Below are 144179 nucleotides of genomic sequence, written 5' to 3'. Positions count from 1 at the left end.
AAACATCAGATTAAGACTCATTTACACATTCACACAACTCTCATATCACAGTCACACAATGCTATTCCCAAACATACCTAATCAATTAGTTGTTTTTCAACAATATTTTAACCTGCAGGAATATTTTCTAATTTCTATCTCATAGTTAGTTCCTAGGATAATGTAACTCGTACATTTACATCTTTCAATACTTCTAAAAAGGGGTCCAGGTTTAAAACAATTACAGGTGCACCTTACTATCTTATACTATATCAGAAATGGACTTAACTAGTAAACACAGATTCTAGTTTTCATCCAGTTCACACAGATAGCTGACTCAGCGCCTCCTGACTGGGCCCTGTTTACACCTCCAAGGTGCCCCCACTCACACAGGAATACACACTCAGAGCCTACGAGGATTTTCTAAAAACTCCACTTTGCGTGTTTCGCTCACCTCATTCTTTTTTTAAAACTATGTTTGAGTTGTGGTATCCACTCAGATCAAAGGTGGATTCATCTGCTCCGTTCCCGAAGTGTGGTCTCTCTGAGATCTCAAGTTAGATGGATCCCTTGTGCACCATTTACCCAGGTCGTCAGTCACCAAGTCAAGATTCACGTCCCCATCGCCAAATGTGGTTGTTAATTTCTTTAATATCAAATGAGACAAACTTATCACAAGTCAGAGTTATTCTTAAAATAAATCTTTATTCACTTAATAAGGGAGCAGGTCACTACAACATACACATATAAAGTGAATCAATTGAGTGCTCTATGATAAACAAATCACCCCCAGATGATTTATTGCGAGCCCTGAGACAAAAGTACCAAGGTCTTTTACAGCTAAGATACACCCCTTTCAACCTACATGACGAACAACAGATGTATAGAACGGGTTACAAGGTTAAGATTTGTATGAAAGATACTGTCTGCTGAGAATTATAAGTATCTGCTGTAAAAACAGTACTCTTTGTGTAGAGACCAGGGTCTGGCCCTGGGGTCATCTCTCCCTGATACCATATAGAACAGAAACATTAACTCATGCTCCGGAATGCAGTCTCTTTAGGTTTTATCACCCAAAAGACATTGTAAATCTCCTGTCAGTGTTATCTCCCAGAGGCCCATCCTCAGTAGAACACACAGACACAATAGTTCTAAGAACCCTCTATTCTGTTGCATAAAACAACCATTTGATGCAATAAAAGTATTATAACAATCTTGCAGTTTTGTTCTCAGTGTCCACTGAAAGTTGACTAGTAACAACTGGGACATAAAAGTCCCCCATCATGAGACCCACTAAATCTGCCCAAGAAGCACCAAACAAAAGAAAAACCCACAACAAACGTAAAAACAAGAAACAAACCAAAACGGTAGTGTAACTAAAGATTCACCACATCTATCAAGACAACTGGAGCACTGGGCCAGACACTCTTAAATAGCACCTGGGCGAGCACAGGTGAAACAACTTCCCAGTAACGAGATGGACAAGCCAGCACAGGTGTAACACATACTTAATGAGGTGACACCAATCCGTGCGCTAGACATGCTAACGAGCTATATGTGCTAAAATCCAAACCTCAAAACATAAATGAAAAAAACAAAGACTAACACCTTAAGAGAATGCTTACCACCAATAGAAAACAACTTCCAATTCACATTATATTCAACTACAATGCTTCACCTTCCCCAATATAAACAATTAAAAACAATATTTTTAAATATTTTTTCCCCCTTTTTTCTAGAACTCTCCTCCCCTTGGAATGAGCCCAAAGAAAACTAATCTCCAATACAGGAAAAACGTGCAGTCAAAATAAATTGTGATCCATGGCAACTCATTGCCTAAACGCAAAACACTAAACTTTTTGACTGCCATCCTTGAGACAATCAGCAACCAAGTTGTCCTTACCACGGACATGTCTGATTTCAAAAGGAAACTCCTGCAATATCCATAGTAACTTTTCACCTCACTGCAGAGCTTCTCTCTTTTCAGGGTTCACTCGATAGGCATGTTGTTGGATCGGGGCCCAGTCCCCAATGTCATGCACTAGTACATTTGGGTTGGCACATCTGAGAATGAACCCTGATATTCTAAAAGCAGGGCAACAATGTCAATATAATTGTACAAACAATTTGTCAGTTGGTTGCATTAATAATAATCATTAGAGGTCGACCGATTAATCGGAATGGCCGATTTCAAGTTTTCATAACAATTGGAAATCGGTATTTTTGGACACCGATTTGGCCGATGTATTTTTATTTTTTTACACCTTTATTTAACTAGGCAAGTCAGTTAAGAACACATTCTTATTTTCAATGACGGCCTAGGAACGGTGGGTTGTGTCACCTGTGCTCACCAAGGTGCAATTTAAGAGTGTCTGGCCCAGTGCTCAAGTTGTCTTGATAGATGTGGCGAGTCAGCAACTTTAGTTGCGCTACCGTTTTGGTTTGTTTCTTGTTTTTAAGTATGTTGTGGGTTTCTTTTGTTTGGCGCTTCTTGGGCAGATTTAGTGGGTCTCATGATGGGGGACTTTTATGTCCCAGTTGCCTTGTTCAGGGGCAGAACGACAGATTTTTACCTTGTTAGTCCAACGCTCTAACCACCTGCCTTACATTGCACTCCACGAGGAGGCTGCGTGGCAGGCTGTTACGCGAGGGCAGCAAGAAGCCAAGGTAAGTTGCTAGCAAGCATTAAACTTATAAAAAACAATCAATCTTCACATAATCACTAGTTAACTACACATGGTTGACGATATTACTAGTTTATCTAGCGTGTCCTGCGTTGCATATAATCAATGCGGTGCCTGTTAATTTCTCATCGAATCACAGCCTACTTGGCCAAACGGGTGATGATTTAGCACTGTCGTTGCACCTAACCATAAACATCAATGCCTTTCTTTAAAATCAATAAACAAGTATATTTTTTAAACCTGCATATTTAGTTAATATTGCCTGCTAACATGAATTTCTTTTAACTAGGGAAACTGTGTCACTTCTCTTGCGTTCCGTTCAAGCAGTCCAAGTATATGCAGCAGTTTGGGCCTCGTAAGCATTCATTCAAACAGCACTTTTGTGCATTTGCCAGCAGCTCTTCGCAATTCTTCAAGCATTGAGCTGTTTATGACTTCAAGCCTATCAACTCCCGAGATTAGGCTAGTGTAACCGATGTGAAATGGCTAGCTAGTTAGCGGGGTGTGCGCTAATAGCGTTTCAATCGGTGACGTCACTCGCTCTGAGACTTGGAGTAGTTGTTCCCCTTGCTCTGCAAGGGCCGCGGCTTTTGTGGAGCGATGGGTAACGATGCTTCAAGGGTGGCTGTTGTCGGTGTGTTCCTGGTTCGAGCCCAGGTAGGGGCGAGGAGAGGGACGAAAGCTATACTGTTACACTGGCAATACTAAAGTGCCTATAAGAACATCCAATAGTCATAGGTATATGAAATACAAATGGTAGAGAGAGAAATAGTCCTATAATTCCGATAATAACTACAACCTAAAACTTCTTACCTGGGAATATTGAAGACTCAGGTTAAAAGGAACCACCACTTTTCATATGTTCTCATGTTCTGGGCAAGGAACTTAAACATTAGCTTTTTTACATGGCACATATTGCACTTTTACTTTCTTCTCCAACACTTTGCATTATTTAAACCAAATTGAACATGTTTCATTATTTATTTGAGGCTAAATTGATTTATTATATTAAGTTAAAATAAGTGTTCATTCAGTATTGTTGCAATTGTCTTTATAGCAAAAAAAATATATAAAAATTGGCCGATTAATCGCCATCGGCTTTTTTTGGCCCTCCAATAATCGGTATTGGCGTTGAAAAATCATAAATCGGTCAACCTCTAATAATCATTACTAAATGTTACATGAAATGTAAATATTAAATATTTGGTTGCATAGTCTTATTTTCAACAGCTTTTCAATGGCATTTTGCTAGGTAGGATAGCCCAACGTCAAAACACAGTTTTAACTTGTCTACATCAATAACCAATATGCAGGAAGTTTGTGATATATTGAAAACCTAAACAAAAAATGTGCTATGTACACAAACATCTGCCACAATAATCATATTACTTGTATTTTTTTTTAACAAGCACCTTAACTGCACAAGCACCAAAAATAGCAATAAATCACTGATATCGATTAGGGGGTGTGGCAAAAAGGGAGCGTATGTCACAAATTAAGTGGGAAACTGTCACCAAAGTCAGCCCAGAATGAAAGTTATTTCGAACATGACAGTACCTGTGTGTTTGTTTCTCTGTCCTGGTCCACCCAGGCCGCAGGTAAGGTCAAGGATAGCAGGGTTCGGTACACAAATCTGGTTCTCGGTAGGTCCAGGTCTAAACGCCAACAGGTAAGTCCAAAGCAGTCCAGCTCGTACACGGTAAATCCAGCCAATGTAGATTTTCTTTCTCTCTCTCTCTCTCTCTCTCTCTGCTCCACCTTCTGAGGGTTCCCTTTGCTTCTGGGAATTGTAGTTTTGGCAGTCGGCCATTTTGTGATCTGTAGTTCTGATCGGGGTGGCCATTTTGGTGATCAAGCAGAGCCCGTTTATTAGTTCTGCCCTCACATATCTGCCATCTATCACTCGACCCCCTTCTTTGCCACAGGGGGAAAACCAGGTTGTACGTGCTGTTGAAACTAACACAACTAAAAAAACACATGGAAATGGGAGATATCTTTTACCTCGACTGATTAGAGGACAACCTGCAGAAGACAGTCAGCTACATTTTGGAGTGATGCATTTAAATTTAGGGGTCACTAAACAAAGTAACGCAACACTTATTTGTCATAACTCATCGATATCATGCTAAAATCGTTTGGGCGAGAGGAGGGAGATGACGTTGCACGTCCTGTTAAAACTCACAGCTCGGAATCTGGGAATAATGTGTACATCACTGGTTAGAGGACAATTTGTAGAAAACAGCTTGCTACATTTCGGACTGTTGCATTTTGATTCCAGTGGGTCACCAACGTGGTAAGTGTAACACAACTCTTTTTTTGTTAGTCACTTTTTGTTAAATCACATAAATAGTACTCCTCCATTTCAGAGCCTGGATTTTCCCCCTGAGGCTAATATCCCTATCATGCTGAAATCAATTGATAAGGGGGCAAACGTTTGGGCTTCTACATTGTGACATTATTAAAATAATCCTACTACAATGTTAAAACAGTCTACATTGTGACATTAATTCATTGATATCATGAAACAACTCCTTCATGTATTTTCTGATGTTTAATCAGAAATATTTTATCAGATTATCTCTGGTCACAGCTATGAGATTTCTCTCCTGTGTGTTTCTCTGGTGTGGAGTCAGAATGCACGATGTAATAAAACTCCTCCCACATTGATTACAGCTAAAAGACTTCTCTCTTGTGTGTGTTCTCTTGTGTACAGTCAGCTGCCCAGATGTAGCAAAACTCTTCCCACATTGATCACAGCTATAGGATTTCTCTCCTGTGTGTGTTCTCTGGTGTACAATCCGATTGCTAGATGTAGTAAAACTCTTCCCACACTGATCACAGCTAAAGGGTTTCTCTCCTGTGTGTGTTCTCTGGTGTGATATCAGGCTGGTTGACCTAGTAAAAATTATCCCACATTGAGTACAGCTAAAAGATTTCTCTCCTGTGTGGATTCTCTGATGAATTTTAATGCCTGATGAGGAGGTGAATCTCTTCCCACAGTCAGAGGAGCAATGAGTTCTCTTCCCTGTGGATCTCTGCTGGTGTTTCTAGAGGTGTTCTGATCTGGAGAGACTCTTCTCTGCCTCGTCAGCATCATGATGTTGTTGAGGCTCCCCAGAGGATCCATGATAGTCCCGTATCTCTCCTGTGTGAACAACAAAGTCAGACAGATGGTTAAAGGCCCACAACAGCGGACATCCACTGTAAAAGGTGATGCCAACACCGTAGCCATGATGTTGTACAACAATTGACATCTGTAATGAAATGTTAAAATTATTTGACAAATGTCTCAAAATGGGCAAGATTAGTCATATTTTGGCTTGTTTTCACATTAGTAGTAAAATCGATGATTGTATAAGTTATAAGTAAATAAGTTACAGTTGCTGAAATCCTAAGCAGTGTGCCTGACGACTTTTGGTCTCCAATATAGGCCCCTTTCTGTGTTTAATAATATTGCGGCATGAGGGTGATTTGATAGCATACACAATTTGAATGCAAAAACACCTCCCTGCTAATGAGGAAACCGATAGTTATGGCCAAAGTATATCTGCCTGAAGCAAAAATGGTGAGCAAAGATTTTAGTTTTTCACAATGTATTCTGAATGTGAATGGGGGGAAACTCAGGGGAGTAACCTCCATTTCCAGGTTGCTTATGAGTACATTTCACACTACTTTGGATTATAATTGTAAGGCTTGTTTGAATGTCCTGCTTAATATAATGTTTGTGTCATCATCGCAAATCAACCGCTTTGTACGTAAAAAACACCTCAACCAGTAAAATGCTCTTTGGCTAGCTTTTCCATCAGCCTGACAATGAGGGTTTGTACACTTTTTGCCAAATTGGCCCATAACTTCACCTAACAATAACATAGACCTACAGACCCATAACTTCACCTAACAACAAATATACCTATGTCGTGATGTTTGTCATTTGACTGGCATTCAGAAAATGATTTCCTGGATCAGCTGATGATAGTTGAACATGTGACTAACTAAACAGCTACAGTATTAACAATTATGTGTAATTATTGAAGAACCACGTTAATGACAGTTTCCATTTGGGTGTTGTCAATAAAGTAATGATTTTTTAAATGTATAGAATTTTTTTTTCACCTTTATTTAACCAGGTAGGCCAGTTGAGAACAAGTTCTCATTTACAAATGTGACCTGGCCAAGATAAAGCAAAGCAGTGCGACACAAACAACAACACAGAGTTACACATGGAATAAACAAATGTACAGTCAATAACACAATAGAAAAATCTATATACAGTGTGTGCAAATGGAGTAAGGAGGTAAGGCAATAAATAGGCCATAGTTGCGAAGTAATTACAATTTAGCAAATTAACACTGGAGTGATAGATGTGCAGATGATGATCTGCAAGTAGAAATACTGGTGTGCAAAAGAGCAAAAAAAGTAAATAAAAACATGGGGATGAGGTAGGCAGTTGGATGGGCTATTTACAGATGGGCTGTGTACAGCTGCAGTGATCGGTAAGCTGCTCAGATAGCTGATGCTTAAAGTTAGTGAGGGAGATATAAGTCTCCAACTTCAGCGATTTTAGCAATTCGTTCCAGTGATTGGCAGCAGAGAACTGGAAGGGATGACCAGTGAGATATACCTGCTGGAGCACGTGTTATGGGTGGGTGTTGCAATGGTGACCAGTGAGCTGAGTTAAGGCAGAGCTTTACCTAGCAAAGACTTATAGATGACCTGGAGCCAGTGGGTTTGGCAACGAATATGTAGCAAGGGCCAGCCGACATGAGCATACAGGTCGCAGTGGTAGATGGGGCACTGGTGACAAAACGGATGGCACGGTGATAGCAAACTGGATGCAGTCTGAGTAGAGTGTTGGAGGCTATTTTCTAAATGACATCGCCCGAAGTCAAGGATCTGTAGGATAGTCAGTTTTACGAGGGTATGTTTGGCAGCGTGAGTGAAGGAGGCTTTGTTGCGAAATAGGAAGCCGATTCTAGATTTAATTTTGGATTGGAGTTGCTTAATATGAGTCTGGAAGGAGAGTTTACAGTCTAACCAGACACCTAGGTATTTGTAGTTGTCCACATATTCTATGTCAGAACCGTCCAGAGTAGTTATGCTAGTCGGGCGGGCGGGTGCGGGCAGCGATCGGTTGAAGAGCATGCATTTAGTTTTACTAGCGTTTAAGAGCAGTTGGAGGCCACCGAAGGAGTGTTGTATGGCATTGAAGCTCGTTTGGAGGTTTCTTAATAACAGTGTCCAAAGAAGGGACAGATGTATACAGAATGGTGTCGTCTGCGTAGAGGTGGATCAAGGAATCACCCGCAGCAAGAGCGACATTGCTGATATATACAGAGAAAAGAGTCGGCCCGAGAATTGAACCCTGTGGCACCCCCATAGAGTCTGCCAGAGGTCCGGAGAACAGGCCAGGTCGATGAAGACGGCTGCACAGTACTGTCTTTTATCGATGGCGGTTATGATATCGTTTAGTACCTTGAGCGTGGCTGAGGTGCACCCGTGACCAGCTCGGAAACCGGATTGCACAGCGGAGAAGGTACATTGGGATTCGAAATGGTCAGTGATCTGTTTGTTAACTTGGATTTCGAAGACTTTAGAAAGGCAGGACAGGATGGATATAGGTCTAACAGTTTGGGTCTAGAGTGTCATCCCCTTTGAAGAGGGGGATGACCGCGGAAGCTTTCCAATATTTAGGAATCTCGGATGATACAAAAGAGAGGTTGAACAGACTAGCAATAGGGGTTGTAACAATGGTGGTGGATAATTTTAGAAAGAGAGGGTTCAGATTGTCTAGCCCAGCTGATTTGTACAGGTCCAGGATTTGCAGCTCTTTCAGAACATCAGCTATCTGGATTTGGGTGAAAAAGAAGCTGGGGAGGCTTGGGTAAGTAGCTGCGGGGTGTGCGGAGCTGTTGGCCGGGGTTGGGGTAGCCAGGAGGAAAGCATGGCCAGCCGTAGAGAAATGCTTATTGAAATTCTCAATTATCGTGGATTTATTGGTGGTGACAGTGTTTCCTAGCCTCAGTACAGTGGGCAGCTGGGATGAGGTGCTCTTATTCTCCATGGACTTTACAGTGTCCCAAAACTTTTTGGAGTTAGAGCTACAGGATGCAAATTTCTGTTTGAAAAAGCTAGTCTTTGCGTTCCTAACTGACTGTGTGTATTGGTTCCTGACTTCTCTGAAAAGTTGCATATCGCGGGGACTATTCGATGCGAGTGCAGTACGCCACAGGATGTTTTTGTGCTGGTCGAGAGCAGTCAGGTCTGGAGTGAACCAAGGGCTATATCTGTTCTTAGTTCTACATTTTTTGAAAGGGGCGTGCTTATTTATGATGGTGAGGAAGTTACTTTTAAAGAACAACTAGGCATCATCTACTGACGGGATGAGGTCAATATCCTTCCAGGATACCCGTGCCAGGTCGATTAGAAAGGCCTGCTCGCAGAACTGTTTTAGGGAGTGTTTAACAGTGATGAGGGGTGGTCGTTTGACCGCGGACCCATAACGGATGCAGGCAATGAGGCAGTGATCGCTGAGATCCTGATTGAAAACAGCGGAGGTGTATTTGGAGGGCAAGTTGGTCAGGATAATATCTATGAGGGTGCCCATGTTTACGGATTTAGGGTTGTACCTGGTGGGTTCCTTGATAATTTGTGTGAGATTGAGGGCATCTAGCTTGGATTGTAGGATGGCCGGGGTGTTAAGCATATCCCAGTTTAGGCCACCTAACAGAACGAAGTGAAGATAGATGGGGGGCAATCGATTCACATATGGTGTCATGGGCACAGCTGGGAGCTGTGTCTAAAACAGGCGGCAACAGTGAGAGACTTATTTCTGGAGAGATTAATTTTTTTAATTAGAAGCTCTAACTCTTTGGGCATAGACCTAAAAAGTATGACAGAACTATGCAGGCCATATCTCTAGTAGATTGCAACTCCTCCCCCTTTGGCAGTTCTATCTTGATGGAAAATGTTGTAGTTGGGGATGGAAATTTCAGAATTTTTGGTGGCCTTCCAAAGCCAGGATTCAGACACGGCAAGGACATCAAGGTTGGCGGAGTGTGCTAAAGCAATGAGTAAAACAAACTTAGGGAGGAGGCTTCTGATGTTAACATGCATGAAACCAAGGCTTTTACAGTTACAGAAGTCAGCAAATGAGAGCGCCTGGGAACACACAGGGCCTGGGTTAACCTCTACATCACCCAAGGAACAGAGGAGAATGATGAGGTTACGGCTAAAGGCTATCAGAACTAGTGTGTTGTGAACAGAGAATAAAAGGAGCAGGATTCTGGGCATGGTAGGATAGATTCAAGGCATAATGTACAGACGGGTAGGGTGCGGGTACAGTGGAGGTAAACCTAAGCATTGAGTGACGATAAGAGAGGTTACATCTCTTGAGGCACTAGTTATGCTAGGCGAGGTCGCCACGTGTGGGAGGTGGGACAAAAGAGCTCTCTGAGGCATGTTGAGTGGGACTAGGGGCTCCACAGTAAACTAAAACAATGATAACTATCCTAAACAACAGTATACAAGGCATATTGACATTAGGGAGAGACATAAAGAGTGGCATAAAGCAATCACAGGTGTTGATTGGGAGAGCTAGCTAAGACAACAACGGGTAAGACAACAACAGCTAATCAGCTAAGACAACAACAGGTAAAATGGCGATGAATGGGCAGAGAGGGTCAGTTAACTACACACAGGGCCTGAGTTTGAGGCTGGGGCCGACAGATAAAAAAAAAAAAAATGGAGTACCGTGATTAATGAACAGTCCAGCAGGCATCAGCTATGTAGCCAAGTGATCATAGGGTCCAGTGAACAGCAATATATGAAACAGGGAAGCCATTGGGTAGTCATTACTACGCTAGCCAGGAGATGCGCCTGGCTCGAGGCTAACTGGTGCTAGCTTCGGGACAAGGGGCGTCACCGACATCCGGCAAAGGCCGGTTCTGCGCACATCAGACGGAATTACGTCGGCAGACCAGTCATGATGGATCGGCGGGGCTCCGTGTCGACAAAGTGTCCAGGCCAATTGGCAAAATAGGTATTGTAGCTGGAGTAATTTTGTTTGCTAGCTGGGAGATGCACCTGGCTCGAGGTTAACTTCGGGGATGTGCCACTCGGTAGCAGCAAGCTAGCTCCGATTATCCGGTGTAATGGTCCGCTAGCAGTGGATAACAATGACTAAATAGCTAGTAGCTAATTAGCAGGTTAGCTTCTGATGGCGGTTCTAGCTATAAGGTCTAAAAAATAGCAGATCCGTATCACATTGGGTGAGGTGGGTTGCCAGAAGGTACATTTAATTTAAAAATGGATAAAGAGATATAAATATATTGCAATATACAGCTGAAGTCGGAAGTTTACATACACCTTAGCCAAATACATTTAAACACATTTTTTTTTCACAATTCCTGCCATTTAATCATAGTAAAAATTCCCTGTCTTAGCTCAGTTAGGATCACCACTTTATTTTAAGAATGAAATGTCAGAATAATAGTAGAGTGATTTATTTCAGCTTTTATTTCTTTCATCACGTTCCCAGTGGGTCAGAAGTTTACATACACTCAATTAGTATTTGGTAGCATTGCATTTAAATTGTTTAACTTGGGTCAAACGTTTCAGGTAGCATTCCACAAACAATAAGTTGGGTGAATTTTGGCCCATTCCTCCTGACAGAGCTGGTGTAACTGAGTCAGGATGTAGGCCTCCTTGCTCACACACACTTTTTCAGTTCTGCCCACAAATTTTCTATAGGATTGAGGCCAGGACTTTGTGATGGTCACTCCAATACCTTGACTTTGTTGTCCTTAAGCCATTTTTCCACAACTTTGGAAGTATGCTTGTGGTCATTGTCCATTTGGATGACTAATTTGTGACCAAAAATGTAACTTCCTGACTGATAACTTGAGATGTTGCTACAATATATCCACATAATTTTCCATCCTCATGATGCCATCTATTTTGTGATGTGCAACAGTCCCTCCTGCAGCAAAGCACCCCCACAACATGATACTGCCACTCCAGTGCTTCACAGTTGGGATGGTATTCTTCGGCTTGCAAGCCTCCCCCATAACGATGGTCATTATGGCCAAACAGTTCTATTTTTGTTTCAGCAGACCAGAGGACATTTCTCCAAACAGGGCGATCTTTGTCCCCATGTGCAGTTGCAAACCGTAGTCTGGCGGTTTTATGGCGGTTTTGGACCAGTGGCTTCTTCCTTGCTGAGTGGCCTTTAAGGTAATGTCGATATAGACCTCGTTTTACTGTTGATATAGATACTTGTGTACCTGTTTCCTCCAGCATCTTCATAAGGTCCTTTGCTGTTGTTCTGGGATTGATTTGCACTTTTTGCACCAAAGTACATTCCTCTCTAGGAGACAGAACACGTCTCCATCCTGAGCGGTATGACGGCTGCGTGGTCTCATGGTGTTTATACTTGCGTACTATTGTTTGTACAGATGAACGTGGTACCTTCAGGCGTTTGGAAATTGCACCCAAGGATGAACCAGACTTGTGGAGGTCTACAATTTTTTTCTGAGGTCTTGGCTGATTTCTTTAGATTTTCCAATGATGACAAGCAAAGAGGCACTGAGTTTGAAGGTAGTCCTTGAAATACATTCACAGGTACACCTCCAATTGACTCAAATGGTGTCAATTGGCCTATCAGAAGCTTCTAAAGCCATGACATAATTGTCTGGAATTTTCCAAGCTGTTTAAAGGCATAGTCAACTTAGTGTATGTAAACTTCTGACCCACTGGAATTGTGATATAGTTAATTATAAGTGAAATAATCTGTCTGTAAACAATTGTTGGAAAAATTACTTGTGTCGTACACAAAGTAGATGTCCTAACCGACTTGCCAAAACTATAGTTTGTTAACAAGACATTTGTGGAGTGGTTGAAAAACGAGTTTTAATGACTCCAACCTAAGTGTATGTAAACTTCCGATTTCAACTGTACATCTAGATGATGTATTGTTGCACCATGTAGGAGCTGTATAGACCTAGTCTGTTCATTATATACATCTACAGTATGTATTGTTACACCATGTAGGAGCAGTATAGACCTAGTCTGTTCCTTATATACATCTATATGATGTATTGTTACACCATGTAGGAGCAGTATAGACCTAGTCTGTTCATTATATACATCTACATGATGTATTGTTACACCACGTAGGAGCAGTATAGACCTAGTCTGTTCATTATATAAATCTACAGTATGTATTGTTACACCATGTAGGAGCAGTATAGACCTAGTCTGTTCATTATATACATCTACAGTATGTATTGTTACACCATGTAGGAGCAGTATAGACCTTCAGTAGCTAGCTACTTATTTAGATTTAGTTTGACTGAATGAAACTGCCTTAAATGTGCTGTATTTGCACTAATCAATCAACACATTCAGGTCTTTGTATGTCTCAATATAATAGTATTATTTAATTAAATCCATTTAAAAATAATCTTTGTCTGAAAATAAAATATGATCCTCAAATGCGTTTCCCACTCCAGTCAGCAGACGGCGATGTGCGTCTTTCAGGCGATGCTGCTAAGGTGACGTATAATCTAGTGGACGGTTTTTTAAAAACAGCTAGTCAACCACCGCGGTAGCTTGCTAGCCAACATAGCCGAAAGATTCAAGCTATTTATACGCTTTCGGTGTATATTAGCTACTGTGTTTTAGACACACATCTGTCGTATCTACTTGTTAACCTATTTCATGTAATATTACGTTATTTTGTATTAGTCAGCTATAGTAGCTGGCTGGTTAAGTTAGCATTAGCCTAGTCGCTAATGATAGCTAGCTAGCTAAGATCCTCGAACATGAGCTCTCTAAACTACTCCCATCCTGTTAAAGAAGAGGAGGTCGGCTGGACGGAGAAAGAAGCTCTGGGGCTGAACATTGTCGTGAAAGAAGAGAAGGAAGAGGAGGATATCACAGTTAAAAAAGAAGTAGAGGGTGAGGCTGTTACAGTGAAAGAAGAAGAGAAAGACGTTTCAGTTAAAGAAGAGGAAGACACATTCAGAGTGAAAGAGGAGCAGGATGTTACTGTGAAAGAAGAGGATGTAGTTTTTGGAGTGAAGAGGGAAGGGGAGATTACTGTCACATTGAAAGACGAAGAGGAGGAGAGGGGAGATCTGAGTAACACCAGTAAGTACCGCCTTAAATTTGTTTTTACTTTTGGATATTCGGAGTTGGCTCGTCAATACCTCTTCAACGGAGGGCCCTAGGATGATGACTGATATGTCTAGACTCAGACGACGTAGCGAGCAAGCTACCTCTGGTTTTCTCCGTCCTGTTTCCAAAAAGTGACTTAACATATATATTTGAGAAGGGTCTATCTGCTGACCGCAGACTGGGGGCCTCGGCATGTTGTGATTTTCATGTAGCGATGATTTACTACACCAAAGATTATGGATATACTGACAAGATGTATCTCTGCCCTAACATTGTCCACAAAGCGGCACTGTGGGTTGTCTAGCTCCCGCCTATCCTTTCTTTGGATTGGTGGATACATCTTATTATTGTAATCTATTGTTTATATTCTGTGAGGGTTGTTGACGTCAACCGCCTGTATTCAATGGAGATGCCAAGCTACTAGCATGAATATGCATAGCGATCTGGAGACAACTCCTATAGTGTTTTTATCAAAGTTGTATGTCACGTGTCCCCATAACTTAAGCTTTACGAAACTTCTGTTGGATCAAGTAAACCTCACGTTGCAAATGAGCCATTCATTTTGTTGTTGACCAAATTCGACACTTTCCACATTGGGTTGATAATTGTTTCCACCTGGATATGACCTACAGAGCTAAAGTTTTACAATTCCTGGATTTAAATGAATATTTTCCAATAATAATATTAATTTGTATCTTCCTATCCACATGTTGGATCCCTCTCCTTTGTTGTCCACTCTACACAAATAACAGACAACTACTGTGGGATTCCCAATCATACAGCCTGGATACAGCCTGGATTCGAACCAGGGACTGTAGTGACGCCTCTTGTACTGAGATGCAGTGGCTTAGACCGCTGCATCCGTGTGTGTGTCAAACTATTTAACTGTACTAGAATGCTTAAAAGGCCGCAAAAATTTGTAATATCGGTTATCGGTATCGTTTTTTAGGGCAAGGAAAATATTGGATATCGGTATTGGCCAAAAATGTAATATCGGTCTCGGGATATTGCGGTGAGAAAATCCCTCTAAGCTCACACAGCTCTCCTGCACCTTTATCAGATCAGCAGTGATTCATGTCAGCCTCCAGAGAGGTAGTCAGGTGTAAAGTGCTGCAATCATCATGGTGTGTAACTGTTGTTTTGAGTGAGGCCATAACAGGCACAGTCTCGTTTCACAGATTAGTTCAGTCTGCTTTGAAAGTATCAGAAACCTCTTGTATTTGGGTCTGAATCGTAGCCACGACCTCCGTTGAAATTAAAACTATCTCCAAGCATAGTAGCTTGATGGCCTCGATTGTTTATTTTAGTCCCCAGACAAAACCGCACACCCGGGCAAAGTGCAAGTCTCTGGGCTTTCAGTCTCATGAGAGGGCGGTGATGGAACTGGGTCTTGTAGGCCGGGTTCATCAAACTAATATTTAAAAATATATGTTTTTACTGCTAAATTCACATACACTTTAAGAATACTGCTGGAGCAAACAGAAATCACATTGGGTTTTTACAGAAATGTTTGATGATTGACTAGGAATGCCTTGGTGACCACTGTTTTTCACACTGGCTATTATTTTAATGAACTCCACCAAAGACCAAATCTGAACCAATCATAGACTTATATGTTTCATAAGTTTGGCCACACAGTACAGCACAGTAGACAACTAAGTAACTAGATACTCTGTTTGTATTTGACAGGAGAAAGACCAGACTCACCCTCTGACAGCGGGAAGAGTCCTTCAGGGGAATCAGACCCAGAGAAGAGTCCTTCAGGGGAATCAGACCCAGAGAAGAGTCCTTCAGGGGAATCAGACCCAGGGAAGAGTCCTTCAGGGGAATCAGACCCAGGGAAGAGTCCTTCAGGGGAATCAGACCCAGGGAAGAGTCCTTCAGGGGAATCAGACCCAGGGAAGAGTCCTTCAGGGGAATCAGACCCAGGGAAGAGTCCTTCAGGGGAATCAGACCCAGGGAAGAGTCCTTCAGGGGAATCAAACCCAGAGACGCCCAAAGCAGCAGGAGGACATCACTGCTCCCACTGTGGAAAGAGTTTTACCAAGTTAGGGAGCCTGAAGAAACATGAGAGGACACACACAGGAAAAAAGACATTCCAATGTTCCCAGTGTGGAAAAGGTTTTCTTTGGTTATATCACCTGAATAGGCATGAGAGGACACACACAGGAGAAAAACCTTTCCAATGCTCCCAGTGTGGTAAGAGTTTTAACGAATTAGGGTACCTATTAATACATAAGAGAATACACTCTGGAGAGAAGCCTTACCACTGCTCAAAATGTGGAATGACTTTTACCTGGTTAGGGAGCCTGAAAACACATGAGAGAATACACACTGGAGAAAATCCTTTCCAATGTTCCCACTGTGGAAAGAGTTTTACCCAGTTAGGGAACCTAAATCGGCACAAGAGGACACACACAGGAGAGAAGCCTTACCAATGCTCTCAGTGTGGAAAGAGTTTTAGGGGTTTAGTGAGTCTGAAACAGCATAAGAGAATACACACAGGAGAGAAGCCTTATCACTGTTCCCAGTGTGGAAAGAGTTTTAGATGGTTAGGTACCTTGAAAATGCATGAGAGGGCACACACAGGAGAAAAGCCTTACCAATGCACCATGTGTGGAAAGAGATTTACCCAGTTAAAGTCCATGAAATTGCATGGAAGAATACATACTGGAGAGAAGCCTTACCACTGCTCCCACTGTGGAATGACTTTTACCTGGTTAGTAAATATGAAAACTCATGAGAGAATACACACAGGAGAGAAGCCTTATCAATGTTCCCAGTGTGGAAAGAATTTTAGGGGTTTAGTGAACCTGAAACAGCATGAGAGGACACACCCACAAGAAAAGCCTTACCAATGCTCCCTGTGTGGAAAGCGTTTTACAAAGTTAGGGGGTCTGACAAGGCATGAGAGGACACACACAGGAGGGGATAAGACCTACCACTGCTCCCTGTGCGGAAAGACATTTAACAGGTTAAGGCATCTGAATAAGCATGAAAGAATACATACACAGGAGGAGAAGACATACCACTGCTCTCATTGTGGAAAGACATTTTCCCAGTCAGAGGACCTGAAATCACATGAGAGAATAGAGAGGCTGTGTTCTGACTTATGTTTTTGACTGACAATTTGTGTTTTTGTTTACACCACATTAATAAATCATATTGTTTATATGAAGTCTTCAACAAAATAGGTTTACTTAAAGAAAATGTTTGTTTCATGTCTAAAATGAGATTTAAAAAAATGATGTACATTGATATTTTGGATACAAGTGTACAGGTTTCAGGCTCATACAGAGCAGGTGCATAACAAAGTTTGTAATTTTCCATGATAGTAAGTAAGTAGCCTTGCAGGAGCCTTCGATTGTCTGATCCAGAACAGCTCATAGTAACAGGAACCTTGGCTTATCTGAGCCAGAACAGCTCATAGTAACAGGAGCCTACTTCCCCTGGACAGGACTCTAGTCTATAGAATACCACAGTATAGTAACAGGAGCCTACTTCCCCTGGACAGGACTCTAGTCTATAGAGTACCACAGTATAGTAATAGGAGTCTATCTCCTGTTTCTGTAGTGTGAGGCAGCTTGATGTACAGTACTTCCCCTGGACAAGATGCTAGTCTTAATATTTAATGCTTCTCTTTAATTATTTGTTACTTTTATTTCTTATTTGTATTTTTTTATTTTTAAACTGCATTGTTGGTTAGGGCTTGTAAGTAAGTATTTCACTGTAAGGTCTACACCTGTTGTATTTGGCGCATGTGACAAATAAAATTTGATATGATAGCCTTGAAACCAGCCTTGAAACCTCTTGAATTTGATTTGATATATGATTTGGATATTGCTAAATCAATTTGATTGGATACAGTTGCAGATAAACATATTGGCACCCTTGCACCTTTCTTAAATAATAACCCATTTCTTCTAAAATAAGTTGAAATTGATGGTCTCCACACCTTATAGGATTTTCAACATTGCAGAACCAATACATTTTTTGTTAACTTAAGTTTACATTCGGCTAATTCAGCCACACCCATTGCTGACAGGTGTATAAAATCGAGCACACAGCCATTCAATCTCCATAGACAAACATTGGCAGTAGAATGGCCTTACTGAAGAGCTCAGTGGCTTTCAACGTGGCACTGTCATAGGATGCCACATTTCCAACAAGTCAGTTTGTCAAATTTCTGCCCTGTTGAGCTGCCCCGGTCAACTGTAAGTGCTGTTATTGTGAAGTGGAAACATCTAGGAACAATGGCTCAGCCGCAAAGTGGTACCCCACACAAGCTCACAGAACGGGACCGCTGAGTGCTGAAGCGCGTAGCACGTAAAAATCGGCTGTCCTTAGTTGCAACACTCACAACCGAGTTCCAAACTGCCTCTGGAAGCAACGTCAGCACAAGAACTGTTCGTCGGGAGCTTCTTGACTATCCACACATTACGCGCACACCAGCCTAGCCTAATTTTTTTTTTGATATCTAGGATTGTTCTGACAAATATTTCCGGGCTCCGCTGGCATGGAATCTCCCAGGATAAACATCCATGCTCTCCTCCGGGAGGTTATGACAACACAACATCAAACACCGTAAATACACAACTTGATTCAACCACTTGAAAAGGTTGGGAACATGTTTTCATTGGCCAGTGAGTAGTCAAGCCCTCGCCTCAGCTACAACTTATTTATCAGAATTCCTGCTGTAAAAATAGCTACATTATTTCAGACACCCACAACTCAACTGCACCATGCGAGTTTGCTAAGATTTATGTTTGGTTTGTTAAAATAGAATCTTTAGTCTTGGGTCCCTGCATTTTAAAACATTTCTTTACTTTTGATATTGAATACTGCATTGTTGTTGAGGAAGAGCTTGCAGGTAACGGGGCGTTTATACTATTGGTAAAACATGTGGATAACCACGCTAGCTTCGCTCTCGTGTGGTGCTAGCAAGCATAATTGGTAGTGCTAGGTATCAACAGCCTCCCGACTGGCGCAGCAATGCATCGCACCCATGAGGCAGCACACAATTGGCCCAGCGTCGTCCGGGATAGAGGAGGGTTTGGCCGGCTTGGATGTCCTTGTCCCACGATCATAAGATCAAAATGATAGTTTTACAGTCTAAGCCCTGTCCGAGGGGGAGGTTCTTCTAAACTATATGGAATTGTTTTAAGAAGGTTTAAACAACATGAAGGACTTCCCCAGTATAGTACTGTAGAAACACCCTCCAACACGAAGGACTTCCCCAGTATAGTACTGTAGAAACACCCTCCAACACGAAGGACTTCCCCAGTATAGTACTGTAGAAACACCCTCCAACACGAAGGACTTCCCCAGTATAGTACTGTAGAAACACCCTCCAACACGAAGGACTTCCCCAGTATAGTACTGTAGAAACACCCTCCAACACGAAGGACTTCCCCAGTATAGTACTGTAGAAACACCCTCCAACATGAAGGACTTCCCCAGTATAGTACTGTAGAAACACCCTCCAACACGAAGGACTTCCCCAGTATAGTACTGTAGAAACACCCTCCAACACGAAGGACTTCCCCAGTATAGTACTGTAGAAACACCCTCCAACACGAAGGACTTCCCCAGTATAGTACTGTAGAAACACCCTCCAACACGAAGGACTTCCCCAGTATAGTACTGTAGAAACACCCTCCAACATGAAGGACTTCCCCAGTATAGTACTGTAGAAACACCCTCCAACATGAAGGGCTTCCCCAGTATAGTACTGTAGAAACACCCTCCAACATGAAGGGCTTCCCCAGTATAGTACTGTAGAAACACCCTCCAACATGAACGGCTTCCCCAGTATTCAGGTTTTTGAGGAATCTAGCCTCGCAGGAAGAAAGTTTTATTTTATGGAGGTTTCATTCAGTTCTCTTTTTCATATTTAACTAAATACTCTGTCTTTGGTAGGAGAGGGATCAGACTTATCACTGTTCCCACTGTGGAATGCGTTTTATTCAGTTGGGAAGCCTGAATGAGCATGAGCGGACACACACAAGAGAAAAGCCTTACCACTGCTCCCAGTGTTAAAAACTGATTTTCATGAGTAGGGGACCTGAAAGCTCATGAGAGAATACACACAGGAGAAAAGCCTTTCCAATGTTCCCAGTGTGGAAAGAGTTTTACCTGGTTAAGGAGCCTGAAGGAGCATAGAGGACACACGATACAAGTCCAACCAGTGCTCTCCCTCTGTGTGGAAGGACTTTTTCCCAGTCAGAGAACCTGAAATCACTAGGGAATAGAAAGGCTTTATTCTGACTTATATTTTTGACTGATAATTTGTGTTTTTGTTTTGTGCCACATGAAATCATATTGTTTATGATTATACCTGTCTATATAAGGTCCCACAGTTGACAATGCAGAGCAAATTCCAAGCCATGAGGTCGAAGAAATTGTCCGTAGAGCTCAGAGACAGGATTGTGTCGAGGCACAGATCTGGGGAAGGGTACCAAAAAATGTCTGCAGCATTGAAGGTCCCCAAGAACACAGTGGCCGCCATCATTCTTAAATGGAAGAAGTTTGGAACCACCAAGACTCTTCCTAGAGCTGGCCGCCCAGCCAAACTGAGCAATCGGGAGAGAAGGACCTTGGTCAGGTAGGTAACCAAGAACCCGATGTTCACTCTGACAGAGTTCCAGAGTTCCTCTGTGGGGATGGGAGAACCTTTCAGAAGGACAACCCTCTCTGCAGCACTCCGCCAATCAGGCCGTTATGGTAGAGTGGCCAGACAGAGGCCACTCCTCAGTAAAAGGCACGACAGCCTGCTTGGAGTTTATCAAAAGGCTGCCCTGTTCAGTTCAAACCACAGGTTTTCAATGGAGTTCAAGTCCGAAGACTGAGATGGCCATTGAAAATGTTGATTTTGTGCCCAATTAACCATTTCTTCATTGATGTTGATGTGTCTTGCTGGAAGATCCACTTATGGCCAAGTTTCAGCCTCCTAGCAGAGAGGTAACCAGGTTTTGGGCTAAAATATCCTGGTAGTGGGTAAAGTTTTTTATTTATTTTATATAGTAATTTTTGCTCATCTTTATCAAGGGTATCAATAACTAGGGGCTTATTTTGATATCTAGATATTTGACTGAATCAGGAATACAGATGTGGAGTAGATGTAGAGTTTGTTTTAAACTCTCATAAAAAAATCTTAACTAATCAAACAACACTTGTTGCTCTTTGTACATGTTGATATAATATTCATATTTAATGGAGAGAAAAACAAACGTTTTCCTAAACTGCTTTATAATATTATAATTCAATGAAGGAAAAAAAAAAGTTTTCCCTCCTCAACTGCGTTTACTCACTCCAGACAGCAGATGGCGATATGTGTCTTTCAGGCGATGTTTCTAGTGTGACGTATAATCTAGTGGACGGAACGCTTCTTCAACAACTGCAGCCACCTCCGTAGCTCGCTAGCCGACAAAGTCGGAACATTCAAGTTGTTTAGACAATTTCGTGGTTTATTTGCAACTATGATTTAAACATACTTATGTGTAAACAACTAGCTACCCCATTGAATTTAATATTTACGTTGTAAGTCAGCTAGCTGGCTGGTTAAGTTAGCACTAGTCTAGTCGCTAATGCTAACTAGCTATTATCCCCGACCATGAGTTCACTAAGCTACTCTCCTCTTGCTGCTAAAGAACAGGAGGTCTGCTGGACGGAGAAAGAGGCTCTCGTGAAAGAGGAGGAGGAAGAGGAGGCTGTTACAATACAAAAACAAGTAGAGGGTGAGGCCGTTACCGTGAAAGAAGAAGAGAAAGACGTTACAGAGAAAGGCGCCTTCAGAGTGAAAGAGGAGGATGTTACTGTGAAAGAAAAGGAGGAAGATGCAGTTTTTGGAGTGGAGGATGAAGTGAAAGAAGATGAAGACGTTTTTGGAATGAAGGATGAAGAGGGTGAGATCACTGTCACATTAGAGGAGGACGAAGAAGAGAAGCCTGGAGAACTGATTAACACCAGTAAATACAGTGAGTACTATCTTATAAAACAGGGGCATTGATCTCTGCAGTTGTTGAACAAATGTTTGATTTTTAAAACGGCATTCTACACTTGAATATGTTTTTGTACTGTTGGAATTGTTCGTGACGTCCTTCAGTGATTTTTTAAAAAACTTTTCCTGTTGAAAAGTGATATATAAATATAGTAAAGTATAAACACACTAAAGGGAAACAAATAAATGTTTTGAGCAAAATAGTGTTTTTTTTAGACAACTGCAAACTAGGAGTGAGTGATGTCATAGTAAGGCCTTCAAGGAGTTGGCTTGATAGGAAGTCGTGATGTTATCCAATAGGCGACTGATCTTCATGTGAATATTCATTATTCTATTTAAAATCCTTCCTGTTCTGTCAAGTTGGTTGTTGATCATTGCTAGAAAGCCATTTTCTAGTCTTGCCATAGACTTTCAAGACGATTTAAGTCCAAACTGTAACTAGGCCACTCAGGAACATTCAATGTCATCTTGGTAAGCTCCTCCAGTGTAGATTTGGCCTTGTGGTTTAGGTTATTGTCCTGTTAGTACAGGTTTTTTGTATTCAGATCTCTGAAATGCTCTCTACCTACGTAACATTTAGTGTCTCCTTATGTTATGTTGGGGAAACAGTTTTCATGGGCACAGAAATCCTAAATCATTTCAGAGTTTGCAAAATCCAATGGTTCTAACTGAGAGTCACCTTAACTTTATTGACAACACCCAAATGGATACTGTCATTTACGAGGATCTTCAATAATTACACATAATACTTAATACTGTAGATGTTTAGTTACAGTCACATGTTCAACTATCATGAGCTGATCCAGGAAATTGATTTTTGAATGACAGTCACATGACAAACATCAAGAGATGCAACAACAACCAAAGTGCTTCTTCATTCATTACTCTGGCAAAGACAGTTATGCCGTGCTCCATGTTGGATCCAACATCCCTAACAAATTGGTGTTTATATTGTGTTATTGTCTGTTTGATTTACAGTAGGCTCTCGTTAGTCTGTTTGGACACAGAGATACTTTGCTCATAATGTGTAGAGAACTGTTCCTTGATGTGCTATTATACAACACACAGAGCTATTTTCCTTTATTCAGGACATTTAGAATGACAACACATTACAGAGTAGCCTAGTGGGATCATTCACAAAATTATCTGGTGATCAGGTTATGAAATATCATGACAAAGACATTTTAGTTTCCATGTTTCACCTGAAATTCAATGATTTATAGTCCTAGGTCTATGTTGTTAGGGAAGCTATGGGTCCTACAGTAGGTCTATGTTATTGTTAGGTGAAGTTATGGGTACTACAGTAGGTCTATGTTATTGTTAGGTGAAGTTATGGGTACTACAGTAGGTCTATGTTATTGTTAGGTGAAGTTATGGGTACTACAGTAGGTCTATGTTATTGTTAGGTGAAGTTATGTGTCCTACAGTAGATCTATGTTATTGTTAGGTGAAGTTATGGGTCCTACAGTAGGTCTGTTGTTTGGTGATGTTATGGGTCCTACAGTAGGTCTATGTTATTGTTAGGTGAAGTTATGGGTACTACAGTAGGTCTATGTTATTGTTAGGTGAAGTTATGGGTCCTACAGTAGGTCTGTTGTTTGGTGATGTTATGGGTCCTACAGTAGGTCTATGTCACTGTTAGCTGAAGTTATGGGTCCTACAGTAGGTCTATGTTATTGTTTGGTGAAGTTATGGGTTAATTTGTTAATTAAACACTTCGTGTACAAACCCTCATTGTCAGGCTGATGGCAAAGCTAGCCAAAGAGCATTTTACTGGTTGAAGTGTTTTTTTAAGTGTAAAGCCATTGATTTGCGACAATAACACAAACATATTAAGCAGGAGATTCAAGCGAGCCTTGCAATTATAATCTTGAAGTAGTGTGAAATGCACTCATAAGCAACCTGTAAATGGAGGCTATTTTTGCTGTCAGCCTATGAGAACTCCCCTGAGTTTTCCTCCACGGTGGTGAATTAGTGAATAGACACAGAGCTGAATGTGAGTTTCCTTGAGTAGCACTCCTGATCTTGCTCTGATAGTGCGCTGTAATATTCAGAATACATTGTGAAAAACTAAAATCTTCGCTCACCATTTTTGCTCCAGGCAGATATACTACATCCATAACTAGTGGTTTCCTCATTAGCAGGGAGGAGTTTCTACAACCAAATTGCGTGTGCATCGCCCTCGTGCTGCAATTTTAGCAAACACAGAAAAGGGCCTATATTGGAGACCCCTTTTTTTGTCTGGCGCACTGCTTACACGGAACCCAAACCGGCTGCTGTTGCTTGCTATTTTGTATTTAGTCATCTCTCTGAGTTGTTATTTTACCTGAAATGCACAAGGTCCTCTCCTCCGCCAATTAATCCACACATAAAATGGTCAACCGAATCGTTTCTAGTCATCTCTCCTCCTTCCAGGCTTTTTCTTCTCTTGACTTTATATTGCGATTGGCAACATTCATAAATTAGGTGCATTACTGCTACTGACCTCGTTCATCTTTCAGTCACCCATGTGGGTATAACCAATGAGGTGATGGCACGTGGGTACTAGAGGTCGACCGATTATGATTTTTCAACGCCGATACCGATTATTGGAGGACCCCCCCCCCCCCCCCCAAAAAAAAAGCCGCTACCGATTAATCAGCCGATTTTTTTATTTATTTATTTATTTGTAATAATGACAATTACAACAATACTGAATGAACACTTATTTTAACTTAATATAATACATCAATGAAATCAATTTAGCCTCAAATAAATAATGAAACATGTTCAATTTGGTTTAAATAATGCAAAAACAAAGTGTTGGAGAAGAAAGTAAAAGTGCATTATGTGCCATGTAAGAAAGCTAATGTTTAAGTTCCTTGCTCAGAACATGAGAACATATGAAAGCTGGTGGTTCTTTTTAACATGAGTCTTCAATATTCCCAGGTAAGAAGTTTTAGGTTGTAGTTATTATAGGAATTATAGGACTATTTCTCTCTATACGATTTGTATTTCATATACCTTTGACTATTGGATGTTCTTATAGGCACTTTAGTATTGCCAGTGTAACAGTATAGCTTCCGTCCCTCTCCTCGCTCCTACCTGGGCTCGAACCAGGATCACATCGACAACAGCCACCCTCGAAGCAGCGTTACCCATGCAGAGCAAGGGGAAACAACTACTCCAAGTCTCAGAGTGAGTGACGTTTGAAACGCTATTAGCACACACCCGGGTAACTAGCTAGCCATTTCACATCGGTTACACCAGCCTCGTCTTGGGAGTTGATAGGCTTGAAGTCATAAACAGCGCAATGCATTGCGAAGGGCTGCTGGCAAACGCACGGAAGTGCTATTTTGAATGAACGCTTACGAGCCTGCTGGTGCCTACCACCGCTCAGTCAGACTGCTCTATCAAGTCATAGACTTAATTATAACATAATAACACACAGAAACACGAGCCTAAGTTCATTAATATGGTTGAATCCGGAAACTATCATGGTTATTCTTTCAGTGAAATACAGAACCGTTCCGTATTTTATCTAACGGGTGCCATCCATAAGTCTAAATATTCCTGTTATATTGCACAACCTTCAATGTTATGTCATAATTACGTAAAATTCTGGCAAATTAGTTCGCAACGAGCCCGGCGGCCCAAACTGTTGCATATACTCTGATTCTGCTTGCAAAGGAACGCAAGAGAACTGACACAATTTCACCTGGTTAATATTGCCTGCTAACCTGGATTTCTTTTAGCTAAATATGCAGGTTTAAAAATATATACTTCTGTGTATTGATTTTAAGAAAGGCATTGATGTTTATGGTTAGGTACAGTCGTGCAACGATTGTGCTTTTTTTTCCGCAAATGTGCTTTTGTTAAATCATCCCCCGTTTGGTGAAGTCGTTTGTCTTTGTTAGGAAGAAATAGTCTTCACAGTTCGCAACGAGCCAGGCGGCCCAAACTGCTGCATATACCCTAACTCTGTTTGCAAGAGAAGTGACACATTTTCCCTAGTTAAAAGAAATTCATGTTAGCAGGCAATATTAACTAAATATGCAGGTTTAAAAATATATACTTGTGTATTGATTTTAAGAAAGGCATTGATGTTTATGGTTAGGTACACGTCGGAGCAAAGACAGTCATTTTTCGCGAATGCGCACCACATCGATTATATGCAACGCAGGACAGGCTAGATAAACTAGTAATATCATCAACCATGTGTAGTTAACTAGTGATTATGATTGATTGTTTTTTAAAAGATAAGTTTAATGCTAGCTAGCAACTTACCTTGGCTTCTTACTGCATTCGCGTAACAGGCAGGCTCCTCGTGGAGTGCAACGTAAAGCAGGTGGTTAGAGCGTTGGACTAGTTACCCATAAGGTTGCATCCCCAAGCTGACAAGGCAAAAATCTGTCGTTCTGCCCCTGAACAAGGCAGTTAACCCACCATTCCTAGGCCGTCATTGAAAATAAGAATATGTTCTTAACTGACTTGCCTAGTAAAATAAAGGAGAAAAAAAAAGAAATCGGCAAATCGGTGGCCAAAAATGCCGATTGTTATGAAAACTTGAAATCGGCCCTAATTAATCGACCATTCCGATTAATCGGTCGACCTCTACTGGGTACCTGCTTCTATAAATCAATGAGGAGATGGGAGAGGCAGGACTTGCAGCGCAATCTGCGTCACAAATAGAACTGACTTCTATTTTATCCCTTGGCAACGGAGACGCTTGTTGGCACGTGCGAGCAATGTGTGTGCAATAATTGAATGATATAGAATTCTACATTTATTTTGCAACGCTCGCGCATGCGACACGAGCGGTGTAGTCAGCCTGTTAGGATTTCAACAACTTTAACTTATTTCTAGTTACTACTAATGTGAAAACAAGACAAAATATGACTATTGTTGCTAACTTGACTGTCTTAATTGTCAAATTTAACAGACGTCAATTGTTGTACAACTTCATGGGTATGCTCTGGGCATCACCTTTTACCTCGAATAAACCGTGGAATCTCTGACTTTGTGATTCACACAGGAGAGAGACGGGACTATCGTGAATCCTCTGGGGAGCCTCAACAACATCATGATACTGAAGAGGCAGAGAAAAGTCTCTCCAGATCAGAACTCCTCAAGAAACACCAGCAGAGACTCACAGGACAGACACCTCACTGCTGTTCTGACTGTGGGAAAAGATTCAACTCTTCAGTAGACCTTAAAATACATAAAAGAATTCACAGTGGAGAGAAACCTTTTGGCTGTGATCAATGTGGGAAGAGTTTTATTCGGCTACAAACCCTGAAATCACACCAGAGAACACACACTGGAGAGAAACCTTATGGCTGTGATCAATGTGGGAAGAGTTTTACTCAGCTAAGCAGCCTGATGGTACACCAGCGGGGACATACAGGAGAGAAACCGTATAGCTGTAATCAATGTGGGAAGAGTTTTTCTACATCTAGCTATCTAACTATACACCAGAGAACACACACAGGAGAGAAACCTTATAGCTGTAATCAATGTGGGAAGAGTTTTATTCGGCTACAAACCCTGAAATCACATCAGAGAATACACACAGGAGAGAAATCTTATGGCTGTGATACATGTGGGAAGAGTTTTACTCACCTTAACAGCTTGATAGTACACCAGCGGACACACACAGGAGATAAACGTTATAGCTGTGATCAATGTGGGAAGAGTTTTTCTACATCTAGTTATCTAAGGATACACCAGAGAACACACACAGGAGAGAAACCATATAGCTGTAATCAATGTGGGAAGAGTTTTACTCAGCTAAACAGCCTGATAGTACACCAGCGGACACACACAGGAGAGAAAGCTTTTAAATGTGATCAATGTGGGAAGAGTTTTGGTACATCTGGATGTCTGATGACACACCAGAGAACACACACAGGAGAGAAACCTCATAGCTGTCATCAATGTGGGAAGAGTTTTGGTACATCTGGATGTCTGACAACACACCAGAGAACACACACAGGAGAGAAACCGTATAACTGTAGTCAATGTGGGAAGAGTTTTACTACATCTAGCCAGCTGACTTTACACCAGAGAACACACACTGGAGAGAAACCTTATAGCTGTGATCAATGTGGGAAGAGTTTTTCTCGGCCAGACAGCCTGAATATACACAAGCGGACACACACAGGAGAGAAACCTTATAGCTGTAGTCAATGTGGGAAGGGTTTTACTACATCTAGCCAGCTGACTTTGCACCAGAGAAGACACACAGGACAGAATCCTTATAGCTGTACTCAATGTGGGAAGAGTTTTACTTTGCTTAACAGCCTGGTGTCACACCAGAGAACACACACAGGAGATAAATCTCTTAGCTTTAATCAATGTTGGAAGAGATACTCTGATAAAAGATCTCTGACTAAACATCAGAAAATACATGAAGGAGTTGTTTCATGATATCAGTGAAGTAATGTAAATGTAAATGTAATGTCACAATGTGGAATGTTATAACATTGTAGTAGGAGTATTTTAATGATGTCACAATGTAGAATGTTTTAACATTGTAGTAGAAGTATTTTAATGATGTCACAATGGAGAACTCTAAATGTTTTCCCTGTTCTATTGATTTCAGCATGATATGGATATTAGCCTCCGGGGGAAAAATCCAGGCTCTGAATTGAAAGAGTATTATTTATGTGATTTAACAAAAAGTGACTCACAGAAAAAAGAGTTGTGTTACACTTATCACGTTGGTGACCCACTGGAATCAAAATGCAACACTTCAAAATGTAGCTAGCTGTTTTCTACAAATTGTCCTCTAACCAGTGATGTTTACATTATTCCAAGATTCCGTGTGGTTTTTGAGCTGTTAGTTTTAACAGGACGTGCAACCTCATCTTCCTCCTCTCGGCACAAATGATTTTAGCATGATATCGATGAGTTATGACATATAAGTGTTGTGTTCCTTTGTTTTGCGACCCCTACATTTAAATGTATCACTCCAAAATGTAGCTGACTGTCTTCTGCGGGTTGTTTCTAACCAGTGAGGTAAAAGATATCTCCCATTTCCATGTGTTTTTTTTTTTGCGTTAGTTTCCTGATTTCCCAATTAATCGATATCAGTGATTTATTGCTACTTGTCAAAACAACAGCGCTTCTGGTGCTTGTGCAGTTTATAAGGTGCTTGTTTAGAAAATACAATTAATGTGATTATTGTGGCAGATGTTTGTGTAGATAGTACATTTTATGTTTAGGTTTTCAATATATCACAAACTGTTTCTGCATATTCGTTATTGATTTGGGCATGTTAAAACTGTGTTTTGACATCGGGCTATCCCACAAAGCAAAATGTAATTGAAAATACACGTTCAATTGTAGTTGGATAATATGTATTTTCGGGTCGTTTTTTCAATGACTTGTACTTGCAGCCTATACACATGAACGCAGTACAATAAATTGATCTATAATCAATTGTATTAACAATCCTACATCACTCTAGCAACATCACTCCAGATGTGAATTATGGCCAATACATATGAACAAAGGGGTGTACATTTGGTTTTGATATTCATATTTACAATTTATGTAACATTTAGTGATCATAATTATTTATGCATCCAACGGACAATTTTTGGGTACAATTATATTGACATTGTTGCCCTGCTTTTAGAATATCAGGATTCATTCTCAGATGTGCCAACCCACCGTTCCTAGGCCGTCATTGAAAATAAGAATGTGTTCTTAACTGACTTGCCTAGTTAAATAAAGGTGTAGAAAAAAAACATCGGCCAAATCGGTGTCCAAAAATACAGATTTCCGATTGTTATGAAAACTTGAAATCGGCCCTAATTAATCAGCCATTCCGATAAATCTGTCGACCTCTAATGATTATTATTAATGCAACCAACTGACAAATTGTTTGTACAATTATATTGACATTGTTGCCCTGCTTTTAGAATATCAGGGTTCATTCTCAGATGTGCCAACCCAAATGTACTAGAGCATGACATTGGGGACTGGGCCCCGATCCAACAATATGCCTATCTAGTGAACCCTGAAAAGAGAGAGAAGTTTCAGTGAGGTGGAAAGTGACTACGGGTATTGCAGGAGTTTCCTCTTGAAATCAGACATGTCCATGATAAGGACAACTTGGTTGCTGATTGTCTCAAGGGTGGGCAGTCAAAAAGATTTGTGTTTTGCATTTAGCCAGTGCATTGCCATGGATCACAATTTATTTTGACTCCACGTTTTTCCGTATTGGAGATAAGTTTTGTTTGGGCTCGTTCCAAGGGGATGAGAGTTCTAGAAGCTAGTGAGTTTTAGGAAGACGCGAGTTCTAGAAGCGTGTTTTTTCATGTTTGTGTTTTTTCATGTTTTTAATTGTTGACAGCCAGTAGACACCATGTTTATATTGTAGAAGGGAATCAATTTAGTTGATTATATTGGGAAATGGAAGTTGTTTTCTGTTGGTGGTGAGCAAACTTGTCCAACAGAAATACATTATATATTTGTTGTCTTAAGGGGGAAGGTGTTAAAGGCTTTGGTTTTTTCATTTAAGTTTTGAGGTTGGACTTTAGCACGTATAGCTCGTTAGCACGTAGGGCGCACTGATTGGTGTCACCTCGTTAGTCAGTATGTGTTACACCTGTGCTGGCTTGTCCATCTCATTAGTGGGAAGGTGTTTCACCTGAGCTGGTCCAGGTTCGATTTAAGAGTGGCTGTCCCAGTGCTCCAGTTGTCTTGATAGATGTGTAGAGTCAACACCTTTAGTTGCGCCACCTTTTAGGTTTGCATCCTGTCTTTAAGTTTGGTGTGGGTTTTTCTTTTGTTTTCCTCTTCTTGGGCAGATTTAGTGGGTGTCTTTTAGGTCCCAGTTGTTGTTACTAGTGAACTTTCAGTGGACACCCCCATAGTGTCTTTCCCTCCTAAAAAACAAGCTTATATTTTGGGTTTTATATTGCATCCAATTAATATTAATGGCATTTCCTTAGGGTGCTCATTAGTCTTTCAGTTGTTAGTCTTCTGTTTTTTATCTTATGTTTGTTGTGTACTAAATATGTCAGTTTATTTTTTTATTCGTTTTTTCCAGTGAAGCCATTTTGTTGCATCCATGTCTGAAATGTGCTGTATAAATAAAGCTTGATTTGATTTGAGCATACTGCAAAACAAATGAACCCAATGACCAACCAATCAACATAGTCTTGCAAAACCAATTAACAAATATGTGCAAAAGAAACTTATCTTTGTCCATTTTAGTATGAAAAACAGTATAAATTCGATATCTTCCACTATGTCAAAATAGTGCATGGAATGTCAGTTTAGTATATTTACATTTTAGTCATTTAGCAGACGCTCTTATCCAGAGCGACTTACAGTAGTGACTTACATTTCAATTCATTTCACCCTTCACCCCTAAAAAAGAGTCTCCCCATCAGCCAATACAGTCACATACACAGAATTTGTAGTACACAGAGTGACTATGACAAACAAGCCGACTGTCTGGATGAGCGTTTCAGACAGCGGGGTTACCCAGAGGAATGGCTGCATGACCCAATTGTCATACTTGAGTAAAGGTATAGATACCTTAATAGAAATTTACTCAAGTAGAAGTGAAAGTCACCCAGTAAAATACTACTTGAGCAAAAGTCTCAAGGTATTTGGCTTTAAATATACTTAAGTGTCAGAAGTAAATGTAATTTCTAAAATATACTTCAAATCACATTCCTTATATTAAGCAAACCAGACGGCACAATTTTCTTGTTTTTACAATTTACGGATAGCCAGGGGCACACTCCAACACTCAGACATTATTTACAAAATTATGCATTTATGTTTAGTGAGTCAGCCAGATCAGAGGCAGTAGGGATGACCAGGGATGTTCTCTTGATAATGTGTGTATTGGACCATTTTCCTGTCCTGCTAAGCATGCAAAATGTAACGAGTACTTTTGGTTGTCAGCGAAAATGTATCAAGTAAAAAGTACAATATTTTCTCTAGGAATGTATTGAAGTAAAAGTTGTCAAAAATATAAATAGTTAAGTACAGATACCCCCAAAAACTACTTAAGTAGTACTTTAAAGTATTTTTACTTAAATATGACCCAGGATGACGCCCAAACCTCCCCTCCCTCCAGACCAACACGTCCAATGCTTCCTTCAGTACTCCCCACTTGGTAAACAGTTTGACCACATCATTAAAAACACTGGTCCACCTTTGGCGTCCATGATTCATGGAAAGAGACAGCAAATAAGCCCAGATTGTACCAGATGGACATTGGGTTTGATTCAGACCCTGCCAGTGTGCCAGGTGGTCATTGGGTTTGATTCAGACCCTGCCAGTGTACCAGGTGGACATTGGGTTTGATTCAGATCCTGCCAGTGTGCCAGATGGACATCCCCTGCCAGTGTGCCAGGTGGACATTGGGTTTAATTCAGACCCTGCCAGTGTGCCAGATGGACATTGGGTTCGATTCAGACCCTGCCAGTGTGCCAGGTGGTCATTGGGTTTGATTCAGACCCTGTCAGTGTGCTAGGTGGACATTGGGTTTAATTCAGACCCTGCCAGTGTGCCAGATGGATATTGGGTTCGATTCAGACCCTGCCAGCATGGCCAGAAACCTATTCCAAGGTCAGTAACTTATAACCACCCCAGACCTTTCATGCATGACTAAAAACACCTAAGTATTAGATTTACTGCCCTGGTCTAGTATGTCAACGCCTCAGACACCATTCACAATGCTGGCTGAGGTACGAGTAAAATATGACATTATTTCCTAATTATAAAAACATCCCCACTCCTTTATCAACTAGTCTCTCACTGTTTAACCAGAATAACATGAGTTGTGTCCTTCAAACTGTTAGACCATAATCATATTCAGCTACTTAGATGTCATGTATTGTCATGTTATGCTCACTATAATTGTCACAATTCTCTAAGACAGAACCCAGAAGCAGACAAGGTGAGTAAAATGAAGGTGAGTATTTATTGGTAGTCTTGATGTGTAAATTGAATAATCCAGGAGACGGAACGGCAGCGGAGGTGAGTTGATGAGAGTGAATGGGTTGATCCAATGAAGTCACTGTATCCACCGACGGCCAGGCAAGGGAGTTGAATGTTCCGGGAGAATGTCTGTAGACAGAGTAAACGGGAGTGAGTAACCGGCAACAAGTACAGAATAACAAAACAAACTCAGGAAACATGAGGCTGATACGCTGGCACAACATACTGTTCGTTGCTAACGATCCGGCAGGGAATGAATGTCAGGGTTTATGAAGAGGTGATGATCAGGACCAGGTGTGCAGATGGTTGATGAGATGCAGGTGCGGTAATCAAAAGATCTCCCGCCTAGCTTCGTCGCCTGGCAACCAGACAGGGTGCGTTCAGAAACCTCAGACAAAAGACTCCAAAACAAAAAAACAGTCAGCTCAGGCAGAAAACAGACTCAGGAAGCGGAATTCCTGACAATAATGAAACGTCACCAAGTGAAATAAAGTTCATAAGATATTCTATACATATTAAATATGGTTGTTCAGAAATCATTAATTATCATGTTTCTCTCATGAAATAATGAATAATTGCAAGGAACATATTTGCATATTGCACATGGATCATAAGAAATCTTGAATATATTGAAATGCCTGGGTTAATTCATAACCCATCATTTATACCTGTTAATTTATAACCCATCATTTATACATGTTAATTCATAACCCATCATTTACACCTGTCAATTAATAGCCCATCATTTATACCTGTTAATTCATAATCCATCATTTATATCTGTTAATTTATAAACCCATCATTTATACCTGTTAGTTCAAAACCCATCATTTATATATTTTTAATATGCAACCCATCATTTATACCTGTTAATTCACAACTCATCATTTAGACCTGTTAATTCGCAACCCTTCATTTAGACCTGTTAATTCAAAACCCATCATTTATATATTTTAATTCGCAACCCATCATTTATACTTGTTAAATCACAACTCATCATTTACAGGTATACCTGTTAATTCATAAACCCATCATTTATATCTGTTAGTTCATAACCCATCATTTATTCCTGTTCATTCATAACCCATCATTTATATATTTAATTCGCAACCCATCATTTATACCTCTTAATTCATAGCCCATTATTTATACCTGTTAATTCATAACCCATCATTTATATATTGTAATTCACAACCCATCATTTATGCTGTTAGTTCAAAACCCATAATTTATACCCCATCATTTATTCCTGTTAATTCACATCCCATCATTTATACCTGTTAGTTCATAACCCATCATTTGTATATTTTAATTCGCAACCCATAATTTCTACCGGTTAATTCACAACTCATCATTTACATATTTTAATTCATAACCCATTATTTATATATTGTGGCAAACCTCTTCAAAGTTAGGAGCGTCTGTCACAAATTAAGTGGGAAACTGTCACCAAAGTCAGCCCAGAATGAAAGTTCTTTCGAACATGACAGTACCTGTGTGTTTGTTTCGCTGTCCTGGTCCACCCAGGCCACAGGTAAGGTCAAGGATAGCAGGGTTCGGTACACAAATATGGTTCTCGGTAGGTCCAGGTCTAAACGCCAACAGGTAAGTCCAAAACAGTCCAGCTCGTACACGGTAAATCCAGCCAATGTAGATTGTCTCTTTCTCTATGGTTCATAGATCCTTCCCGCCCTCTCTCTCTCTTCCTGGTTTTTCTTGACCTTTTATCTGTGGGTCGGCTCCACCTTCTGAGGGTTCCCCTTGCTTCTGGGAATTGTAGTTTTGGCAGTCGGCCATTTTGTGATCTGTAGTTCTGATCGGGGTGGCCATTTTAGTGATCGGGCAGAGCCCGTTTATTAGTTCTGCCCTCACATATCTGCCATTTATCACTCGACCCCCTTCTTTGCCACACATCTCCCCCCCTAGATCCGATCCCCTAGGTCGGGCTACCGCAGCAAAATATGCGTGCATGCGGGATAACCCATCCACATTTCCCATTTCCTTTCCTGCTCTGTGTTTCAAGTCAAAGTGAAACGGTTGGAGACTCAAAACATCACCCGAGCGTTCTTCTCTTTAGCCCTATGCATCCAGGTGAGTGGTGCATGGTCACTGATGAGGGTGAAGTGGCGCCCCAGCAGGTAGTATTTCAGGCTTTCCAGAGCCCACTTTACTGCCAGCGCCTCTTTCTCAACAACTGAGTAGTTGGTTTCCCATGGTTCCAGCTTCCTGCTTAAAAACAGGATGGGGTGTTCCAAGCCGACCTCTGAAGCATCCGTCTGAACCACAAACTCTCTCTCAAAGTCTGGTACCACCAGCACTGGATTACAGCAGAGGGCCTCCTGTAATGTCCTAAATGCTTTGGTGGCCCTTTCATCCCACTTGACCATGTTTGGCCCTCTGGCTCTAGTCATGTCGGTGAGTGGGGCGGCCACTGTGGCATAACTTGGGATGAACTTCCGGTAGTACCCGGTCAGCCCTAGGAAGGCTCGAACCTGCTTCTTATTTACTGGTTTCGGCCATTCTCTAATTGCCTCCACCTTCTTACGTTGGGGTTTGATTAATCCTCTTCCCACTGTGTATCCCAGATACTCCGTTTCCTCTAACCCCACATAACACTTGGCAGGGTTCGCCGTGAGCCCTGCCTTTCTAAGGGCGTCTAACACTGCCTGTACCCGGGGTAAGTGGGATTCCCAATCTGGGCTGTAGATCCCCACGTCATCTAAATAAGCTGCGGCGTATGTTTGGTGCAGTTTTAGGACCTTGTCCATGAGCCGTTGAAAGGTGGCTGGGGCCCCGTGTAGGCCGAATGGCATGACGGTGTATTGAAACAAACCGTCAGGGGTTGCAAAGGCTGTCTTTTCTTTGGCCCTGGGGGTCAGAGGAATTTGCCAGTACCCTTTTGTCAGGTCCAGGGTCGTAATGTTAATTCATTACCCATCATTCATACCTGTTCATTCGTAACCTGTCATTTATACCTGTTAATTCATTACCCATCATTTATACCTGTTAGTTCATAACCCATCATTTATACCTGTTAATTCATAACCCATCATTTATTCATTTTAATTCAAAACCCATCATTTATACCTGTTAGTTCATAACCCATCATTTATACCTGTTAGTTCATAACCCATCATTCATACCTCTTAATTCATAACCCATCATTTATATATTTTAATTTGCAACCCATCATTTATACCTGTAAATTCATTACCCATTATTTATACCTGTTAATTCATAACTCATAATTTATATATTTTAATTCGCAACCCATCATTTATACCTGTTAATTCACTACTCATCATTTATATATTTTAATTCCTAACCCATTATTTATATATGTTAATTCTCAACTCATAAGTTATAGCTGTTATTTCATAAGCCATCATTTATACCTCTTAATTTATTACCCATCATTTATACTTGTTAATTCATAACCCATCATTTATATCTGTTCATTTATAACCCATCATTTATTCCTTTTAATTCATATCCCATCATTTATATATTTAAATTCGCAACCCATCATTTATACCTGTTCATTGACAACCCATCATTTATACCTGTCAATTCATAACCCATCATTTATATCTGTTAATTCATAACCCATCATTTAGATATTGTGATTCGCAACCCATCATTAATCCCTGTTAGTTCAAAACCCATCATTTATACCTCTTAGTTCATAACCCATCATTTATTCCTGTTAACTCACATCCCATCATTTACATCTGTTAATTCACAACCCATCATTTATACCTGTTAGTTCATAACCCATAATTTTAACCTGTTCATTCATAACCCATCATTTATACCTATCCTTTCATAACCCATCATTTATATCTGTAAATTCATAACCCATCATTTAAATCTGTTAATTCATAACCCATCATTAAAAACCTGTTAATTCATAACACATAATTTATCCCTGTTAATTCATAACCCATTACGTATATCTGTCAATACATAACCCATCATTTATATATGTTATTTCATAACCTATTATTTGTATATTGTCATTCGCAACTCATCATTTATACCTGTTAATTCACAAGTCATCATTTATAACTGTTACTTCATAACCCATCATTTATATATGTTAATTCACAACCCATCATTTATATATTTTATTTCGTAACCCATCATTTATACCTGTTAATTCATAACCCATCATTTATAACTGTTACTTCATAACCCATCATTTATATATGTTAATTCACAACCCATCATTTATTTATTTGAATTCATAACCCATCATTTATACCTGTTAATTCATAACTCATCTTTTTTTAAATTGACAACCCATCATTTTTCCTGTTAATTCATAATCCAACATTTATACCTGTTAATAAATACCCCAACATTTTTTCCTGTTTGTTCATAACCCATCATTAATACCTGTTAATTCATAACCCATCATTTATATGTCACGTCCTGGCCAGGATAAGGGTTAATTGTTATTGTAGTTTGGTCAGGACGTGGCAGAGGGTATTTGTTTTATGTGGTTCAGGGTGGTGTGTTGGTAAGAGGGCGTTTGATTTAGTATTTCCGGGTTTTTGGTTTATGATCTATGTTTATGTAATTCTATGTTGAGTCTAGTGTGCCTGCTTCTATGTTTGGGTTCATTGGGGTTGGGACTCTCAATTGAAGGCAGGTGTTGTCTATTTGCCTTTGATTGAGAGTCCCATATATGAGGGTGTGTTTGTCGGTTGTGGGAGATTGTTCTTGGATTGCTGTGGTGCCTTCAAGACTGTCATTTTGTCGTTCATCGTTTTGTTATTTTTGTATACGTGTTTGTTTGGGTTTTCCTTCTTTTCCCGTAAATAAAGAGGATGAGTATACACATACCTGCTGCGTTTTGGTCCGCCATTTCTAACGATGAGCGTTGACAGAATCTCCCACCAACTAAGGACCAAGCAGCAGAAGAAAAGGGACTTCGAGTTGGACTGGCGGGAGAGATGGACCTGGGAGGAAGTTCTGGACGGGGCTGGACCTTGGCACCAGGCTGGGGATTATCGCCACCCGCAGTGGGAAATTGAGGCAGCCAAGGCAGAGAGGCGGAGGTACGAGGCCTTGGACGCGCTGAGGGAGAAGCACGAGAGGCACCCCCAATAATTTTTTTGGGGGGGGCACATGGGTAGTTTGGCTAGGCCTAGGAAGAGCCGGAAGCCAGCTACCCGTGGTTACATGGAGGAGCGTATGAGGTGGAGAGCGCCATAGTGCGCTCCTCAGCGAAACATCTCACCCATACGCACGCACAGTCCGGTGCGCGTTATTCCAGCCCCTCGCAGGTGCAGTGCTAGAGCGGGCATCCAGCCTGGTAGGAGGATGCCTGCGCAGTGCATCTGGTCGCCGGTACGCCTCCGAGGACCAGGCTACCCAACTCCCGCTCTACGCACGGCTACCATCAGGCCCCTGCACAACCCAGTCCGCCCTGTACAAACACCCCGCTCGTGCAGGGCTACTAGTTCCATCCATCCAGGACGGGTTGTGCAGGAGGTAAGATCAAGACCGCCTGTGCGCCTCCATAGCCCTGGGTTTCCAGCTCCTGTCTCTCGTGCGGACCCAGAAGTGCGTCAACCCAGTCCGACTCGTCCTGTTCCCGCTCCCCGCACTAGCCTGGAGGTGCGTGTTCCCAATCTGGTACGCCCAGTACCAGCACCACGCACCAGGCTTCAAGTGCGTAAACCCAGCCTCGCCAGTCAACAGTCACCAGAGCTGCCCGCCAGTCAACAGTCACCAGAGCTGCCCGCCAGTCAACAGTCACCAGAGCTGCCCGCCAGTCAACAGTCACCAGAGCTGCCCGCCAGTCAACAGTCACCAGAGCTGCCCGCCAGTCAACAGTCACCAGAGCTGCCCGCCAGTCAACAGTAACCAGAGCTGCCCCGAGCCGCCGGAGTGGCCAGACTGCCCCGAGCCGCCGGAGTGGCCAGACTGCCCCGAGCCGCCGGAGTGGCCAGACTGCCCCGAGCCGCCGGAGTGGCCAGACTGCCCCGAGCCGCCGGAGTGGCCCGACTGCCTGGAACGGCCAGAACCGGAGCCACCTCCTGATATAGGTGGGTTGGGGAGGGGGGGTGTAGCACAGTGCCGTCGTTGACGGCAGCCACCCTCCCTTCCCTCCCTATTAGTAGAGGGGAAATTTTGTTTTGTTGTTTGGGGTTGTGTTTTATTTTTTATTTTTTTAAGGTGCTTCCGGGGTTAGCACCTTTTAAGGGGGGGGTACTGTCACGTCCTGGCCAGTATAAGGGTTAATTGTTATTGTAGTTTGGTCAGGGCGTGGCAGAGGGTATTTGTTTTATGTGGTTCAGGGTGGTGTGTTGGTAAGAGGGCGTTTGATTTAGTATTTCCGGGTTTTTGGTTTATGATCTATGTTCATGTAATTCTATGTTGAGTCTAGTGTGTCTGCTTCTATGTTTGGGTTCATTGGGGTTGGGACTCTCAATTGAAGGCAGGTGTTGTCTATTTGCCTTTGATTGAGAGTCCCATACATGAGGGTGTGTTTGTGTTTGTCGGTTGTGGGAGATTATTCTTGGATTGCTGTGGTGCCTTCAAGACTGTCATTTTGTCGTTCATCGTTTTGTTATTTTTGTATACGTGTTTGTTTGGGTTTTCCTTCTTTTCCCGTAAATAAAGAGGATGAGTATACACATACCTGCTGCGTTTTGGTCCGCCATTTCTAACGATGAGCGTTGACAGAATCTCCCACCAACTAAGGACCAAGCAGCAGAAGAAAAGGGACTTCGAGTTGGACTGGCGGGAGAGATGGACCTGGGAGGAAGTTCTGGACGGGGCTGGACCTTGGCACCAGGCTGGGGATTATCGCCACCCGCAGTGGGAAATTGAGGCAGCCAAGGCAGAGAGGCGGAGGTACGAGGCCTTGGACGCGCTGAGGGAGAAGCACGAGAGGCACCCCCAAGAATTCTTTTTGGGGGGGCACACGGGTAGTTTGGCTAGGCCTAGGAAGAGCCGGAAGCCAGCTACCCGTGGTTATATGGAGGAGCGTATGAGGTGGAGAGCGCCATAGTGCGCTCCTCAGCGAAACATCTCACCCATACGCACGCACAGTCCGGTGCGCGTTATTCCAGCCCCTCGCAGGTGCAGTGCTAGAGCGGGCATCCAGCCTGGTAGGAGGATGCCTGCGCAGCGCATCTGGTCGCCGGTACGCCTCCGAGGACCAGGCTACCCAACTCCCGCTCTACGCACGGCTACCATCAGGCCCCTGCACAACCCAGTCCGCCCTGTACAAACACCCCGCTCGTGCAGGGCTACTAGTTCCATCCATCCAGGACGGGTTGTGCAGGAGGTAAGATCAAGACCGCCTGTGCGCCTCCATAGCCCTGGGTTTCCAGCTCCTGTCTCTCGTGCGGACCCGGAAGTGCGTCAACCCAGTCCGACTCGTCCTGTTCCCGCTCCCCGCACTAGCCTGGAGGTGCGTGTTCCAGCACCACGCACCAGGCTTCAAGTGCGTAAACCCAGCCTCGCCAGTCAACAGTCACCAGAGCTGCCCGCCAGTCAACAGTCACCAGAGCTGCCCGCCAGTCAACAGTCACCAGAGCTGCCCGCCAGTCAACAGTCACCAGAGCTGCCCCGAGCCGCCGGAGTGGCCAGACTGCCCCGAGCCGCCGGAGTGGCCAGACTGCCCCGAGCCGCCGGAGTGGCCAGACTGCCCCGAGCCGCCGGAGTGACTGACATTATATCTGTTAATTCATAACCCATTGTTTATACCTGTCCATTCATAACCAATCATTTATATCTGTTAATTCACAACCCATCATTTATTTATTTGAATTCATAACCCATCATTTATACCTGTTAATTCATAACTCATCTTTTTTTTTTTAAATTGACAACCCATCATTTTTCCTGTTAATTCATAACCCAACATTTATACCTGTTAATAAATACCCCAAAATGTTTTCCTGTTTGTTCATAACCCATCATTAATACCTGTTAGTTCATAACCCATCATTTATACCTGTTAGTTCATAACCCATCATTTATATCTGTTAATTCATAACCCATCATTTATACCTGTTCATTCATAACCCATCATTTATACCTGTTCATTCATAACCCATCATTTATACCTGTTCTTTCACAACCCATCAGTTATACCTGTAAATTCCTAACCCATCAATTATATCTGTTAATCCATAACCCATAATTTATACCTGTTATTTCGTAATCCATCATTTATACCTGTTAATTCATTACCCATTATTTATACCTGTTAATTCATAACCCATAATTTACACCTGTTATTTCATAACCCATCATTTATACCTGTTAATTCATAACCCATCATTTATACTTGTTAATTCATAACCTATCATTTATAGCTGTTAATTCACAACCCATCATTTATACCTGTTAATTCATAAACCATAATTTATACCTGATATATCATAACCCATCATTTATACCTGTTCATTCATAACCCAACATTTATATCAGGTTGTTCATAACCCATCATTATACCTGTTAATTCATAACCCATCATTATACCTGTTAATTCATAACCCATCATTTATACCTGTTAGTTCATAACCCATCATTTATACCTGTTAATTCATAACCCATCATTTACATATTTTAATTCGCAACCCATAATTTATACCTGTTAATTCATAACCCATCATTTATATCTGTTAATTCATAACACATCATTTATATATTTTAATTCATAACCCATCATTTATATCTGTTAATTTATAACCCATAATTTATAACTGTTAATTCACAACCCTTTTTATACCTGTTAATTCATAAACCCATCATTTATATATTTTAATTCGCAACCCATAATTTATACCTGTTAATTCATAAACCATCATTTATACCTGTTCTTTCACAACCCATAATTTATGTCTGTTCATTCATAACACATCATCGATACCTGTTAATTCATAACCCATCATTTATATATTTTAATTCGCAACCCATAATTTATACCTGTTCATTCATAGCCCATCATTTATACCTGTTCATTCATAACCCATCATTTATACCTGTTCGTTCATGTCCCATCATTTATTCCTTTTTATTCATAACCCATCATTTATACCTGTTAATTCATAACCCAACATTTATATCAGGTTGTTCATAACCCATCATTATACCTGTTAATTCATAACCCATCATTTACATATTTTCATTCGCAACCCATAATTTATACCTGTTCATTCATAACCCATCATTTATACCTGTTCTTTCATAACCCATCATTTATACCTGTTAATTCCTAACCCATCATTTATACCTGTTAATTCAGGGGCGGTTCAGGCAGGCTGGCACGCTCCCTAACCTTACTTGGCAGGAACTAATGGAGATCCATAAAAAATCCCAGGAAGAGTTGCTGCTGCCCTGGCAGGAACTAATGGGGATCCATAATAAAGACAATTACTTGTACCAATATTTTTGTGTCTCTTTACTCTCCGATTCGGAAATGCTAATAAGCATAAAAGTAGACGACATGCAAGACAACAAATCCCTGCAAGCTCCTGCATGTCATCTCTAGCTGACACCTTTCACAGAACAGTTCACTGAATTGACCATTGAAATAAATGTTGACAATTTAATCATTGCTACATTAAGGCCTGATTTGTAGAGTGCTGCAGAGATGGTTGTCCTTCTGGAAGTTTCTCCCATCTCCACAGAGGAACTCTGGAGCTCTGTCAGAGTGAACATAGGGTTCTTGTTCAGCTCCCTAACCAAGGCCCTTCTCCCCCGATTTCTCAGTTTGGCCGGGTGGCCAGCTCTAGGACGAGTCTTGGTGGTTTCAAACTTCTTCCATTTAAGAATGATGGATGCCACTTTGTTCTTGGGGACCTTGAATGCTGCAGACATTTTTTGGTACCTTTCCCCAGATCTGTGCCTCGACACAATCCTGTCTCAAAGCTCTATGGACAATTCCTTTGACCTCATGGCTTGGTTTTTGCTCTGACATGCACTGTAAACTGTGGGACCTTATATAGACAGGTGTGTGCCTTTCCAAATCAAGTCTAATCAGTTGAATTTACCACAAGTGGACTCCAATCAAGTTGTAGAAACATCTCAAGGATCATCAATGGAATCAGGATGCATCTGAGCTCAGTTTCGAGTCTCAGAACAAAGGGTCTGAATACTTAAGTAAATACATTTGCAAAAATGTTTAAAAACCTGTTTTTAGTTGGTCATTATGGGTGTGTAGATTGATGAGGGGGAAAAATTATTCAATTTTAGAATAAGGCTATAACGTAACAAAATGTGTAAATAGTGAAGGGTTCTGAATTCTTAACTAATGCACCGTATACCACTGGCAGAGTTTTCTACCTCTGGCAGAATTTTCTACCGCTCGCAAAGTTTTATACTGTTGGCAGTTTTGTACACAGTCACGTGATACGTGGTACAGAAAAGTCCAATCTTAGAAGAGTACATGGGAAGCAACGATACCGTGTGTCTGCAGGTATCTATCTGGTCAAAACCACTGATACAGGGGCCCCTCCACCCTCTGGTGGGATGGATCATGTCTACAGAGAAACCTAGATTCAAATACTTAGATTTGTGTGTATTGGGTATATGTTGTGAAATTGTTAGATATTACTTGTTAGATATTACTGCACTGTCGGAGCTAGAAACACAAGCATTTTGCTACATCCGCAATAACTTCTGCTAAACACGTGTATGTGACCAATAAAATGTGATTTGATTTTGATTTGAAATAAACGTCCTATTTATCAAAGGGGCTTTTGGCTGGAGTGAAAATTACTCCAAAGGATTTGAATTTCTTAAAAGTCCATTTTGATACAGAAACACTAAACCATGATTTAGATTTATTAAGAACAAGTTGATTGACAAGGACATGAAAAATTTGAAGACTGGAATAAACCACATTTTGGCTATGATAAAAGATATGCTTCTGTGGTCAAAAGGATCCATGTCAGAAGTATGGTTCAATGCAAATATGTAGTGGGTGTAAAGTTTGTTTTAAATGCTCACTTATTAAACACGAATCAATCAACACATGCTTCTCTTTGAACGACTTAATATAATATTACACTTTTATGAAATAAATGAAAACTTAACTTTTAGTTCCTCAACTGCGTTGCCCACTCCAGACAGCAGATGGCGATGTGCGTCTTTTAGGTTCAGGCGATGCTGCCAGTGTGACGTATAATCTAGTGGATGGGACGCTCCTTCAACAACAACAGCTAGTCAGACACCTCCGTAGCTTTCTAGCAAACATAGCTACAACATTCACGCTATTTACATTGTTTTGGTGTATGTTAGTCGCTGTGTATTAAACACACTTCTGTCGTATGTACTTGTTGGCCCATTTAATTATATATTTACGTTGTTTGTCAACTAGCTGGTTTGCTAAATTAGCTTAGAACTAAGCTTGTCGCTAATGCTAGCTAGCTAACATCCCCGACCATGAGTTCACTAAGCTACTCTCCTCCTGCTAAAGAAGAGGTCTGCTGGACGGAGAAAGAAGCTCTCGTGAAAGAGGAGGAGGAAGAGGAGGATATCACAGTAAAACAAGAAGTAGAGTGTGAGGCTGTTACCGTGAAAGAAGAAGAGACAGACGTTTCAGTGAAAGAAGAGAAAGAAGCGTTCAATGAGGAAGAGGATGTTACTGTAAAAGAAGAGGGGGATGCAGTTTTTGGAGTGAAAGAGGAGGAGGGGGAGATGACTGTCACATTGAAAGAGGAGAAGGAGGAAGAAGAGGAGGTTGGAGATCTGTTTAACACCAGTAAGTACCGTCTCTGCAATCGTTGAACCAATATGCAGTAGAGGGGTTCTACACTTTAATGTTGTTCTGTAGGAATGGCTGAAGCTGCACTGTAATGTGTAGAACATCAAGAGTGGACCATCAACAAAACGTTAACAATTGATCAAATGCATCCAATGACAATGCCTGAAATACTGTAGTCCTCAATATCTCCTATTAGCTTAGCCCAAGATGTAGTCTTAAAGAGGCAATCAGCAGTTGTTACATCCATTTTGGGACTTATACATTAATGATATGTACCCATTGTTTCTTTAAGAAATCAGTTCTAAATGCCTTATGAGCTTCGTTCAACTGTTGTACCCCATCAGAACCCAAAATATAAGCTTTTTTTACCCCAATGTTTGTCAGTAAATATAACAAACACCGTATATCTTCAAAACATGGTTAAAACTATAATGTTGATATCATGGATGGTTACATTTCTCCAGCCACATCCCTCAGCTTTTTACCGAAACGGGCAGAGAGTACGCTTGTTATTGTTTCTACTGCTGATTGCTGCTTTAAACAACTTCTTCAGGATCTGTGTCCCGTCCACAGGACGGTTGAGCTAACGTATGCTAATGCGATTAGCATGAGGTTGTAAGTGACTGTAGTAACTTGACAAGGAATGCCCACACGCATTTCGATATTACTTTCCTTTACTTTCAACCCAAACCTAAGGTGTATTGCCAGGTACAAACGGTACAAATATAGCAGAACTATATAGCCAACTCAACCGGTGGTTGAATCACATTGCACAGAACTCACTCTTAGTGATGACATCATCAAAAGGGAAAGGTCACGGTCAATACCAATAATAACCATGTCATTATTTATATTGTCTCCACACTATAACACTTCTCCCCCCTCAATTTAAATCCCCCCTGTAAGGAAAACATAAGGTTAACAAGTAAACCACATCAGTATTTTCTTTTCTTTACTACACCACACTGTAGAACTTCTGCTGGTGTTACCGTAAATGTAAACAAAACAACAACAATAAAATGACAGGCCTTATTTCTTTTCAACTAGGTCTGCTGCTCCAAACACTTACACCATGAGTCTCTCAGTCTCAACTACAGAGTTAGTCTTTCAGGAGGCTTGTGACTACACTGTGATCTGCGCAGTACTCCTGGTGTGCTACGAGACACAGGTAAGGCGTGTCCCAGTGGAGCTGGGTCTGAGGGCACAGGAGCGGGTTGGGTGTTTGTGAGAGAATGTCCATCACCCTCTGCTGGAACCACTTAATGCCCCTGTTCCTCAGATGCTGTTTCCTGTGGGATTTCAACTTGTATACTACCACCCACAGCTGTTCCGTCTGAAAACATGGTCTTGTCTTTGTCATAGCGAAGGCGGAGATGGTCCTGGTGTCTGCGCATGACTCGCCCATCAGTCAGTTTGACCACAAAGGAGACGGGACCACTCTGACTCAGAATGATACCTGGCAACCAGCGTTGGCTGCTTGTGAAGTTGCGGATGTAGACAGTGTCATTGGGTTTTAACTGTCTCTCCCTTGCGTGGTGGTCATGTCTCTCTTTTTGTATCTCCTGCTTCCGTTCCACTCGTGCTCTGATGTTCGGATGCAGTAGATCCAGGTGAGCTTTTGTCTTTCTGCCCATTAACATCACCGCTGGAGCCTGTCCTGTTGTTGTTTGTGGCGTGATGCGGTACTGGAACAAGAACCGAGAGAGCTTAGTTGTGATGGTTCCCCCAGTCATCCTTTTGAGCCCCTCTTTCAGTGTCTGCACAGCCCGCTCCGCTAAGCCGTATGAGGCCAGGTGAAACGGGGCGCTGCGGACATGGCGGATCCCGTTTCTCCGCATGAATTCTTGGAACAAGTCACAGGTAAACGTTGTTGCGTTGTCGGACACCAGAGAGTCCGGCAGACCATGGGTTGAAAACACCTGCCGAAGCTTTTCGATGGTTGTGGTCGCTGTGATGTTGCTCATGATGTGCGCCTCCAGCCACTTGGAGTGTGCGTCCACCATGACAAGGAACATGTGACCCATGAATGGGCCTGCAAAATCTATATGCAGCCTGGACCATGGGCGGTCAGGCCACTCCCACAGATGTAGTGGCGCGGGTGGCGCCATCTTCTGGTTGATCTGGCACTCTGAACATGATTAAACTTTGTCTTCTACCTCCTGATCCATGTTAGGCCCCCAGATGTAAGATCTGGCTAAACTTTTCATCAGGGAGGCACCCGGGTGAGCCTCATGGACCTCATCCATGACTTGATCACGGCCAGGGGTTGGAACAACCACTCTGGACCCCCAGAGTATGCAGCCGTCCTGCACACTCAGCTCAGTTTTGCGCTTTGCATAAGGTCTTAGTCCATCATCCTCTATGACAGGAGGCCAACCCTGCATCAGGAATCTTTTCACTTGGGACAGGATAGGATCCCGGTCTGTCCACTGTTTGATCTGTTTGGCATTCACAGGTGAGTTTGACAATCTCTCCATTAGGAAAATTGTCTCGGGAGGCACCACAGTTGTGGCAGGCATCTCTGGTAGCGGGAGACGGCTGAGCGCGTCTGCATTTGCATTGTCCTTCCCCGCTCTATACACTATCGTGTACTGGTAAGTTGACAGTGTCAGGGCCCAGCGCTGTAACCTTGCTGAAGCCATGGGCGGAATGCATCTTGATTCACTAAAAAGGCTCATCAGTGGTTTGTGGTCAGTGCATATGGTGAAATGACGACCGTAGAAGTACTGATGGAAGCGTTTCACAGCAAAGACTATGGCCAGACCTTCCTTGTCTAACTGTGAATAACCCTTCTCAGCACTCGTCAGCGTACGTGATGCGAATCCAATGGGTCTCTCTGACCCGTCCTCCATCTGATGAGAGAGTACTGCCCCGACACCATAGGGTGAGGCGTCACATGACAGGATGATCTCTTTGTCTTGGTCAAAATGAACCAGAAGTTGTGCTGATTGTAGTAGTGCTTTCACTTCCTTGAAAGCTTTCTCTTGTGCTGGCCCCCACTTCCATTTACAGTCTTTGTGGAGCAACTGATAAAGTGGAGCCAACACTGTTGACAGCTCCGAGAGGAACTTACCATAGTAGTTCACCATGCCCAGGAACGACCTGAGCTCTGACCCATTCTTGGGGTTTGGAGCATCCTTGATTGCCCTGACTTTGTCGTCCACAGGACACAGACCCTGCGCTGTGATCTTGTGACCTAGGTATGTCACACTCTGTGCTTGGAATGTGCACTTGCTACGCTTCAGGCGCAGCCCTGCCTCAGAGAATCTCTTTAACACCTGGTCCAGATGGTGGAGGTGCTCCTCCTCCGTCTCCCCTGTAACCAGGATGTCATCCAGGTACACTGCTACATGAGGGATCCCCTGCAGTAGATTGTCCATTGTCCTCTGGAAAATGGCTGGGCTGGACGCCACTCCGAAAACCAAGCGGTTGTACCTGAACAAGCCTTTGTGCGTGTTCACTGTGACATACTCTTTTGAGTCCTCGTCCAGGAGGAGCTGTTGGTAGGCGTGACTCATGTCAAGCTTTGAGAACGTCTGACCTCCTGCCAGTGTCACGAACAAGTCCTCCACCCGTGGCAGCGGGTAAGCGTCTAGCTTAGAGGCCCTGTTGATGGTGAGTTTGTAGTCCCCACATATACGCACCGTGCCGTCACTTTTCAGAACGGGAACGATAGGAGCTGCCCAGCGGGAGAACTGAACGGGAGTAATGACGTTTGCTTCCTGCAGCCGCTCCAACTCATCTTCCACTTTCTTTTTCATGGCGTAAGGCACTGTCCTGGGCTTGAAAAAGCGAGGCTCGGCTTGAGGATCCACAAACAGCTTAACTGCAGTGCCCTGCAGTGTGCCCAGTTCATCTTTGAAAATCTCTGGGTACTTTTGAATGACATCCTCTGTCACTCGGGTGTGTTTTATCTCACCCCAGCTCAGTTGTATTTTGTTTAGCCAGTCACGCCCTAGTAAACTAGGCCCATTCCCTTTCACCACCAGGAGCCGTGCTCTCGCTTCCTGGCTGTTGTATGCAATGTCCACCTCTAGAGCCCCCAGCAATGGTATGGTCTCCCCGGTGTACGTACGCAGTCTGATCCCTGCCGGTGTGAGGGCAGAAACCTGTCTTGAGCCCCATTTTTGTTTGTAGGTCTCCTCACTTATGACAGAGGCAGAGGCCCCCGTGTCAACCTCCATCCTCATCTGCTTTCCATCTACCTCCACTGTAGCATAGATGGGCTCTGCGCGCGGCTCCGTCACATTAAACATGTTGTAGGAACAATGCTCTTCCTCCTCCTCTGTGCTCTCTAGGTGGTGCGCTGCTGACTGAGGCTTTGGTGCTGTGAACTTGCCCAGCCCAGTCCGCCCACCCTCTGGCTTGCTCCTAGGACCCCTGCATTTTTTTGCTAAATGTCCCTTTCTGTTGCAATTGTGACAGACAGTCTCCATGAACTTACAGTTGTTACCATAATGTGTCCCTCCACATCTGAAACATTCCACTGCTTTTCCCCTTTTTCCTGCCACCTCTTTTGTCACCTGATGCACTCCACAACTTTCACTGTTGGCCTTTTGAATATTTTTCACATTACTAGCGGCCATCTCCATCCCTTGAGATAGTTCCAATGCTCTCTTGAAAGTCAGTGTGGCTTCCCCCAGCAACCGGTGCTGTATGCTGTCCTCATTAATGCCACAGGCTAATCTGTCACGGAGCATGTCCTCTAACATAGCCCCAAACTCACAATGTTCAGAGAGTTCACGTAATTCAGCAACAAAGTTGGCAACAGACTGACCTGTTTTCCGAAAATGGCAGTTAAACTTGAACCTCTGGACAATCACTGACGGCTTTGGATTGTGGTGTGTCTGAACGAGAGCAACTAGATCCCCAAAAGGAATTTCTCCCGGTCTCCGTGGTGTAGCCAAATTCCTCATTAGCTTGTAGGTTTTAGCCCCACACACACTCAAGAGAATAGAGCGCTGTTTAGCCTAATCTATGATTCCATTTGCCAAGAAAAAGTGTCCCAACCTTTCCACATATTCCGTCCAGTCCTCGTTCTCTTCCACAAACTCAGTGATAGTCCCAAACATTGCCATTATAACGCCAACTTGTCCTTGATCCTCATTAGCGATTTTCACTTGCTGCTGATTGTCCCCGTCGGCGTTTCCGTCCAGCGGCACCTGCTCTCCGTCGCTCATTAAGCTAGCTAGCTAACTGACTACCTCCATTGTTTCTTAGCTAGCTAGCACCTCGCCCTGTACAAGTTGATAAAGTTTTATCCTCGTTGCCAAAAAGGTGTAGTAACTTGACAAGGAATGCCCACACGCATTTCGATATTACTTTCCTTTACTTTCAACCCAAACCTAAAGGTGTATTGCCAGGTACAAACGGTACAAATATAGCAGAACTATATAGCCCACTCAACCGGTGGTAGAATCATATTGCACAGAACTCACTCTTAGTGATGACATCATCAAAAGGGAAAGGTCACGGTCAATACCAATAATAACCATGTCATTATTTATATTGTGTCCACACTATAACAGTAACAAGAACATTTTCTAGGACATAGACATATCTGATATTGGCAGAAAGCTTAAATTCTTGTTAATCTAATTGCACTGTCCAATTTACAGTAGATATTGCAGTGAAATAATACCATGCTATTGTTTAAGGAGAGTGCACATTTATGAAAATGAAAAGTTATTAACCTGTTATGGATAGGGGGCAGTATTTTCACGGCCGGATAAAAAACGTACCCGATTTAATCTGATTATTACTCCTGCCCAGAAACTAGAATATGCATATAATTATTAGCTATGGATAAAAAATACTCCAAAGTTTCTAAAACTGTTTGAATGGTGTCTGTGAGTATAACAGAACTCATTTAGCAGGCCAAAACCTGAGAAGATTCCTTACAGGAAGTGCCCTCTCTGACCATTTCTTGGCCTTCTACACTCTCTTTATTGAAAACTGAGGATCTCTGCTGTAACGTGACACTTCCTACGGCTCCCATAGGCTCTCAGAAGGCGGCAAAACGTTGAATGATGCCTTTGCAGGCCATGGCTGAAAAACAGTAGCGCATTTGGATAGTGGTCGATCTGAGAACAATGAGACTGGGGGCGCGTGCACGAGCCGACACCATGTTTTTATTTTCAGTCTTTGAACGAAAACACGGTTTCCCGGTCGGAATATTATTGCTTTTTTCCGAGAAAAATCGCATAAAAATTGATTTTAAACAGCGTTTGACATGCTTCGAAGTACTGTAATGGAATATTTTTAAAAATTTTGTCACGAAACGCGCCGGGCGCGTCACCCTTCGTCACCCTTCGGATAGTGTCTTGAACGCACGAACAAAACGCCGCTATTTGGATATAACTATGGATTATTTGGAACCAAACCAACATTTGTTATTGAAGTAGAAGTCCTGGGAGTGCATTCTGACGAAGAACAGCAAGGGTAATCCAATTTTTCTCATAGTAAATCTGACTTTGGTGAGGGCCAAACTTGGTGGGTGTCAAAATAGCTAGCCTGTGATGGCGAGCTATCTACTCAGAATATTGCAAAATGTGCTTTCACCGAAAAGCTATTTTAAAATCGGACATAGCGATTGCATAAAGGAGTTCTGTATCTATAATTCTTAAAATAATTGTTATGTTTTTTGTGAACGTTTATCGTGAGTAATTTAGTAAATTCTCCGGAAGTTTCGGTGGGTATGCTAGTTCTGAACGTCACATGCTAATGTAAAAAGCTGCTTTTTTTATATAAATATGAACTTGATTGAACAAAACATGCATGTATTGTATAACATAATGTCCTAGGAGTGTCATCTGATGAAGATCATCAAAGGTTAGTGCTGCATTTAGCTGTGGTTTTGTTTTTTGTGACATTATATGCTAGCTTGAAAAATGGGTGGTCTGATTATTTCTGGCTGGGAACTCTGCTGACATAATCTAATGTTTTGCTTTCGCTGTAAAGCCTTTTTGAAATCGGACAGTGTGGTTAGATAAAGGAGAGTCTTGTCTTTAAAATGGTGTAAAATAGTCATATGTTTGAAAAATGGAAGTTTTCAGATTTTCGAGGACTTTGTATTTCGCGCCACGCCCTATCATTGGATATTGGAGCAGGTGTTCCGCTAGCGGAACGTCTAGATGTAAGAGGTTAATAAACAAATTAGACTCATTTGGGCAGTCTTGATAGACAATTTTGAACAGAAATGCAATGGCTCATTGGATCAGAATAAACTTTGCACACACACTGCAGCCTTCTAGTGGACAAAATCTAAATTGCACCTGGGCTGGAATAATGCATTATGGCCTTTCTCTTGCATTTCAAAGATGATGGTACAAAAAAATACAAAAGAACGGTTGTTTTTCTTCTTTGTGTTGTCTTTTACCAGATCTCCTACATCTCCTACATTCCTTTCACATTTCCACAAACTTCAAACTGTTTCCTTTCAAATGGTACCAAGAATATGCATGCTCTTGCTTCAGGGCCTGAGTTACAGGCAGTTAGATTTAGGAATATCATTTTAGGCAAAAATTGAAAAAAAAGGGGTCGGATCCTGATATTATACTTTCATATCACATCAAAATAATTTCAAATACTTTCACATAATACTTGCATATCACATCAAAATCGGTAACCAGTAGCAACTCCCCAAACGGTCTTAGATGGCAGCAGTGCCTTGCGGTCGAACAAAATTAGTTTCTCATCATCTCTCCTCCTTCCTTCAGGCTTCCTTTTCTTCTTTGGACTTTATATGGCGGTTGGCAACTTTAAGGTGCATTACCACCACCAACTGGACTGTATTGTGGACCTCAGTTCATCTTTCAATCACCCACGTGGGTATATGCTCCTAAAAACCAATGAGGAGGTGGGAGAGGTGGGACTTGCAGCGCGTCGAGAGTCACAAATAGAAGCAAGTTATATTTTAGTGCCTGGCTACGCACAAGCAGTGTGGGTGCAATGATTGTTTAACATGTATGTGTACATTTTATTTATTTTGCAATGCTCGCGCACGTGACGCGAGCATTGTGGTCAGGATGTTAGTGGTAGAGCGTGCTCACCCCCTGGACTTTGTGTTCATGTACATCAGTTCATGTACGAGACTAGGGGACGTCTGGCACTGTTTCCCTGCTAGTCCACCCTCAAGTTCTTTTGACAATTGTGTAGCATTATTTAGGAGGCTTAGTGTTTCTGATAATGACTTCCTCTCCTGGGTGCCCATACCTCGGCTAAGTCTGAGTTGCGGGAGATGGATTGGGCCTTTGGTCAGATCAAACGTCTTGTCTGCCTGAGTGTGATGTGTACGATGTCTGCCCACTCTCAACCTAGCCTTGGGGATGGGCGGTATACCATATTTGACTATATACCAGTATGGACCGGTTTGGGTTTTTACTTTACCTTCTATAAGGGTATTTCAATGTTTGGTTTGTTAAATGTGATGTACCCCAAAAACAAAACATTTTCAGGAATCTGGGAGGGGGGGAACCTCTTCATTCAGTATTCTGGAGATCTAGAAATCTATTTGCCGCCTTCACAATGTCAAGCTTCTTTTGATTTTGTATTAGTTTGACTAGTGCAATTTATCTCTTGCACTATAAACACAACAAAGTCCACCTTCACTATTAGTGTTTTGGGATCCTTCTCCTGCATGGCTTCAATGCAGACTGTGGGACATCCACTACCTTCTCTCTACTCACTCCTTCAGCTATTTTCACTGCCTCCACATAGGACACCTGCTAGATGGGCCTGACCCTAGCTACTGTGACATCCTTCATCCGTACAGGGCACTCCAGGAACTTGGGAACGTGATTCCCATCACAATTACAACAACATGCTTCATCTGACTCTTCAACTACAACATATTTATTCCTTAGACAAACACTTGCCACGTGTCCAAACTTTTACAATTGTAACACCACAGCGGCTTCTATACATAGGGTCTCACCGCATATCTCACATACCCAGGTTATACATAGATGGGAGAACCAGTTCACCAAACGACAGTAAAACCTTCCGTCTATCATTCAATTTAATCGACGTGCGTCTACCTGGAATGTTATCCCTAAACCACCCAGCCTCTATGTCCAACGCAACACCAGAGATGACACTTTTAACCAGTGCCCTACTCTGAAAGTTATAGCCTTCCACATCGTACGTCCACATCTTGTTGAATCACAGAGCTTTCTCCTTTTGCGCTGTTGACACACGAAATCAGCATCATACCACTCCTGGTCACTCAAACCAATTCCACTTTACCCAATTCATCCTTCACCATCTTTGAGACCGCTAACGGGTCACCCAAAAAAAATATCCTTGCTGATGATTCCCACTCCAACCATAAACTGCTGTTCATTACCAACTTTAGCCCTTTTCACTCCACTGTTCTTTGCCATCGTCCACTCAGTCTCAAGAACTGTACAGAGGCAATGTTCTTCACCATCGTCCACTCATTCTCAACAACTGTACTTGTGCCAAGAGAATCCCACAATGCGTCCTCCATTGCTCCTCCAGTCATCCCCCGGACTCCCTCACTCTTTGCTGTGAAAGATGTGAGTTTGTGTTCTCGAAGTAGCATCTATATTGTTCGCATTCCAGTACAGTTGCTGCTTCACCAACTTTTTGAATAAAAAAATATTGTGAAAATTTTGTCCATATCGCCCAGCCCTAGCTAGACTAAAGAGCCTCCTGACTAACGTTGGCTAGCATGCATAACTTCTGGTGAATGAAGCTTACTTGTGTTCCCCTGGGCTTTTTAAAGGGATTTTGTGACAATTAGCTTAGAAACTTTGTGTCACAGCATCACAATGTGAAATGCGATTGGTCGACAGTCTCTTGGACGGGCATTATACTTTTTGACATTTTCTGGAAAAGTTTTTCTTTGAAACCTTTTGTTTACTAGCCTGCCTATTGAATTTGGAATGCACTGTACTGCTCATCTCTGAAACTCACTTAGATAATTCCTTTGATACAGCAGTAGCAATATAGGAATATAACAACTACAGAAAAGACAGGAATGTCTATGGGGAGGTGTTGCTGTATACAGTGCATTCGGGAAAGTATTCAGACCTCTTGAATTTTTCCACGTTTTGTTACGTTAACGCCTTATTCTAAAATTGATTAAATTAGTATTTTTCCTTTCATTTAGCTAATGTAATTGGCACACCTGCATTTGTGGAGTTTCTCCCATTCTCCTCTGCAGATCCTCTCAAGCTCTGTCAGGTTGGATGGGGAACGTCACTGCACAGCTATTTTCAGGTTTCTCCAGAGATGTTAGATCGGGTTCCAGTCCGGGCTCTGGCTGGGCCACTCAAGGACATAGAGACTTATCCCGAAGCCACTCCTGCGTTGTCTTTGCTGTGTGCTTAAGGTCGTTGTCCTGTTGGACGGTGAACCTTTGCCCCAGTCTGAGGTCCTGAGCACTCGAGCAGGTTTTCATCAAGGATCTCTCTGCCCTTTGCTCCGTTAACCTCTATGGGCTAGGTGGGACGCTAGCGTCCCACCCGTGGTGCACTCCATCAACAGCAGGTGCATTTCAAGAGCGGCAAATTTGAATCCAAATAAATGTCAAAATTCAAATTTTTCAAACATACAACTATTTTACACCCTTTGAAAGATAAACATCTCCTTAATCTAACCACGTTTTACGATTTCAAAAAGGTTTTACGGCGAAAGCATAAATTTAGAGTATGTTAGGACAGTACATTTACAAGAGTTGTGTGTAATGTTTTGTCAATTCAAAGACAGGGTCACCAAAACCATAAAACCAGCTAAAATGATGCACTAACCTTTTACAATCTCCATCAGATGACACTCCTAGGACATTATGTTAGACAATGCATGCATTTTTAGTTCTATCAAGTTCATATTTATATCCAAAAACAGCGTTTTACTATGGCATTGATGTTGAGGAAATCGTTTCCCTCCAATAACCGGCAGTCAAGTCAACACCACAAATTAAATAATTAAAATTAGAAAACATTGGTAAAATATTATATTGTCATTTAAAGAATTATAGATTTACATCTCTTGAACGCAATCAACTTGCCAGATTTAAAAATAACCTTACTGGGAAATCACACTTTGCAATAATCTGAGCACTGCGCCCAGAAAAATACGCGTTGCGATACAGACTAGACGTCATGTTGGGGAGATCTAAAATCGAAAATACTATGTAAATAATCCATTACCTTTGATTCTCTTCATCAGATGTCACTTCCAGGTATCACAGGTCCATAACGAATGTAGTTTTGTTCAAAAAAGCTCATCATTTATGTCCAAAAATCTCCGTCTTGTTAGCACATGATCTAAGCCAGCCGGACTTCTCGTCATGAACGAGGGGAAAAAATATATTTACGTTCGTTCAAACATGTCAAACGTTGTATAGCATAAATCATTAGGGCCTTTTTTAACCAGAACATGAATAATATTCAAGGTGGACGAATGCATACTCTTTTATAACGTATTGGAACGAGGGTACCCAACATGAACTCGCGCGCCAGGTGTCTAATGGGCCATCATCGTTCCATGGCTCTTGTTCGGTCAGATCTCCCTCCAGAAGACTCAAAACACTTTGTAAAGGCTGGTGACATCTAGTGGAAGCAATAGGAAGTGCCAAAATATTCCTCAGCCCCTGTGTTTTTCAATGGGATAGGTTTAAAGGTAATACAACACATCAGGTATCCACTTCCTGTCAGAAAATGTCTCAGGGTTTTGCCTGCCAAATGAGTTCTGTTATACTCACAGACACCATTCAAACAGTTTTAGAAAATTTAGGGTGTTTTCTATCCATATGTAATAAGTATATGCATATTCTAGTTACTGGGTAGGAGTGGTAACCAGATTAAATCGGGTATGTTTTTTTATCCAGCCGTGTCAATACTGCCCCCTAGCCCTAACAGGTTAATATTTCCCTCGAGCCTGACTAGTCTCCCAGTCCCTGCTGCTGAAAAACATCCCCACAGCATGATTCCTCCACCACCATGCTTCACCGTAGGGAGGGTGCCAGGTTTCCTCCAGATGTGACACTTGGCATTCAGGCCAGAGTTCAATCTTGGTTTCATCAGACCAGAGAGTATTGTTTATCATGGTCAGAGGCCTTTAGGGGCATTTTGGCCAACTCCAAGCAGGCTGTCATATGCTTTTTCTGAGGAGTGGCTTCTGTCTGGCCACTCTACCATGGAGGCCTGATTGGTGGAGTGCTGCAGAGATGGAAGGTTCTCCTAACGCCACAGAGGAACTCTGGAGCTCTTAGTTGTTCTAAACTTCTTTCATTTAAGAATGATGGAGGCCACTGTGTTCTTAGGGACCTTCAATGCTGCAGACATTTTTTTGGTACCCTTCCCCGGATCTATGCCTCGGCACAATCCTGTCTCAGAGCTCTACGGACAATTCCTTCGACCTCATGGCTTGGTTTGTGCTCGGACATACACTGTCAACTGTGGGACCTTATATAGACAGGTGTGTACCTTTACAAATCATGTCCAATCAATTGAATTCATTAATTGAGTCTTAAACATTTCTAAAACATTTAACATTTTAATTTAATGGGGATTCTTTAAAAAAAATCTAATTTAGAATAAGTAACGTAACAAAATGTTGAAAAAGTGAAGCGGTCTGAACTTAATGCTCTAGGGCCAACCAAGAGTCGTCTTTTCTTTCTACCAAACGATTGGTAAAAATGTTATAACGTGTATTTTTCCATATATAGACACACCCCATGTGTTTTAATAAAATCAACTGTATGTACTGGTCTGATGCTTTAAAAACCCAGCCAGTTGTTTTCTCAGCAGTTCAATCTCACTCTCTGTAGCTCAATCTCTCTGTGTCCCCAGCTCTCTCTCTCTGTATTGATCCATCTTTGGTTTTGCTCCTACATGTCACATTTGTCCGGTTATCCTGTGAGTATTGTTTTGTTGTTTGACTGTTTGTTTGATGGTGGGAAAAGGGGGTAACAAAACCAGTCACCCATGGGCCTACATTACACATAGGAAAACAGTGTCTAAATACACTAGTTAGAACTGGGCGGACCACCGAGTGTATTTTTGGTTAGTTAGCTGTTATTGAAATAGGCTAGTCTAGCTTAGGGGTGTTTTTTGAGTGTTGTTTCTTTCCTTGGGTCCAGCTCAGCCCCTCTTCCCGCCCCCCTTTACCGTGTGTTTAAAAAGAAACCTTTAGTGTTTGACGGTAAATTTAAGTTGTCTGTGGTTTTTGTTCTCACTGTTCCTTTCCACTATTATAATTTGCATGGGTTATGTTATGGGTTTCGTTTCCATCCCCCCTGGACTGCAGGGCCAAAGGGATTCGTAACATTGTACCTAGTTTCCCTCCTTCAGGGAACAGTAGTTATAGTCATAACGTGTGGATTTAATAGTATGTTGTACGTAGTTTCCCTCCTTCAGGGAACAGTAGTTATAGTCATAACGTGTGGATTTATTAGTATGTTGTACCTAGTTTCCCTCCTTCAGGGAACAGTAGTTATAGTCATAATGTTAAGCTTTCCATATGATGAACTTAAATACTGGATCTTGCTGTGGGACAGTTGTTTTGTGTTCAGATCTCTGAAATGCACTCTAACTACGTAACATTTAGTGTCTCCTTATTGTATGCTGGGAAAACAGTTTTCATAGGCACAGAATTTATAAATCATTTCCGTGTTTGCTAAATCCAATGGTTTTAACAATGGTTTTACATTTTTAGACAACACCCAAATGGATACTGTCATTAACGCATTTCTTAAATAATTACACATAATTTTTAATACTGTATCAAATCAAATGTATTTATATAGCCCTTCTTACATCAGTTGATATCTCAAAGTACTGTACAGAATCCCAGCCTAAAACCCCAAACAGCAAGCAATGCAGGTGTAGAAGCACGGTGGCTAGGAAAAACTCCCTAGAAAGGCCAAAACCTAGGAAGAAACCTAGAGAGGAACCAGGCTATGAGGGGTGGCCAGTCCTCTTCTGGCTGTGCCGGGTGGAGATTATAACAGCACATGGCCTAGATGTTCAAATGTTCATAAATGACCAGCATTGTCAAATAATAATAATCATAGTAGTTGTCGAGGGTGCAACAAGTCAGTAACACAAGAGTAAGTGTCAGTTGGCTTTTTTATAGCTGATCTTTGAGAGTATCTCTACCGCTCCTGCTGTCTCTAGAGAGTTGAAAACAGCAGGTCTTGGACAGGTAGCACGTCTGGTGAACAGGTCAGGGTTCCATAGCTGCAGGCAGAACAGTTGGAACTGGAGCAGCAGCACGGCCAGGTGAACTGGGGACAGCAAGGAGTCATCAAGCCAGGTAGTCCTGAGGCATGGTCCTCGGGCTCAGGTCCTCCGAGAGAGAGAAAGAAAGAAAGAGAAAGAGAGAATTAGAGAGAGCATATTTAAATTCACACAGGACACCGGAAAAGACAAGAGAAATACTCCAGATGTGACAGACTGACCCTAGCCCCCCGACACATAAACTACTGCAGCATAAATACTGGAGGCTGAGACAGGAGGCATCAGGAGACATTGTGGCCCCATCCGATGAAACCCCCGGACAGGGCCAAACAGGTAGGATATAACCCCATCCACTTTGCCAAAGCACAGCCTCCACACCACTGGAGGGATATCTCCAACCACCAACATACCATCCCGGGACAAGGTCGAGTATAGCCCACAAAGATCGCCGCCACGGCACAGCCCAAGGGGGGCACCAACCCGGACAGGAAGACCACGTCAGTGACTCAACCCACTCAAGTGACGCCAGGGACGGCATGGAAAAACACCAGTAAGCCAGTGACTCAGCCCCCGTAATAGGGGTAGAGGCAGAGAATCCCAGTGGAAAGAGGGGAAACCGGCCAGGCAGAGACAGCAAGGGTGGTTCGTTGCTCCAGCCTTTCCGTTCACCTTCACACCCCTGGGCCAGACTACACTTAATCATAGGACCTACTGAAGAGATGTGTCTTCAGTAAAGACTTAAAGGTTGAGACTGAGTCTGCGTCTCTCACATGGGTAGGCAGACTATTCCATAAAAATGGAGCTCTATAGGAGAAAGCCCTGCCTCCAGCTGTTTGCTTAGAAATTCTAGGGACAATTAGGAGGCCTGCGTCTTGTGACCGTAGCGTACATGTAGGTATGTACGGCAGGACCAAATCGGAAAGATAGGTAGGAGCAAGACCATGTAATGCTTTGTAGGTTATCAGTAAAACCTTCAAATCAGCCCTTGCCTTAACAGGAAGCCAGTGTAGGGAGGCTAGCACTGGAGTAATATGATCATATTTTTTGGTTCTAGTCAAGATTCTAGCAGCCGTATTTAGCACTAACTGAAGTTTATTTAGTGCTTTATCCGGGTAGCCGGAAAGTAGAGCATTGCAGTAGTCCAACCTAGAAGTAACAAAGGCATGGATTCATTTTTCTGCGTCATTTTTGGACAGAAAGTTTCAGATTTTTGCAATGTTACGTAGATGGAAAAAAGCTGTCCTTGAAACAGTCTTGATATGTTCTTCAAAAGAGAGATCAGGGTCCAGAGTAACGCCGAGGTCCTTCACAGTTTTATTTGAGACGACTGTACAACCATCCAGATTAATTGTTAGATTCAACAGAAGATCTCTTTGATTCTTGGGACCTAGAACAAGCATCTCTGTTTTGTCCGAGTTTAAGAGTAGAAAGTTTGCAGCCATCCACTTCCTTATGTCTGAGACACAGGCTTCTAGCGAGGGCAATTTTGGGGCTTCACCATGTTTCATTGAAATGTACAGCTGTGTGTCATCCGCATAGCAGTGAAATTTAACATTATGTTTTCGAATGACATCCCCAAGAGGTAAAATATATAGTGAAAACAATAGTGGTCCTAAAACGGAACCTTGAAGAACACCGAAATTTACAGTTGATTTGTCAGAGGACAAAACATTCACAGAGACAAACTGATATCTTTCCGACAGATAAGACCTAAACCAGGCCAGAACTTGTCCATGTAGACCAATTTGGGTTTCCAATCTCTCCAAAAGAATGTGGTGATCGATGGTATCAAAAGCAGCACTAAGATCTAGGAGCACGAGGACAGACGCAGAACCTCAGTCTGACGTCATTAAAAGGTCATTTACCACCTTCACAAGTGCAGTCTCAGTGCTATGATGGGGTCTAAAACCAGACTGAAGCGTTTCGTGTACATTGTTTGTCTTCAGGAAGGCAGTGAGTTGCTGCGCAACAGCTTTTTCTAAAATTTTTGAGAGGAATGGAAGATTTGATATAGGCCGATAGTTTTTTTAATAATTTCTGGGTCAAGATTTGGCTTTTTCAAGAGAGGCTTTATTACTGCCACTTTTAGTGAGTTTGGTACACATCCGGTGGATAGAGAGCCGTTTATTATGTTCAACATAGGAGGGCCAAGCACAGAAAGCAGCTCTTTCAGTAGTTTAGTTGGAATAGGGTCCAGTATGCAGCTTGAAGGTTTAGAGGCCATGATTATTTTCCTCATTGTGTCAAGAGATATAGTACTAAAGCACTTTAGTGTCTCCCTTGATCCTAGGTCCTGGCAGGGTTGTGCAGACTTAGGACAACGGAGCTTTGGAGGAATACACAGATTTAAAGAGGAGTCCGTAATTTGCTTTCTAATGATCATGATCTTTTCCTCAAAGAAGTTCATGAATTCATCACTGCTGAAGTGAGAGCCATCCTCTCTTGGGGAATGCTGCTTTTTAGTTAACTTTGCGACAGTATCAAAAATAAATTTCGGATTGTTCTTATTTTCCTCAATTAAGTTGGAAAAATAGGATGATCGAGCAGCAGTGCTCTTCGATACTGCACGGTACTGTCTTTCCAAGCTAGTCGGAAGACTTCCAGTTTGGTGTGGCGCCATTTCCGTTCCAATTTTCTGGAAGCTTGCTTCAGAGCTCGTGTATTTTCTGTATACCAGGGAGCTAGTTTCTTATGACAAATGTTTTTAGTTTTTAGGGGTGCAACTGCATCTAGGGTATTGCGCAAGGTTAAATTGAGTTCCTCGGTTAGGTGGTTAACTGATTTTTGTCCTCTGACTTCCTTGGGTAGGCAGAGGGAGTCTGGAAGGGCATCAAGGAATCTTTGGGTTGTCTGAGAATTTATAGCATGACTTTTAATGCTTGTTGGTTGGGGTCTGAGCAGATTGTTTGTTTGCGATTGCGAACGTAATAAAATGGTGGTCCGATAGTCCAGGGTTATGAGGAAAAACATTAAGATCCACAACATTTATTCCATGGGACAAAACTAGGTCCAGAGTATGACTGTGGCAGTGAATAGGTCCAGAGACATGTTGGACAAAACCCACTGAGTCGATGATGGCTCCGAAAGCCTTTTGGAGTGGGTCTGTGGACTTTTCCATGTCAATATTAAAATCACCCAAAATTAGAATATTATTTGTGATGACTACATGGTCCGATAGGAATTCAGGGAACTCAGTGAGGAACGCTGCATATGGCCCAGGAGGCCTGTAAATAGTAGCTATAAAAAGTGATTGAGTAGGCTGCATAGATTTCATGACTAGAAGCTCAAAAGACGAAAACGTCGTTGTTTTTTGGGGGGTAAATTTAAATTTGCTATCATAAATGTTAGCAACACCTCCGCCTTTGCGGGATGCGCGGGGGATATGGTCACTAGTGTAACCAGGGGGTGAGGCCTCATTTAACACAGTAAATTCATCAGGCTTAAGCCATGTTTCAGTCAGGCCAATCACATCAAGATTATGATCAGTGATTAGTTCATTGACTATAACTGCCTTTGAAGTGAGGGTAGCTGTTTAGTTACATGTTCAACTATCATCAGCTGATTCAGGAAATACAATTCTGAATGCCAGTCAAATGACAAACATTATGACATGGGTATATTTGTTGTTAGGTGAAGTTATGGGTCCTACAGTAGGTCTGTGTTGTTGTTGGGTGAAGTTATGGGTCCTACAGTAGGTCTATGTTGTTGTTGGGTGAAGTTATGGGTCCTACAGTAGGTCTTTGTTGTTGTTAGGTGAAGTTATGGGTCCTACAGTAGGTCTTTGTTGTTGTTAGGTGAAGTTATGGGTCCTACAGTAGGTCTATGTTATTGTTAGGTGAAGTTATGGGTCCTACAGTAGGTCTATGTTATTGTTAGGTGAAGTTATGGGCCAATTTGTTTAACACTTAGTGTACAAACCCTCAATGTCAGGCTGATGGAAAACTAACCAAAGAGCATTTTACTGGTTGAAGTCATTTTTAAATATTAAGTAGTTAATTTTGACAATAACACAAACATTATATTAATCAGGACATTCAAACAAGCCTTACAATTATAATCCAAAAGTAATGTGAAATGCACTCATAAGCAACCTGTAAATGGAGGCTATTTTTGCTGTCAGCCTATGAGAACTCCCCTGAGTTTTCCTCCACGGTGGTGAATTAGTGAATAGACACAGAGCTTAATGTGAGTTTCCTTGAGAAGCATCCTGATCTTGCACTGATAGCTGATAGTGTAATATAATAATAATACTGTAATATTCAGAATACATTGTGAAAAACTAAAAGCGATATCGGTAAATAGTGGTTTCCTCATTAGCATGGAGGAGTTTCTGAAACCAAATTGCATGCGCATCGCCCTTGTCGCAATTTTAGCAAACATAGAAAGGGGCCTATATTGGAGACCAAAGGTCGTCTGGCACACTGCTTAGGATTTCAACAACTTTAATAACCTATTTCTAGCCTACAATCATTGATTTTACTACTAATGGGAAAACAAGACAAAATCGGACTTTCTCACTTGACTGTCTTAAGACAATTGTCAAATAATTTTAACATTCATTACAGACGTCAATTGTTGTACAACATGGCTACGCTGTTGGCATCTCCTTTTACAGTGGATTTCCGCTGTTGTGGGTCTTAAACCATCTGTCTGACTTTGTTGCTCACACAGGAGAGAGACGTGCCTATCCTGGATCCTCTGGGGAGCCTCAACAACATCATGAAGCTGAAGAGGTAGAAAAAAGTCTCTCCAGATCAAAACACCCTAAGAAACACCAGCAGAGACCCACAAGGAATAAATCTCACCGCTGCTCTGACTGTGGAAAGTGTTTTGTTTCTTCGGGAGGTTTAAAATCACACCAGAGAACACACACAGGAGAGAAACCTTATAGCTGTGATCAATGTGGGAAGAGATATGTTACATCTAGCGGTCTGACTAAACACCAGAGAAAGCACACAGGAGAGAAACCTTATAAGTGTAACCAATGTGGGAAGAGTTTTACTCAATCATCCAGTCTGATATTACACCAGAGAACACACACAGGAGAGAAACCTTATAGCTGTACTCAATGTGGGAAGAGTTTTACTCAGTCATTCAGCCTGATATTACACCAGAGAATACACACAGGAGAGAAACCCTATATCTGTGAGCAATGTGGGAAGACATTTGCCTCCTCAGCAGACATTAAAATTCACCAGAAAATCCACACAGGAGAGAGACCTTTTAGCTGCTCTGACTGTGGAAAGAGTTTTGTTCGCTCAGGACAATTAAAATCGCACCAGAGAACACACACAGTAGAGAAACCTTATAGCTGTACTCAATGTGGGAAGAGTTTTACTCAGTCAGGCAACCTGGTATCACACCAGAGAAGACACACAGGAGAGAAACCTTATAGCTGTGATCAATGTGGGAAGAGTTTTACTCAGTCAGGCAACCTGGTATCACACCAGAGAACACACACAGGAAATAAACCTTTTAGCTGTGATGAATGTGGAAAGAGTTTTACTACATCTAGCAATCTGATTGTTCACCAGCAGACACACACAGGAGAGAAGCCTCAAAGCTGTGATCAATGTGACAAGAGATTCTCTGATAAAAGATCTCTGCTCAAACATCAGAAAATACATACATGAAGGAGTTGTTTCATGATATCAATGAAGTAATGTCACAATGTAGAACCCTAAACGTTTGATGACTGTTCTATTGATTTCAGCATGATATGGATATTAGCCTCAGGGGCAAAATCCAGGCTCTGAATTGAAAGAGTTACTATTTATGTGATTTAACAAAAAAATTGTTACACTTACCACATTGGTGACCCACTGGAATCACAATGTAACACTTCAAAATGTAGCTAGCTGTTTACCACGTTGGTCACCCACTGGAATCAAAATGCAACACTTCAAAATGTAGCTAGCTGTTTTCTACAAATTGTCCTCTAACCAGTGATGTACACTTTATTCCCAGATTCCGTGTGGTCTTTGAGCTGTTCGTTTTAACAGAGACTTACCACATTTGCGACTGTGACACAAAAATTATGTATTTACCTCATTTGGTGGATATTTAACAATGATTTACTTAACAAACAGTAAGATATTTCTGTCCTGCTAATGCTAAGTTTTATGGTGTCCACTCTAGCTTCCTGCAGCTATTCTGGGTGTTGAGGACATGGGTTTTACTAGAGATAGCTTGAAGCTGACAATTGATTGATGTCTCGTGATTAAAAACCAAACAGCCACATTCCATTCTATGATTAGTGGCATGTGAGACATATGTCTCCGGTCTGATTGAGCCTGCATTCCATAGACAAGATATGGTGTATGTTTAGCTGGGATAGAGAGGAGTAGAACAAAGGCCTCAATGGTCCTTATACATCCTGGCATCTGGGAAATTAGGCAAGGGTCCGGGTTTAATATAACACCAGGTGCAGATGAAGACAGGATGAGCCCAAAGTGGCTTATGGTGCCCCCCAATCTAGATGGGAGGGGTGGAACCAAGCATTCTGGGTATTAGCTATATAAACTGTGCGTTGTCTGTAAAGGGTAGGCTCTCAGACTAACAGTCAGTTAAGACTGTTGGGCTGACAGTTTCATTATTGCAATAATTAATCAATGTTAAATAAAGATTATTGTTTGAAGAAATTACCAAGTCTCTCGAAGTACTGAATTTCCACAACACGACCCACTTGAATCAAAATGCAACACTCCAAAATGTAGCTAGCTGTTTTCTACAAGTTGTCCTCTAACCAGTGATATACACATTATTCCCAGATTCCGTGTGTTTTTTTAGCTGTTAATTTTAACAGGACGTGCAACCTCATCTCCCCCCTCTCATGCAAATGATTTTAGCATGATATCGATGAGTGATGACAAATAAGTGTTGCGTTCCTTTGTTTAGCGACCCCTACATTTAAATACATCACTCCAAAATGTAGCTGACCGTCTTCTGCAGGTTGTCCTCTAACCTGTGAGGTAAAAGATATCTCCCATTTCCATGTGTTTTTTTTAGTTGTGTTAGTTTCAACAGCACGTACAACCTGATTTCCTCCCCCCCCCCCCAATTGATATCAGTGATTTGGTGCTTGTGCCGTTTATATGATTACTATTGTGGCAGATGTTTGCGTACATAGCACATTTTCTGTTTAGGTTTTTAATATATCACAAACTGTTTCTGCATATTGGTTATTGATTTGAACACGTTAAAACTGTGTTTTGACATTGGGGCTATCCCACCTACCAAAATGTAATTGAAAAGACGTTGTAAATAAGACTATGCCCGACTTCCAATATAAGTTCGGTTTAAGTTGAAAGTTGAAAAGAAAACAACTTACTTCCGATGTACTTGAAGCTTATACACATGGACGCAGTGTAATAAATTTGTCTAATTTGATTCATAATTTTTATAATCACTCCAGTATTTATTTACAAGATTCAAGTGCTAATTGTCTTTATTTCACATTTGCTTTTGATATTTCATATTTACATTTCATGTAACATTTAGTAATCTAAATTATTTATGCAATCAACCGACAATTTTCAATATATCACAAACTGTTTCTGCATATTGGTTATTGATTTAGACACGTTAAAACTGTGTTTTGACATTGGGCTATCCCACCTAGCAAAATGTCATTAAAAAGCCGTTGAAAATAAGACTATGCAACCAAATATTTCATATTTACAATTCATGTAACATTTAGTAATCATAATTATTTATGCAACTAACTGACCATTTTTGGATACAATTATATTGACATTAACACTGCTTTTAGAATATCAGGGTTCATTCTCAGATGTGCCAACCCAAATGTACTAGAGCATGACATTGGGGACTGGGCCCCGATCCAACAACATGCCTATCGAGTGAACCCTGAAAAGAGAGAGAAGCTCTGCAGTGAGGTGGAAAGTTACTTCGGAAATTCCAGGAGTTTCCTCTTGAAATCACACGTCCGTGGTAAGGACAACTTGGTTGCTGATTGTCTCAGGGGTGGGCATTCAACAAGTTTTGCATTTAGCCAGTGCGTTGCCATGGATCAAAATTTATTTTGACTGCATGTTTTTCTGTATTGGAGATGTGTTTTTGGGCTCGTTCCAAGAGGGTGAGAGTTCTAGAAGCTGGTGAGTTTAAGGAAGATGAGAGTTCTAGAAGTAGTGGGGGAAAAAATTATAGTTTTTTTCTTGTTTTTAATTGTTGACAGCCAGTAGACGCCATGTTTATATTGGTGAAGGTGAAGCATTGTAGATTATAATGTGTAATTGAAGTTGTCTGTTGGTGGTAAGCATTCTCTTAGGGGGGAAGGTGTTACAGTCTTTGGTTTTTCCATTTATGTTTTGAGGTGGACACCAAGGAACTTGAAACTCTCGACTCGCTCCACTACAGCCCCGTTGATGTTAATGGGGGCCTGTTCGGCCCTCCTTTTCCTGTAGTCCACGATCATCTCCTCTGTCTTGCTCACGTTGAGGGAGAGGTAGTTGTCCTGGCACCTGACCTCAGGGAAAGGTTTAAAATGTCAGTGAAGACACTTGCCAGTTGGTCCGCGCATGCTCTGGGTACACGCCCTGGTAATCCGTCTGTCCCCGCGGCGTTGTAAATGTTGACCTGTTTAAAGGTCTTGCTCACATCGGCTACGGAGAGTGTGATCACACAGTCGTCCAAAACAGCTGGTGCTCTCAATCGTGCTTCAGAGTTGCTTGCCTCAAAGCGAGCATAAAAGGCATTTAGCTCGTCTGGCAGCTCGTCTCCACATTTTCTTCACGTGAATGACAGGGATTTGGGCCTGGTCTCCTGAAAGCAGTATATACTTCGCGTCAGACTCGTTAAAGAAAAAATATTTGTCGTGTTCGAGGTGACTAATCGTTGTTCTGATGTCCAGAAGCTCTACCATGCTAACGGGTTCCCACTAGATAACACAATCACATGCTGCATGAGGTGTGGCTAACATTAACAATCTTGAGCTAGATACCAAGCTAGCATACAAACTCGGTAGCACAGAGTAGATTCTCCAGATGACGTTGAGAAATAGTGCATTAGTAGTTTAGAAGATATCCGGAAATAAGTAATAAAGCAAAAACATAACTGTTTGTACTTATAGGTAACCAGATAGTAACTGAGTTGTAGTCACGAAGTCTTTAACCACACTGTGTTCTTACACTGGTGAGTAAAATCTCATGCTTCCTACCCTTTAACTTTCAGTCAAATAATTTAAATATACATTTTACTCAACTGCGTTACCCACTCCAGTCAGCAGATGACGATGTGCGATTTTAAGGCAATGCTGCTAGTGTGACGTATAATCTAGTGGACGGAACGCTTCTTTCAACAGCAACAACAGTCAGCCACCCGGTAGCTTGCTAGACAAAATTGCCGAACCAATAAAGCTCTTTAGATGCTTTAGTGTATATTAGCCACTGTGTTTTAAACCCACTTCTGTCGTCTAATTAGTTATCTGATTTAATTTCATATTTACGGTTTTGTTGTTAATAGTCAGCTAGCGGGCTGGTTAAGTTAGCATTAGCCTAGCTAGCTAACATTCCCGACCATGAGCTCACTAAGCTACTCTACTCCTGCTAAAGAAGAGGCGGTCTGCTGGACGGAGAAAGAGGGTCTGTGGCTAAACGTTGTCGAGGAAGAGGAGGATGTCACAATACAAAAACAAGTAGAGGTCGAGGCTGTTACAGTGAAAGAAGAAGAGAAAGATGTTACAGTTAAAGAAGAGGAAGACTCGTTCAGAGTGAAAGAGGAGGAGGGGGAGATGACTGTCACATTGGATGAAGAGGAGGAAACTGGACATCTGGGCTCAGTTTCCCAAAGGCATGTTAAAGCATCCAATGGTTCTAACGATGAACGGGCCCTGATTAACACTAGTAAGTACTGTCTTAAATACAGAGGCATAAACTCTGCAGTTGTTGAACTGATGTGTGGTGTTAAAGGGGAAATATGTGTAACAGTGTAGGTTCCGTCCCTCTCTTCGCCCCAACCCGGGCTCGAACCAGGGACCCTTGCACACATCAACAACTGACACCCCACGAAGCATCGTTACCCATCGCGCCACAAAAGCCGCGGCCCTTGCAACGCAAGGGGAAACCCTACTTCAAGTCTCAGAGCGAGTGATGTCACTGATTGAAACTTTATTAGCGCGCACCACCGCTAACTAACTAGCCATTTCACATCGGTTACACTCACCCCCCCTTTGACCTCCTCCTTTTCCGCAGCAACCAATGATCCGGGTCAACAGCATCAATGTAACAGTGTAGGTTCCGTCCCTCTCTTCGCCCCAACCTGGGCTCGAACCAGGGACCCTTGCACACATCAACAACTGACACCCCACGAAGCATCGTTACCCATCGCGCCACAAAAGCCGCGGCCCTTGCAACGCAAGGGGAAACCCTACTTCAAGTCTCAGAGCGAGTGACGTCACTGATTGAAACGCTATTAGCGACACCACCGCTAACTAACTAGCCATTTCACATCGGTTACATATGCAATAGCTACATCCATATTTAGACTTTTTAAATGTGTTTATTTATAGCCATTGTTTCTTGAAGAATATAGCACATGCTTCATGAGCTTAGTTCAACTGTTGTACCCCATCAGATCCCCAAATATTTTTTTTTTACTCCAATGTTCAGAAACAATGTAAATAAACACTGTATAGCATCAACATGGTTAAAACTATAATGTTTATCATGGATAGTCAGTCCTTGCTTCCGTAGGTCTGTCTATGAATTTGAGATTAGTTACATTTCTCCAGCCCCATCCATCTTCTTTCTACCCAAACAGTGGTGGAATTACAGCTTTGTTATTGTTTGAACTGCAGATTGGTTGGTTGATTGTGTGGCTTTTTTAAAGGGGCAACCCAGTATTTAAACAGCAACAAAATGTCAGCCCTGAGACTTGGTTTGGTAAACAGCTGAGGGATGGGGGATGGAGAAATGTAACCACTCTCACATTCATAGAGAAAATTATTGTAGCAACCGTAACCCAAAACCTAGCGACCTCGTCAAGAAGTTCAGACATCTTGGCATAACAGTTATAAGGTGTTGGCTTGACAGTCGCTGGACCTGAGTCCAGCTCAGGGCTACCTCCTGAATTGACAACACTATGAATACAAGGACTAGCCATCCATAAGGTCAAAATGGTAGTTTTAACCAGATTTCAAGGCTATACAGTGCTTGTTTCTCAAACAGTGGCGTTATACGAGCTTATGTTTTGGTTTCTGGTGGGGTAATACAGTTGAAACATTTGAGGCGTTTATATGTTATATTCTTCAAGGATCAATGGTTATACAGTAAATGGGTCTTTCTATACCTGCCAGTGTACATTTCCTGTGGGGGTCAAATTGTTAGAGCTGTTGATAAGTCATTAGCTGTTTTAGAGTACTCATACTAACTCTACTATTTGTGATGTGAATTGAGTATATAGTATGCTTATTGGTCATAGTATGATGTAGTTAGTATGCCAAAAGTTCCCGGATGACGTATACACGCAGTACTTTAGGGCCCATAATGCAATTCTTCCGGAAATGGGTGTGGCTTCACATTGTTTTAAGATTTGAAGAAAATGGCGGAAAATATGCAGCCGAGAGCCGATACAAATTCATTGCTTTAACTGATTATGACAAATGTTGAGCAATGTAATAAAGTAATGGCTTTTCAAATAAGTTACCTTACACGTTATTGTGGCTGACAATTTGTTAGCATGTTATTACCGGTATGTTAACTAGCTACGTAACGTTAGTTGGCTACATATACATCAAACTTGCCAGTATATGAACTATAATCTAACTAACTACCCAACGTTTATTGACTTGATTATTCCCTGTCATTCTTCGCTTAGCTAAACGGTATAGTCGTTTTGCGTTATCAATGGACATTCGGGTGCTTTCATAAATTCGCTCTGGCTATCTACTCCGATTTCAGAGCACTCGTCTGAGTGTACCAAATAAAATAACATTTTATTGGTCACATACACATGGCTAGCAGATGTTAATGCGAGCATAGCGAAATGCTTGTGCTTCTAGTTCCGACCATGCAGTAATATCTAACAAGTAATCTAACAATTTCACAACAACTACCTAATACACACAAGTGTAAAAGAATTAATAAGAATATGTACATATAAATATATGGATGAGTGATGGCCGAACGGCATAGGCAAGATGCAGTAGATGGTATAAAGTACAGTATATACATATGAGATGAGTAATGTAGGGTATGTAAACATTACATAAAGTGGCATTGTTTAAAGTGACTAGTGATACATTTATCACATCCAATTTTTAATGATTAAAGTGGCTAGAGATTTGAGTCAGTATGTTGACAGCAGCCACTCAATGTTAGTTATGGCTGTTTAACAGTCTGATGGCCTTGAGACAGAAGCTGTTTTTCAGTCTCTCGGTCCCAGCTTGATGCACCTGTGCTGACCTCGCCTTCTGGATGATAGTGGGGTGAACAGGCAGTGGCTCCGGTGGTTGTTATCCTTGATGATCTTTTTGGCCTTCCTGTGACATCAGGTGGTGTAGGTTCCTGGAGCGCAGGTAGTTTGCCCCCGGTGATGCGTTGTGCAGACCTCACTACCCTCTGGAGAGCCTTGCGGTTGTGGGCGGAGCAGTTGCCGTACCAGGTGGTGATACAGCCCGGCAGGATGCTCTCGATTGTGCATCTGTAAAAGTTTGTGAGTGTTTTTGGTGACAAGCCGAATTTCTTCAGCCTCCTGAGGTTGAAGAGGCGATGTTGCGCCTTCTTCACCATGCTGTCTGTGTGGGTGGACCATTTCAGTTTGTCCGTGATGTGTACGCAGAGTAACTTATAACTTTCCACCTTCTCCACTACTGTCCCGTCGATGTGTATGGGGGATGGTGCTCTGTGCTGTTTCCTGAAGTCCACGATCATCTCCTTTGTTTTGTTGACGTTGAGTGTGAGGTTATTTTCCTGACACCACACTCCGAGGGCCCTCACCTCCTCCCTGTAGGCCGTCTCGTCGTTGTTGGTAATCAAGCCCACCACTGTAGTGTCTTCTGCAAACTTGATGATTGAGTTGGAGGCGTGCATGGCCACGCAGTCATAGGTGAACAGGGAATACAGGAGAGTGCTGAGAACGCACCCTTGTGGGGCCCCAGTGTTGAGGATCAGCGGGGTGGAGATGTTGTTTCCTACCCTCACCACCTGGGGGCTGCCCGTCAGAAAGTCCAGGACCCAGTTGCATAGGGCGGGGTTGAGACCCAGGGTCTCGAGCTTAATGACGAGTTTGGAGGGTACTATGGTGTTGAATGCTGAGCTGTAGTCGATGAACTGCATTCTTACATAGGTATTCCTCTTGTCCAGATGGGTTAGGGCAGTGTGATTGCAATTGCATCGTCTGTGGACCTATTGGGTCGGTAAGCAAATTGGAGTGGGTCTAGGGTGTCAGGTAGGGTGGAGGTGATATGATCCTTTGCTAGTCTCTCAAAGCACTTCATGATGACGGAAGTGAGTGCTACGGGGCGATTGTCGTTTAGCTCAGTTACCTTAGCTTTCTTGGGAAAAGGAACAATGGTGGCCCTCTTGAAGCATGTGGGAACAGCAGACTGGGATTGATTGAATGTGTCCGTAAACACACCAGCCAGCTGGTCTGCACATGCTCTGAGGACGTGGCTAGGGATGCCGTCTGGGCCGGCAGCCTTGCGAGGGTTAACACGTTTAAATGTTTTACTCACGTTGGCTGCGGTGGAGAGTCCGCAGGTTTTGGTAGCGGGCCATGTCGGTGGCACTGTATTGTTCTCAAATCGAGCAAAGAAGTTGTTTAGTTTGTCTGGGAGCAAGACATCTTGGTCCGCGACGGGGCTGGTTTTCTTTTTGTAGTCCGTGATTGACTATAGGCCCTGCCACATACCTCTGGTGTCTGAGCCGTTGAATTGCGACTCTACTTTGTCTCTATACTGACGCTTAGCTTGTTTGATTGCCTTGCGGAGGGAATAGCTACACTGTTTGTATTCGGTCATGTTTCCGGTCGCCTTGCCCTGATTAAAAGCAGTGGTTCGCACTTTCAGTTTTGTGCGAATGCTGCCATCAATCCATGGTTTCTGGTTGGGGAAGGTTTTAATAGTTGCCGTGGGTACAACATCACCGATATTCTTCTGTATTTGGGTGTGGCTTCACATTGTTTTCAGATTTGAAGAAAATGGCAGAAAATATATATATTTTTTTCACCTTTATTTAACCAGGTAGGCTAGTTGAGAACAAGTTGTCATTTACAACTGCGACCTGGCCAAGATAAAGCAAAGCAGTTCGACACATACAACAACACAGAGTTACACATGGAATAAACAAACATACAGTCAATAATACAGTAGAAAAAGTCTATATACAGTGTGTGCAAATGAGGTAGGACAAGGGAGGTAAGGCAATAAATAGACTATGGTGGCGAAGTAATTACATTATAGCAATTAAACACTGGAATGGTAGATGTGCAGAAGATGAATGTGCAAGTAGAGATACTGGGGTGCAAAGGAGCAAGATAAATAAATACAGTATGGGGATGAGGTAGTTGGATGGGCTATTTACAGATGGGCTATGTACAGGTGCAGTGATCTGTTAGCTGCTCTGACAGCTGGTGCTTAAAGCTAGTGAGGGAGATATGAGTCTCCAGCTTCAGTGATTTTTGCAGATCATTCCAGTCATTGGCAGCAGAGATCTGGAATGAAAGGCGGCCAAAGGAAGAATTGGCTTTGGGGGTAACCAGTGAGATATACCTGCTGGAGCGCGTGCTACGGGTGGGTGCTGCTATGGTGACTAGCGTGTTGAGATAAGGCGGGCTTTACCTAGCAGAGACTTGTAGATGACCTGGAGCCAGTCTGCCACACTGCTTAGAGTTTCAACAACATGAATAACTTATTTCTAGCCTACAATCACCGATGTTACTACTAATGTGAAAACAAGACAAAATATGACTTTTCTTGCTCATTTTAAGACAATTGTCAAATAATTTTAACATTCATTACAGACGTCAATTGTTGTACAACATCATGGCTACTCTGTTGGCATGACCTTTTACAATGGATTTCCGCTGTTGTGGGCCTTTAATCATCTGTCTGACTTTCTTGTTCACACAGGAGAGAGACGTGACTACCAACAACATGATGCTGACAAGGCAGCGAAGAGTCTCTCCACGTTAGAACACCTCAAGAAACACCAGCGGAGATCCACAGGGAAGAGAACTCACTGCTGCTCTGACTGTGGGAAGAGATTCACCTCCTCAGCAGGCATTAAAATTCATCAGAGAATCCACACAGGAGAGAAATCTTTTAGCTGTACTCAATGTGGGAAGAGTTTTACTCGGTCAACCAGCCTGATATCACACCAGAGAACACACACAGGAGAGAAATCTTTTAGCTGCTCTGACTGTGGAAAAAGTTTTGTTTTCTCAGGACAATTAAAATCACACCAGAGAACACACACAGGAGAGAAACCCTATAGCTGTGATGAATGTGGGAAGAGTTTTGTTTCATCTGGCCTTCTGACTGTACACCAGAGAATACACACAGGAGAGAAATTGTATAGCTGTACTCAATGTGGGAAGAGTTTTACTCATTCAACCAGCCTGATATCACACCAGAGAACACACACAGGAGAGAAACCGTATAGTTGTGATGAATGTGGGAAGATTTTTACTACGTCTAGCCATCTGAAGATACACCAGAGAACACACACAGGAGAGAAATCTTATAGCTGTGATCAATGTGGGAAGAGTTTTGTTCAATCTGGCAATCTGACAGTACACCAGAGAACACACACAGGAGAGAAGTCTTTTAGCTGTGATCAATGTGGGAAGAGTTTTGTTACATCTAGCGTTCTGACAGTACACCAGAGAACACACACAGGAGAGAAACCTTATAGCTGTAATCAATGTGGGAAGAGTTTTGTTTCATCTAGCGGCCTGACAGTACACCAGAGAACACACACAGGAGAGAAACCTTATAGCTGTGATCAATGTGGGAAGAGTTTTGTTCAATCTGGCAATCTGACAGTACACCAGAGAACACACACAGGAGAGAAATCTCATAGCTGTGACCAGAGATAATCTGATAAAAGATCTCTGATCAAATATCAGAAAATACATGGAGTTGTGATAAGTGAAATAAATGATTATAAGTAAATGAATAAAGAATCCACTCTGAAACGTATCTAATTAGTTGTTGATGTAGCATGTATAATGAATAATTAAAGTACTGACTGTAAGTCCCATAAAGGTCTTTGTAGAGGCTGGAGAGGGAGAGAAAAGTGTGTGTGTGTATTAGAGGACCTAAGAGAACAGTAGACATTTGTTCTACCTGACCTAGCAACTTTGAGAGGCTTTGGAGGAAATATGGGAGTAGCCTTCAAGGTTCTCCTAATCTCGGGGGAAAGGAACAGGCAGTGCTGGATAGTGATTAACAGTGGTGGGAAGTCAAGGGAGAGATACTGTTCACCTACTGTATGTGTGTGCGTAGGTTATCTACTTTTGGTGTGGAGGTGTGCGTAAGTGGAGAGAGAGCATAAAATTAACTTCTTTGTTAATGTTGGGCAGAACGTTCTCTGAATAAACTGTACGAACCTTTTGCAGAAACCAGAGTCCTTGCCTAATTATTACCCCATTGTCTTACAAACCTTGGGAATTAGTCAAGGCTTATTGATTGTTAATTATTATCATTGGGATAGAATAATTCCTTTGACAGCTTGGTCCTTTTCGAGCCGGATCTCAAAATCTGCTTCTGTCGGTCCAGGGAGACACCGAAACCGTGCACGGGCGAATGAAATATCCATAGATTAAAGACCTGGCCCCTTGCTGAGGGTTCTTTACAGGCCCGTGGCAAACTGGTATGCGACAGAGGCGGTGACGAGATTCTACCAACATTGAAACCTCAGCTGCAAATAACAAGGTCAGTGCGCTTTATTCATTGTTTTGGGGGATAGCACCTGTATGATTACATTAAAGGATGAATGAGTGATGCACCTGTATATTGGCATTAGATGATGAAATGAGTAATACACCTGTATGTCTGCATTACATGATGAAATGAGTGATACACCTGTATGTTGGCATTAAATTATGAAACGCAAAAGCGATTGATGTGAGAGTGAAAGGCGGGAGCAATTAAAGGATTTTAATTACATTTTAGTCCTTTAGCAGACGCTCTTATCCAGAGCGACTTACAGTAGTGAATGCATACATTTCATGCATTTTCTTTATTTAATTTTTTTGTACTGGCCCCCCGTGGGAATCGAACCCACAACCCTGGTGTTGCACACAGCATGCTCTACCAACTGAGCCACAGGGAAGACTGACAATGAAATGAGTATAAAAAGATATGTTAAATAAATGAAATACATTGACATAAACAATTATTCAGTCATGAGCGTATTTACAGCATACTGTGATCAGATTAAGCGATATTGCCATTCTTCTTCATGGTCACCAAGGCTGTGTGTAATGGAGTCCCCAGGAGTAGGGCTTGGTTCTTCTTCCATTGTGGAGAACTCACCAGCGCAGTGTCTTCAGACTCTATGTTAACCCGGGTGGGCAGGCGTGTGTGGTCAGCATACTGCAGTGTACACAGTGTAGCCTCAGCCTTCTCTCCTGGTATAATGAACATCAGCACCAGTATAGTGCAGAGAGCATTACTTTCCGCCACCTGAACAGAGCTATGGATCTCCTTGGTGAGGTGTAGCTGCTGCTTGCGGCCAGCGTAGGCATTGAGATACTGGCTGAGGGTGTCCAGGAAGTCCCTGATGTCTGTCTGCATGTTGCCCTGCGTAACAAGCCTCTCCAAGGGGATGAACGGAGGGATGTTATGCCGGCAGATCCTCAGATTAGATCCCAGATCTATCTCCAGGTTATATGTCTCAAGGTAGACGCCTTCGTATGCAGTGGCCAACGAGACACACACTCCTTTACCTTTACGAGTCTGGAGGACATCATACCCACCTATAAGATGGTGAGCATGAAGCAGGTCCTTCAGTTGTGTGTGTCTGGCCATCATCAGCAGAAGTTGTGAGTTATCTGAGCCATCTTCCAGGTCATCAACATCCTCATTCCTCTCATATGGAACATCTGTTCAGTCCAGTAGAGTTCTCATCTTCTGGAGAGACGTATTATATATATATATATATTAATGTACTCTGGGTGTTAGACGCTGAAATCTACGGAGGTTATAGCTGGTGACCTATCTTCATAAGTTTGCATAGAGAAAAATGTTTTAAAGGCAACCAAGTATTCTGTGAAAATGGAAGACAGGAATTAGTTGTAAATTCAAAAATGTCGAAACAGGGTCCGTAATGACCCTGTGCAACTGTGGCCACTGCATAGAACTAAACTAGCGCTTATGGTGAGACCTGAAAACGTAGAAAAGGGTCAACAGACGTAAGGGGAAATTCGTTAGAAGGGGATAGTCAGATCTTTAGGGGGGTGTCCATTTAGGTCTGATTATCCATTGAAGAAGGGAAACCTAATATAGCGGAGTGAGATACGGGATATTAAAGTCAACATTTACAAGGAGTAACAGATAAATAGGCCGTTAACTAGGGCCTTATGACCCCTGGAAAATAGCTTATAGTTACATACGTATGCGACCTAATGTTCGATCAACAGACACCTCTATAGAAAAAGTTTAGAGAGAGATAGAATAATTATTCTAGGATAATTGTTCGCGTGTGAGATGAATATGTTGTTCAGTCAACAGTCGCGAGAAAAGACAGGTATTGGTTCGTCTACATGTGAGATATAAACAATGTGTCAGGGTCCATACGAATAATTATTCTTCAATTCTAGGTTAACAACGGTAAATAGCATACACATAAAGATTAATAGCAAGTAGACACAGACTGTAAGAAGGAGCAGAATAACTACGATAGTAATTGAACAAACATGAGTAGTAAATCCTCTCAGATGGAGAGGACTCCCAAGGCCCCCACCAAGACACAGAAAGGGAGGAAGTCAAGAAAAGTGGATAGAGACAGTCAAAAGAAAAGGGGAAATAGATGCTTTAACTGTCACAAACCGGGTAATTTTGCTAGAGAGCGCGTTGGTGGTTCAGCGGTAGAATTCTCGCCTGCCATGCGGGAGGCTCGGGTTCGTTTCTCAGCCTATGCATCAGCGGATTAAAATTTGAGGTGCTGATTGTCATTCAACTGTTGGTATGTTTTGTCTGGAAAGATACGGTTGTTAGTGGTTGTTTAAAACCTCTTACATCTAGACGTTCCACTAGCGGAACACCTGCTCCAATCGCCAATGATGGGCGTGGCGCGAATTACAAATTCCTCAAAAATACAAAAACTTCAATTTTTCAAACATATGACTATTTTACAACATTGTAAAGACAAGACTCTCCTTTATCTAACCACACTGTCCGATTTCAAAAAGGCTTTACAACGAAAGCAAAACATTAGATTATGTCAGCAGAGTACCCAGCCAGAAATAATCAGACACCCATTTTTCAAGCTAGCATATAATGTCACATAAATCCAAACCACAGCTAAATGCAGCACTAACCTTTGATGATCTTCATCAGATGACACCCCTAGGACATTATGTTATACAATACATGCATGTTTTGTTCAATCAAGTTCATATTTATATCAAAAACCAGCTTTTTACATTAGCATGTGATGTTCAGAACTAGCAAACTTCCGGTGAATTTACTAAATTACTCACAATAAACGTTCACAAAAAACATAACAATTATTTTAAGAATTATAGATACAGAACTCCTTTATGCACACGCTATGTCCGATTTTAAAATAGCTTTTCGGTGAAAGCACATTTTGCAATATTCTAAGTAGATAGCCTGGCATCACAGGGCTAGCTATTTACACACCCACCAAGTTTAGCCCTCACCAAAGTCAGATTTACTATAAGAAAAATGTTATTACCTTTGCTGTTCTTCGTCAGAATGCACTCCCAGGACTTCTACTTCAATAACAAATGTTGGTTTGGTCCCAAATAATCCATAGTTATATCCAAATAGCGGCGTTTTGTTCGTGCGTTCAAGACACTATCCGAAAGGGTAAATAAGGGTTACGCGCCCGACGCGTTTCGTGACAAAAAAAATTCTAAATATTCCATTACCATACTTCGAAGCATGTCAACTGCTGTTTAAAATCAATTTTTATGCCATTTTTCTCGTAAAAAAGCGATAATATTCCGACCGGGAAAGCGTGTTTACCTTCAAAGAGAGAGAAAATAAAAACATGGGATCCCCTCGTGCACGAGCCTCAGTCTGATGGTCCCCTAATAGAGCACTTACCAAAGGCGCTAATGTTTTTCAGCCAGCGGCTGGAATTACATCATTCCGCTTTTTCCCGGGTTCTGAGAGCCTATGGGAGCCGTAGGAAATGTCACGTTACAGCAAAGATCCTACGTTTTCAATAAACAGAGCCAAGAAGCTCAAGGAATGGTCAGAGAGGGTACTTCCTGTTTGGAATCTTCTCAGATTTTTGCCTGCCATATGAGTTCTGTTATACTCACAGACACCATTCAAACAGTTTTAGAAACTTTAGGCTCCCATAGGCTCTCAGAAGGCGCCAGAACGTTGAATGATGACTTTGCAGTCCCAGGCTTAAAAACAGTAGCGCATTTGGATAGTGGTCGATCTGAGAACAATGAGACGGGGGCGCGCATGCACGTGAAGAGTCCATTTTACATTTTCAGTCTTTGAACGAAAAAGACGTCTCCCGGTCGGAATATTATCGCTATTTTACGAGAAAAATCACATAAAAATTGATTTTAAACAGCGTTTGACATGCTTCGAAGTACGGTAATGGAATATTTTGGAATTTTTTTGTCACGACATGCGTCCGCGCGTCACCGTTCGGATAGTGTCTTGAACGCAAGAACAAAACAGAGGATTTTTGAACATAACTATGGATTATTTTGAACCAAAACAACATTTGTGGATGAAGTAGAAGTCCTGGGAGATCATTCTGACGAAGAACAGCAAAGGTAATCCAATTTTTCTTATAGTAAATCTGAGTTTGGTGAGTGCCAAACTTGGTGGGTGTCAAATTAGCTAGCCCGTGATGGCGAGCTATCTACTCAGAATATTGCAAAATGTGCTTTTGCCGAAAAGCTATTTTAAAATCTGACACTGCGATTGCATAAAGGAGTTCTGTATCTATAATTCTTAAAATAATTGTTATGTTTTTTGTGAACGTTTATCGTGAGTAATTTAGTAAATTCACCGGAAGTTTTTGGTATGTTTGCTAGTTCTGAACGTCACATGCTAATGTAAAAAGCTGGTTTTTGATATAAATATGAACTTGATTGAACAAAACATGCATGTATTGTATAACATAATGTCCTAGGTGTGTCATCTGATGAAGATCATCAAAGGTTAGTGCTGCATTTAGCTGTGGTTTTGGTTTTTGTGACATTATATGCTAGGTTGAAAAATGGCTGTGTGATTATTTCTGGCTGGGTACTCTCCTGACAAAATCTAATGTTTTGCTTTCGTTGTAAAGCCTTTTTGAAATCGGACAATGTGGTTAGATAAAGGAGCGTCTTGTCTTTAAAATGGTGTAAAATAGGCATATGTTTGAGAAATTGAAGTAGTAGCATTTTTAAGGTATTTGAATATCGCGCCACTCGATTCCACTGGCTGTTGACTAGGTGGGACGATTTCGTCCCACATACCCTAGAGAGGTTAAAATCAATTTTGATGCTATTTTTCTCGTAAAATAGCCATAATATTCCAACCGGGCGACGTTGTATTCATTCAAAGGCTGAAAGAAAAAAATGGAGAATTCTCATGAACGCGCATCTCCAGTGTCACTGTTCCCAGCCTGACCACTCACAAAATCTCCTGCTGTTTTTCGCCCAGAGACAGGAGAGACGTCATTCCACTTTCTGGCGCCTTCTGAGAGTCATTGGAAGCCTTAGAAAATGTCACGTTACAGCAGAGATGCTATATTTTTGATAGAGATGCCACAGAAGGAGAACAAATTGTCAGACAGGGCACTTCCTGTATGGAATCTTCTCAGGTTTTGGCCTGCCATATGAGTTCTGTTATACTCACAGACACCATTCAAACAGTTTTAGAAACTTTAGAGTGTTTTCTATCCAAATATACATTAATTATATGCATATTGTCGTTTCTGGGCAAGAGTAGTAACCAGTTTAAATCGGGTACGTTTTTTATCCGGCCGTGCAAATACTGCCCCCTAGCCCCAACAGGTTAAAATAGCTTTACGGGGAAAGCACATTTTTCAATATTCTGAGTACATAGCTCGCCATCACAGCAAGCTATACAGACACCCACCAAGTTCGGGGTCACATATAAATACTCTCTTACCTTTGCTAATCTTCGTCAGAATGCACTCACAGGACTGCTACTTCCACAAGAAATTTTGTTTTTGTTCAAAATAATCCATATTTATGTCCAAATACCTCCGTTTTGTTTGTGCGTTCAGGTCACTATCCAAAGGCATAATGCGCGAGCGTAATTCGAGACACAAAAAGTCAAAATGTTCCATTACCGTACTTAGAAGCATGTCAAACGTTGTTTAAAATCAATCTTTATGGTATTTTTAACGTAAAAATGCGATAATATTCCAACCGGACAATAGCGTATTCATTCAAGTAGAAAAAGAAGGAACAGCACACTCGCGGGACCGTGCATATCCGATCCCTTTGTCCCCAGGCAGTCCACTCAGTGACTGAGCTCCTATACTCTGCCCGGTTACTGGAGATGGATGAAACAACTTTCTGAAGGCTTTTGACAGCCAATGGAAGCCTTAGGAAGTGCAACGTGACCCCACAGACACTGTAGTTTCGAAAGGGACTAGAAAGAAGAACTACAATTCTCAGATCCTCCACTTCCTGGTTTAATTTTCTCAGGTTTTTGCCTGCCATGTGATTTCTGTTATACTCACAGACACCATTCAAACAGTTTTAGAAACTTCAGAGTGTTTTCTATCCAAATCTACTAATAATATGCATATTGTCATTTCTGGGCAAGAGTAGTAACCAGTTAAATTTGGGTACGTTTTTCATCCGGCCGTGAAAATACTGCCCCCTATCCTCAACAGGTTTAAGGTATAAACCGAACGTTTTGATAGCTTGTTTAGTTTAAATTGAAGAGACAGTTACCTAAATCTAATGATTTTTAATGAGCGGATAGGTGATTGCGATAGAATATTACCCACCGAAGTGTGTTTTTTATTTGAAAGGAGTTGTATTAAGTATTTTATAAATCTGGCGATTTACATGGTACATTTAAAGTCATAGACATTTCATAAGTGTGAAGCCGAAAGAGAGGAGAAAGTTGTAACATATGTTTTAATCTTACGATAGAGGTAAAGCAGAACGTTGTTTGCGCGCTCGCTGGGCTATATATATACTGCTCAAAAAAATAAAGGGAACACTTAAACAACAATGTAACTCCAAGTCAATCACACTTCTGTGAAATCAAACTGTCCACTTAGGAAGCAACACTGATTGACAATAAATTTCAAATGCTGTTGTGCAAATGGAATAGACAACAGGTGGAAATTATAGACAATAAGCAAGAAACCCCCAATAAAGGAGTGGTTCTGGAGGTGGAGACCACTTCTCAGTTCCTATGCTTCCTGGCTGATGTTTTGGTCACTTTTGAATGCTGGCGGTACTTTCACTCTAGTGGTAGCATGAGACGGAGTCTACAACCCACACAAGTGGCTCAGGTAATGCAGCTCATCCAGGATGGCACATCAATGCGAGCTGTGGCAAGAAGGTTTGCTGTGTCTGTCAGCATAGTGTCCAGAGCATGGAGGCACTACCAGGAGACAGGCCAGTACATCAGGAGACATGGAGGAGGCCGTAGGAGGGCAACAACCCAGCAGCAGGACCGCTACCTCCGCCTTTGTGCAAGAAGGAGCAGGAGGAGCACTGCCAGAGCCCTGCAAAATGACCTCCAGCAGGCCACAAATGTGCATGTGTCTGCTCAAACGGTCAGAAACAGACTACATGAGGGTGGTATGGGGGCCTGACGTCCACAGGTGGGGGTTGTGCTTACAGCCCAACACCGTGCAGGACGTTTGGCATTTGCCAGAGAACACCAAGATTGGCAAATTCGCCACTGGTGCCCTGTGCTCTTCACAGATGAAAGCAGGTTCACACTGAGCACATGTGACAGATGTGACAGAGTCTGGAGACGCCGTGGAGAACGTTCTGCTGCCTGCAACATCCTCCAGCATGACCGGTTTGGCGGTGGGTCAGTCATGTTGGGTGGTGGCATTTCTTTGGGGGGGGGGGGGGCACACAGCCCTCCATGTGCTAGCCAGAGGTAGCCTGACTGCCATTAGGTACCGAGATGAGATCCTCAGACCCCTTGTGAGACCATATGCTGGTGCGGTTGGCCCTGGGTTCCTCCTAATGCAAGACAATGCTAGACCTCATGTGGCTGGAGTGTGTCAGCAGTTTCTGCAAGAGGAAGGCATTGATGCTATGGACTGGCCCGCCCGTTCCCCAGACCTGAATCCAATTGAGCACATCTGGGACATCATGTCTCGCTCCATCCACCAACGCCACATTGCACCACAGACTGTCCAGGAGTTGGCGGATGCTTTAGTCCAGGTCTGGAAGGAGATCCCTCAGGAGACCATCCGCCACCTCATCAGGAGCATGCCCAGGCATTGTAGGGAGGTCATACAGGCACGTGGGGGCCACTCACACTACTGAGCCTCATTTTGACTTGTTTTAAGGACATTACATCAAAGTTGGATCAGCCTGTAGTGTGGTTTTCCACTTTAATTTTGAGTGTGACTCCAAATCCAGACCTCCATGGGTTGATAAATTGGATTTCCATTGATTATTTTTGTGTGATTTTGTTGTCAGCACATTCAACTATGTAAAGAAAAAAGTATTTAATAAGATTATTTCTTTCATTCAGATCTAGGATGTGTTGTTTAAGTGTTCCCTTTATTTATTTTTTTGAGCAGTGTATATTGGCTGTAAAGCGGTTCAGGTTTGGATAGTTGAATCGTTAAAGCTTTGTGATAGTTTCTGGTTATTGATGTGTGAAGTAGAGAGAGCAGTTAGACAGCTGGTGGGAAAAGATTGGGCAGCAGTTTGGGGAAATTGGGTACCAGGACATGGTGATTTGGTAGTAGTGCCCTGGGCGATAGATGGACAGTATGTCGAGAAAATCACACAGCTGTATAATAATCTGAGGGACCACTATCACCGACATGCAGATTTCTCTAAGGTCCACGAGTGTAAACAAGAAGACAGTGAGACTATAAGCCAATACCTAGAGAGATTAAAGGACGTGTTCAACGCAAATAGTGGGTTAATAGAACCCCTGGTAGTGGATGGATTTGATGCCCCGTATTATTAGCAATGAAAAATTGCTTTCCTCAGTGGAATGCGTCCCGAGATAAGTCGTGCCATCAAACAGAACCTCGTAGGGTGGGGGCTAGCAGAGCTGAGAGAAGTGAAGAGATATGCAGTTCACTATGAGCAGCATGGGAAAAGTGAGAAAGAAAAGAAGGAACAGAACGGAGCGGATTATTTGATGGCCACTCTAGGAGAGATTGCAGGGAAGGGTAGAGGTGACAGAAAAGAACGCAAAAGCAGGGTAGGAGAGAGAGAGGGATTCAAATGTTTCAATTGGGACAAGCTAGGACATTTTGCTAGAAATTGTGAAGCACCGTGTAACCACTGCAATAAAGTAGGCCATAATCACCATGATTGTAAAAATAAAGAAGACAGGAGAGGCAAGAGATGGGGTCGAGACAAATACAAAGAGAAAAAGGTCAGGTGCCCACAGCCAGACTCAGAGGAGGAAGAGAAAGGTGGAGTCCCCATGTATCTCTCGCTAGGGAGCACTCATCAGGTGGGAGGACACGAGCCAGTGGGTGTCACAGGGGAGGAAAATCACAGACTGGGTAGACATGATTAGTGGAGATCAACACAGTCCCTCAACCGATAGGTATCGCAGGAAGCTAAATTGGAGAGCTAATAGTGTTCCTGCTGTACACCTAGAAGCCACGATATCTTAAAGGGGTACACACACATATGGAATCTTAGAAGGTACACACACATGGAATCGTTGAAGTTTTGTTTTCTGAGTTTTAATTAAACACGTGAAGTCTTTGGATAAGGGAAATGTTCTGGGAACCTAGGATCCAAAATGTGTGATGGTTTTTTTCTTCATTTGTCTAATATAGTAAGAAACACGGTTCTGAAAGGGTGGTATGACTTTTGACTTCTCTGGTGACCTTTTCTTTGCGGTCTGATCAGCCTCATTGAAAAGCCATTTGGATAGTGAATTTAAGGTAATTTGTTATACTAATTTTAAGGGAATTTGTATAACTGATAATGATGATGGAGTTTAAAGTTCTTAGACATATTTGTAATTTGAACCAATGAGAAGACTGAAAGGGCAAAGCCTTAGACTAAGGGTAGGCTTCCTTCAGTCTATTTTCCTAGAACCATAAGGGTACAAGGATTTTTCTTTGAGGAATTGTTCAGATTAGTGATTTTGATCTGATTATGTTATTTGAATATCTGTTGACCAGTAGTAGTATTCTTATACATTATCTAGCCAAGTTTATATTCCCTTAGGTAGTCAGTTGTTGTTGAATTCAGTGGAAGAGATTTAACACAACAAGGCTGTGGAATTGATATAATAGTATTATTATATTTTGGTGTTGAATAAGTGTTTAGGACATATTCTAAACCAACAGGACAGGGATATATGACATCTGTGATCCAGGATCATTGAGAGTAACAGATAAACTTACTTAACTATGCAATAATCTTGATATTACTACCATAAGACATGTTGATTTTTCTAAAATCCAGGAGTGCAACCAGGGAGACAGTGAGACATTTAGTCAATATTTGGAAACAACCAGTATTTGACACTGACTGTTATGAGAGAGTGCGACAGACAGATAGAAGGAAGGGCAGACGGAGAAGTCCTCCCCCGCACTGCTGAAACCTTGAGGGTTGGGGAGTAGCAGGAAGAAAGGAGGGGGGCCAGCAGGAGAAGATAGTAAGAGAATTTAGTTCGGTTCGCTTAGCTTTAGGATATTAATTCATGGAGAGACTATCGGCTCCATTGGCAAACGTCCCACCTTGCCCAGGGAGGTTAAATGATGGATGACATTTTAGCTAATCAGGTAGAGCCTATAGAATGCCAGAGTTAGGGAGAATAGAACAAGCAGACATAGAAGTTGAAGATATACTAGCAGAGCACATGAGAAGACTGTTTGTTAACCAAACCCGTATGTCCAAGATTTTGTGTCCAACAGGTGAATTACAGGAGAAGGTGATTCACTCAATCCAACCAGGAGACTGGGTGTGGATCCAGTCCCTGAGGAGAAAAAACTGGAAGCAGCCCCGTTGGAAAGGCCCATACCAGGTTCTGTTAAACCACTGCTTTTGCCATTAGAAAAGCTGAGAGAGTCACTTGGGTCCACGTTATCCACTGCAAGAAGGTATGTACACATATGAGCACTGCTGATCACACACAGAGTTAGGAGAATAACCGAGTACCAACAGGGTCTGGGGGTTACCTCCTTAATAACGAAGATTCCCTATCCCGACCGTTCATCACTGTGTGTGCTCCTAGAGGTGAGAGTATGGGGTGGTACCTAGCAGAGCGACTAAGGACAGGAGAGGGTTGGCGGTGTTTGGGAAGAGTAGAGACTCTGAGCTGCATCAAAGTTTTGGTAACCTTTCTGATAAATTCAGATCCACCACCTTCCGGTACTAATCATACGACACTGTTGTCATTTATAATAATGAAAAGATAAACTATATAATACACTGATGATTGACGTACAGAATAAGGAGCCAAAGAAGATCAAGATGTAGAATTTAAGGTAAACATTAAACAATTCCCTAGGAAAGCAAATAACGTTACAGGGATTGGGTGGGCCAGATTGAAGTACTCAGCCAACCCACCTCGGTTCACTTAAATTCCTGATGAGTACCAGTGTTATAGATACAAGAATGGCACCGAGAACTTAGATGATTTTAATGGCTGTAATGCAATCGTTAATGTGACTGACTTAGGTTTAGAAGTACAGGAGAATATTCTTAACCTCACCGCACCTATAACTGATGTAGGGTGGGCTAGTACCAGCAAAGGACGCATACAACAGAAATTACCACAAAGGGTGGTTAGGAACTAGTGCCCTGGGGTTATTGGTCCAACCAGTTCGAGTTAGTCATCAGAGGCCAGTTATAGGAGGCTAAAGTAGGCACAGGAGGAGTTTTGACCAGGATTGGAGTAGCTTTGTCTAGATGGATGCTATTGGCATCCTCAGGGAAGTTCCAGATGAATACAAAGTTATGAATCAAATAGGTGAAGACTTTACCACTACGTTCTTTTGGTAGTTGACAATAAATAAAAATGGGGATTGGATTAATGACATCATTGGATTAATGACTTCTATTATAACCAACAGAGATTCATGAATGAAACCGGGAATGCAGTAAAGGGGTTCTCTGACCAATTATCCGCCACCTCCCTCATGACCTGGTAAAATAGACTGACTCTCGATATGTTATTGGCAGAAGAGGGTGGTGTAGCTAGAATGATTAGGTTCATTGCTGCACGTACATTCCTGATAACACAGCTCATGTTTGGGAAATGGAAAAGTGTTGTAAGAACTGTATTATGGGCTGCTTTCACCTGTATGAGAGTGTTGATATTGTGTGATTGATGAGTATATGCCAAGTATGAAAGGTTTAATCACCAAAACTCTAGAGAGATCGATGACGCAGCAGATGGTGAGAGATGTTACCAATTCCTTGCTCCGACCAGTGGGAGGACGAATACGGGCCTCCAGGCCAGGAAGATGGCTCAGTTTCTTTTAACCATGTGTGCCAATGTTGGATGAAACCGTTTTCAATGTTTAGATTGACTGTTCCTTTAATGATAATTATGATGAAAATCCTGTAACGAAGTGTCATAATTGGGGATAGGGCCAGGACAGTCATTGATGAGTATCGGATGTATATATATGTATTGGTTTGGTTAATCCTTGTATCACAATTATGTTTCCATATAGCATTTGATAATCAATGTGTATTATTAGTCATTTAAGGGTGGAATGAAAAGTGAAATAAATGATTATAAGTAAATGAATAAAGAATCCACTCTGAAACTTATCTAATTAGTAGTTGATGTAGCATGTATAATGAATAATTAAAGTACTGAACGTAAGTCCCATAAAGGTCTAGTAGAGGCTGGAGAGGGAGAGAAATATGTGTGCGTATTAGAGGACCTAAGAGAACAGTAGACATTTGTTCTACCTGACCTAGCAACTTTGAGAGGCTTTGGAGGAAATATGGGAGTAGGCTTCAAGGTTCTCCTAATCTCGGGGGAAAGGAACAGGCAGCGCTGGATAGTGATTAACCTCTCTGGGCCAGTGGGACGTCAGCGTCCCACTCTATTCATCAGCCAGTAGAATAGCGTGGCGCGAAATACAAAAACCTCAAAAATGCAATAATTTCAATTTCTCAAACATACAACTATTTTACACCCTTTTAAAGACAAGACTCTCGTTAATCTAACCACATTGTCCGATTTCAAAAAGGCTTCACAGCGAAAGCAAAACATTAGATAATGTTAGGAGAGTACATAGCCCAAAATAATCACACAGCCATTTTCCAAGCAAGCATATATGTCACAGAAACCCAAAACACAGCTAAATGAAGCACTAACCTTTGATGATCTTCATCAGATGACACTCCTAGGACATTATGTTATGCATGTTTTGTTCAATCAAGTTCATATTTATATCAAAAAAATGCTTTTTACATTGGCATGTGATGTTCAGAAAATGTATCCCCACCCAAAACTTCCGGTGAATTTACTAAATTACTCATCATAAACATTGACAAAATACATAACAATTATTTTAAGAATTATAGATACAGAACTCCTTTATGCAATCGCTATGTCAGATTTTAAAATAGCTTTTCGGCGAAAGCACATTTTGCAATATTCTGAGTACATAGCTCAGCCATCACGGTTAGCTATTTTGACACCCGCCAACTTCGGCGCACACTGAACTCAGAATTAGTATTAGAAAAATTCTATTACCTTTGCTGTTCTTTGTCAAAATGCACTCCCAGGACTGCTACTTCCACAAGAAATGTTGTTTTTGTTCCAAATAATCCATAGTTATCCAAATACCTCTGTTTTGTTCGTGCTTTCAGGTCACTATCCAAAGGGTAACGCGTGAGCGCTTTTCGAGACAAAAACAATTCTAAATGTTCCTTTACCGTACTTAGAAGCATGTCAAACGCTGTTTAAAATCTATTTTTATGCTATTTTTTTCATAAAATAGCGATAATATTCCAATCAGACAATAGTGTATTCATTCAAAGAGGAAAACAAAAAACACCATGGTCACGGGACCGCGCATATCCAATCTCTTTGTCACGAGGCAGACCACTGACAAACTGATCTACCATACTCTGCCCAGAGACAGGAGACACCTCAATCCACTTTCTGAAGGCTTTAGAGAGCCAATGGAAGCCTTAGAAAGTGCTACGTAACCCCAGAGATACTGTAGTTTCGATAGAGAATCTAAAGAAGAACTACAAATTCTCAGACAGGCCACTTCCTTCTTGGAATTTTCTCAGGTTTTTGCCTGCCATATGAGTTCTGTTATACTCACAGACACCATTCAAACAGTTTTAGAAACTGCAGAGTGTTTTCAATCCAAATCTACTAATAATATGCATATTCTCGTTTCTGGGAAAGAGTAGTAACCAGTTTAAATCGGGTACGTTTTTTTATCCGGCCGTGAAAATACTGCCTCCTAGCCCAGACAGGTTAACAGTGGTGGGAAGTCAAGGGAGAGATACCATTCACCTACTGTTTGTGTGTATGTGTGTGCGTAGTTTATCTACTTTTGGTGTGGAGGTGTGTGCGTAAGAGGAGAGAGAGAATAAAATGAACTTCTTTGTTAATGTTGGGCAGAACGTTCTCTGAATAAACTGTACGAACCTTTTGCAGAAACCTGAGTCCTTGCCTAATTATTACCCCATTGTCTTACAAACCTTGGGAATTAGTCAAGGCTTATTAATTGTTAATTATTATCATTGGGATAGAATAATTCCTTTGACAAGTTGTTTCATGATATCAATGAATTAATGTCACAATGTAGAATGTTAAGATTGTTGTAGGAGCATTTTAATGATTTAACGATTTTAATGATAATATTGCAGGAGTTTCCTCTTGAAATCAGACATGTCCGTGGTAAGGACAACTTGTTTGCTGATTGTCTCAAGGGTGGGCAGTCAAAAAGTTTTGTGTTTTGTGTTTAGCCAGTGAGTTGCCATGGATCACAATCTATTTTGACTGCACGTTTTTCCTATTGGAGATGAGTTTTGTTTGGGCTCGTTCCAAGGGGATGAGAGTTCTAGAAGCTTGTGACTTTTAGAAAGACTAGTGTTCTAGAAGCTAGTGGGGAAAAAATACGTTTTTTTCTTGTTCATAATAGTTTAAGGCCAGTAAACCATGTTTATATTGGTGAAGGTGAAGCATTGTAGTTGATTATAATGTGAAATGGAAGTTGTTTTCTGTTGGTGGTAAGCATTCTCTTAAGGTGTTACAGTCTTTGGTTTTCCCGTTTATGTTTTGAGATTGGACTTTAGCAAGTATAGCTCGTTAGCACGTAGGGTGCACTGATTGGTGTCACCTCGTTAGTCAGTATGTGTTACACCTGTGCTGGCTTGTCCATCTCGTTAGTGGGAAGGTGTTTCACCTGAGCTTGTCCAGGTTCTATTTAAGAGTGTCTGGCCCAGTGCTCCCGTTGTCTTGATAGATGTGGAGAGTCAACACCTTTAGTTGCGCTACCTTTTTGGTTTACTTCCTGTCTTTAAGTTTGGTGTGGGTTTTTCTTTTGTTTTGTTTGCCTTTTCTTGGGCAGAGTTAGTGGGTCTCATGGTGGGTGACATTGATGTCCCAGTTGTTGTTACTAGTCAACTTTCAGTGAACACCCCCATAGTGTCTGAGAGAACAATTGCAACATTATGTTATAATGCTTTTATTGCATCAAATGGTTGTTTTATGCAACAGAATAGAGGGTTCTTAGAACTATTGTGTCTGTGTGTTCTACTGATGGGCCTCTGGGAGATAACACTGACAGGAGATTTACAATGTTGGGTGATAAAACCTAAAGAGACCGCATTCCAGAACATGAGTTAATGTTTCTGTTCTATATGATACCAGGGAGAGATTACCCCAGGGCCAGACCCTGGTCTCTACACAAAGAGTACTGTTTTTACAGCAGATACTGTCTGCTGTGAATTATAAGTATCTTTCATACAAATCTTAACCTTGTGACCCGTTCTATACATCTGTTGTTCGTCATGTAGGTTGAAAGGGGTATATCTTGACTGTAAAAGACCTTTGTACTTTTGTATCGTGGCTCTCAACGAATCATCTGGGGGTGATTCGTCGACCAGCCATCATTATCGTAGATAACTCAATTGATTCACTTTATATTTGTGCGTTGTCTTGACCTGCTCCATTATTAAGTGATTAAAGATTTAGTTTAAGAATAACTCTGACTTGTGTGATAAGTTTGTCTCTCCTCATTTGATATTAAAGAATTTAACCACCATATTTGGCGATGGGGTTGTGAATCTTGACTTGGTGACCGCTCCTGAGGACCAGGGTAAATCGTGCACGAATGATCCCTCAAACTTGGAATCTCAGGGAAACCACACTTTAGGAATGGAGAAGATGGACCCACCTTTGATTTGAGAGGCAGCGAGCCGAGTAGATACCACATCTCGAACGTAGTTTTAAAAAAAGAGGAGAGCGAAACACGCAAAGTGGAGTTTTTATAAAGCCTCGTAGGTTCTGAGTGTATTCCTGTGTGAGGGGGGCACCTTGGAGTTGTAAACAGGGTCGAGTCAGTGGAGGATGATCTGAGAGTTAATCAACTCAAAGACACCTATCATTGGTCGGTTGCAAGTGACCTAGAGCCATCCTGACACCTAATTGATCACAGTGGGGATTGGTGCGGTTTGTAGGGGCCAGGGTGACTGTGGGTTCTGTGTGAAACACGGTACCTGGTGAAACCCTATTGGAAGAAGGACCTCATTCTGAAAAGTGTCTGTGTGACCCTCAGAAGTGGTGAATTCCAATTATTTTAAATGTGCTGGCCAGGTATGCCCTGGGTTTGGTCATTTAGTGTTAAATATCTAGAATCTTGGTGAACTAGATGAAAACTAGAATCTGTGTGAACTAGTTTTTGGCCATTTAACATTAAAAGATCCGGAATATATGCAAACTGTGTTTACTAGTTATGACCATTTATGATATAGTATAAGCTAGTAAGGTGCACCTGTAATTGTTTTAAACCTGGACCCCATTTTAGAAGTATTGAAAGATGTAAATGTACGAGTTACATTATCCTAGGAACTAACTATGAGATAGAAATTAGAAAATATTTCTGCAGGTTAAAATATTGTAGAAAAACAACTAATTGATTAGGTATGTTTGGGAATAGCATTGTGTGACTGTGATATGAGAGTTGTGTGACTGTGATATGAGAGTTGTGTGACTGTGATATAAGAGTTGTGTGACTGTGATATGAGAGTTGTGTGACTGTGATATGAGAGTTGTGTGACTGTGATATGAGAGTTGTGTGACTGTGATATGAGAGTTGTGTGACTGTGATATGAGAGTTGTGTGACTGTGTCTTAATCTGAAGTTTGGATAGTAACATAGAGATCTATAGTTCTATAGAAATATGCTTAATCAGATGATTGACATTTGGATAATAAGTTTGATTATAACGTTATCTTGGGGTTCCGTTCCTTCACTGCCCATCATAGAATATCACAGGGTTGTATTGAGAGCAGGATGATAGTTTAGGAAGCAGCGGAAGGTCTATAGTTACTGGATGGCTTGATTTTTGCCGTGGTCTCTACTATAAAACGCTTATTGGATTTTCTCCGTCCGGGTACTACATTTGAAATAAAACTGGCATAACAATTCGGGGGGGGTTTTCCCAGTACGAGAGGAGTTGCTATATTTATTGAATAAACCTTTTTACATCAAGTTAGAGTGAACCAAGGTGGCTGACTAGCTGTTGATGTTGAAGAAGTGTCCTGTCCACAAGATTATACGTCACAGTGGCAGAATCACCTGAAAGACGCACATCGCCTTCTGCTGACTGGAGTTGGTATCGCAGTTGAGAAAATACTTTCAGACAAAAAGCTAAAAAGCGACTGCCCCTAAAAACCAACAACTCCCTTTGAAAACGGGCGATGTGGCATCAGAAACATTTATTATAGTGTAAAAATGTACTACAAAGTGTAGCTAAATAGAATAACTTTGGTCATACCCACTCAGCACGTGACGTCCAAGGACGTTGAATTATGGGCAATATCAGGTCTGTCTATTGTGGCCGCTATTTAACCCTAAAATAGTCATCCCAAATTGGGCTGTGTATAACTATGTAAATGTCTCTAGGACAAGGGGACTTTTATCAATATACACTCTAAAAACTAAAGGTTCCTGGAGTATCCTTTAGGGGTCCCCTATAAGTTCTCCAAAAGAACCCCTTATCATGGTTCCTCAAAGAACCTTTTGGGGTAATTTTTTTTAACTCCCGGTCCACCCTCCCTGCATTATAAAAAAATATTTGAATAACAATATTGACAATATTGATTTAAATAATTCATTGTTTATTTACTGGCACCACAAATATGAATTAACAATATTGTAGACTTGATGCTAAATACAGTTTTTTCATCTTTAGTGTGTATATCATATTCACTTAGTTATGTTAGGAAGTTTGCCATCTTTATGCCCGGCCCTGGTAACTTCACCCCAACTTCTCTTATCCCCAGAACACTAACTTAAGAACATAAGTGTTTTTCTGACATTTTTGGGAAATTTAAGGGAAAATAAAAAAAATACAGCTGTAGCAGAGCCCCAAGTCCCATGGGGACGTCCTCGAGGGTGTGGATGTTCTCCCCATCAAAGGCCAGCGTGATTTCACTCTCATAGTGAAATGGATTTCCGCCAATGTGCAGTAAAGGAGTGAAGAGCAGTGAAATCTGTGTCAACAAAAGTAAGACAAGATTAATACACAAACAATTAACAAAGAACATAACAAATGTTCAGCTGTAGTTTTATATAAGCATGCACACCTATGTTTATGAAGAAACAGATGATTTGTGCAAAGGCATACCTTGTCACGGACATAAAGGCCACTCGGGTCCTCATTGAAGAGGTAGGGCAAGAGCAGGATCGCTGCTGTGGTCTCCAGTCCTAGTAAAGTAAAGCATCGTACTACACTTTCTAATTTTATTACAAAATACATTAGAGAAAGTGAAGGAATAACAGCAAATACATCTTCTGTATTGTCCTTCAGGGACTGTCAAAATAGCAGGATGATGTCCTCACCCCTGCCTCGCCCCTCTATCTCTGCTACTCCTTGAATTATCTTTTTCTCTATATCCATTCCATGGACTTGATTCATTTGTGAGAAGATCTGAAAAGATAACTTGCACACATTTGTATCCTAATAGATTTCAGTTTGTATTGACTGCTATGTAGGTTAAATGTACACTTCAAATGCAGCTGTCCTACAACATATCTGTACCTTCTTCTTGATCCCAACTGCATTGTGTCCATGTTCTGTCCTATAAGAATTTCAAAGGAAGAGAAAATGTGTCAAAGAATAGTCTTACAAGCATTAATATATATATATATTTATATATATATATGTATATAGTAAATAAATATTTAAAGATAAATGGCATCGACATACAATTGAATGCAAAATAGAAGAACATATAGGAGAAAGCACTAGCCAATACAGTACTGCCATACAGTAACAGTACTGCCATACAGGTCTAATATCACATTTCAAAAAATCTTTGTACACAAATTGTTCAATATTTTATCAGGCTGACTTGAAAGATTATACGCAACATTTTGCTGCGTGGCAATACTGTGTTTGTATTCTGAAGGGCATTTATACAAAAGAGGTAGTCTAGTCACTGTATTAATACCATTATGCATTTGAATCCCATCTACAGCTACCATCTAAGATATTAATTTCCCTCCACAAGGGGGCGGACATGTAACGTTTCCAAAATGGGATAGTATTGTACATGTAACGTTTCCAAAATGGGATAGTATTGTACATGTAACGTTTCCAAAATGGGATAGTATTGTACATGTAACGTTTCCAAAATGGGATAGTATTATACATGTAACGTTTCCAAAATGGGATAGTATTGTATATGTAACGTTATGCCCCCCTGTGAGTTAATAGTATTGCATGCTGTAGCAGGCTATATAAAGAGGAAGCCCTCCATTGACAATTCAGTTCGTTGTAACATCTCGTCTGGACAGGTCACCGTCCTTAGTTAGTTAGTTAGTTAGTTAGTTAGTTAGTTAGTTAGTTAGCTAACGAAGCTAACGTTAGCTAGTTCATTATCACAAAAGTGAGAACTGCTTTAGATTGGAAACTTACGTTAATGAGTGTAAAGCCATCCATGTTGGTTTTATGGAAACTATATACAATATATGGGAAATAATATAGTTCAGGAAATAATCCAAACCTAGTTTTGCCTAGTTAGGACATAACGTTAGCTAGCTAGCTAACGGTACTGTACTGTAGCTCATACAACGCCGACGGTCAAACCCGGCTTTCTAATATTTACGTTAATTAGCTATAGTAACGTTATGGAAGCTATTCACAGAAAACCATAATTGTCTTCGTTATTCATTAGTATGTTATATTATTCTATAAATTATTTTGATACATATTCAGAGCCAAACATTGACCCAAACGTACCTTTTTAACTGTTGTCGCATCCAAACTTGTCACCAGAGTTTTCAGTTGTAATTGCGAAGTTCCCAGAAGAAGTCCAGCAACAACGGAGGTTCCTCGATGAACCCACCTTCTAACAAGTTCTTTGAAGAACCTTTTAGTGCTGCTTTTCATTGACCAACAACCCTACGGTTCTTAGGGGATCTGAAAACAACTCCAGTTGAACCCTTCATTTTTAGAGTGTAGTCGGCTCTATTTACTCTCAGATTCAAAAATGCTGATTAGCATCAACGATCATGTCAGCTGCTGCTGCTCCAATACAGTATGAGGTGAGATGGTGAACTGATGTTGAACCGGGCAGTCAGTCATTCATTCTGTACTATGAGTCTATCAAATCAAATTGTATTAGTCACATGCGCCGAATACAACAGGTGTAGACCTTAAAGTGAAATGCTTACTTACAAGCCCCTAACCAACATTGCAGTTTTAAAAAGTACATATAAGAATAAGAAATAAAAGGAACTAGTAATTAAAGAGCAGAAGTTAAAAAACAATAGCTAGACTATATACAGGGGTCAATACAGAGTCAATGTGCTGGGGCACCAGTTAGTCGAGGTAATTGAGGTAGTATGTACATGTAGGTAGAGTTATTAAAGTGACTATACATAGATGATAACAGAGAGTGGGGCGGGGGCTTCCTCTGACACCGCCTGGTATAGAGGTCCTGGATAGCAGGAAGCTTGGCCCCAGTGATGTACTGGGCTGTGTGCACTACCCTTTGTAGTGCCTTGCGGTCGGAGGCAGAGCAGTTGCCGTACCAGGCAGTGATGCAACCAGTCAGGATGCTCTCGATTGTGCAGCTGTAGAACCTTTTGAGGATCTGAGGACCCATACTAAATCTTTTCAGTCTTCTGAGGGGGAATAGGTTTTGTTGTGCCCTCTTCACGACTGTCTTGGTGTGCTTAGACCATGGTAGATTGTTAGTGATGTGGACGCCAAGGAACTTGAAGCTCTCAACCTGTTCCACTACAGCCCCGTCGATGAGAATGGGGTGTGCTCGGTCTTCTTTTCCTGTAGTCCACAATCATCTCCTTTGTCTTGATCACGTTGAGGGAGAGGTTGTTTTCCTGGCACCACACGGCCAGGTCTCTGACCTCCTCCCTATAGGCTGTTTCCTCGTTGTTGGTGATCAGTTGTGTTGTTACTTACCCTTAAAAACATGAGCTGGCGCAGACCCTGAAAAGTAGTTTGTGTGGAGGTGCTGACTAACGGCGAATAAACTATAGACTATCAAAATAAAGAAAGTCGCACTCTCCATGTATAAACTCCCAGCAATTTAATGGGTATTTACCAACGTTTCGGCATCACTGTGCCTTCCTCAGGGTAATGTCATGAATAATTGAATTAGGTTATGTAGACAAACAGTGCAATTAGTGTAACCAATGACAATAGTGAGGGCTGTGTCATAATGATTAAGTTAATTTAAATTAATTTGTGAAACTGTTAAAAAATTGTATATGGCATATTAAATATTTTACTCTATTGTTATCATATAGAAACATCATGGAATATTGTACATCATATTAGCATCAACATACATTACTGTTTCATTCAATTTCATATTTAAAAGTACATAAGTCAGAACTCATCACCTGCTATGTAAAAGAGACAGAAGAATGCACAATGGTATCCCGGATCCTTGGGACATCCCTACCCTAAACCCTACCTTAACCATTTTAATTGTCAACTTCAACGGGCTAGGGACGTCTCAAGGATGTATCTCTACCTGAAAATACATGATCTACGTGATTGATAGTTAGTATTCAGCAGTCATAAAGCCTTATTTACTTTAATGAACTACTAAAATAGTGATTTTGTCAGACAGCATAGACAGCAGCTCTACACTTTATTGACTGACTGATCCATTCATCCTTCCATCCCTCCTCAGCCTTCCTCTCCTCTGAAGACCCAGTGAGGGTGGAGCTCAGTCAGAGAGCTGTTGAGGGACTGGTTAGGAAGAACACTTCTACAGCCAGAGAGGTGAGAGGTCACATATGGTTTAGATGGCAAATATTTATGTCCCCTTAGCGGTTCATCACGTCAGCAAACGGGAATATGTTCCATCATCCATGTTTATTTACATTAGTGCAAATTATCCACTGATATTGGTGTAATTTCTCACCCCTTTTGGCTGTATGAAAGTTAATTTCCTCTCAGACACACATTTGTTCTTTGATATTATGAAGGTCATGTGTCAAATGTACTTTTCCCCACATCTCTTTACATTGCTGATGCATATTTGGTGGCCTGACTGCATCCAGAATATGTCAAAGGCCCATCCTGGTAGATCTGAACCTAATGCAGCTTGGATGGATCGGATGACAGAAGTCACATTTAGGTGCCAGGTGTAACTGAGGCAATAGATGCTCCATATCCATTACTTTGAGTGTTTTACATAATATGACTAAATGTGTTTCTTTCAGTGTTGCAGAGACAGTCAAGAAATGGAACAGCAAGGCCACAGAACATGACATAAGCAGAGCTGTTTGATAATTTTGTTTGTTTTTAATAGTTGAATCCTTTGACGTATTGTTGATTTTTTTTTTAAAGTGAGATGAAATGTACATACCATACAATAGATATACTGAATTTATACTGTTTTTCATACTAAGATAAGTGTTGCTTTTGCAAGAGTCTTGATTGGTCAGTCATCGGGTTCATTTGTTTTGCAATATGTTCAAATCAAGCTTTATATATACAGCACATTTCAGACATGGATGCAACACAATGGCTTCACAGGAAAAAAACTAATATTTACCACAACAAACATAAGATAAAAAAGATTAACTGAAAGACTAATAAACATTCTAAGGAATATACATTGATTAAAATACTAAGAATTGGATGCAACATCCAACCCAAAATATAAGTTTGTTTAACTCCATTGTTTGTTGTTTCGTTCCCCAGCAAGAAAGTCACAAAAGTCCCTTAAATAGAAGATGGAACTAACAAAGAGTCAGTGACAACTAAACAGGTGGGGTTTTAGGAGGGGTTCTGATAGACACTATGGGGGTGTCCACTGAATGTTGACTAGTAACAACAACTGGGACATAAAAGACACCCACCATGAGACACACTAAATCTGCCCAAGAAGAGGAAAACAAAAGAAAAACCCACACCAAACTTAAAGACAGGATGCAAACCAAAACGGTGGAGCAACTAAAGGTGTTGACTCTACACATCTATCAAGACAACTGGAGCACTGAGACAGCCACTCTTAAATAGAACCTGGACCAGCTCAGGTGAAACACCTTCCCACTAATGAGATGGACAAGCCAGCACAGGTGTAACACATACTGACTAACGAGGTGACACCAATCAGTGCGCCCTACGTGCTAACGAGCTATACGTGCTAAAGTCCAACCTCAACACATAAATGGAAAAACCAAAGCCTGTAACACCTTCCCCGTTAAGACAACAAATATATCCTATAAGTTTGCTCACCACCAAGAGAGAACTTCCATTTCACATTCTAATCAACTACAATGCTTCACCTTCTACAATATAAACGTGGTTTACTGGCTGTCAACAATTAAAAACAGGAAAAAACATTTCTAAATATAATTTTTCTACAATCTTATTTTTTTTTAAACTCACTAGCTTCTAGAACTCTCGTCTTCCTAAAACTCTCCAGCTTCTAGAACTCTCGTCTTTCTAAAACTCACTCGCTTCTAGAACTCTCGTCCGCTTGGAACGAGCCAAACACAACTCATCTCCAATACGGAAAAACATGCAGTCAATATAAATTGTGATCCATTGCAACACACTGGCTAAACGCAAAACACAAAACTTTTTGATTGCCCACCCCTGAGACAATCAGCAACCAAGTTGTCCTTACCACGGACATGTCTGATTTCAAGAGGAAACTCCTGCAATATCCGTAGTAACTTTCCACCTCACTACAGAGCTTCTCTCTCTTTTCAGGGTTCACTAGATAAGCATGTTGTTGGATCGGGGCCCAGTCCCCAATGTCATGTACATTTGGTTTGGCACATCTGAAAATGAACCCTGATATTCTAAAAGCAGGGCAACAATGTCAATATAATTATACCCAAAAATTGTCAGTTGGTTGAGTAAATAATTATAATTACTAAATGTTACATGAATTGTAAATGTGAAATATGAAAATGTACACCCCTTTGTTAATATGTATTGGCAATAATTCACTTAATGGTGAGACATGGAATAATAAAACATGTATCTTTCGTCAGGCTGGATGTTTGAAATGTGATAAAATTGTCAGATGGTTGCATAAATAATTATGATTGCTAAATGTTACATGAATTGAAATTGAACGTGTATTGGACGTCGGGCATAGTCTTCTTTTCAACATCTTTTCAATTACATTTTGCTAGGTGGGATAGCCCCAATGTCAAAACACAGTTTTAACATGTCCAAATCAATAACCAATATGCAGAAACCGTTTGTGATATATTGAAAACATAAAATGTGCTATATACACAAATATCGGCCAAATAATCATATTACTTGTATTTTTTTAAACAAGCACCTTATAAACTGCACAAGCAGCAATAAATCCCTGATATCGATTAGGGGGGAAATCAGGTTGTACGTGCTGTGCTGTTGAAAACTAACACAACTAAAACAAACACATGGAAATGGAAGATATCTTTTACCTGCAGAAGACAGTCAGCTACATTTTGGAGTGATGCATTTAAATTTAGGGGAACAAAAACAAAGGAACAACACATTTGTCATCACTCATCGATATCATGTTGAAATCAATTGTGCGAGAGGAGGAAGATGAGGTTGCACGTCCTGTTAAAACTAACAGCTCAAAAACCACACGGAATCTTGGAATAACGTGTACAGCCGTGACCAAAAGTTTTGAGAATGACACAAATATACATTTTCACAAAGTCTGCTGCCTCAGTTTGTATGATGGCAAATTGCATATACTCCAGAATGTTATGAAGAGTGATCAGATGAATTGCAAAGTCCCTCTTTGCCATGCAAATGACCTGAATCCACACCAAAAAAATTTACACTGCATTTCAGCCCTGCCACAAAAGGACCAGCTGACATCATGTCAGTGATTCTCTCGTTAACACAGGTGTGAATGTTGACGAGGACAAGGCTGGAGATCACTCTCATGCTGATTGAGTTCAAATAACAGACTGGAAGCTTCAAAAGGAGGGTGGTGCTTGTAATCATTGTTCTTCCTCAGTCAGCCACGGTTACCTGCAAGGAACACATGCTTTGCACAAAAATGGCTTCACAGGCAAGGATATTGCTGCCAGTGAGATTGAACCTAAATCAACCATTTATCGAATCATCAAGAACTTCAAGGAGAGCAGTTCAATTGTTGTGAAGAAGGCTTCAGGGCGCCCAAGAAAGTCCAGCAAGCGCCAGGACCGTCTCCTAAAGTTGATTCAGCTGCGGGATCGGGGCACCACCAGTACAGAGCTTGCTCGGGAATGGCAGCAGGCAGGTGTGAGTGCATCTGCACGCACAGTGAGGCGAAGACATTTGGCGGATGGCCTGGTGTCAAGAAGGGCAGCAAAGAAGCCACTTCTCTCCTGGAAAAACATCAGGGACAGACTAATATTCTGCAAAAGGTACAGGGATTGGACGGCTGAGGACTGGGGTAAAGTCATTTGTTCTGATGAATCCCATTTCCGATTGTTTGGGGCATCCAGAAAAAAGCTTGTCCGGAGCAGACAAGGTGAACGCTACCATCAGTCCTGTGTCATGCCAACAGTAAAGCATCCTGAGACCATTCATGTGTGGGGTTGCTTCTCAGCCAAGGGAGTGGGCTCACACAATTTTGCCTAAGAACACAGCCATGAATAAAGAATGGTACCAACACATCCTCCGAGAGCAACTTCTCCCAACCATCCAGGAACAGTTTGATGACGAACATGCCTTTTCCAGCATGATGGAGCACCTTGCCATTAGGCAAAAGTGATAACTAAGTGGCTCGGGGAACAAAACATCGATATTTTGGGTCCATGGCCAGGAAACTCCCCAGACCTTAATCCCATTGAGAACTTGTGGTCAATCCTCAAGAGGCGGGTGGGCAAACAAAACCCCACAAATTCTGACAAACACCAAGCATTGATTATGCAAGAATGGGCTGCCATCAGTCAGGATGTGGCCCAGAAGTTAATTGACAGCATGCCAGGGCGGATTGCAGAGGTCTTGAAAAAGAAGGGTCAACACTGGAAATATTGACTCTTTGCATCAACTTCATGTAATTGTCAATAAAAGCCTTTGACTCTTATGAAATGCTTGTAATTATACTTCAGTATTCCATAGTAACATCTGACAAAAATATCTAAAGACACTGAAGCAGCAAACTTTGTGAAAACTAATATTTGTGTCATTATCAAAACTTTTGGCCACGACTGTACATCACTGGTTAGAGGACAATTTGTAGAAAACAGCTAGCTACATTTTGAGGTGTTGCATTTTGATTCAAGTGGGTCACCAACGTGGTAAGTGTAACACAATTCTTCTTTTGTTAGTCACTTTTCATTAAATTAAATTCATAGCCTGGATTTTTCCACAGAGGCTAATATCAATACAATAGGGAGCAAACGTTTAGGGTTCTACATTCTGACATCATTAAAATACTGCTACTACAATGTTTAAACATTCTACATTGTGACATAATTTCATTGATGTCAGGAAACAACTCCTTCATGTATGTAATTTCTGATGTTTGATCAGAGATCTTTTATCAGAGTATCTCTTCCCACATTGATCACAGCAAGGATTCTTTCCTGTGTGTGTTCTCTGGTGTACAGTTAGATAGCTAGATCTAGTAAAACTCTTCCCACATTGATTACAGCTATAAAGTTTCTCTCCTGTGTGTGTTCTCTGGTGCAAAGTCAGCTGGCTAGATGTAGTAAAACTCTTCCCACATTGATCACAGCTATAAGGTTTCTCTCCTGTGTGTGTTCTCTGATGTACTATCAGGTTGTATGGCCGAGTAAATCTCTTCCCACATTGACTACAGCTATAAGATTTCTCTCCTGTGTGTGTTCTCTGGTGTACAATCAGGCTGTCTGGCCGAGTAAAACTCTTCCCACATTGACTACAGCTATAAGAATTCTCTCCTGTGTGTGTTCTCTGGTGTACTATCAGGCTGTCTGGCCAAGTAAAACTCTTCCCACATTGATTACAGCTATATGGTTTCTCTCCTGTGTGTGTTCTCTGGTGAATAGTTACATAGCTAGATGTAGAAAAACTCTTCCGACATTGACTACAGCTATAAGGTTTCTCTCCAGTGTGTATTCTCTGGTGTGATTTCAGGGTTTGTTGCCGAATAAAACTCTTCCCACATTGATTACAGCTGTATGGTTTCTCTCCTGTGTGTGTTCTCTGGTGTATAGTTAGATAGCGAGATGTAGAAAAACCCTTCCCACATTGACTACAGCTATATGGTTTCTCTCCAGTGTGAATTCTTTGATGTATTTTAAGTTTTACTGAAGAGTTGAATCTTTTCCCACAGTCAGAGCAGCAGTGAGATTTCTTCCCAGTGTGTCTCTGCTGATGTTCTGATCTGGAGAGACTCTTCTCTGCCTCGTTAGCATCATGATGTTGTTGAGGCTCTCCAGAGGATCCACAATAGTCCCGTCTCTCTCCTGTGTGAACGACAAAAGTCAGACAGATGGTTAACCTCTTACATCTAGACGTTCCGCTAGCGGAACACCTGCTCCAATATCCAATGATAGGCGTGGCGCGAATTACAAATTCCTCAAAAATACAAAAACTTCAATTTTTCAAACATATGACTATTTCACAGCATTTTAAAGACAAGACTCTCCTTTATCTAACCACACTGTCCGATTTCAAAAAGGCTTTACAGCGAAAGCAAAACATTAGATTATGTCAGCAGAGTACCAAGCCAGAAATAATCAGACACCCATTTTTCAAGCTAGCATATAATGTCACAAAAACCCAGAAGACAGCTAAATGCAGCACTAACCTTTGATGATCTTCATCAGATGACACACCTAGGACATTATGTTATACAATACATGCATGTTTTGTTCAATCAAGTTCATATTTATATCAAAAAACAGCTTTTACATTAGCATGTGACGTTCAGAACTAGCATACCCCCCGCAAACTTCCGGGGAATTTGCTAACAATTTACTTCAATAACAAATGTTGGTTTGGTCCAAAATAATCCATCGTTATATCCGAATAGCGGCGTTTTGTTCGTGCGTCCCAGACACTATCCGAAATGGTAAATCAGGTTCGTGCGCATGGCGCAATTCGTGACAAAAAAATTCTAAATATTCCATTACCGTACTTCGAAGCATGTCAACCGCTGTTTAAAATCAATTTTTATGCAATTTATCTCGTAAAAAAGCGATAATATTCCGACCGGGAATCTCCTTTTCGGCAAACAGAGGAAAAATCACAAAGACGGGGGTGGCCAGGGCACGCGCCTAAGCCCACAGTCCCTTGATCGGCCACTTGAGAAAGGCGATAATGTGTTTCAGCCTGGGGCTGGGATGACGACATTCAGGTTTTTCCCGGGCTCTGAGCGCCCATGGAAGACGTAGGAAGTGTCACGTTAGAGCAGAGATCCTTAGTAAAAGATAGAGATGGCAAAGAAGTTCAAGAAATGGTCAGACAGGCCACTTCCTGTAAAGGAATCTCTCAGGTTTTGACCTGCCATTTGAGTTCTGTTATACTCACAGACACAATTCAAACAGTTTTAGAAACTTTGGAGTGTTTTCTATCCAAAGCCAATAATTATATGCATATTCTAGTTACTGGGCAGGAGTAGTAACCAGATTAAATCGGGTACGTTTTTTATCCAGCCGTGAAAATACTGCCCCCTAGCCATAACAGGTTAAAGGCCCACAACAGCAGAAATCCACTGTTTATTTGAGGTAAAAGGTGATGCCCAGAGCGTACCCATGAAGTTGTACAACAATTGACCTCTGTTAAATTTGACAATTAAGACAGTCAAGTGAGCAACAATAGTCATATGTTGTCTTGTTTTCACATTAGTAGTAACATCGATGATTGTAGGCTAGAAATACATTTTTCAAGTTGTTGAAATCCTAGACACTGTGCCAGATGACTTTTGGTCTCCAATATAGGCCACTTTCTGTGTTTGCTAAAATTGTGGCACGAGGGCAAAGCACACTCAATTTGGTTGCAGAAACTCCTCCCTGCTAATCCTTCAGCCGAAGTCGCGACTCCCCATAGTATGTTGTACCAAAGGTGACTGACCCTTAAGGGAACTACACTGCCATAAATACAAGGAAAGTCAAGTAGTGTTTTATAATTTTTAAAAATCACAAATCCGTCAAGGCACCAACTTTGAGAAGGGTTTAAAACAAAGGTTTCAAACAATTCAAAAATGTTATTGAATGTAGGTATGTTTTGCCTTTAATGTAATGGCATTGAAAATACTTAATGAGTACATACTACATACCATTAGTTAATTTTAGTATACTGTAACTACTGTCGTGTCTTTGGGCACCATTAAACTGAAGACATGTTTATCAATTAACTCCCTGTAATTATTATTACGCGATTAAACTGATTAATCGTTTAACTGTAATTAACTAGGAGATCGGGGCACCAAGGAAAATATTCAGATTACAAAGTTATAATTTTCCTAATATAACTTTCCTATATTATAACATTATATATTATATTATATTATAGTATAGGCTGTTTATCTTCTGGTTTAAATGGTGTATTTTACCTCGCGTCCAGTCTCATTCCAAACGTCGTAAATTGTTGTATCTGCACGAATCCAGCCTTTGCTAAAAGTCATCCATACATCAATTGTCTTAAAATCATTTATTTACTAAACTAAGTAATTCACAGAAAGCATACAAACAGTAATTATCGTCACAAAGAATTGGTAGGGTAATGTGCCCTAGTGGGCTAAACAGGCATGGCTGGTGTCTTGTTAAAACAAAGGGTCATAAAGGGCAGCTGAGAAGGCACACAGAGTTCATTAATATTAACAATTGATATGCTAAATCTTTGCACATGAACGCTCACTCATTCGGGAACAATTGCAATCAATATATATTTACGCTCAGTGTGTGTCGGGATCCTTGTTGGAGAGTTCTGTTCTGTTGGAGAGTTTTGTCCGCGTTCTCTCTCTGTTAGAATGGATCTTTCAAAGCGACATTCATTAATGTCGTTATAGAATGGATGTCTCGTCGGTCTTCGCGTTCGATGATCGAGTACTTAGCTGCAGACTAATAATTAATATCAAAGACTTGTTCTTATTCTGTCGGTATCGGTAGTCTAAAAGTTAACTTTCAGTAGAGGAATTGGATGGTCAAACCTATTGGCCAACTCGCAATGGAGTGGAGGCCTGGTCTCCAGAAAGTAACCCTGGGTGGGGGTTTTATTCGGAATGACAGAAAAAGGCTGTCTCATGACGCCAGGTCTTGTCTGTGTCCCTGGGGGCGTGCCGATGACTGAGTTAAGCTTTGAACAGAAATACAATTCTATCACATTAACATCAGTACATAGCCTCTCTACATATTCCAAATAGCTTTAATCTTATTAAATACATTTTATACAACCATTTAGATGCAAGTCCCATAGCTGAGGCTATTATATAAACAGTTTTATGGTAATATGGCTATATTGTCTCTTCTGAGTATCACAAAATTGTACCAAGCGGACCAGTTCGTAGCTGGATTCTTCACCGATCTTTTATACCTTCTCCAGAACAAAAATGTCGTTCGGTTCCCCAATTCTGTGAGTTGGAAGAATTTCCTGTGTCCCTCTATGAAACCCCTCTCTGTCTCAACTGGGCCTGTTAGGCAGGACATTTCCTTTGGAATTTACGACCGCCTTGACAGGGCCTGGGTAGGGAGAGGTAGGTAGGGGGGTGGTGGTCAACTGTGCTCCCTGTTCCCAGAGAGAGGGCAACGTCATGACACTACATACTTAATGAGTATATACTATTAGTTCATTTTATTTATTATTTAATTGTAGTATACTATAACTACATACTTAATGAGTATATACTACATACTATTAGTTAATTGTAGTATACTGTAACCGATCCGTATCCTTTCAGTTGAGCGCTCTTCTAATATCTACCGGAAGTTTTTGTTGTTGCTATGCAACCTCTTGCTAGCTAGCTAGTTAGCATAACACATTACTAGTTAGACATTTTACGACTTCAGGTGTGTTTTTAAATTCAATCTTGAATACCAGAGTGCTTCATAAATTCAGAGCGTTGTCAGATTGTCCATTTGTAAATTTAGCCCGTTTCGCTCTCGGAGCGCACTGGACACTCCGGCCGAGGAGTTGGGTTGATTTGACCGTTCTGACCTTAGCTTGCTAGCTACTTCCAGACACAAATGAGACCACTCTGACCATTTTACTCGCCCTAGCAGAGCTGGTTAGGCAGTTTACATGTTATCCATAGTGACTGTGCTGCTGGAAAACATTTAAATGACGCTTTTTTTTCCTACGTTTACTGACACCTGGACATATTCAACGGGTGTTGAGCGCTAGTAAATTCATTATTCTGCGCTCTGGTACTCAGACGAGAGTGCTCTGAAATCGGAGTAGATAGCCAGAGCGAATTTATGAAAGCACCCGAATGTCCATTGAGAAAGCACAACGACTATACCGTTTAGCTAAGCGAAGAATGACAGGGAATAATCAAGTCAATAAACGTTGGGTAGTTAGATAGAATATAACTTAGTTAATATACTGGTAAGTTTGAAGTATAAGTAGCCAACTAACGTTAGTTAACATACCGGTACATACTGCTGTAATAACATGCTAGCAAATTGTCAGACAAAATATTGTGTAAGGTAACTTATTTGAAAAGTCATTACATCGCTCAACATTTTCTTAACATTTGTCATAATCAGTTAAAGCAATGAATTTGTATCGGCTCTCGTTGGACTTCGACTGCATATTTTCCGCCATTTTCTTAAAATCTGAAAACATTGTGAAGACACGCCCATTTCCTGAATAATTGCATTATGGGCCCTAAAGTACTGCATGTATACGTCATATTTTGCCGTTTTTAGTACGACATCCAGGAACTTTTGGCATACTAACTACATTATACTATGACCAATAAGCATACTATACACTCAATTCCCGTCACAAATAGTACGGTTAGTATGAGTATTCTAACACAGCTAATGACTGATCAACAGCTCTAAAAATTTGACCCCCACAGGAAATCTTCACTGGCAGTTATAGAAAGACACATTTACTATATAACCATTGATTCTTGAAGAATATAACATTTAAACGCCTCAAATGTTTCAATTGTATTAACCTACCAGAAACCAAAACATAAGCTTGTATAACACCACTGTTTGTAAACAAGCACTGTATAGCCTTGAAATCTTGTTTAAAACTATAATTTTGACCTTATGGATGGCCAGTCCTTGTATTTATAGTGTAGTAAAAAAAGGGGGTAGTCCTGAGCTGGACTCAAACCTGGGTCCAGCAACTGTCAAGAAGTCTGAACTTCTTAACGAGGTCGCTAGGTTTTGGGTTACGTTTGCTACAATCGCTTTCTCTATGAATTTGAGAGTGGTTACATTTCTCTAGCCCCCATCCCTCAGCTGTTTAACAAACCAAGTCTCAGGGCTGACAATTTTTTGCTATTTAAATCCTAGGTTACCCCTATAAAATAGCCGCACATCTATCAACCAATCTGCAGTTCATACAATAACAAAGCTGTCTTTCCACCACTAGTTTGGTTATAAGATGATGATGGGGCTGGAGAAATGTAACTACTCTCAAATTCATAGACGGACCTACGGATGTAAGGACTGACCATCCATGATATCAACAATATAGTTTCAACCATGTTTTGAGTGTTTACAGCATTTGTTTATCATTTAAATTGTTTCTAAACATTGGAGTAAAAAAAGCTTATTTGGGGTTCTGACGGGGTAAACAGTTGAACTAAGCTCATGAGGCATGTGTTATATTCTTTAAGAATCAATGGTTACAAATAAATAATTTAAAAAGGTTAAATATGGATGTAGCTATTGCATATTTCTCCTTTAACACCACACATCAGTTCAACAACTTTGCATATTTCCCCTTTAACACCACACATCAGTTCAACAACTGCAGAGTTTGTGCCTCTGTTTTTAAGACAGTACTTACTAGTGTTAATCAGGGCCCGTTTATCGTTAGAACCATTGGATGCCTTAACATGCCTTTGGGAAACCGAGCCCAGATATCCAGTTTCATCCTCGTCTTCTTCCAATGTGACAGTCATCTCCCCCTCCTCCTCTTTCACCCCCAAAACAGCCTCCTCCTCTTTCTCTTCCTTTTCTTTAACAGTAAGATCCTCCTCCTCTTTCACTCTGAACGAGTCTTCCTCTTGTTTAACTGAAACGTCTTTCTCTTCTTCTTTCACTGTAACAGCCTCACCCTTTACTTGTTTTTGTATTGTGATATCCTCTTCCTCCTCTTTCACGACAACGTTCAGCCACAGACCCTCTTTCTCCGTCCAGCATACCTCCTCTTCTTTAGCAGGAGAGTAGCTTAGTGAGCTCATGGTCGGGGGTGTTAGCTAGCTTGGCTAATGCTAACTTAACCAGCCCGCTACCTGACTAATAACAACAACACCGTAAATATGAAATTAAAACGGATAACTTACTACACGACATTAGTGGGTTTAAAACACAGTGGCTAATATAAACGAAAACGTCTAAAGAGCTTTATTGGTTCGGCTATTTTGTCTAGCAAGCTACCGAGGTGGCTGACGAACTGTTGTTGCTGTTGAAAGAAGCGTTCCGTCCACTAGATTATACGTCACACTAGCAGCATTGCCTTAAAGCCCCACATGATGTATTGTTACACCATGTAGGAGCAGTACAGACCTAGTCTGTTCATTATATACATCTACATGATGTATTGTTACACCATGTAGGAGCAGTATAGACCTAGTCTGTTCATTATATACATCTACATGATGTATTGTTACACCATGTAGGAGCAGCATAGACCTAGTCTGTTCATTATATACATCTATATGAGGTATTGTTACACCATGTAGGAGCAGCATAGACCTAGTCTGTTCCTTATATACATCTACATGAGGTATTGTTACACCATGTAGGAGCAGTATAGACCTAGTCTGTTCATTATATACATCTACATGATGTATTGTTACACCATGTAGGAGCAGCATAGACCTAGTCTGTTCATTATATACATCTACATGATGTATTGTTACACCATGTAGGAGCAGCATAGACCTAGTCTGTTCATTATATACATCTACATGATGTACTGTTACACCATGTAGGAGCAGCATAGACCTAGTCTGTTCATTATATACATCTACATGATGTATTGTTACACCATGTAGGAGCAGCATAGACCTAGTCTGTTCATTATATACATCTACATGATGTATTGTTACACCATGTAGGAGCAGTATATACCTACAGTAGCTAGCTACTTATTTAGATGTAGTATGACTTAATGAAACTGCCTTAAATGTGCTGTAATTAAAAAAATGTATCGCAATAATCAATCAACAAATCCCTGTCTTTGTATGTCTCAATATAATAGTATTATTTAATTAAATCCATTTCAAATAATCTTTGTCTGAAAATAAAATATGATCCTCAACTGCGTTTCCCACTCCAATCAGCAGACGGCGATGTGCGTCTTTCAGACGATGCTGATAGCGTGACGTATAATCTAGTGGACGGTTGTTCAAAAACAGCTAGTCAACCACCTCGGTAGCTTGCTAGCCGACATAGCCGAAAGATTCCAGCTGTTTATACGTTTTCGGTGTATATTAGCTACTGTGTTTTAGACACACTTCTATCGTATCTACTTGTTAACCTATTTCATGTAATATTACGTTATTTTGTATTAGTCAGCTATAGTAGCTGGCTAGTTAAGTTAGCACTAGCTTAGTCGCTAATGATAGCTTGCTAGCTAGCTAACATACCCGAACATGAGCTCCCTAAACTACTCCCCTCCTGTTAAAGAAGAGGAGGTCGGCTGGACGGAGAAAGAAGCTCTGGGGCTGAACATTGTCGTGAAAGAGGAGAAGGAAGAGGAGGATGTCACAGTTAAAAAAGAAGTAGAGAGTGAGGCTGTTACAGTGAAAGAAGAAGAGAAAGACGTTTCAGTGAAAGAAGAGGAAGACTTTCAGAGTGAAAGAGGAGGAGGATGTTACAGTAAAAAATACGTTGGGGGTGAGGCTGTTACAGTGAAATAAGATACTTTCAGAGTGAAAGAGAAGGAGTATGTTACTGTGAAAGAAGAGCAGGAAGAAAAAGAGGATGCAGTTTTTGGAGTGAGGAAGGAAGGGGAGATTACTGTCACGTTGAAAGATGAAGAGGAGGAGATAGGAGATCCCAGTAAGTACCGCCTTCAATTTGTTTTGAACTTTGGATATTCGGAGTTGGCTCGTCAATACCTCTTCAATGGAGGGCCCTAGGATGATGACTGATATGTCTAGAATCAGACGACGTAGAGAGAAAGCTACCCCTTGTTTTCTCCGTTCCGATTCCAAAAAGTGACTTAACATATATATTTTAGAAGGGTATATCTGCTGACCGCAGACTGGGGGGCACGGCATGTAGTGATTTTCATGTAGTGATGATTTACTACACACCATGCCCCCCAATAGTGCCATGTGAGAGTTGGGTTGGTTACACCAAATATTATGGATATACTGACAAGATGTCTCTCCGCCCTAACAAGGGGAGTCGTTGTCCACAAAGCGGCACTGTGGGTTGTCTAGCTCCCGCCTATCCTGTCTTTGGATTGGTGGATTCATCTTATTATTGTAATCTATTGTTTATATTCTATGAGGGTTGTTGTCGTCAACCGCCTGTATTCAATGGAGAGAGATGCTAAGCTACTAGCATGAATATGTATAGCGATCTGGAGACAACTCCTATAGTGTTTTTATCAAAGTAGTTGGTATTTCACGTGTCCACATAACAACTTAATCATTACGAAACTTCTGTTTTATCAAGTAAACCTCATGTAGCAAATAAGCCATTCATTTGTTGTTGACCAAATTCAACATTTTCCACACTGCATTGATAATTGTTTGCATTTGGATACAACCTACTGTAGCCTACTGGCATGACCTAGAGAGTTACAACCTACTGTAGCCTACTGGCATGACCTAGAGAGTTACAACCTACTGTAGCCTACTTGCATGACCTAGAGAGATATAACCACTTAGATACAACCTACAGTAGCCTACTGGCATGACCTAAAGAGTTACAACTTACTGTAACCTACTGGCATGACCTCGAGCGATACAACCTACTGTAGCTTACTGGCATGACCTAGAGAGTTACAACCTACTGTAGCCTACTGGCATGTCCTACAGAGATACAACCACTGGTATGCAAGCATTTCAAAACTTTTTTCTGACTTTTATGGGGTATTGTGATATCATTATGGGTTATCGTGATGTCATTATCAGGTATTGTCTGAAGATTGATCATTAAAAACATATGTAATCCATTTCAGAATAAGGCTGTAACGTAACAAAATGTATAAAAAGGGAAGGGGTCTGAATGCACTATGTTCTAGGGCTGTCCCAGATTTTTTTTTAAAGATAGTATTTTATTTCTACCAATTGATTGGTTGAAATGATATGACGTGTATTTGTTCATATAGACACACGTTCCGCACATACAGTTGATTTTATTAAACACATGGGGTATGTGTTTAATAAAATCAAATGTATGTGTGGAACTTGAACTGAACTGATGCTTCAAACGTTTGATAAAATAATTAACACACACAAATGACTTGAGGAAGCCAGAGATCAATATAACCAGAAGAAAATAACCAATCCCCGACCTGCTGCTGGCCTTCGTAAATTCTGACGTTATGCTCCTGAAGTTTCCGGGAAAATCTGCAAACTTTTTCCATTTCGAGTGCCAATTTATCTTACCATTTCCACCGAGGTACAACATCTGTTTGGCCCCGCCACTTCCTGGGTCGGTGAAGTGCGGTATTAAATTTAAGGAATAAATCCGAGTCTCACGCTCATCACCTGTGGAAGGCATGGCTTCCAGCGAGACGTGGATTTAATAGTATGTTGTACCTCGTTTCCCTCCTTCAGGGAACAGTAGTTATAGTCATAACATCACGCTTGTCATATGATGAACTTCGTCTTAAATACTGGATCTTGCTGTCGGACAGTTTTTTGTATTCAGATCTCTGAAATGCTCTCTATGTACGTAACATTTAGTGTCTCCTTATGTTACGCTGGGAAAACAGTTTTCATGGGCACAGAAATCCTAAATCATTTCAGAGTTTGCTAAATCCAATGGTTCTAACCGAGTCACCTTAAGTTGATTCACAACACCCAAATTGATACTGTCATTAACTCGGTTCTTCAATAATTACACATAATACTTAATACTGTAGCTGTTTAGTTATCGTTACATGTTCAGCTATCATGAGCTGATCCAGGAAATCATTTTCTGCATGCCAGTCAAATGTGCTTCTTCATTCATTACACCGGTAAAGACAGTTATGCCGTGCTCCACTTTGGATCCAACATCCCTAACAAATTGATATTTATATAATGTGTTATTATCTGCTTGATTTACAGTAGCGTCTCGTTAGTCTGTTTACACACATAGATACTTAGCTCATAAAGTGTAGACAACTGTTCCTTGATGGATAGGCTATTGTACAACACACAGAGCTATTTTCCTTTATTCAGGACATTTAGAATGACAACACATTACAGAGTAGCCTAGTGGGATTATTCACAAAATTATCTGGTGATCAGGTTATGAAATGTCATGACAAAGACATTTTAGTTTTCATGTTTCACCTGAAATATTAAATGATTTATAGTCCTAGGTCTATGTTGTTGTTAGGTGAAGTTATGGGTCCTACAGTAGGTCTATGTTATTGTGAGGTGAAGTTATGGGCCAATTTGTAAACACTTAGTGTTCAAACACTCATTGTCAGGCTGATGGCAAAGCTAGCCAAAGAGTATTTTACTGGTTGAAGTGTTGTTTAAGTATAAAGCAGTTTATTTGCAACAATAACACACAGGACATTCAAACGAGCCTTACAATTATAATCCAAAAGTAGTGCACTCATAAGCAACCTGGAAATGGAGGCTATTTTTACTGTCAGCCTATGAGAACTCCCCTGAGTTTTCCCCCATGGTGGTGAATTAGTGAATAGCAACACAAAGCTTAATGTGAGTTTCCTTGAGTAGCACTCCTGATCTTGCGTTGATGTTGAGCTGTAATATTCAGAATACATTGTGAAAAACTAAAATCTTCGTTCACCATTTTTGCTCCATGCAGATATACTACATCCATAACTAGTGGTTTCCTCATTAGCATGGAGGAGTTTCTGCAACCAAATTGCGTGTGCATCACCCTCGTGCTGCAATTTTAGCAAACACAGAAAGGGGCCTATATTGGAGACCAAAAGTCGTCTGGCACCCTGCTTAGGATTTCAACAACTTGAATAACTTATTTCTAGCCCTACAATCATCGATGTTACTACTAATGTGAAAACAAGACAAAATATGACTATTGTTGCAAGCTTGACTGTTTTAATTGTCAAATTTAAGACGTCAATTTTTGTACAACTTCATGGGTATGCTCTGGGCATCACCTTTTACCTCAAATAAACAGTGGATTTCTGCTGTGTTGGGCCTTTAACCATCTGTCTGACTTTGTCGTTCACACAGGAGAGAGACGGGACTATTGTGGATCCTCTGGGGAGCCTCAACAACATCATGATGCTGATGAGGCAGAGAAAAGTCTCTCCAGATCAGAACTCCTCAAGAAACACCAGCAGAGACCCACAGGGAAGAAATCTCACTGCTGCTCTGACTGTGGGAAAAGATTCAACACTTCATCAGACATCAAAATACATCAAAGAATTCAAACTGGAGAGAAACCTTACAGCTGTGATCAATGTGGGAAGAGTTTTACTCGGCTAAGCAGCCTGGTAGTACACCAGCGGGCACACCCAGGAGAGAAACCTTATAGCTGTGATCAATGTGGGAAGAGTTTTACTACATCTAGCTATCAAACTATACACCAGAGAATACACACTGGAGAGAAACCCCCCTAGCTGTAATCAATGTGGGAAGAGATACTCTGATAAAAGATCTCTGATTAAACATCAGAAAATACATGGAGTTGTTTCATGATATCAATGAAATAATGTCACAATATAGAATGTTTTAACATTGTAGTAGGAGTATTTTAATAATGTCATAATGTATAAGCCTAATTGTTTTGCCCCATTAAATTGATTTCAGCATGATATGGATATTAGCCTCTGGGGAAGAATCCAGGCTCTGAATTGAAATTGTACTATTTATGAGATTTAACAAAAAGTGACTAACACAAAAAGAGTTGTTACACTTACCACGTTGGTGACACACTTGAATCAAAAAGCAACACTTCAAAATGTAGCTAGCTGTTTTCCACGTTGGTGACCCACTTGAATCAAAATGCAACACTTCAAAATGTAGCTAGCTGTTTTCCACGTTGGTGACCGACTTCAATCAAAACACAACACCTAAAAATGTTTAGGTTTTCAATATATCCCAAACTGTTTCTGCATATGGGTTAATGATTTGAACACGTTAAAACTGTTTTTTGACATTGACATTTAGCAAAATGTAATTCAAAAGACGTTGAAATTAAGACTATGCCCGACGTCCAATATATGTTCGGTTCTAGTTGAAAGTTGAAAAGATGTCGTTTTTTTCAATGACTTGAAAATAACTTAATTTCAACGTACTTGCAGCCTATACACATGGACGCAGTATAATAAATTGGTCTATAATCAATTTGATGAACAATCCTACACCACTACTGAAGAAGCATGTCTCAAATCACCTACTCAAATTTCAAACATTCAGCCTGACAAAAGATACATTTTTTTTATCATTGAAATGCCTCACCCTTAAGTTCATTATTGCCAATACATATTAACAAAGGGGTGTACATTTGCTTTTGATATTTCATATTTACAATTCATGTAACATTAAGTAATCATAATTATTTATGCAACCAACTGACAATTTTGAGGTACTATTATATTGAAATTGTTATCCTTTTTTTTAGAATATCAGGGATCATTCTCAGATGTGCCAACCCAAATGTACTGCAGCATGACATTGGGGACTGGGCCCCGATCCAACAACATGCCTATCGAGATATTGCAGGAGTTCTTGAAATCAGACATGACTAATACAATTTGATTTGAGTTTCGTTTGGGCTCGTTCCAAGGGGACGAGAGTTCTAGAAACTAGTGAGTTTTAGGATTCTATAGAAAGAAAAAGGAGAGAAAAAAATTATATGATTGTATATTATTATTTAGAAGTACGTGTTTTTTCTTGTTTTTAATTGTTGACAGCAAGTTGTTTTCTGGTGGTGAGTGAACTTGTCCAACAAAAATATAGGATATATTTGTTGTCTTAAGGTGTTACAGGCTTTGGTTTTTCCATTTATGTTTTGAGGTTGGACTTTAGCACGTATAGCTTGTTAGCACGTATAGCTTGTTAGCACGTATAGCTTGTTAGCACGTATAGCTCGTTAGCACGTATAGCTCGTTAGTCAGTATGTGTTACACCTGTGCTGGCTTGTCCATCTCATTAGTGGGAAGGTATTTCACCTGAGCTTGTTAGCACGTATAGCTTGTTAGCACGTATAGCTCGTTAGCACGTATAGCTCGTTAGTCAGTATGTGTTACACCTGTGCTGGCTTGTCCATCTCATTAGTGGGAAGGTGTTTCACCTGAGCTGGTCCAGGTTCGATTTAAGAGTGCCTGTCCCAGTGCTCCAGTTGTCTTGATAGATGTGTAGAGTCAACACCTTTAGTTGCGCCACCTTTTAGGTTTGCTTCCTGTCTTTAAGTTTGGTGTGGGTTTTTCTTTTGTTTTCCTCTTCTTGGGCAGATTTAGTGGGTCTCATGGTGGGTGTCTTTTAGGTCCCAGTTGTTGTTACTTGGCAACTTTCAGTGGACACCCCCATAGTGTCTTTCAGCGCCCCTCCTAAAAAAAAACAAGCTTATATTTGGGGTTGGATATTGCATCCAATTAATATTTTTATCAATGGCATTTCCTTAGAATGTTCATAGGTCTTTCAGTTGTTAATCTTCTGTTTTTTATCCTCTTATGCTTTGTGTACTAAATATTTCTGTTTATTTTCATTGTTTTTTCCTGTGAAGCCATTGTGTTGCATCCATGTCTGACATGTGCTGTATAAATAAAGCTTGATTTGATTTTAACATATTGCAAAACAAATTAACCCAATGGCTGACCAATCAACAGATTCTTGGTCCATCTTAGTATGAAAAACAGTATCAATCCCACTTTTCAAGCCTGCTGAAGGCGTGGTGGAGTGGTAAACACCACCCCCGGCTCTACCAGGGGCTTGAGGTGGTCTCCCGCAGCTCTGATTATGTCATGTTCTGTGGCCTTGCCATTCCATTTCTTGACTGCCCCTGCAACACAGAAATACATTTAGTCATTTTATAGTCATATTATATTAAACACTCAAAGTAATGGACATGGAGCATCTATGGCCTCAGTTACACCTGGCACCTAAATGTGACTTCTGTCATTTGATCACTATAAGCTGCATTAGGTCTGGATGCACAGTTACAATGTGCTTGTGTGATGTTGTTCCCCTAGATTATGCACTAAGTTGCACACAAGGACCAGTTCAAATAGGCCAAGTCAAGGGGATGTTAATAATTTCATAATAATTCAGTGTGTTATTATTTTTTTAATTACAGCTGCATAGCTAATGTTAGTTTTTGGTGTACAAACACTTTTTCATATCTATATTGTAAATACACATCATTGTAAAAGTTTAGTATATTTTGGTTTGGTCCATAGCGGGTTATCTGTATTTCCATACCCCCTTATTGTTCTCTGTTGCCTGACCTTCGGCTTAGTGAGGTATGTTGTCCTTGGCTCCGCTATTGTTCAATATAAAACCTTGATAATGTTACACAATGTGCTGTTATGCAACCATACGTTTTGTTACAATGTGGACAATATAAAGATTTATGTTAACAAGTTTCACCAAGCTCGCTAACTAGGGTACCTGTTGTAACTTGTGAGTCTTGGGACAGTGCTTGAGTGAGTTTCCATGTGCTCGCGCAGGTGCCCGAGAGCTGTGACTGCACCAAGGGCTAACATATTGTATGTAGTTATTGGGTTGGTGAGAAGTGGGATAGAAAAATTACATATTTACCTTATTTGTTTGATATTAATAGTTAACAATATATACCTAACAATAGTAAGACATTTCTGTCCTATTAATGCTGTTATTTATGGTCTCCACTCTTCCTGCAGCTAGTCGAGGACATGGGTTTTACTAGAGATAGCTTGAATCTGACAATTGATTGATGTCTCAGTGATAAACAAACAGCCACATTCCATTCTATCATTAGTGGTGCATGTGAGACATATGTATCCGGTCTAACTGAGCCTGCATTCTATAGATGAGATTGTGTCTGTGACTCGAGATAGAGATAGCCTGAAGGAATAGAACAAACATCTCATTGTTTGTTCTCATCCTTGCATCTGGGAAACTAAGCCGAGGAGGTGTCGACCCAGCCTGACTAAGAATTTTTAAGTCCTGTATAACATCTGTTTTCTCATTATCAGTTGGGTTACTCGGTCCAACACTCAAGGGTGTTGGGTCGACCAGCCTCATTATTGCAAGAATGAATCGGTATTGAATAAAGATGACTGTTTGAAGAAATGACAAAGTCTCTCACTTGATTAGAATATTCCACAGCAGAAGTTGTCCATTCTTGTACCAGATGTAGGTGGGGTCGTCAGTCAGAAGACAGGTGGTGCTACAGGTCACCTTCCCTTCCTCTGTGCCAGGAGTCTCCTTCACCTTTAAGTCTGAAAAGGGGCAAATGAAGACAAAATAGCACAATCATCATTATTTCCACCAACAATATGACTTAAGACTAGATGATATAATACTGTAAGGACAGTATAACCTGTGACATTCAGAGGTATGCCAGGGAAGCTGTATCCCCATTTTACCTCAGTTGTTGTAAATCTAAACTTGTATTCAGCAGTCACTCTCTCTCAGGTCTGTGATTCTCAGGGTGGAGTCCTTGTCTGTAGTAGGATGGTACTTCACACTACCTGCATACTCTGTGTCCTGGCTTAGATCTGTAGTAACTCCAGACTCCCATTTGTTGAACCAGGATACTTCTGTGACATTTTTCCAGCTGGGATGTCTATACGTGCAGGTAATGTCCACTGTTGACCCCTTCAAGGCACAGATACTCCTCTTGGTGTAAATCACATTCAAACAGCTCTGACCATGAACACCTGAAACTAAATGTATCTGATCAATTCTTCAAATGATAATATGACTGCTTAAGTGTTTTAGATGTATTGGACTGGTTCATTTAAATGAATAAAAACTATAAACATACAGTGCATTCGGAAAGTATTCAGACCCCTTGAAATTTTCCACATTTTGTTACGTTACAGTCTTATTCTAAAATGGATACAAAAATTATAATTCTAAAATGGTAGAACAAGTTAACATACCATCAGCCATTTTCTACCTTTTATATTATACTGCATCATTTCTACTAGTGTTACAGATTTGTCTGTTTTTCCCCACATGTTCTACTATTGGTCCACAGGCCTTAATGATTGATTCTTAAGATGATTATTATAGGTGAGTTCAGACTCACACACTGTAGGAGTGAGAAAATCCTCATGGTCTTTTACAGCACAGGAGTAACTGTCTGCAGAGTAACGCCAGACCACTAGAGTATTACAGGAGTATTGTTGGGAAGTAGGGTCATGGAGATGTTGTCCGTTCTTGTACCAGATGTAAGTGGGGTTTGGGTTGTCAGTCAGAAGACAGGTGGTGCTACAGGTGAGTGTTCTCTTCTTTTCCTCTGTGGAGGAAGACACCTTCACCCGCAGGTCTGAATCATTCTAATGAATTATTATAATTTGATATTATATATTCCCTATAGATACTATATATTACCTGTAGATATTATATATTACCTGTGACAGTCAGAGTTGTTTCAGGGCACAGATACTCTGATGGGTGTAAGTCACATTGAAACAGTTCTGACCCAGAACACCTAAAACAGTAGGAGGCCCATTCATTTATTCAATTAGTTTATTATATTATTATTACTATACTGAACAACAATAGAAACACAACATGCAACAATGTATATGATTTTACTGAGTTATAGTTCATATAAAGAAATCAGTAAACTGTTCTAAATGAATTAGGCCCTAATCTATGGATTTCACATGACTGGGAATACAGATAACTTTTTTTTAAAGGTAGTCAGTATCTGGTGTGACCACCATTTGCCTCATGCAGTGTGACATCTCCTTCACATAAGACAATAGATTTCATGTATTGTTGTATTGAATACATGTGTTCTGAAAATTACTACCTGGGACTCAGTGAAACTTAAATGAATAATTATTTATTATCAGCAAGCTGGAGAGGTTCCAACAAACTTAATGCACCATAGTACACGTCGGTCAGGAGCTCTTTCGGGGCAGTCCTGTTAAGTTCTCTTATATACTGCTTACACAGACAAGTTATATTTGCATGATTTACATTATTCATAATTAATTAATCATTAACATTTGGTTCCTGCATGTGACTGGCACCATCTCCTCTCTTAACTTATAGAACATATTCTGGGCCTTCTGACAAAAGGTCTGAGGGGGTAATGACCGTCTCCCCCTCATCTCTACCCAGCACCTACAGGACCCAATGACTGTATGAGGTAAGATGTACAATTCAAGGCTCTCTCCTCAGACAACATTTCCCTCACACATGAATATGAACCTCCTATTGTTGAAACATTATTCTACATTATTTAATGGTTAATAGGAGTTAATGAAATAAGATACAGCTCTGAATACCCCCCCCCCCCCCCCACCCCACACACACAGCACTCCTACTCCAAGACACTTGATACATATGGATCCAGAGCTGCATAATATGCTACACAGGTTACCATGGTAATCAGACTTAGTAAACTGTTAGAGAATGGGAGATGGATGACTGTTTACAATATATTTTCTATTGAACCTTTATTTAGGGATCTGGAACCGGTGCTGGAGAGGAGGGAGATAAAAGAAAACATGTTTGTGCTTCCTTGTGTTTTTTCAGTGACCCTGAATGAGCAAAGCTCTTTCCACATAGACAGGAGTAAGGTTTCTCTCCAGTGTGTATTCGCTGGTGTGTAGTCAGGGTGAAATCTAGAGCAAAACTCTTCCCACACTGATCACAGCTATATGGCTTCTCTCCTGTGTGTATGCGTTGGTGTTTAGACAGGTTTCCTGATTGATTGAAGCTCTTCCCACAATGCTCACAGCTATAAGGTTTCTCTCCTGTGTGTATGCGTTGGTGTCTAGTCAGTTCTAATGATTGATTGAAGCTCTTCCCACACTGATCACAGCTATAAGGCTTCTCTCCTGTGTGTATGCGTTGGTGTGCAATCAGATTGGAATCTCGAACAAAACTCTTTCCACACTGATAACAGCTATAAGGCTTCTCTCCTGTGTGTATGCGTTGGTGTATAGTCAGGGGTCCTGATCGATTGAAGCTCTTCCCACACTGATCACAACTATAAGGCTTCTCTCCTGTGTGTATGCGTTGGTGTGTAATCAGGTCTCCTGATCGACTGAAGCTCTTCCCACACTGATCACAGCTATAAGGCTTCTCTCCTGTGTGTATGCGTTGGTGTGCAGTCAAGTTTCCTGAATAATTGAAGCTCTTCCCACACTGATCACAGCTGTAAGGCTTCTCTCCAGTGTGTATGCGTTGGTGTGTGGTTAGGGCTCCTGAATGATTGAAGCTCTTCCCACACTGATCACAGCTATAAGGCTTCTCTCCTGTGTGTATGCGTTGGTGTATAATCAGGGATCCTGAATGATTGAAGCTCTTCCCACACTGATCACAGCTATAAGGCTTCTCTCCTGTGTGTATGCGTTGGTGTGTAGTTAGGTGTCCAGACGTATAGAAATTCTTCCCACACTGATCACAGCTATAAGGCTTCTCTCCTGTGTGTATTCGCTGGTGTGTAGTCAGGTGTCCTGACGTCCAGAAATTCTTCCCACACTGATCACAGCTATAAGGCTTCACTCCTCTGTGTACTCGCTGGTGTGTAGTCAGGGAGAAATCTTGAGCAAAACTCTTCCCACACTGATCACAGCTATAAGGCTTCTCTCCTGTGTGAATGCGTTGGTGTCTAGTCATGGCTCCTGAATTACTGAAGCTTTTCCCACATTGATCACAGCTATAAGGCTTCTCTCCTGTGTGTATGTGTTGGTGTGTGGTCAGATGTACTAATTGATTGAACCTCTTCCCACACTGATCACAGCTATAAGGCTTCTCTCCTGTGTGTATGCGTTGGTGTCTCATCAGGGCTCCTGATTTATTGAAGCTCTTCCCACACTGATCACAGCTATAAGATTTCTCTCCTTTGTGTACGCGCTGGTGAGTAGTCAGGTCTCCTAATTGATTGAAGCATTTCCCACAATCAAAGCAAGGGTAAGGCCTCTCCCCTGTATGAATTCTCTGATGAGATTTTAAGGTTTTAGATGCAGCAAAACTCTTCCCAAACTGAGAGCAGTGGTATGGTTTCTCTCCCGTGTGAATCCGTTCCGGAATTATCAAATCCTTCTGTTTAGCAAAACTCTTCCCATAGTCAGAGCAGCTGTGGTGAGATTCCTTCCCTATACTTCTATGCTGGTGTTTCTTGAGGTGTTCTGATCTGGAGAGACTCTTCTCTTTCTTGTCAGCATCATGATGTTGTTGAGGCTCCCCAGATGATAAGCCCCTCTCACTGAGAGAGCAACAATTAGGGATGTCCTCTGTGAAACAAGACATTGAATAATTAAGTTTTGTAAAATATGGGTCCATAAACAGATGGGCGTTACATGAAATAAATGCCTTTTGCATTCCTTAGATATTTTTCCAGTAATAATTGTGCACCAATATTCATTTTTAAATCTCTGTTATATTAAATAAAGTGACGTTTTATACAGAACACACAGAAAATTCAATTAATCAGATTTTTAATATGAATAAACTCTAGCTAAATGACATTTCAGCATTTTGAGTACAGTTACAAGCGCAGAATAATATGATTATTGTGAATAGTCAATAGTACAAGAGTTTGATTTAAACGTTGACATGCTTTGAAAGAACAATATCCCTAATAAACCTGTTTACGGACACATCTGAAATCAGGCGACCTGATGTGACTTTGATAAATGAAAAATTGGCAATCAAAATATACTTTTTACGACAGCGACCATGTTATTTTTTTTTAAAGCATATTGAATCTGAGTTTGCACAAATAAAGTTTGTATGTGAAACTATTTCTAAGCTGCATACTTTCAGTTTTTCCTGAACTCACTGCCCTCGGTCAAAATAAGTTAGCTTGAGCTGCTTGTGTTAGCACATACACAGATTAAATACACCTCTATAACTCTGATTAAAGTGTTTACATGTCCTAATCATTCTAAAGATTGCTCAGAAAACCAGGTGTTTTTAAAGACATATGCTTCCTTCGTTTATGACCTTACACCAATAGAGATCAGCAGAGTAAGATGTTTACATGACTAACGCCATACTCGGCCTACTGCCATAATCAGTTTAATAGGAAAATATTAGTGTGCATGTAAAGCCCTAGTTATTTGGTTACTTTGACAGTAATTTCTGAACATTATTTATTTCATGTAATTAGTGATTAAAATGAGGGACAGTAAATCAAAGTCAACCCTGTTACATGAACTGAACTCTTGTTTTAATATGGTGAAACTATTCTTTAAAAAAATATTTTTTGCATAAGAAACATTGAACATCTAATAGCCAAATCATAGAGTAAAAGGAGGTGAGCTGGTTCTACTTTTTGTAAATTCTCTGCTGTTTTGTGGTGGAAAACTGAGCATCTCAACCCTTCTATCCATACACAGACATGCTAGAAATGTTTTAACAATAACTTTTTTTTGTCAAGATTGCATTCAATTGCTACTCAATACTAGCTTCCATTCCCCCTGTCACAAGCAGATTCATGGCTGATTTAAAGGACTATTTTACCAATGTAATGTTTTTGTTGTTTTCACTAGTCCCCTGTTACGGTCAACCCTGTTACTTTATTTAGCACATTGGCTCTTACTATAGGATTTATATTTCATTTAACCTCTTGAGATGGCAAAACATGTGTTTTATTAAGTTGAACACGTCATCTTTATGACAGAATGTTAAAATGATGTGTAATCAAACTTTTTTTTATACCAAGTTACACTTAAAATTGGGTGGAACGACCAGATATTTTCATCAATATATAACTAATCAATTAATTGTTACAGAAGCGGACTGTAGTCTAATCTACACACCATGGTTCTTACTTAATGAAATCAAATCTCCATCTTCCTTCTCTTCTTCTCCTCCTCTCTCAGTTCCACTCTGCCCCGGTGTTTTCCTGCAGTCGACCAGACCCAGCAGTAAAGCGGTACTGGGAGACGTTTGACCTGGGGACTCCGGGAGGGTAGAGGGGAATCGGCTAGCTTTGTCCTGTTGGACACAATTAGTATTCAACATAGATTAATATTAAACCAATTATTTTATTAATTTAGTCTAGACCTCTGATTTGGGTGCATTTAGACCTCTGATTTGGGTGCATCCTTCAAATATCTCCATTTTCCTTTAATGTTCAATTGTTCACTACAACCCACAAATCTAAGAGCATTGGGTTGGTGGAGGCATGGGCTAGTTTCCACCATATATCTCATACCAGAAATGTCCCGTCAAACAGCGAGGAAGAGGTGAAGCGAGAGGGATAACTGGGCCCAAAATCTGGCTTCTGCCTTATTTGATCGAATATACATTTTGTAAAGATTAGGTTGTTAGGAGTGTATTGGTAAAAGTAGGACACTTCAGGGAAGTCAGGAACCAATATACACAGTCAGTTAGGAAAGCAAAGGCTAGCTTTTTCAAACAGAAATGTGCATCCTGCAGCACTAACTCCAAAAGGTTTTGGGACACTGTAAAGTCCATGGAGAATAAGAGCACCTCCTCTCAGCTGCCCACTGCACTGAGGCTAGGAAACACTGTCACCACTGATAAATCCACGATAATCGAGAATTTCAATAAGCATTTCTCTACGGCTGGCCACGCTTTCCACCTGGCTACCCCAACCCCGGCCAACAGCTCTGCACCCCCCGCAGCTACTGGCCCAAGCCCCCCCGCTTCTCCTTCACCCAAATCCAGTGCACATCTATCACTCCAGTGTTAATTGCTAAATTGTAATTACTTCGCCACTATGGCCTATTTATTGCCTTACCTCCTTTCTTCATCTGCACACACTGTATACTGATTTTCTATTGTGTTATTTACTGTACTTTGTTTATCCCATGTGAAACTCTGTGTTGTTTTCGCACTGCTTTGCTTTATCTTGGCCAGGTCGCAGTTGTAAATGACAACTTGTTCTCAGCTGGCCTACCTGGTTAAATAAAGGTGAAATAAAAAAATTATATGGGAGTAGTGCCTGGACGTCACTAGTTACCACAAACAAAGCCATAAACCACGCCCATTTCTAAATTGTATCTTATTAAAATGTGATTTTCACCCTAACAACACTTCTAGCTCTATGCCTAACCTTGAATAAATGAAAATGCGATATAGACGTTTGTGGCTGTGGAACAAGTGGAAACACACGTCTGCCCTCTCATTGGCTATAATGGTCCCACCTGATCTTGCCTCTTTACGGATTGCCTTCCATTGTTGAAAACATTTATTTTCTTTGTTAGAACGGCCACTTGAGTATCTGGTCAAATAATAGATAATGTGTTCGAAAGGAATTTGAACACTTTGGGAGGAAGGAGAGATAATTAGTTAATAGTCACAGATTCCTAAACATGATATAGTAGTAGGCTACTTTGAAGAAGAAGAAAAATCGCAACAAGTTTTACCGTCATGTTTTTTTTTTTGTTGAACCGTTTAAACCCAACACAGGAAGTGGAGGATCAAAGACGATGAAAACTAGGCCTAGACATTTTGTACAACAAAGCAGACTTATACTGTTAAAGCCAGACTTACCCGATCCATTGTGGAAGCTATTGTTTCTTTGTATGGAATGAAATGTTGTAGGCTACAGTACAGTTAGACTACTTTGTTGTAGTGTAGAGATCATGACTAAGGAGTTGTGGAGAGAAAATTCGATTCCCAATGCTGTAAATGATGCGTCCCTAGACCAGAGCAATCAAACATCTATTTCAATATCAAAACGGAATTAAGTTCAAACAAATAAACGTCTCATGTAGCCTAATATTACTTCAGAAAGTTCCTGGATAACATTTTACGTGATCTATAAAATTCAAGTCAAGAAAACGTTCAACACCCCATTTCGCTAAGAATCTTGTTGTCTGCTATCGTCTACCCTTGCCTGGCAGTAATTTAGAACACATGCGCAAAGAGGGAGTATCTGAATAGGCGTTTTACATTTATTTATTTTTTATTAACAACAAATCAATACAGGAAGTACATATGGGAACACAAGTTTATATAAATAATATACAAAGGACAATTGGGCTAGGGGCACAATATCACATTACACAAGGACTTTAAGGGACATACGTACACTTATTGTCTAACAGATTTTTTGTTAGTAGAGTATTTAATTGTCTTAAAGTACAGTTCAATTTATTTTTGTAAGGTAAGAAAATGTGGTGTTTTGTTTGTAAATTTACATTTGTGAATATGAAATTTGGCCAAAAGAATAATGAAATGAATTACATAAAATTGTTTCAGGTTATTTCTATCGTAAGTAAAGAATCCAAGCAGTACATCTCTCCACAATAGTGTAAGATCTTCATAAATGTGTTCAATTATAAATCTACTGATGTCTTGCCACAGTTTTCTTACATGAATACAAAGCCAAAAAAGATGCAACACTGTTTCTGGGTGGTCATTACAAAAGGAACCATTTGAGATGATGTTAACCTTAAACTTCTTCATATAGTGGTTAGCAGGATAATATTTATTAATAATTTTAAAGAAAACGAGCTTCATTTTGTTAACAAGTAGGTATGTGTGTGGCAACATCCAAACTTTTTTCCAACAGATATTATCAATAAATCCGTTCCAATAATGCATGACATAAGGTATAGATAGATACAACATCCTGCTGAAACAAGGTTCGTATCGCTCTGTTGTTGAATGGTAAAAAGAGAAACAAATCTTTCCTACTGATGAGTCAACAGGGTTAATGGAAGGTAGGCTCTGAGGGCCAGGTCTTGACACGTTCCTGAATAATAAAGCAACACCTGAGGGAATGGCATCTAAAACAATTGCAAAATCTTTAGGTGTTACAGGGACCTTGTAAAGTGATAAGAATTCCTTACCTGAATAGGCTTCTCGTGGGGGGTGTCTGAGAATTCCTAATTCTGGTCATTCGCTGCTGCTATAATGGCAGCTCCAGCACAGATAGGACAAAGAGCTGTTTGTGCAAGTCTTTGCAATGGGTGCATCAAACCTAATTCACAAGTATTCTCTGGACAAAAATAAACATAAGTCCTGTGGTGGAAAAAGAACCCAATTGTCATACATGAGTCAAAGTAAAGATAACATAATAGAAAATGACTCAAGTAATAGTGAAAGTCACCCAGTCAAATTCTACTTGAGTAAAAGTCTAAAAGTAATTGGTTTCTAATATACTTATGTATCAAAATAAATGTAATTGCTCAAATATACTGAAGTATTAAAAGTAAATGTATGAATAATTAAAATGTCTAACGTTAGCTAGCTAATGACAAGCTCATCTCTGCTGCCTGAATGCTTTCGAGTTTCTCTCGTCTGGGTTTCTTGCTGTTAGCTATCACATGGACAAGCAGTAGCCTACTGCAGTAGTAAGACTACACGAATTACCAACATTTTATTTTTATGCTAGCTAATGAACATTAGTTGATTGTAACATTGACACTGTCTGTGTGCTGACTACAGGTTTAACTAACGTTAGTTGATTGTAACATTGACACTGTGTGCTGACTACAGGTTTAACTAACGTTAGCTGATTGTAACATTGACACTGTGTGTGGACTACAGGTTTGGAGGCCACTCTAAAGATGAACCTTCTATCCTAAAACATGGTACATGATTAAACATTAAGGCGCAATAAGTTGTGTTATCGTGAATATATATACTCAGCTAGAGGAGAGAACATGATAAATGAAAAATATCATTTATTCCTCTTCTTTCTCAACTTTCACTCAATTTCTCTCTCTTTCTCCTTCTCTAGGATCCGTCGCTCCACCCCACTGTCTCTGTCTGCGTCTCCTCTCCCTGCCCTAGTACAGTCTGTCATGTCATGAGGGACTCTCTTTTCCATGAACATCTATTCTCCGTGGCCCCTCTCCGAGCTGCACCTGTCCGCCCTGGACCATCGCCTAGCGCCCGTGCTCAGAACCTTGAGCCGTTGCCAGGAGCAACAGTGTAGCCGCCATGGAGGAGGCGAGGATGATGTCACTCATTATAAGACCTTGGTTACACCTGTGACACATGCAGGGTAGTCTCTTAGAAAAAAGTATTCCAAATGGGTTCTTCGGCTGTCCCCATAGGAGAACCCTTTTGGGTTCCAGTTGTGTTGTGACAAGGTAGGGGTGGTATACAAAACATAGCCCAATTTGGTAAAATACCCAAGTCCATATTATGGAAAGAACAGCTCAATTAAGCAAAGAGAAACAACAGTCCATCATTACTTTAAGTCATGAAGGTCAGTCAATATGGAAAATGTCAAGAACTTTGAGTTTCTTCAAGTGCAGTCGCAAAAACCATCAAGCACTATGATGAAACTGGCTCTCATGAGGACCCCCAGAGGAAAGGAAGACCCAGAGTTACATGAAGAGGGTAAGTTCATTAGAGTTAACTGCACCTCAGATTGCAGCCCAAATACATTCTTCACACGGTTCAACTAACAGACTGTAACGCCTTGGCCATAGAGAGGGGTTTTTGTTCTTTATTTTGTTTAGGCCAGGGTGTTACATTGGGTGGGCGTTCTATGTGCATTTTTCTATGTTGGTTTGTTTCGTTGATTTTGGCCTTGTGGCTTCCAATCAGGCACAGCTGTAGAGTGTTGTTGCTGATTGGGAGTCACACATAAGTGCCTGTTTTTCCGTTGGGGTTTTGTGGGTAATTGTTTCTGTTGTGTGGTTTGCACCTGACAGCACTGTTTGGCTGTCGGTTTTCTTGTTTTGTATAGTGTTCTTTCTGTTATTAAATTCAATGATGAACACTAACTCCGCTGGGCCTTGGTCTACTCTCTCTCCCGACAGCCGTTACACAGACATATCTCAACATCAACTGTTCAGAGGAATCAGGCATTCATGGTCGAATTGCTGCAAAGAAACCACTACTAAAGGACACCAATAAGAAGAAGAGACTTGCTTGGGCCAAGAAACACGAGCAATGGACATTAGACGGGTGGAAATCTGTCCTTTGGTCTGATGAGTCCACATTTGAGATGGTTCCAACCGCCGTGTCTTTGTGAGACACAGAGTTGGTGAACGGATGATCTCCCCATGTGTGGTTCCCAGCATGAAGCATGGAGGAGGAGGTGTGGGGGTGCTTTGCTGGTGACACTGTCGGTAATTTATTTAGAATTCAAGGTACACTTAACCAGCATGGCTACCACAGCATCCTGCAGCGATACGCCAGCCGAGCTGGTTTGCACTTAGTGGGACTATCATTTGTTTTTCAACAGGACAATGACCTAAAACACACCTCCAGGCTGTATCAGGACTATTTGACCAATAACAAGAGTGATGGAGTGCTGCATCAAAATGAAGTGATGGCGGGGATGACTGTCGTCTTACCGGCTCTTAACCAACCATGCTATTTTGTTTGTTTTTTCGCGTTGTTCGTAGCTTGTTTTGTACATAATGTTGCTGCTACCGTCTCTTATGACCGAAAAGAGCTTCTGGACATCAGATCTGCGATTACTCACTTAGATTAGACAAAGAGTTTTTCTTCAATGAGCTGGACGAGAGGGATATACTACCCGACCAGGCCCAGATTCCCATCATTCGCTGAAGAAGGAAACTGAGATTTTGCGGAAAAAGATCCGGGTGCCTTGTGAGGATCAGGTGACAAATGGCTAATCTGCCTTTGCCTTCCGTCCTGCTAGCTGACGTTAAATTGCTGGAAAATAAATGGGACGAACTGAAAGAACATATATCCTACCAATGGGACATTAAAAACTTTAATATCTTATGTTTCACAGAGTCGTGGCTGAACGACAACATTAAGAACATACAGCTGGCGGGTTATACACTCTATCGGCAGGATAGAACTGCAGCCTCTGGTAAGACACTTATGCATATTTGTAAACAACAGCTGGTGCACGATATCTAAGGAAGTCTCAAGATTTTGCTCGCCTGAGGTAGAGTATCTCATGATAAGCTGTAGACCACACTATCTACCTAGAGAGTTTTCATCTGTATTTTTCATAGCTGTCTACATACCACCACAGACCGATGCTGTTACTAAAACCGCACTCAATTAGCTGTATACCGCCATAAGCAGAAAGCTCATCCAGAGGCGGCGCTCCTAGTGGCCGGGGACTTTAATGCAGGGAAACTTAAATCAGTTTTACCTCATTTCTATCAGCATGTTAAATGTGCAACCAGAGGGTAAAGAATTCTAGACCACCTTTACTCCACACAGAGAGACACATACAAAGCTCTCCCTTCGTTTGGCAAATCTGACCATAATTCTATCCTCCTGTTTCCTGGTTACAAGCAAAAATTAAAGCAGCAAGCACCAGTGACTGTCTATAAAAAAGTGGTCAGATGAAGCAGATGCTAAACTACAGGACTGTTTTGCTAGCACAGACTGGAGTATGTTCTGGGATTCAAATTAAATCAAATTTTATTAGTCACATACGCTGAATACAACAGGTGTAGACCTTACTGTGAAATGCTTACTTACGAGTCCCTAACCAACAATGCAGTTAAAAAAAAATATGGATAAGAATAAGAGATAAAAGTAACAAGTAATTAAAGAGCAGCAGTAAAATTGCAATAGCAAGACTATATACAGGGGGGTACTGATACAAAATCAATTTGCGGGGGCACCGGTTAGTAGAGGTTGTTAGGTGGAGCGGCACAGGGGAACCCAAGAGCAGACTCAGATGAGGAAACTGGATGAATAAATCAAAATATTTATTGCCAAACAGGGAGAGATGGAGTGCAGGCCAGAGGAAGCTCGGGTGGTTGTAGGAAACCAGATGTGGAGGCTGAGGTTGGAGTGAGACACGGTAAACATGTCCGGAGGGAAATCCAAGAGAGTGATAGTGAGCTGAATCCAGAACAGGTTAGCAGGGTGGTGAGATGTGGAACAAGAAACAGGTATCAGAGTCAGAGCGGCAAAACTGCAGTGAGGATAAACGGCATCAGGCAGGGAAACAGGCACAGCAGGGTAACAGGATCTTGAATAATCATAAATAGCTAGAAGCATAAACTGACTGAGCAGAGATTACGATCTGGCAGAGTGGAAGTGGCAGGACTGAGTATTTGTAGAGGTCTTGATTATGGAACGGGTTGCAGCTGGTTGGGATCTGCTCTGACTCCAGCACAGCTGTCTCCAATCACACAGAGGGAGAGGGAGAGAGAGAGTGTGTACTGGGGGAGTGGCTACAGGTCAAGAAGACACCGGATGAACACAAGAGGGCATAGCAGGAGCAGATGTGACAGTCTGGGTGTGAGGTATGGAAATCCTGTAAGAGGGAGGGATCCAGAATGTGATGATGTCACACCCAGCAGCGCTCCTCAGGCCCGTATCCCTCCCAGTCCACCAGATACTGCCAACCGCGGCCCTGACGGCGCACATCCAAAAGCCGCCGGACGGTATAGGCAGGATGGTCGTCGATAAGCCGAGGGGGTGGAGGAGCTGCTGCAGGAGGGGACAGAGGACTGGAGCAGACTGGTTTAATTAAGGACACATGGAAGGTGGGGTGGATTTTGAGAGAGTCTGGGAGTTTCAGATGCACAGCAGAGGGTTTTATGACACGATCACTCTCAAAGGGAACAATGAATCGAGGGGCTAGTTTTTTGGAAACTACATTCAAGGGCAAATCCTTACATGAAAGCCATACCTTTTGGCCTGGAGTGTAGACTGGGGCTGAAGCACGGTGACGGTTAGCTTGGGATTGGGTCCTGGCGGAGGCATGAAGAAGAGCAGCCCGGGCCCTCCTCCAGGTGTGATGACAACGGCGCATGTGGTCCTGGACTGAGGGCATCGCTACCTTGACCTCTTGGGCAGGGAACAAGGGGGGTTGGAAACCCAGATCACACTCAAAGTGTGACATACCTGACGAGGCGTTGATGAGGGTGTTGTGGGCATATTCCACCCAGGGTAGCTGGGCACTCCAGGAGGAAGGGTTAGCCGAAGTCACACAGCGTAGGGCAGTCTCCAACTCCTGGTTGGCCTGCTCGGTCTGGCCATTAGTCTGGGGATGATATCCAGATGAAAGGCTAACATTAATACCAAGTTCTGTGCAGAAGGCTCTCCATACCTGGGAAGTAAACCGGGGTCCCCTGTCAGAAATGATGTCAACAGGGATGCCATGCAGCCGCAGCACATGGGATACCAGCAGGTCCGCAGTCTCCCTGGAGGAAGGAAGCTTGGAGAGGGGAATGAAGTGAGCCGCTTTGGAAAATCTGTCAATAATAGTGAGGATGACTGAGTTACCGTTAGATGGGGGAAGACCAGTGACGAAGTCCAGAGCTATGTGTGACCAGGGGCGACTGGGTATGGGAAGAGGGCGAAGAAGACCGGACGTAGGTTTGGTGGAGGTTTTGTTCCGGGCACAGACCGAGCAGGCTGAGATGAATTCCCGAGTGTCTCTCTCCATGGTGGGCCACCAAAATCGCTGATGCAAGAAGGCGACAGTCCGATTCATGCCAGGGTGACAGGTGAGGTGAGTAGAATGGGCCCACTGAAGAACTTCAGAGTGAACTGAATCTGGCACAAACAGATCCTTACAAGGACCGTTTCCTGGATCAGGCTGGTTCAGCTCAGCCTGGCAAACACGGGACTCAATCTCCCAGGAGACAGCAGGAGGATGGCATAATAGTTTCTGGCTCGGAACCTGTGTTGTCTGCTGGGAACTGACGGGAGAGGGTGTCAGGCTTGGTATTCTTAGATCCCAGTTTAGTGTGAGTATGAAGTTGAATCTTCCGAAAAACAATGCCCACCTGGCCTGCCGAGAGTTCAGACGTTTGGCGGCCTGGATGTAGGCTAGGTTTTTGCGATCCGTCCACACAATGAAGGGGAGGACTAAACCCTCTAACCAGTGATGCCACTTCTCAAGAGCCAGCTTCACGGCCAGAAGTTCCCAGTTTCCTATGTCAAGATTTCTCTCTGCAGGTGAGAGCTTGCGGGACAAGGCATATGGCTGTAGCTTCTGATCCAAGGGTGAACGTTGAGACAGAACTGCACCTATCCGGGTGTCGTAAGCATCCACCTCGAGGACGAACTGGAGTTCTGGGTCTGGCTGGGTAAGGATTGGAGCGGAAGTGAAGAGGTGCTTGAGTTCCTGGAACCCTGATTCTGCCTCAGGGGACCAGTGTAACGGCGTGGAGGTGAGAGTGGTGAGAGGAGCTGCCAAACGACTGTAGTCATGGATGAAACGTCTATAAAAATTGGCAATCCCCAGGAAACGCTGTAGCTGCTTCAGATTTGCGGGTACAGGCCACTCTGTGACTGCCCTAACCTTGGCAGGGTCCATTCATAGCTGTCCTTGTGCAATGATGTAACCCAAGAAGGACACAGAGGAAACATGAAACTCACATTTCTCAGCCTTAACAAACAGCTTACTCTCCACCACCTGTTGGAGATCTTGGTGAACGTGTTGCTTGTGAGCCTCAAGGTCCTTCGAAAAAATAAGAATGGCATCCACATAGACAAAAACAAAACGGCCAATAACATCCCTGAGAACATCATTTACCAGGCTCTGAAAAACAGCAGGGGCATTAGTGAGACCAAAGGGCATGACCAAATACTCAAAGTGTCCAAGTGGTGTGTTGAATGCCATTTTCCACTCGTCCCCCTCTCTGATGCGGACAAGGTGGTAGGCATTCCGGAGGTCGAGTTTAGTGAACACCGTCGAATTTAGTGAACACCGTGGCACCATGGAGGGGGGCAAAAGCAGCACTGATGAGTGGCAAGGGATACTTGTTCGTGACAGTGATACTATTCAACCCACAGAAGACTATGCACGGCCTCAGTGACCCATCCTTTTTCTTGACAAAGAAAATCCCAGCTCCCACAGGAGAGGAAGAAGGCCTGACATGTCTGACAGCCAGGGAATCCTGGATGTATTCCTACATAGCCTCTTGCTCGGGGCGAGAGAGGTTATACAACCTGCTACTGGGGAGAGGAGCTCCAGGCTGAAGCTCGATAGCGCAGTCGTACGGCAGAGAAGGAGTGTGGTACTTAATGAACACAGGAGCTAGACCATGATACTCTGGAGGAACAGAAGACAGGTCCTGGGGTTCTGGAATGGACTGGGGTGCAGACAAGGCAGGTGGAAGGGCAGAAAGTAGACAATTGGAATGACAAAATGTACTCCAAATAGTTACCCTCCCGGTGGCCCAGTCAATCTGTGGGTTGTGTAGCTTTAATCATGGATGACCCAGAACCAGGGGAAAGTAAGGACAGTTGATTATGTGGAAACTGATCTTTTCCTGGTGATTTCCAGAGAGACGCAGGATAACAGGAACGGTTCTCTCCCAGACACGGAAAATGAGCTTTCCATTGAGAGCGTTGGTATCGAGAGGTGAATCAAGTGAAACAGTGTCCAGACCCAACTGGTTAATGACCCCTCGGTCCAGGAAGCTCTCGTCGGAGCCTAAATCGATGAGAGCAGACAGAGGAAAAGCCTGGCTCTGCCACACAAGGTTGGCTTCAAGCAGGGTCCTGGGAGATGATGGGCAGGCGATTTGGCTCAACAGTATATCCCCCACTACTGCTGAGCCCCCTCTTTTGCTGGACACAGGGAACAAGTCCTAGTACTGATACGCCGCTGCCTCTCCTCTGGATATAGACGAGTCCGGCCGAGCTGCAAGGGTTCAGGATTAGAACATGCCTGGAGATGCAATGCAGTCGGAGGAGGAGAGCAAGGCCCTGAAGCAGATGTTATGGGACATGCAATCCTACCTACCCTCTCCCTTCAATGCTCACGGAGACGGTTGTCAATGCGGATAGTGTGAGAAATGAGTTGGTGAGAGAAATGTCAAGTCCATAAGGCTCCTCTCTGAACGAAGGTGCATAACTCACATGCCATTTCAGCCACACTCTGGGAGCCTTGACGAAGGAACAGGAGATGTTTAGCGGCATCCTTTCCACAGACTGGGTGGTCGAAGACCTTCCTCATCTCCTTTGTGAATCTACCATAGGAGAAGCAAATGGGGGACTGTCTCTCCCACTCCCCAGTGGCCCAGGAAAGCGCTGCTCCACGGAGGCAGCCAATCAGAAAATAAATCTTGGCTCATTCACTAGCATAAGAGTAGGGCTGATGCTCAAATACTAGTGAACATTGCACAAGAAAGGCTCTGCAAGCACCGAGATTACCATCGTAGCACTCGGAGTCGGAACAAAAGGCTCCCGGGGCGGAGAAGAATGACTTGGGACTGGTTGTGAGCTCTGGGCGGAGCTCACAACCAGATGTGGAGGCTGAGGTTGGAGTGAGCTGGTTGAGACAGGGTAAACAGGTCTGGAGGGAAATCCAAGGGAGTGATGGTGAGCTGAATCCAGAACATGGTAGCAGGGTGGTGAGATTTGAACAGGAGACATGTACCAGAGTCAGAGCTGCAAAACTGCAGTGAGAGGATAAACAGCGAGTGGAAGTGGCAGGACTGAGTATTTGTAGAGGTCTTGATTATGGAACAGGTTGCAACTGGTGGGGATCTGCTCTGTCTCCAATCACACAGAGAGGGAGAGGGAGAGACAGAGAGTGTACTGGGGGAGTGGCTGCAGGTAAAGAAGACACCGGATGAACACAGGAGGGCATAGCAGGAGCAGATGTGACAGTTGTATGTACATGTAGGTAGAGTTATTAAAGTGACTATGCATAGATGATAGCAACAAAGAGTAGCAGCGGCGAAAAGAGGGGAGGGGGCATTCGATTAGATGTTCAGGAGTCTTATGGCGTGGGCTAGAAGCTGTTTAGAAGCCTCTTGGACCTAGACTTGGCGCTCTGGTACCGCTTGCCATGCGGAGGCCGAGCAGTTGCCATACCAGGCAGTGATGCAACCAGTCAGGATGCTCTCAATGGTGCAGCTGTAGAACCTTTTGAGGATCTGAGGACCCATGCCAAATATTTTCCATCACCTGAGGGGGAATAGGTTTTTATCAATAAGTGCATTGAGGACGTTGTCCCCACAGTGACGTGTATATACCCCAAGCAGAAGCCATGGATTACAGGCAACATCCGCCCTGATCTAAAGGGTAGAGCTGCCACGTTCAAGGAGCGGCACCCTAACCCGGATGCTTATAAAAAATCCCGCTATACCCTCCGACGAACCATCAAACAGGCAAAGCATCAATACATGACCAAGATCGAATCGTCCTACACCGGCTCCGACGCTCGTAGGATGTGGCAGGGCTTGCAAACCATTAGACTATAAATGGCAACACAGACGAGAGCTGCCCAGTGACATGAGCCTACAAGACGAGCTAAACCACTTATATGCTTGCTTCGAGGCAAATAACACTGAAACATGCATGAGAGCACCAGCTGTTCCGGAAGACTGTGTGATCACGCTCTCTGCAGCCGATGTGAGTAAGACCTTTAAACAGGTCAACATTTACAAGGCCGCAGGGCCAGACAGATTACCAGGACGTGTACTGCAAGCATGCGCTGACCAACTGGCAAGTGTCTTCACTGACATTTTCAACCTCTCCCTGTCCGAGTCTGTAATACCAACATGTGTGAAGCAGACCACCATAATCCCTGTTCCCAAGAACACTAAGGTAACCTGCCTAAATGACTACCGACCCGTAGCACTCACTTCTGTAGCCATGAAGTGCTTTGAAAGGTTGGTCATGGCTCACATCAATACCATTATCCCAGAAACGCTAGACCCACTCCAATTTGCATCCTGCCCGAACAGATCCACAGATGATGCAATCTCTATAGCACTCCACACTGCCCTTTCCCACCTGGACAAAAGGAACACCTACGTGAGAATGCTATTCATTGACTACAGCTCAGCGTTCAACACCATAGTGCCCTCAAAGCTCATCAATAAGCTAAGGACCCTGGGACTAAACACCTCCCTATGCAACTGGATCCTGGACTTCCTGATGGGCCGCCCCCAGTTGGTAAGGTTAGGTAACAACACATCCGCCACCCCTTAGGGGTGCGTGATCAGTCCCTTCCTGTACTCCCTGTTCACTCATGACTGCACAGCCAGGCACGACTCCAACACCATCATTAAGTTTGCCGATGACACAACACTGGTAGGCCTGATCACTGAAAATGATGAGACAGCCTAAGGGAGGAGGTCAGAGACCTGGCCGTGTGGTGCCAGGACAACAACCTCTCCCTCAACGTGATCAAGACAAAGGAGATGATTGTGGACTACAGGAAAAAGAGGACCAAGCACGCCCCCATTCTCATCGACGGGGCTGTAGTGGAGCAGGTTGAGAGCTTTAAGTTCCTTGGTGTCCACATCACCAACAAACTAATATGGTCCAAGCACACCAAGTCAGTCGTGAAGAGGGAACGACAAAACCTATTGCCCCTCTGGAGACTGAAAAGATTTTGCATGGGTCCTCAGATCCTCAAAAGGTTCTACAGCTGCACCATCGAGAGCATCCTGACTGGTTGCATCACTGCCTGGTATGGCAACTGCTCGGCCTCCAACCGCAAGGCACTACAGAGGGTAGTGCGTACGGCCCAGTACATAACTGGGGCCAAGCTTCCTGCCATCCAGGACCTCTATACCAGGCTGTGTCAGAGGAAGGCACTAAAAATTGTCAAAGACTCCAGCCACCCCAGTCATAGATGGTTCTCTTTGCTACCGCACGGCAAGCGGTACCGGAGCGCCAAGTCTAGGTCCAAGAGGCTTCTAAACAACTTCAAATGGCTACCCAGAATATTTGCATTGCCCCCTCCCACTTTTACACAGCTGCTACTCTCTGTTATTAGCTATGCATAGCCACTTTAATAACTCTACCTACATGTACATATTACCTCAATTACCTCGACTAACAGGTGTCCCCGCACATTGACTCTGTTCCGGTACCCCCTGTATATAGTCTCGCTAGTGTTATTTTTTACTACTGCTCTTTAATTACTTGTTACTTTTATTTCTTATTCTTATTCATGTTTTTTTAACTGCATTGTTGGTTAGGGGCTTGTAAGTAAGCATTTCACTGTAAGGTCTACACCTGTTGTAATCTGCACATGTGACTAATAAAATTTGATTTGATCTCTTCAGGGTGCCGAAGACATGGATGTCGATTACGGCAGCCCTCTGCACCTCTCTGAATGCATTCAGTTTTACAACTGACTGGGTATCCCTTTCACAGACCACTGTAGTTCTCAGTCAACTGATTCCAACACTCACCTGTCCATTCTCTACTGTGTCTCTTCTGTCTCTTGTGTCAGAGGTGGATATGGAGGCCTTCTTCCTGTTTTGTTAATGAAAGAATGATTGAACAGATGAATGGAAGAATCAATCAATCAATAAAAATCGATCAAAATCAATGATAAAAAACTGAACGTAAACAAAGGGTGGATTACTCTCACTCACCTGAACCACATGAACCCAAAGAGACAGAGTATGAGAATCAGAATAACAACTATGATTCCTACAACTGCATTCTTCAAAGACTTTAGTTCCCCAACGAACATAACAGGAGAACCGAGATTCTCGTAGCCTTTAACAGCACAGGAGGAGCTGCCTGCGTCCTCACTGCAGACTTGTTCTAGGTAGAAGAAGTTATCTTGGGTGTTTCGGTTGGTGAGAATTATGATAGAAAAATTACATATTTACCTTATTTGTTTGATATTAATAGTTAACCATATATACCTAACAATAGTAAGACACTTCTGTCCTATTAATGCTGTTATTTATGGTCTCCACTCTAGCTTCCTGCAGCTCGTGGAGGACAGGGGTTTTACTAGAGATAGCTTGAACCTGACAATTGATTGATGTCTCAGTGATAAAACAAACAGCCACATTCCATTCTATCATTAGTGGTGCATGTGAGACATATGTCTCCGGTCTAACTGAGCCTGCATTCTATAGATGAGATTGTGTCTGTGACTCGAGATAGAGATAGCATGAAGGAATAGAACAAAAATCTCATTGTTTGTTCTCATTCTTGCATCTGGGAAACTAAGCCGAGGAGGGGTCGACCCAGCCTGGCCAATAATTTTTAAGTCCTGTATAACATCTGTTTTTTCATTATCAGTTGGGTTACTCGGTCCAACACTCAAGGGTGTTGGGTCGACCAGCCTCATTATTGCAATAATTTATCAATATTGAATAAAGATGATTGTTTGAAGAAATGACAAAGTCTCTCACTTGATTAGAATATTCCATGACAGATGTTGTCCGTTCTTGTACCAGATGTAGGTGGGGTGGTCAGTCAGAAGACAGGTGGTGCTACAGGTCACCTTCCCTTCCTCTGTGCCAGGAGTCTCCTTCACCTGTAGGTCTGAAAAGGGGTAAATTAAGACAAAAGAGCACAATCATCATTATTTCCACCAATAATATAATGACTTAGACTAGATGATATAATACTGTAAGGACAGTATTACCTGTGACATTCAGAGTTATTCCAGGGAAGCTGTATCCCCATTTTACCTCAGTTATTGTAAATCTAAACTTGTATTCAGCAGAGTCACTCTCTTTCAGGTCTGTGATTCTCAGGGTGGAGTCCTTGTCTGTAGTAGGATGGTACTTCACACTACCTGCACACTCTGGGTCCTGGCTTAGATCTGTAGTAACTCCAGACTCCCATTTGTTGAACCTGGATACTTCTGTGACGTTATTCCAGCTGGGATGTCTATACGTGCAGGTAATGTCCACTGTTGACCCCTTCAAGGCACATATACTCCTCTTGGTGTAAGTCACATTCAAACGCCTCTGACCATGAACACCTGAAACTAAATGTATCTGATAAAATCCTCAAACGATAATGACACGATTTTCAACTGTTTTAGATGTTTTGGACTGGTTCATTTAAATGAATAAAAAATATAGACACTTACAGTGGATTTGGAAAGAATTCAGACCGCTTGACTTTTTCACATTGTTAAGTTAGACTTATTGTAAAATGGATTTAAAAAATAATTATTCTAAAACGGTATAACAAGATAACATGCCATTTTCTACCTTTTATATTATACTGCATAATTTCTACTGGTGTTACTATCCAAGAGTGCACAGATGTGTCTGTTTTTCCCCACATGTTCTACTATTGGTCCACAGGCCTTAATGATTGATGGGGTTGTCAGTCAGAAGACAGGTGGTGCTACAGGTCAGTGTTCTCTTCTATTCCTCTGTGGAGGAAGACACCTTCACCTGCAGGTCTGAATGATTCTAATAAACTATTATAATTAGATATTATATATTACCTGTGACAGTCAAGAGTTGTTCCAGGGAAGCTGCACCCCCATTCTGCATACTGTGTTTTAAATCTGAACTTCTACTGAATCTCTCTCTCTCAGGTCTGTGATTCTCAGGGTGCAGTCTTTCTCTTTAGTCCCAATATACTCAGCACGACCTGCATACTCTGGCACCGAACTCAGGATTTTAGGCAGCTCATTACATTTCTCTTGGATATACCAGTTTGGTTCTGAGACTACGTGATAACTTGGATGTTGATATGTGCAGGGCAGTTCCACTGTTGAGCCCTTCACAGCACAGATACTCTGATTGGTGTAAGTCACGTTGAAACAGTTCTGACCCAGAACACCTAAAACAGTAGTAGGCCCAATCATTTATTCAACTAGTTTCTTCTAAAATTATTGCACTCAATAAAAACATAAATGCAAAATGCAACAATGTCTACGATTTTACTGAGTTACAGTTTCATATAAAAAAAATCAGTCAATTGAAATAAATGAATTGGGCCCTAATCTATGGATTTCACAACTCGGAATACAGAAATGCATCTGTTGGTCACAGATACCTTAAAAAAAGTTAGGCAGTATCTGGTGGGACCATTTGCCTCATGCAGTGCGACATCTCCTTCACATAAGACAATGGATTTAATGGTTTTTTTTGTACTGAATACGTGTCGTGGAAATTACTACCAAGGACTCAGTCAAACTTTAATGAATAATTATTTATTATCAGCAAGCTGGAGAGGTTCCAACAAACTTAATGCACCATAGTACATGTCGGTCGGGAGCTCTTTCGGGGCAGTCCTGTTAGTTTTCTTATATACTGCTTACACAGAGAAGTTATATTTTAATGATTTACATGATTCATTAATTAATCATTAACTTTTGGTTCCTGCAAGTGACTGGCACCGTCTCATATATTAACTTATAAAACATATTCTGAGCGTTCTGCCAAAAGGTCTGAGGGGGTCATGACTGTCTCCCCCTCACATCTCTACCCAGCACCTACAGGAACCAATGAATGTATGAGACAAGACGTACAATTTATCTCTTCAGACATTTCCCCAACACATGAATGCACACCTAGTATTGTTGAAACATTATTCTACATTATGAAGTTATTTAATGGATAATATGAATTAATGAAATAAGATACAGCTCTGAACACCCCCACCCCAACACACACAGCACTCCTACTCCAAGACGCTTGATACATATGGATCCAGAGCTGCATATTATGCTACACAGGTTACCATGGTAATCTGACTTAGTTAGATAATGGGAAATGGATGACTCTTTACAAAATGTTTTCTATTAAACTTTATTTAGAGATCTGGAACCGGAGAGGAGGGAGATGAAAGAAAACATGTTTGTGTTTTTTCAGTGACCCTGAATGAGCAAAGCTCTTTCCACATAGACAGGAGTAAGGTTTCTCTCCAGTGTGTGTGAACTGCTGTTTATTTAGGTGTTCTCATGTCCTGAAACTCTTCTCACAGATATAAGGCTTCTCTCCTGTGTGTATGCGCTGGTGTGTAGTCAGGTATCCTGAACGATGGAAGCTCTTCCCACACTGATGACAGCTATAAGGCTATTCTCCTGTGTGTATGCGCTGGTGTATAGTCAGGTGTCCTGATTGATTGAAGCTTTTCCCACACTGATCACAGGTATAAGGCTTCTCTCCTGTGTGTATGCGTTGATGTTTAATCAGGGATCCTGAATGATTGAAGCTCTTCCCACACTGAACACAGCTATAAGGCTTCTCTCCTGTGTGTATGCGCTGGTGTATAGTCAGGTGTCCTGATTGATTGAAGCTCTTCCCACACTGATCACAGCTATAAGGCTTCTCTCCTGTGTGTATGCGTTGATGTTTAATCAAGGATCCTGAATGATTGAAGCTCTTCCCACACTGATCACAGCTATAAGGCTTCTCTCCTGTGTGTATGCGTTGATGTTTAATCAGGGTGGAATCTTGAGTAAAGCTCTTCCCACACTGATCACAGCTATAAGGCTTCTCTCCTGTGTGTATGCGTTGGTGTGTAGTCAGGTGTCCTGACCTCTTGAAACTCCTGCCACACTGATCACAGCTATAAGGCTTCTCTCCTGTGTGTATGCGTTGGTGTATAGTCAAGTTACCGGATAGAGCAAAGCTCTTCCCACACTGATCACAGCTATAAGGCTTCTGTCCTGTGTGTATGCGTTGGTGCATAGTCAAGTTACCGGATAGAGCAAAGCTCTTCCCACACTGATCACAGCTATAAGGCTTCTCTCCTATGTGTATGCGCTGGTGTGAAGTTAGGTCTCCTGATTGATTGAAGCTCTTCCCACACTGATCACAATGATAAGGCTTCTCTCCTGTGTGTATGCGTTGGTGTCTAGTCAGGTCTCCTGAATGATTGAAGCGCTTTCCACACTGAACACAGCTATAAGGCTTCTCTCCTGTGTGTATGCGCTGGTGTATAGTCAGGTGTCCTGATTGATTGAAGCTCTTCCCACACTGAACACAGCTATAAGGTTTCTCTCCTCTGTGTATGCGCTGGTGTGTAGTCAGGGTGTAATCTCGAGTAAAACTCTTCCCACATTGATCACAGCTGTAAGGCTTCTCTCCTGTGTGTATGCGCTGGTGTGTAGTCAGGGTGTAATCTCGAGTAAAACTCTTCCCACACTGATCACAGCTATAAGGCTTCTCTCCTGTGTGTATGCGCTGGTGTATAGTCAGGTGTCCTGATTGATTGAAGCTCTTCCCACACTGATCACAGCTATAAGGTTTCTCTCCTCTGTGTATGCGCTGGTGTGTAGTCAGGGTGTAATCTCGAGTAAAACTCTTCCCACACTGATCACAGCTATAAGACTTTTCTCCTGTGTGTTTGTGTGTAGTCTGGGCTCCTGATTGTTTGAAGCATTTTTTACAATCAAAGCAGGGGTAAGGCCTCTCCCGTGTATGAATTCTCTGATGAGATTTTAAGGTTTTAGATGCAGTGAAACTCTTCCCACACTGAGAGCAGTGGTATAGTTTCTCTCCTGTGTGAATTTGCTCATGAATAGTCAAGTCCTGCTTAGCAAAACTCTTCCCACAGTCAGAGCAGCAGTGGTGAGGTTTCTTCTCTATACCTCTATGCCGGTGTTTCTTGAAGTGTTCTGATCTGGAGAGAGTCTTCTCTTTCTTCTCAGCATCATGATGTTGTTGAGGCTCCCCAGATGATAAGCCCCTCCCTCTAAGAGAGCAACGATTAGCGATGTCCCCTGTGAAACAAAGACATTGAATAGTTAGGTTTTGCAAATATGGGTCCATGAACAGATGGGTCCTTCCATGAAACTAAGGCCTTTTGCGTCCCTTTCATATAGTAGAAATTGTGCACCAGTATTACATTTTAAATCTGTTATTAAATCATATGAATAAAGACTTGCTAAAGTGACAAAATTCTGAATTTTGACAAGTCCCTCCGCCAACCCTGTGTAACTTCTAGATAGATTTTAACCCACCTAATACAATAATCATTCCAAGTTTTACCATCATTGAGTAAAGTTACAAGCGCAGAATAATATCATTATTGTGAATAGTCAAATAGTATAAGGAGTTTGATTTAAACATTGACATGCTTTGAAATAACAATTTCCCTCATAAACCTGTTTACATGGACACATCTGAAATCAGGCTACCTGATGGGACTTTGATAAATGCTGAAAATGGCCAATCAAAATAACATTTCTACCACAGCGACTATGTTAATTTTTGACGCAGTTCGGAAAAATAAGGTTTGTATGTGAAAACCGAAAGTATGCAGCTTAGAAATAGTTTTTCCTGAACTCACTGCAGTCGGTCAAAAGATGTTAGCTTGCGCTGCTTGTGCTAGCACATGCACAGATTAAATACACCTCTATAACTCTGATTTAAGTGTTCACATGTCCAAATCATTCTAAAGATTATTCAGAAAAACAGGTGTTTTTAAAGGCATATGCTTACACCGAACCCAAACCGGCTGCGCACTTGCGCCATCGTGCATAAATA

At 41.6% G+C, this 144179-nt stretch overlaps 6 protein-coding genes, 2 long non-coding RNA genes and 1 pseudogene across 11 annotated transcripts in view; 4 read left to right on the top strand and 5 right to left on the bottom strand.

The window, feature by feature from the left end:
* Positions 1–13259: 13259 nt before the first annotated feature.
* LOC123725614 (uncharacterized) lies at positions 13260–17625 on the top strand. Its single transcript, XM_045692069.2, has 2 exons — positions 13260–13811; positions 15528–17625. Exons 1-2 carry the CDS (start codon positions 13484–13486, stop codon positions 16958–16960), a joined length of 1761 nt encoding a protein of 586 aa, XP_045548025.2. The 5' UTR covers positions 13260–13483; the 3' UTR covers positions 16961–17625.
* A 3598-nt stretch (positions 17626–21223) lies between these two features.
* On the top strand, positions 21224–29259 carry LOC123725446 (uncharacterized). Its single transcript, XM_082958699.1, has 2 exons — positions 21224–21814; positions 26852–29259. The coding sequence occupies exons 1-2, from the start codon at positions 21451–21453 to the stop codon at positions 28243–28245; spliced, it is 1758 nt and encodes a 585-aa protein (XP_082814825.1). The 5' UTR covers positions 21224–21450; the 3' UTR covers positions 28246–29259.
* Positions 29260–43959: 14700 nt separating this feature from the next.
* On the top strand, positions 43960–75312 carry LOC106564402 (uncharacterized). 3 transcript variants are annotated; one of them, XM_082958713.1, is made up of 3 exons: positions 43960–44518; positions 63403–63464; positions 73820–73949. In XM_082958713.1, exons 1-3 carry the CDS (start codon positions 44200–44202, stop codon positions 73880–73882), a joined length of 444 nt encoding a protein of 147 aa, XP_082814839.1. In that variant the 5' UTR covers positions 43960–44199; the 3' UTR covers positions 73883–73949. The 3 variants fall into 3 exon arrangements, with proteins under 3 accessions (XP_082814839.1, XP_082814837.1, XP_082814838.1); XM_082958711.1 differs by lacking the exon at positions 63403–63464 and having other exon boundaries at positions 73820–75312; XM_082958712.1 differs by lacking the exon at positions 73820–73949 and having other exon boundaries at positions 63403–65375.
* An 817-nt stretch (positions 75313–76129) lies between these two features.
* Positions 76130–76834, bottom strand: LOC106564414 (centromere protein O-like). Its single transcript, XM_014130504.2, has one exon. The coding sequence runs from the start codon at positions 76724–76726 to the stop codon at positions 76130–76132; it is 597 nt and encodes a 198-aa protein (XP_013985979.2). The 5' UTR covers positions 76727–76834.
* A 17065-nt stretch (positions 76835–93899) lies between these two features.
* LOC145859423 (uncharacterized) lies at positions 93900–95628 on the bottom strand. The gene is made up of 4 exons (XR_014379660.1): positions 95517–95628; positions 94314–94353; positions 94115–94202; positions 93900–93979 (listed from the first exon to the last, which is right to left on the bottom strand). It is a non-coding gene; the product is annotated as an uncharacterized LOC145859423 (long non-coding RNA).
* Positions 95629–98035: 2407 nt separating this feature from the next.
* Positions 98036–109298, bottom strand: LOC145859420 (uncharacterized; annotated as a pseudogene). Its single transcript, XR_014379657.1, has 2 exons — positions 108669–109298; positions 98036–103162 (listed from the first exon to the last, which is right to left on the bottom strand). The product of XR_014379657.1 is annotated as an uncharacterized LOC145859420 (transcript).
* A 710-nt stretch (positions 109299–110008) lies between these two features.
* Positions 110009–116782, top strand: LOC145859422 (uncharacterized). Its single transcript, XR_014379658.1, has 2 exons — positions 110009–110890; positions 114226–116782. It is a non-coding gene; the product is annotated as an uncharacterized LOC145859422 (long non-coding RNA).
* Positions 116783–119658: 2876 nt separating this feature from the next.
* LOC106564396 (uncharacterized) lies at positions 119659–125928 on the bottom strand. The gene is made up of 3 exons (XM_014130478.3): positions 125635–125928; positions 123933–124110; positions 119659–122402 (listed from the first exon to the last, which is right to left on the bottom strand). Exons 1-3 carry the CDS (start codon positions 125641–125643, stop codon positions 120622–120624), a joined length of 1968 nt encoding a protein of 655 aa, XP_013985953.1. The 5' UTR covers positions 125644–125928; the 3' UTR covers positions 119659–120621.
* Positions 125929–140877: 14949 nt separating this feature from the next.
* LOC106564400 (uncharacterized) overlaps positions 140878–144179 on the bottom strand; it is an 8404-nt gene continuing 5102 nt past the window's right edge. Inside the window, exon 3 of the mRNA XM_082958698.1 lies at positions 140878–143413. Coding sequence (XP_082814824.1) covers positions 141762–143413 — 1652 coding nt within the window. The 3' untranslated portion in view covers positions 140878–141761. The remainder of the gene's footprint in view (positions 143414–144179) is intronic.

This window comes from Salmo salar, chromosome 12, assembly GCF_965601325.2.
Source record: "Salmo salar chromosome 12, fSalSal1, whole genome shotgun sequence".
Classification (NCBI taxonomy): Eukaryota; Metazoa; Chordata; class Actinopteri; order Salmoniformes; family Salmonidae; genus Salmo; species Salmo salar.
The sequence above is the reverse complement of the archived record's forward strand: the minus strand, read 5'-3'. Positions and strand labels throughout refer to the sequence as shown.

Bases quoted from the DNA above. Each gene is read 5' to 3' on its own strand.
- LOC106564396 (XM_014130478.3), bottom strand. The intron at 122,403-123,932 runs GTGTGTAGATTA...CTTGTTTCACAG, and splicing joins TTCATTAAGTAAGAACCATG to AGGACATCCCTAATTGTTGC.
- LOC106564414 (XM_014130504.2), bottom strand. From the start codon at position 76,726: ATGATGGCCAGACACACACAACTGAAGGACCTGCTTCATGCTCACCAT.
- LOC123725446 (XM_082958699.1), top strand. From the start codon at position 21,451: ATGAGTTCACTAAGCTACTCTCCTCTTGCTGCTAAAGAACAGGAGGTC. The intron at 21,815-26,851 runs GTGAGTACTATC...TGATTCACACAG, and splicing joins GATTAACACCAGTAAATACA to GAGAGAGACGGGACTATCGT.
- LOC106564402 (XM_082958711.1), top strand. From the start codon at position 44,200: ATGAGTTCACTAAGCTACTCTCCTCCTGCTAAAGAAGAGGTCTGCTGG. The intron at 44,519-73,819 runs GTAAGTACCGTC...TTGTTCACACAG, and splicing joins TGGAGATCTGTTTAACACCA to GAGAGAGACGTGACTACCAA.
- LOC123725614 (XM_045692069.2), top strand. From the start codon at position 13,484: ATGAGCTCTCTAAACTACTCCCATCCTGTTAAAGAAGAGGAGGTCGGC. The intron at 13,812-15,527 runs GTAAGTACCGCC...TGTATTTGACAG, and splicing joins GGGAGATCTGAGTAACACCA to GAGAAAGACCAGACTCACCC.